We start from the raw sequence: 144179 nt of genomic DNA on the forward strand, positions 1-144179 counted from the left end.
TAGGTTTTGCACACAGACAGATGTTTTATTTTGGACTTCCTGGTTCAGACTATCCTTAGTTTTCTTTAGGTAGGGAAATCCCACCTAATAGGGCAAGTAGGGCATTACGCCATCCTGCCTTCTTGAGTTGAGAAAACCTTGTTAAACAAACTTGAACATGTAGTCTGTGCCTGACTCATCATGCTTTCACAAATGGAGCCAGAAGTGGGGTGCAGCTCAACTGATACAAGTTGGCAAACCCAAAAGTTTGAGAAGTTAAGTACCAGAGCATCAGACCCCTTGGTAGCCATAAAGGGCTCTATTGGGTTTGATATCTGCAGCAGCAAGGAAGAGATTATTCCCCCAGGTGAAAGAAGACTAATACCCACTGATCTGATTCTGATTCCACACCCAACTACCTACATTAGATTAGGTCCCCATTCAGGACTAGCATGGAAGTTCAGAATTGATGTGCTAGCAGGGGTTATAGATCCAGACTTCAGGGGTGACATCAAAGTGTTATTACAGAATCATGGAAAGAACCCCTTCCAGAGCCATCAGGGGGTTAACATTGTACAAGGGGTGCTCGAGAGAGCAGTGTTCCCTATGGTAAGGAAGAGTCCAGGAAGCAAGTGACAGATCAAGGTACTCAGGGTTTCGGAGAGGCTGATGATACACCTGTTACTCCTCAAAACCCAGAAACCAGAGTGACCAGGGAAGATGAAACAGAAACTCTTCCTGACCTAGCCTTCACCCAAAGGATTGACCGATGGTTGACTGAAGCCTTCCTGCAAATTACACCTGAACAAGAGGGCAGTGAAAGAGGAGGGCATTTTTTTTTCTGAAACATGTGTTAACGTAGTGGGGAGACACTACTTCAGAGGGCATAGTAAAAACCCAGTTTGTCGGCCCTAAAAGTCATACGCAGGTAGTCCCGTAAATAGCCCATTCCCATCTGACAGGAGGCCATCTAGAACATACAAAAACTCAGGCTCAAATCCTGAATAAGATTTACTGGCCTGGAATGTATGCTGGCATTAAGATCTTTATTCAGTCTTGTGCAATCTGCCAAAATACTAGTACACTCATACCACCACCAGTCCCCTTACACCCACTTCCAATCATTGAAGTTCCATTCTCAAGAATTGACATGGACATTTTGGGCCCTCTGGAAACATAAAAGTTAGGGAACAACTACATCTTGCTGATAGTTGATTATGCCACCCGGTATCCAGAGCTAACCCCTAAGAGCTAACACCACCCGACAGATCTTGAAACACCTATTCCCTTTCTTTTTGCAAGTTGGTTTTCCCAAAGAAATCTTGACAGATCAGGGCTCTACATTTATGGCAAACTCATGGGGGAAGTGAAAGAACTGTTACAGATCACCACTTTAAGAACCTCAGTATATCACCCACAAACAGATGGCTCTGTCGAAATGTTTAACAAGACTGTGAAAACCATGGTATGAAAACTAGTAGAACAGGATGGCAGAAATTGGGATTAAATGATACCTTGGGCTCTCTTTGCTGTTAGGAAAACTCACCAGGCTTCTACAGGATTCTCCCTGTTCAAATTACTTTATGAATAGGAACCTCGAGATATGCTGGATATGTTGAGTGAAACCTGGGAAGAAAGGGATGAAGCCCCAATCCCACTCTCCCAAACTTCAAACCAACTAAACAAACATGTGAAGATAGTTAGGTCCTGAGTTCAAACCCACATGACCAAGGCACAGGAACAGTTGAAAACCTCATATGACAAAAAGGTTATATTAATATCCTTTTCAATAGGCCAAAAAGTCTTGGTATTGCTGGCAACTTCAGAAAATAATTTAATATCTAAGTGGCACGGACCTTATGAGGTAGTAGAACAAACAGGACCTTGTAAATACAAAATATCCCAACCTGACCGCCGATTAAAGACCCAGGTTTATTATGTTAATCTTTTAGAAGAATGGACGGAAAATCCAACAGAGTCTACTGCCCCTATTCTATAATTATAATTAAAACAGCTTTTTTTATAATGCGCTTAATATTGCAGAAGTTCCTACGTGGAGACCCGGGATTCAAACCTGTGTTTTTCTGAATTGTTTTGCTTCAAAGATGAGCGCGATTGCCACTGAGCTATACTACCCATACACTATTCTGTTTGTTGCCTGAAGGCTCTGATAGCAAAGTCCTGATTCTGCCCAACCTTAGCAATAACCAGAAGCAAGATCTATGTGATGTTTTTAGATAGGAACCAGGGAGAGTGAAGTCTATCATATCAGCACTCCTGAAGGCAAAGTGGTGCATTTAAAACCATACAGATTACCTGAATCTACAAACATCGTTTTAGTGGCAAAACCCGATGGGATCTGGAGGTTTTGAATTGACTTCAGGAAAGTCAACGCCATCTCTGAATTTGGTGCGTAACCGATGCCTCGTATTGATGACCTAATTGACTGGCTGGGCAATGCTGTCTATATCTCTACCATAGACCTTACGAAAGGCTATTGACAGGTTCCTTTATACAGTCCTGAAGGAAAAAACTGCCTTTGCTACACCCATAGGTCTGTTTCAGTTTAAAGTCCGACCCTTCAGACTACATGGGGCCCCCGCCACATTCCAATGGTTGATGGATAAGATCTTACAACCATACTCTGATTTTTGTGGGGCATATATATACAATATTGTTATACAGAGTAAAACTTGAGAAGATCACGTCTATCATCTTTACATCGTCATGCAAGTTTTGAGAAAGTCAGGCTTAACAGCCAATCCAAAAAAACGTAAATTGGCTCAGTCAGCAGTCAAATATCTAGTTTTTTTTGTATGGCACTGTTCAACCCCACCAGGAAAAAGTTAAAACCGTCCTTGAAACCTCCCCCCCTCACACCAAGAACAAAGAAAGAGCTTACAGCCTTTTCAGGATTGATTGGCTACTATCGCCGATTTATCCTAAACCTCTCAAGCAAAACTGCAAGTCTTACAGAAAAATTGAAAGATTCTGTGGGATGAGGAAGATCAAAATTGTTATACCATTTTAAAGGAAACTCTTTGTCAGTACCCCGTTTTAAAGGTAGCAGATTTCTCAAAAGAGTTAATCCTGCAAATGGATGCCTCTTTAATTAGATTAGGAGCTGTCCTCTCTCAAGATCATGATGGACAGTAGAAAGTTATTTCCCAGAGAAAATAATTATTCCGTTATTGAACTGGTTGCCCTGGCAATTTGTGGGCCATACTCCATCTGAAATATGACATGTTGGTACGCAAATTCAGATTATTTACAGATCATTCCTCTCTAGTAAGGATAAGCCAATGAAAAGAAACAAAAGCAAGAATTATGCAATGGTTCTTGGATCTTCAGCCACATGTTTCACAGTGGAACACCGGAAGGGATGAGACCAGGGAAATGTCAACTTCCTCTCTCGGTTTCCCTGTGAAACATCCAGGTCCAACACACATAGGGCAAAGGGTATGTGAGGAACCTTCACTTATTTTCCCCCTGTAGCCTTCTCTCGTGTGGCCAGGGAAAGGCCATGACTTTTGGAACCTAACCCTGGGGGTGGACATGCAAGGGAGGATCCCCTGGGTGGACACGACTTGGGCAGTGGGGAGAGGAGATCCTTAGGTGACACATGGTATCCCCCATTTCCCTTTCAAAATGAATTTGGAGGCGTTTTTGAATGCCTCCCTTAGTTCCGAGACACAGGCCAACTGCATTTCGAGAAACTAATTACTTTCTGAGACTTCTTAGGAATATCAAGCCCTACATCTCTGAGGGAAACTGTGCCTCCATTGGCAGGGCGATCATTTAGTCTTGGCTGGGTTATTGAAACACTCTTTTTTTGGGGACTACCAAAAAATGCTTACATCAACTGCAAATGCTGCAAAACGAGGCAGTTCGAATCATCAATGGTGTCCCCAGAAGGGAACACATTTCCTCAGGGCTGGGTATCCCTTCACTGGCGGTTTATAGTGGCCCGTATTCACTTTAAAACTGCCACGTTAATACATAAGTCCCTTTACGGATTCACTCCAGTATATATGAAGGCCTGCATTTTTTCTTTATAACCCGAAGCGCATTTTAAGATCTACCAGTATGGGTACGATTTGTTCATGTAGGTACAAAAGGGCAGGCGGGCTAGGCAGATCTTTTCCTACGAGAGCAGAACAAATGTGGAATTCCCTCCCAAGTTCGATTGGAAATAAATGTTAACAACTTTTCAAATGAATCCTTGGGTTGAACTGGAATAAAACAGGTACGGAACCTGTAATGATGATGTGTGTCCCGTTCTCCTTATGTCTTTTTGTGTTTATGTGAGGTGCAGCATAAATAAATTAATAAGTACAAGTATTTAAATACCTGGTTACTGCACCTTATCCATTTTTAGTATCATTTTCGTCATTACCATTTCTTTCACTGTTTGAATGTGGATACTAGATTGTTTGTGTTGCCTGAACCGTGCCATTGCTTTCTTCCAGTTTGCAAATCTCCTTGTTTTGGATCCGAAAATGCCGGCGCACAGCCTTTGTCATGGCATTTTGAAAAAAAACAAGAAGAATAGCAGAAGGCACATTTATTTGCGGGAGAATATGCCAGCCAATTCCTGTGAAGTGCCGCACCATTTTTTAGTGTGTCCTTGTACCATTCACGCATACTAAAGTTTCGGTCTCCAACTTTTTTTTGGGGAAAAACAAATTGGTCATTCAAACCCAGCTGGCACGGGCCAAGAGCTAACAATTCTCACACTTCGGTGGCATTAAGAAGGACATCACCAAAAAGAGCTGGATCTGTAGGATATGCCAACATAGTATTGATTGTAAATGTGTGCATGCCAGTTGGAAAAGTACAATTCAGTTGCAATTTCACTTCTTGCAACATGTGTGTGGCACTTTATTCTTCGCTTATGAGTTCTGGGATGGTATCATGGCTTGAATGGATTCTCTTCTGGCAACCTGCACTTTCTCAGAAAGAAAAATGTGTTTCTGATTGATGACCTGCTTCAGAGGAATGTAAGTCCCCATCTGCCTGCTTTTTTGGAGGAATAGCGATGTCTTGTTGCACAGGTTCAATACTTTCCTTATTCATGGTTTCTTTTGTCAGATAAAATGTAGCTAGAGGCTCCTTATCACCTTTCAACATATAATTTCTGTTTTCTACTGCTTTAGCATGAAATATAGAAAATACAACTCTCCAGGCCTTCTCTTTAACCATCTGTCCTGTATGTTTGATGCTTGTATGTGCGGGTAACCTATCTCGCTTATAGTAGTATTGCAGTAGTAGCACACAACTTTTTTTATTTGACCACAACAGCTTCTTTTCAGTTGCAAGCATTGCAAACACTGATGTGTGATGAACCTGCTACCCCCCTCAAACAGCAAAATACTACAGATGTTTCACTACCTATATTTGTAAAGAGCAATGGCTATGAATGATTTGGCCTGTTGTTGCTGAAGTATCACCCGAGGCCACAATCTAAGGTTTAGATTTAAAATAAAAGTGAAAGGCTTGTCCGAGGCTATTTGATAAATTTTGTTTTGCACTTCAAAAAAATAACACAAAGACCGATGCTAAGTAGCATAGTCACGTATAAATAATTATCACTGCTTTCTGTAAATTCCACTAAGAACTGTTTCTGCTATCATTTTGAGAAGCTTATTTCACCACTTTACTACCAGTAGACAACAATTGATAGTTTAAAGACAGTCTGCAGTGTAGTGGAGAGAAGTGGGAAGGGAGTGCAGTTGGAGGAGATTGTAGTAGAGAGAATGGACAGTAGTGGTAAAGGGAGTGGAGAGACATAGAGAGAGGGTTACTGATTGCTAGCCTCTGCCTCGGGGTTTGAAGAGGCCTTGGATTGAGACATTAATGTCCACCGGAGACGTGAGAGTGTGTAGCCCTTAGTGAGATCCATCACAAACATTTTAATAAAAACCCTTGTACTGTCTTCTAGAGTTGATGTATTCAAGAGGCCATTTGTGACTATATATGTACCAGTCAGGCAGCCATCAGAAAACATAAATATGTCAATCTGTGTTGCCACTCTGGCTCTCTTGCTACTCTGCAACAAGAGACCCCAACAATGCAGGCATACATGGGTGTACTTAGTAGGTCTCTGAACACTGTTCCACTGTTAGTACAGGTCGCATCTGGAGCAAAGAAAGAGCTTGGCACAATGTTCATTTTGCTGCATCAGGCACAGGAGTGAGCATGCATTTACAATAGCAATGTAAAAATAAATATGCCAGAAATAAAGTGCCAAATGAGGCTTCTTTGCCACTTTTCCAACAACAATCTTCCAGAAGAAACCAACTATTTCTAACTTTACAGTACATTTTTCATTTTTACAGCTATGGACAGTAAACAACCCAAACTGCCAACAAACCCCCCCACACCCAGCCCCAAAATCACTTACATTTAAATTGATGGTGTGGCGTCATACTTTAGTACTGGTCAGCATTCCTACTCATTCATATGCTGCCACACCAAACACCCTCCCGAGCTTACATATGCTCTTCTCTGACTAAAACAAGCATTGGCAATGCCAACAGTTTGAGCTTTTGTGTAGACATGGGAAAGGCACTTGCCAGGCACTGCCATAGTGGTATTAACAGGCAATTGATGATAGCAGGTGCATAATGGTGTGAGTACCTGTGCATCTAATAGCAGTGCCAGACAAATGCCTAATACGTATACACAAGCCACAACATTTGGCTTTGACAAAGCTTGTTTTTAACAGGACTTCAGTGAAGCACATGCATAGTGTTAATAAATTGAGTGGTTGATGGCAGTAGCACATTTAGCGCTCCAATTAAGTAATTAACTCTCAGAAGACTGCTTTGAAAAAAAACACTAGCAGGCACTTTGAGAGCAAACTTTGATGGTGAGGCTTATTTAAAGCCAGCTGAAAGAGTTCCCATGAGTAGGTTGATTGGGTGGGCAGGGGCAGGAACTGTGTATGAATGGCAATACGGATTAGAATGGCCTTGGGCAGTCAAATAACCAATCAACACCTACAAGCTGTATATCCTTCCTCATATGTCATTTCTCCATATCTCCCTATCTGTACTCTAATGCAATAGTTTTGGTTTGCAGGTGTTGCAAGTGACAAACTCCCCACTGTACATCAATTCCACTTTAAATCACTTCCATGTCAGCGGTGCACCGAAAATACTCTTAATAATGCAATGAGTTTTAGCACATTAAGGGATCCACAGACAGACTCTACAGTAGAAGGCTACCAGGGTAGCTCAGTAGGTTGAGAGCACAATGCTGAGATGTTATATATTAAAAACTGGTTGTTAATTTTATGACTTTTTGCAATTCCTTATAAAAAAACAAGTGCTATAAAATGTGTTTAACCAGGGCATGTGTTAGGCTGGTTGCTTGCTTATATTCAGGGCAGATGTGGGGTATTTCTGCCTGTGTAGTCGAAATCAAAGGTTCCCACTGATGAACCCACAGTTTAATTTACTAATCACTGCTGTCAGTACAAACTAGGGCTGTACCGAACTTCGGCTTCGAGTCCCTATTCTGCCGAAGTTCGGCTGAAATACAGCTATCCGGCTTCGGCAGAATAGTTTCTGTTTAGGGACTCGAAGCCGAAGTCCACTTTCTATGATTAGCTGCCCTCTCCCTGTTTGGGAGATGACAGCCAATCATAGAATGTTTGACAGTGTTCAGGCTGCAGAAGCCAAACAAGCTGTTTGCCTATTGGCTTCTGCAGTCTGACCACAGAGGAACCAGCCTAACGTGTTGAAATAGGAAGCGAGGGAAGGGAACAGTTCTTCCCTTCCCTCACTTCCTATGCCAGCACCCGGACCCAATCACCAGGTAAGTGACCCGACTCCCCCCCCCCCATACCCCCTCATCACGGTGAGGCTGCGGGGCCTCAGGGAACCCCCGCGGCCTCACCGCAATAATGTTCTGTTTGTCGGGCCACCGGCAGGAGCGGCCCCCCCAGACTCATGAGGCCGCCGGGGCCCTTTGCCGACCCCGGCGGCCTCGGTGCCCCCCATCCCCCTCACCACGGTGAGGCCGCGGGGCCTCAGGGAACCCCCGCGGCCTCACCGCAATTATGTTCAATTTGTCGGGCCACCGGTGCAAAGCCGGTGGCCCGACGTTTATTTTGCATTGGGGGGCCGCTCCTACAGGAGCGGCCCCCCCAGACTCATGAGGCCGCCGGGGCACTTTGCCGACCCCGGCGGCCTCGGTGCCCCCCATCCCCCTCACCACAGTGAGGCCGCGGGGCCTCAGGGAACCCCCGCGGCCTCACCGCAATAATGTTCAATTTGTCGGGCCACCGGTGCAAAGCCGGTGGCCCGACGTTTATTTTGCATTGGGGGGCCGCTCCTACAGGAGCGGCCCCCCCAGACTCATGAGGCCGCCGGGGCACTTTGCCGACCCCGGCGGCCTCGGTGCCCCCCATCCCCCTCACCACGGTGAGGCCGCGGGGCCTCAGGGAACCCCCGCGGCCTCACCGCAATTATGTTCAATTTGTCGGGCCACCGGTGCAAAGCCGGTGGCCCGACGTTTATTTTGCATTGGGGGGCCGCTCCTACAGGAGCGGCCCCCCCAGACTCATGAGGCCGCCGGGGCACTTTGCCGACCCCGGCGGCCTCGGTGCCCCCCATCCCCCTCACCACGGTGAGGCCGCGGGGCCTCAGGGAACCCCCGCGGCCTCACCGCAATAATGTTCAATTTGTCGGGCCACCGGTGCAAAGCCGGTGGCCCGACGTTTATTTTGCATTGGGGGGCCGCTCCTACAGGAGCGGCCCCCCCAGACTCATGAGGCCGCCGGGGCCCTTTGCCGACCCCGGCGGCCTCGCTGTGAAAAGTGCTCACCCCTTGAGCACGGTGAGGCCGCGGGGCCACAGGGAACCCCCGCGGCCTCACCGCAATAATGTTCTGTTTGTTGGGCCACCGGTGCAAAGCCGGTGGCCCGACGTTTATTTTGCATTGGGGGGCCGCTCCTAAAGGAGCGCCCCCCCCAGACTCATGAGGCCGCCGGGGCCCTTTGCCGACCCCGGCGGCCTCGCTGTGAAATGTGCCCCCCCCTCACCCCTTGAGCACGGTGAGGCCGCGGGGCCACAGGGAACCCCCGCGGCCTCACCGCAATAATGTTGTGTTTGTCAGGCCACCGGGCCAAAGCCGGTGGCCCGAGATTGTATTGCATAGGGGGGCCTAAAAAAAAAAAAACTATTCGGCTCACTATTCGGCTCCGGCCGAATAGTTGACAAACTATTCGGTATCCGGCCGAATACTAAATATGCTATTCGGTACAGCCCTAGTACAAACGAAATGTGTTTTAGTAATTGAGCAGTTTCACAAGCATATAACATCTGTTTAAATATGACATGTGATAAAACACAAAGGAAGGGGCACAGAAATTACAGGGTATTTGTGAGGTAGTCCGGCAAAAAAAGAAACACATTTCAAAGAAAACGAGTGAATGCAAGTTTAAGCAGCATTTATGAGTTTCGAAATGACTTTTTCTCTTCTATGAAAGTGTATCTAAGATGCGCCTGCCTTTAATAGTGATGGTCCCCAACCCTGTGATTGTCATGGCCCATTGATTCACGTGGTGTCCTTTTCAGGCAGGAAGAAAGAAAATAGGCTGGAGCCTGCAAATGTGTGAATGACGGCTGGAGAAAGGAGCACAGAGTAGATTAGATCACTGAGGCTCCAGCTTCCCTCGGCAAAGCCAGGGGCTTGGTAAAGCCGTGTCAGGGCTGTGGCGGGCTGGGTCCGAGATCCGGGGATACAGCTGATGCCGGATCTCATAACCGGCACGAGCTGGCCCATTGACCAGCACTGGACATGCCTATATTAAGACGAAATTGATTACTTATTGGGTGGAGGCAGGGAGAGGCTGTGACAGTGGAGAGATGGAAGGTGGAACAGAGGCTGCATTACAGCCATGGGAGAAATGTACCGGAAGCAGATCACTGGAGCAGCAGCAGGTATCACGCAGCAGGGGGACTTTGAGCAGTAGATAGATTTATTTACTGCCAAGCCACCTAACCTACTACCAGGAAGTACCTCTTTGCCTCAGCACGCTTGTTGTTAAACCTTGTAATCCTGCATCTCCCATTGAGTGGACCCTGGCCTTCCTAGCATATTTGGTTGGACTATTTTGTGGACTAACTTGTTGCAACGTTGAAGCCATGCCCACCAATTGCACTACCCATATAATCGGCTTCCTGCGCGCACCAGCGCGCGCGCACCGAGCGAAGTACCAGGAAGTACCTCTTTGCCTCGACACGCTCGTTGTTAAACCTTGGAATCCTGCATCTCCCATTGTGTGGAGCCTGGACTTCCTGGCATATTCTGTTGGACTATTGTGTGGACTAACGGTAAATGGCCATACATACATGAACTAACTACTTAAATTGAGATTTAAAACACACTAATATCTATCTATTTGTACTTTCTAACGTTGCAACGCTGAAGCCACGTCCACCAATTGCTACCGCCCATATATTTGGCTTCTCGCGCGCACCAAGCGAAGTACCAGGAAGTACCTCTTTGCCTCTTCACTTCGTCGCTGAGGTGGGAGGTACTTCCTGTGAACTCTGTTCCTTCAGCGTGGCCCACTGTAAATGAGTGTGGGCGGCGCGGTTTAGCAAATAGTTGACACGCCATTATCATGAGGGTGCTCACTTTAAAAACGGCAATGCCGCCGTCCCTCAGCACAACAAACGCCACAGAAAATCTTGCACGTCTACCGCAAACTTCTACGCATCTGAATTCCACGCCAATTAGAAGCAAAGGTATTAAAGGGAGGGCGTCCAATATGGACATATGTTTGTTTTGCAGCGGATCGCTCTCAGCACATAGGGCGAAGTCCAGGCTAGAGAGAGGTCAGCCCATAGAGGAAAAGGAGATACCTGGTAGTGTATCATCTGATTCTATGCCCAAAAAAAGTGTTTATGTTTCCAACTGCTCTGGAAAGCATGCAACAGGAGCAGCCTTTGAAACCCCTGTCTTGCCATTCCATTTCTGACACAGCCATACTTGATAACATACCTGCCACTGCTCAACCAATTGCACCTATTTATTTAAACCCGTCTGCGAAAGATGAAGCCGTGATTGACTTGGATCTTAACGATTCTGTTTTCTCTAATAAGATGCTGTCTGAAAACTTGTCCAAGTACCCCATGATGTTCTCTGAGGTGACTCACACCTCAATAGAAACCGTTTCCTCTATTTCTACATCGGAAGCTAGCGGCATACAGACTAATTTGCAGGGTATAAACACGTCATTCTGTACACAAAATATTGAGTCGTCATTAGATGTTACACTACGAGCCATGAACCTAGCCATTCAGGCACTAGGGATACCATTTCATAGATGATCGACTGTCAATGCAAGAAGTGTCTATGCAGAAAATGCTGGTGCTACATAAGCTACCAAAGCGCAAGGCTCGGCAGCACTTGGCCCTCAATACCTCAGCTTTGTCACTGAAGGCAGCTGTCCATTCTATAGCGTGCCAGACTGACTATGCCTCTGAACAGGGGACCCTTGGTGTCGCCTCTGTAGCGAATGGTGAATGCGGAGGAACACCTTGTGCTCTTCTATATATTGACTCAATCATATATGATCTGTCAGCAAATGCTCTCCGTTTGTCTAAAGAGATGAACGTGGCTCCATCAATTAAACCATCTGCAACTCCTCAAGGTGCACTGTATCTCATGTTCACTCCGGTGGTCCCCGGCTCCCAAAAACAAAAAAATACAAAAACAATTACTCCCAGTTCCGTGATACCACAACAATCATTGGGTAAGGGAATCAAGAACACTAGAAAACCAGACCTAAAATTATCCAAAAACGAAGCCTCTGCAAAACATACGGCAGGCTCCTCAACCAAACAGTTTTTGAAAGCAATCTCGCTCCCAAAAAAGAATCACATGCTTGCCTCTCCGACTATCAAAAAAAAGTATGCCCAGCAAATGTATATCAAGAAGAAAATGGAAAACTTCCAACCTGCACATGCATTAAATTATCCTCCTCTGAATGAGTTTATGCAGGTGATAAGGTCACAAGACACAACCTGCCCCTCCTTACCTTGCGGCTCTGTAGACTCCAATAGTCAAGAACCAAATTCGGGCAAGAATTCTAAAACAAAGAAAGCACTAAGTGTTAATCACGATAGAACCGAAATAAGAAAGGCGGTCGATGCATGCAGGTAGGATCTCACTCAACCTCAAATAGAGATGCCCAAGAAAGCTTGTGAATGCGCCCAGAAAAATACAGCCACTCGAGACCCAATATATGAACAGGATCCATCTTCAATGACAGACAAGATGAGCACACCTGCACATCCCTCTAAAGTAGCTCATGAGACACCTAAAATAGGAAATGGTGAGCCCTGCCCGAATAAATGCTCTTCAGCAGGTTCAACTGACGTACGAGTGAGTGACTTGCCCCCCATGAATGACCTGTCTGGTGCTATCATTCACCTAATTGAGAGTGCACTGGGGAATCTGCAACCCGCCTCCATTTCGGTGAAAGAAGCAGCAGAAGTTAAAAACCCTAGTAAAAAGGCTTCGACAGAGAAAAACATCTCCATTAAGATGAAGCCAGCTCTGCATTCTTTAATTCTGGCCTGTAAACCTTTCCCATCTATCCAATATGCCCTAAACCGAAGGGCTGTGATGGCAATATTGTCTGATATCCAACAGCTAGAAGATATTGTATCTGTGGATTTAGCATTGGTGGAATTTGTGGAAAATAGGAATTTAAACGTAGTGAGACTCTGGATACAGTCCAGGGTGTTGCAAAACCTTATTTGGCAGTCGAAGGACTCTCTGGCTGCACTGGGTTTTGATCTCAGCATTGATCACCCTTCCCCTCAAGTGGTCCCACCTGAGCATAGCCAGCCTTCTCAAGCGGCCCTATCTCAGATACACCAAGCTCACCTGGCCCAATTAAAACCTCCAATGCCCAATAAAACAAAAGGTAATGTCACTTTCAGCATGCCTTGCACTTGTTTGCATAACGCCGAGCGAAAATAGCTAAGCCAGAAAACAAACTCACAATCACTCACTCTCATCAGCTGGAATACCAGGAGCTATAAGCATCTTGTGAATAATGATCTGCATCAGTTAAATAGCTATGTGTTGGTACTCTTACAAGAGACTTGGCTGACAGCACCCGCGATCTGGGACAGCCATGAAGAGTTCCTGAACCCTGCCATTAAATGATCAATGGGCAGGACAATGTCAGGACTTATCACGGCAGTCAAGAAGAGTAATGATCTTTCTTCGCAGCTGTGGGCCATACCGAATGAATTCATGATGCTGGTTAGAGTTAGCACGTCTGTTGATGTTTATGCTGTGTTCAACTTATATTGGAATCCCGCTGCAATAAGCGATGATTATTTCTTTTAGAGATCTAAACAGCCTATGGCTATGGTGACTAATGATCAACATACAAGATTCTTAATTCTCGCTGGCGACTTAAATCTAAGGTGTATAGAGAGCGTGAATAGGCAAACTAGCCAAAGGCATCTATGCTGGAGAGCCGTAGTCCAACATAGAGGTCTGCATGTTTTGAATGGGGCATTTGCAACTGACATACCACCGGCTCCGACTTGGCACAAAGGCACTGTGTCATCAGTTATTGATTATATTTATGTAAATGCAGCTCTGTGGCCAACTGTGCAAACATTTACTGTTATCACTTCTGAGGCCAGTGATCATAACTTGCTGCTGACTGACCTTGGTGTCCAGATGAAATGTGACTCTGTCGGAAGGGAACCTGTTAAGGGTTGCTTGGTGGTGAACTCAGGCTGGTGCCACCTCTGATGGTCGGAGGATGCTTTGATACACTTCAAATAACTCCTTAAAGAGTCAAATTCGAGCAATGGTAATGTGCCAGATAATGTTGGCATCAAATATAGCAACACACTTCAAGCATTCCAGCAAACTAAAATAATTGCCAACACACAACAAAGTCATTTGCACATTTTTGACAACTTGTACGTTTAAGAAAAACTGCCTATCGGGCGGAATTAAGGAAACTCGCTATGCATCCTCCTGCGGTTAGAACGACTCTGTCAAGAAAGCTACACAACACCTATAGAAACTGGGTAAAGGGACATCGGGGACTGGTCTATTAGAAAGATGGAGCAGAAATGTTAAACATACTTTCTAGCAGGAATATTTCTAAGATGTGGGCTGCACTGAACCAAGCATTGGGGCAACATCAGATTTGTGCTCAGTCTTCTGCTGTTGACACACATACATGGGTCACGCATTTTAGTGAAAATCACTAGCACAATATACGTGCGAAGTGGGAAATAAGCTGCAATCCTTCGTGTCTCAATCTAGAATTCTTCTCAGAAAGTTTGGAAAGTTTTAAGTGAAACACATTATCATGTTTTACAAGATGAAAGTAACACCTATCTTATTATATGGTTTAGAAGCCTGTTTACCGAAAGATCGCACATTTTGGGATGGCATAGAGTCTTCCTACTGGAAACAAGTAATGCAACTACCAAATGGCACACCCACAGCTTTGATTCGCTTTGAGCTAGGCCTCACATCACTCTATTCACAGGTGGTGTGGAAACAATGTGCTTTTCTTCGGAAAGCACTAGTTGGCCTAGAGAAATCGACCATTCGAAAGGTTGTAGCGCATAATCTACTCACGTCAAAGAACAACTTCCCACGGAGATGGCGCGAGCACACCTTAGATGCTCTCAGTGATGCAGCTATAACCATACACTTACTCATTTCAAACCCTGATCAGGCTAAAGTGAACATTTTCCAGCATGACTGGACGGAAAACAAAAATGTTCAACACACAAAGACTTTGATGCCTTCCTGTTTGAGATGAAGAAACACGGGACAATAGCGACCTACCTTGTAAAACACCCATGCCCCATCACCAGGAGGAAGTATCTGAGGTTTAAGTTAAACTTGTATATCACCCATGACATACTAAACAGGAGAAGAATCATCTCGAGTGAGAAAAATTATTGCCGGTATTGCCAGAATATAAATCAAATAGAAACTGTACAACATCTATTGGTAGACTGTGAAGCAGTGAGTGGGGCACGAAGCAGATGCTTCAAAGATAAACTAGTGTTTCAGAACCACTTAACCCAGTACCAAAAATGACAAACAATTTTTTCTAACCCAAGAATTTCTATACAAATAGCAATTGTCCAATTTTTAGATATGGTTCAGCGGAACCCTCTCCCCACAGAGCAAGATAACCCAGATCCTTGTCAACTGTAAAAATAAAACAATTGGGGTCTTGCTTCCTTGGGTAAATTGATTCGTTTTTATTCATTTTTGTTGTTGTTTCCACATCTCAATTAAGTTGTTGTACAAGAAAATAATTGTATTACTGTATTTTATTATTTTCTATTGTTATTATTACTATTATTGTATGTAATCTTTCCTTTTTACTTTGCTCTAATCTTGTTTGATGAAATAATGTGTAAGAAGAATCCAATGATTTTAACTGTAAAACAAATGTGTTCTGTATAAATAATTTGAAAAGTTTGTGTTTCAACTGAACACATTAAATATATAAAAATAAATACTAATTGGTGCAGCCATCCAGGACAGTGTCAGCAACAGTCCACCAGTCACAACCCCCCATGTCAGGAGCCTGGAGCAGCCAGTCAGCAGCCTGAGATTGACCTAAAAAGCAGGGGCAGGCCAATCTTCCACAAAGCAGCAATCTGTTGCCAGCCACTACCTCCTGCTGCCAACTTTGAATGGACCGGCAAGACTCAGAGAGTCACGAGCAAGCTTTCCAGTGTGTAGCCATGTGTGCGGTGCAATGCGGGCAAAACTGTTCCAATTTAGCTACAATCTGCGCTGTGCCCGCACCATACACCCATGCCACCTGCACTTAGCAGAGCAGCTCCATGAAAGCTACTCTGAGATTGAGAAAACCTCAGGCTACATGAGTCCAACACAGTGCAGCTCAGCTACACACATTCTGTGTGCTGAACGGCCCTGGTTTCTGCTCGGCAGGCACCCTCGTTGTCCTGGCAGCAGGACACCGCTCCTGTTCGGCACCCTCATTCACAATGAGGTTGGGTGCTGAACGGGAATGGTATCCTGCTGGCAAGACAATGACAAGATGAAGAGTCATTGTGCCTGCAGCATATGTTCCAGTCGGACTCACAAAAAAGCCACTGGTGGGCAAGCTTCCCCCCTAGCCACCCTGCTTGGTACGCTACTGCCAACAGGTTTTAACTAATGGGCTTGAATTTAATACCCTCTCTTCCAAAGAGTACTGATTTATCTTTTCCAAGTTGTTTATTTATTGTATTTTATGCATTTTACACTATGCACATGTGACTCCAGGTCGCAAAGCACATACTACAAAAAAAGTGGCAATGACAAATGGCAAAAGTGGCAATGATAAAAACTAGATTTCAGGCCAAAAGACTTCCCATCATTTTATTTAAGCAGATGAACTCAAAATCCCCTATTTGGGGAACAGAAATGTGTTATACCTTTTACTGAATTACATACATGATGGGCCTGATGCAATTGCAGAGGCAGAGAATTACAGTATCAGGGAAGGATTACAAATCTGTGATTTGTGAACCTTTGCAATATTAAAGCATCAAAGATGTTTACTTCTAGTAGAACTTGAGCCACCAGTGATCTGCAAACTGTACAAGGGCTGATATAAAACTGCTGCTTTAAAACCTACTTAATCAAATATGGGCTTCAAATGGGAACAAATGAAGCTTGGGCAAAACAAAAGAGGTGATGTCTGGAAGGTTTAGAATACATCTTAACCTCTGACAATGCTCTGGGCAACCCTCCTGGCCATTGTTCTTCGCCTGCCAAGCCATTACAAAAGGGGAAAGACCATATGCAAATCAGGCTTGGTGCCACCCCCAAAGGGGGTTTGAATCTATCAAACCCTCAAACTGCAAAGGAGACGCCTGTCCTGCCCAACTCGTCAAAGATTCGGCACAAATCCTAGTGCCCTTCCTTACTGTATTCATTAATTCATCCTTTCAGTCTAGACACGTTCCATCTGGTCTCAAGGAAGCATGGGTTTGCCCACTCCTTAAGAAACCATCCCTTGACCCAACAGTTCCAGGGAACTATAGGCCCATTACCACCGTCCCATTTTTACTTACAATTCTCGAAAAAAAAGCAGCCTAGCTGCAAGTCCAACATTTTTGGAAGAAAATCGTCTCCTTGGCCTGTGGCAATCTGGTTTCCGCCCACGTCATGGTACTGAGACGGCCCTCTTAGACTTAAAGAACCAAATGGATGATATCAGAGACACAGGCAAACCTGTGCTCCTTCTGCTCTTAGACCTGTCAGCAGCCTTTGATTTGGTCGATCACAACACTCTGTGTCGCCAGTTAGCTACTGAGGCCAACTTCTCCCCAAAGGCATGTGATTGGATCACCTCCTTTCTTCAGCAGAGAGTCATGAAAGTATTCTCTGACTCGGCCTGTGCCACCCCCAGCCACATTAAATGTGGCGTTCCACAGGGATCGTGCATCACACCTACCCTCTACAACCTTTTTACAAGGCCCTTGTTCAGCATCCTTGACGCCACGAACATCTCATATACTAACTATGCGGACGACACGCAGGTGCTCATCCCACTCACAGGGGACTATGATGCATATATGAACACACTCACCACCATTTACTCCGCCATCCAATCCCGGATGGCAGACAATTGGCTCTGCCTCAATAGTGAAAAAACTGAGCTCCTGCTCATAGGGTCACCCACCAACCTGGGCAACCTCGATAAGCAGGACTCATCCTTTACCATTGATAACATTCCTATCAAAGTCTCTAACAATGTCAAGACACTAGGAGTCTACTTGGACGCCGACTTGACAATGGATAGACAGGTCAATGCCATTGCCTCATCATCTGCATACTACACTAAAGTGCTCAACGCAGCCAGACCTTTCCTATCTCGTCAGAACTGCCTTACCATCTCTAGGGCTATAATCGGCTCAAGGCTTGATTATTGCAATGCTAAAGTCTCAAAAAAACCTCAACAAACATCAGCTGGTGCAAAACAACACACTCAGGGCAGCCACAGGAACTTCTAGAAGAGACCACATCTCTGAAGTGAGAGGACAGGTTCACTGGCTCCCAGTTAAAGAAACAATTGTCTTTAAAACCCTTGCCCTCACCCACAAATGCCTCCATGAGCTCGCACCCCCATACCTATCCCAGAGAATCACGAGGCACACTGCCATGAGGCCTCTCAGAGAAGGCTATTCCAACACGATTCTCACGCCAAAAATTCAAAAAGCCTGAAGAGGCGGCTCCAGCTTTCCTACACTGGCCGCCACTCACTGGAACGCACTCCCCTCTCACCTAAGACAGATCGAATCCCACCAAGTATTCCGCAAAGCCATCAAAACTAAGCTCTTTAACTGAAAGCTAAATGCCTAGTACAACCCTTCACAGCTATAATTGTCATATTGTTACTCTCTCTATGCCTGCAACGTTGATCATTTTGTATGTCATGTAATTTGTAACTAACTAAGAAGCCCAAGGGCGCATGAACCTGTATTTCAAACTTCCTACATATTCTTGTAACAGCGCCTCGATGCCTCCGGGCTGCAAGTTGCGCGATACAAATGCAAATAAATAAATAAATAAATAAATACAAGATAGAGATAATGCAAGACAACTATTGGGCAACTGAGACTAAGACTGAGATTGTGGCTGAGCATTTGTGATTGGCAGATTGCTACTAAAACTGTTACCGGCATTACATTACTAAGACTTAGAGACTAAGACAGAGACTGAGGCTGCCAGTGTGACTGAGAGTCTGTGACTGTCACCAAACACTTGAGACTTAAACTGTGACTGAGACAAGGTTAGTGTGGCTGAGAGATTGAGAGTATGACAGGGATAATGAGTAGGCCACTGTGACTGAGTGACTAGGCGTATGTGACTGAGAGACTGTGACTGAGGCTGAGACTGACTGAGAGTGTGATTGACTGAAACTGAGAATCTGTGACTGAAACACCATGAATGAGACTGAAACTAATGGGCATTGAAACTGTTAGTGATATGTTGTCTGAGAGACTGTGATTGAGACTTTGGGACTGTGACAACAGACTGTTACTGAGAGACTGGGAGTGGGAGGCCATCTTTGAGATAGTGATAGAGAGCTTGTGACTATAGCTGAGAGACGTACAGCCTTATTACAAGTTTTGCAGTGCGGGAAAACTGCTGATAAAGGGGTATTACCCAAATTTACCTTTTACAATTGACCATTTGCACAATTGACCTAATTATAGTGGTCCTAATTGACCTTCTGAACAATTGACCTTTATATTATTTTAGTTATTTTGTATATGTATTGGGTTGGTTTTGGATTATAAATAATATAAACGGAATGGGTAGGTGCTTGCGAGGGGTTTTGGATTGGTTGAGGGTTTCCCCCCGCATAAATGTCCTAATTGACCTTCTAAATTAGGTCAATTCTCCCGAGCTAAATTCTCCAGAGGTCAATTGTGAAAAGGTCAATTAGTGTACAACCGGTAAAAGTGCCTGTAATTCCGCGGCTGGTATTTTTAGCGCACCGCAAAGCTACAAGCTTTCCGTGGGGTTCACTGATTTACCTCCAGCCAAGATCTGGAGGGAAATCAGGCCCACACTGGCAGAAAACTGGCAGTATTAAAGTCACCAGTAATACCAGTGCTGGTGATACTGGCAATCCCTTCCATGGAGTTCTACGGGAATCCATGGAATGGGGATTTACTGCCCTTTCTGCCTCCTGTAATATCCCGGAAATTCTTAAACTGAGAAACAGTGATTGATACTGAGTGCATTTGACTCAGCAACAGTGACTGTGATTGAGAGAGTGTGATTGAGACAGAAACTTGGGGTTTTTGACTGAGAGACTGTGACAGAAATACATTAGCTGAGAGCCTGTAACCAAGAGAAAGTGACTGAGAGACTGGATTGACTGATAGTCTCGGATGCCTTAAATTACAGGCACACATCAGCATTTTCACTATGTCACGGCTGTTTAGACTGCAGAGCAGGACACAGATTCACTGGGGCATGTCCTTCAATCTCCTCCCGCTTGGCCACCATCCTTCATAGAGGACTTAGAAGGAGGAATGCTTTCTCTGCAGTCTGCAGACCAGGCAGTTGTATACAGCCTGAAATGCAGTGTTCATTCATTGGTTTATAGAGAGACATGTAGTTTGACAAATGAATGATATAACTTATTTGGTCATGCCAACTAAATGTTCTTCCTCTCAACAGCCCTTTTCTCCTTCTATGAATGTTTCGACCAACCACATCAAAACCAAAAAAAGGGAGGGTAGTAGGAAGTTTGTGATAAAAATTAAGTTGTCCTATACCAGCCCAGAGTAATGTGTGTGTGATTTTGTTTCCTACAAACTTTGTGAGTGAAAGTAATGTGTGATGGGCATTGGCTCAAAAATATGCATGTTAAGGCTGTTAATCCAGCTTTTTGGAACTGATGCATCTTATTTTGGAGGAATTCAAGCACTCCCCAAGATCTGACACATCTCATCTTGTCAGACTGCATGCCTTCACCTTTCTCATGTTCTCCGCCCCTAGACAAAAAGAAGATGCAACACATTGTAAGACAAATATTCTACAATGTAGTTAAGACATTATTCTTTATATTGTTGCATTCACTGCAACTTGCAATTCCCATTAGGCTTCATTTGTCTCACTCATGGCCTAACAAAAATGCTGCCCAGGCTAACTGAAAAACAACTGAACGCACTGAACGAAAATAAACAAAGCAACATTTGAATCTTTGCATAAGAAAGCATGTTATTCTTACCACTTTTCAATAATATAGACTGTCGGGTTATTTAATATAATGTTGGATTAGAGGAAATAATGGATCAATCCTTGCCCAATTGAAAAATTATCCTATTAAAAAAGTAAAAATTGATCAATGAAATACAGAAAATATGTTGAATGTGCAATGAAGAAAAACAGAACATGATCTGCACGAGTGATACTAATGCAAAAAAGTGTACTCTTTCCAGAAAACTATATGCAATGGCCATCACAGATGTTAAAAAGACCCTGGTATTAAAATATAGTCTCCAAAGCTGCAAGGTAAACTAAAGATATATTTAAATCACACACAGGTTAGTGAAGGAAATAGTTGTTTGCCACCATATGACAACCTCACAACGTATCAGTTATCCATCATATGCCTAAAAAAGACAGTATTTGCTGAGATAGGACCACACATGGGTCAGTACTGCCATCATATGAAGAACAGCCTGGAACGGCGCAATAATGCTGTCATATGCCGTTTGTCACATGATTTCCTGTAAAGCCCCATACGTCCACCAATATGCCAGTTGCAGCCACACATGTCCCAATAATGCAATCATATGCCTAGTAAGTAACTGTGTAAAGTATAGGCTAACATGTACTTCCTTCTGATTTCATTACTGACACTTTGCTGCACTAGGAAGTTCTAAGTTTGACATTGAAGTGAAGTATGTACATCCAGCACTATGCTATAGGTAAATCCTCCATGTGAAAGCCAACAATCAGCAGAATTACTGCAGCAACATTACTGCTTGTGTTCATTCTGCCAAATTCCCTACAGAGTCTTATGGACTGCAGGAATGTGGATTAACACCGTCTTTCCACCACTCACAATGCCATGGCAAACCCATGGGACAGAGTGGTGGTAAGGGTAAATGAGTTTGGCAGTAACTTGGTGCCAAATTACCACCAAACTCGTAACAAGGCCCAATAGGCCTCATTGCAAATGCGGCATTGTGGTAAAAATTGGCTGTAATGCGGCAGTAATACCGTTACCACCGCATTACCACACTGCCCAAACAGGAGTTTGGCGAGAGAGGTAGAGGATTCACCTCCAGCTCAGAGCTGGAGGAAAATCCACCACTTTTCTTCCAAAAAAAGGCAAGAAACAGTGAAACTTACACTGGATGAAATAACGCCAGTAGTAATTCCACTGAAATCCCCATGGAGTCTTATGAACTCCAATTAATAGGGAATAACACTGCCTACTACCACTTGAAATCTGGCGGTAATTTCGCCGAACTGAATGGCGGTAACAGTAATTCTGTTCAGTGGTATCTTGGCAGATTTACCACAGAGATACCACCAAACCTGTGATGAGGCCCAATGCCTGTTACTAACTACATGTAGGAGGAAATCATGAAATGCCCATTATACTGTGTTTTTTATGTAGATACCTCTACGTTACTTCAAACACTTAAAAAAGCATGCATCTAAACATGGGGAATTTGCTTGCTGCTATGTCCTTTTATTTGGGTCCTCTTTGGCTACAATCCCAGACTTAGTGCAGTGCTGGTCACACACTTTTTCCCAATGACGATATCTGAAACACCAGGCTTTACACTCTATGCACCACAAAATAAACAGAGCACACAATGACAGGCCACACAGGTTTATTTACAACAACGCTCTGTTTTTTATCTGAATTTGTTAAAAATAGGACAGAGCCCAAATATGGTTTATCAAAATGTAGTTAAATAATCTTAGTACATCATGAAACACTCATGTACAACAGACATTAGTAAAATGCAAACGTGGATATCTCTTGGGTACCAAGAAGAAAATAGAGCATTTCACATCTCAGTATTGCGAAGACACTGTGAAGCCCTTTTTTTTAAACACCAAACCTCCCACAAGAAACTTAGCAGGTGATTCAGCGTTATCTGTGCAACTTTGGAATTTAATGGACAATTTTGCAATCCCGCCAGTGACTAACCACACACAGAAAAACAACCTTTATATTCTATTCCATGAAAAGAGCATGATGTTCTTTTTAAATATTTTTCTAATTGTGTTACTTATGCTTACCAAGATCTTCAGAAGTGCTCTGTCTGTGCCACTGACTGCAAGACCCCTTTTCCGAAGCACAAAGGCTCTCTGCCACCATAATCTACTGCAGTTCAGCGAAGGACACCAGGCACCCTCCTTCTGATCACTCTCCCTTGGTAGCTCAGCTCAGTCTCAGCTCAGCACACACACAGCTTACCACCAGCAATTCTGGAAAATGTCTCCAATTTGTCCACTTCTTTATCAAATCTCCTGCTTCTTCCACTTTCTATTGACAGCAACCTCCTTACCACTCTCTCTTCCTTTTAAAAACCTTTACTGCAGTCTCACTTTGCTTATACCTTCATAAAGAAAGTATATCATTTGACCACCCCTTGCTGTGAGGTCACCTATCAATCACACCTCTTCCACTATGTCCAGCCATTCAGTACGTTTCCAGAAGCCTTTCAGTTTGTTAACAGTCACCTTTGTATAGCGTTGATTCTCCAGGCCCGGATGAACATGCAACCTTTTTATCCTCTGTTACCTGCAAAAACAAAGACCTTTTACAAAATGCATTCTGCTGCCTGCACGCACACTGCAGTTCAGCTTAAACATTTAAATGTTCTGCATTTATTTCTAATCCCACATCACTGTTTGTATTATTGCTATTATATTTGTTAGTTCAGATTAACGGTTATTGCTTAGTTAGTCAGGTTAATTGTTAGACCCTAATCTAACACTACGCTGTCATGCTATGCTATTCTATTAATTATTTTCATCAGTGTCTGTACAACCTTAGTCTCGATTGCCCTCCAGTACTGAGCCCAAGAAAAAGAAAAATGAGGCAACAAATAGAAGAGATGATTTTTATGAGCACAATGCGTCCCTCTATCTGAAAAGATAGAGAGCATTTCTTTGATTGTTTTGTCGACACAATACCCACACCCTGGAACTTGCAAAAGGGTAGTTGGCGTGTTGAAGTGGACACTAAAAACTAAGGTCCACGGTTTGAGATCCGGAGCATCCAAATCATGACCTGCAGTGGAATAATACATTTTGTAATAAATTCGCAGCAGCAAAACTGTACAAATGGAGAACAAGGAAAATAAATAGAATTAACGTTTTTCACTTGCAACGCATGTGATACAGATGAGGAGGAACCCCATGGTCTAATCCAATACAGAGGGGTTCACTGAATAGCCCTGGAGGGCAATTGTGACTAAGGTTGCACAAAATGCATAAATACCTACAAAATATTGAAAAAATGTTTGACCTGTGCCTGGTTTCATAGGGGAATGCACAGGTTGTCCCCCTATAAGTCCTCACGGAGTGTTTATTTCTCATCAGTGTCTAACATCAGTGCTAAGCCACCCACCGGCTGTAACATCATCATCATATTTAAACTGGCATACACTTTCTATAGTAGCCTGAGGTCACCTTAAAATTCTTGCATGGTTGAAATCGCTCTATTTATTCCTACATGTATCCTCCTATGTTATTGTTAAGGTCCTAAATAAATAAGGGCCTATAGAGAAAAAAAAAAACTGTAAGGATTTAAACCAACATGAATCTCAGCTGCACTTAAGGTGATAATTTGGGGAACAAAATTGTTTTTGACAATTAGCAATAATTATCTAAATAATCAACCATTCCCCAATCTTCATGGCACTAAACTTGTTAATACACATTTTGTTTATCTGATTTGCATATGAAGGTTTTCAAATTTTCTTTTCTTTCTTTTTAAATTTGTTTTCTCCAAGCTTAACAACTCATATTCATATACAAAAATGCGGTCTGTCAAATATTACAGCAACCATTTGTTTTTTTTAAATATCCAACCCTACTTGATCATTAATTTCAAAACGTGCAAAAAATAGTCTGTAAAGTCAGTAAATGCCAAGAGAAATTACAATAAATGTCCAATCCTAGGAAAACATTTAAATAATTGACTAAACCTTTTAATACATTGCAATATATGTTCATATCTCAATGGCAGAGGATAAGGAAAGGAAAAAATAGTCAAGAGAGGTCTGGACTGAGAACTCCTTCAAACTGGCGGTGGCATATCTGCCACCATGCCCAATGCTGATGCCGGCAGTTTTGCAAAATGCACATGTTTGCCGGAAAGGCTTGTGTCCATCCTACACATTTTCTCACAACATGGATGCAGGTTTCCATCCCCTCCATCTGGGCTCCTCATTTACGCTTGCCAGTTTTTCACCATTTTCTCCCTTCTTATCCAGTCCGGTGGACTCGATCCCATGGACTCCTCCAAAGGTCCCTTCCGTTGACACCCAGCTCTAGGAGCACTGATGAAAGAAACGAGTGAGCAACTTAACTCAGAAGATTTCTCTTCAGAAGCTGGAAAAAAATGTGTGCATTATACAGCATACAAACACAAAATCTACCACCCAATTTCACTTGCCCCACCTGGAAAGAAATAGCATGTGTTCACAGCATATAATATATACAGCACTTACAACCACAACTCCCTTTGCCACCACCTGAACATTTTTTATGGATTAAACATAATAAAAACATATAACTCAATCACATCCCCCTTTGTTTCAACTATTTGGAAACCAAAATGTATACTACATATCATTAACCTAGAAATACATTATTACAAGCCCACACTTTTAATGTATTATTCTCCATTTCTTTTTTCTTATATTTACACACCTTGCATCCATGCTCTCTCGCACACCTACTCACCTGTGTTATCCCCCTTTTACAATTTATATTCATACTTCCATGCAGACCAACTTACCTGTTGCATCCCCTTTTTTACAATTTTCAGTCATAATTTCATGCCCTCCGATTTACCTGCTTTAATGAATCCCTTCAAACTGAATGCTAGTTTGCAGAAACAACTCATTGTTTATTTTGTTTTACTCACCTTGACTTTGATGGAACAGGTGCACCTTCAACTCCGGACTAGTCTGCCCAGCCTGTTCTAACCCTTTAAACTCATGGTTTGGGTAGAATGGCTTGATTTGGTTCAAATGGATAAATTGTCACAAATCCAAATCACCTTTCTTCACCATGATCCTGTAGACAACAGGTGAAACCTTGTCCACAATTATGTACGGGCAGCACCATGATGCGAGAAATTTGGCATTCTTTTGTTTCCCTATTGTGGAATTCAACTTGAATACTCGGTCCCCTATTTCATATTACCTCAAATATGTTGTTTTATCACAGTAATATTTGGCACTCTCAGCTGCTCTTTCCAAATTCCGCTGCACAAATGCAAACACATGCTGCAAGTGCTTTCTCAAATGTTCCACATACTCATGAATTGCACATGCATTTACCAAGATTTGCTCATTTGTCCTGTATAATAAATATTGTGGCAAAACCATTTTTCTGCCTTTCATAATTTCTTGTGAGCTGAGGCTTGTGGATTTTTATGGTGTTGACCTAATAGCCATTAGTACTCGGCGGGATGTGGGTGCGTGGCAGACTCCCAGCCAATGAGAGGGCTCAGAATGGGGGAACAACCACATGGTAATACCCCTGCTCCAAGCCACCTCAAGGCTGTAGGCCACCATCTTTCCATGCTGTGGAATCAGGTAAATGCTCCGCCCCCTCCCTCTGTTCCAACTCCACCTCCACAGATTTCACTTCCCTCCCCTGCTTCCATGCACATACCTGCTTTTTCGCTCCTCTTCAGTAGCGGATGCGCTTGGAACACTTATGTCTCCAGTGTGTCCTCTGCAGATCTGTGACACGCTGCCATGGAAAGGAAGAAGGGACTACGTAGTCCCTTCTTCCTTTCCATGGTAGTGATTTTTTTGTTTACTTTTGGAGAAGGGACTACATTCATCTCTCCTCGGTGGCTATTTTTGTTGCGAAACCCCAGAACTTTTTGTAACAGAACATAAATGGTTTTAGTAGCCCTGTCTTATGGGCCAGGGAAATAATAGCAATAAGCCCCTTTCAGGGGGGGCATTACCACTTCATGTAATGCCCAGGGGCTGTCGTTAAGGCCTGAGCGAATGCACCCTCTGCTCAGGACTTATTGATTAATTACCACGAGAGGGAGTTGCAGATCCCAGCTGGACCCTGCTTCAGCTACAAATGTTTTCAAAAAGTCAATGGTTGATCTATTGTAATGTTCAACACCACCAGAAGAAGAAGGCAATAGGAAATATGCTGTCTCCTTTTCACTCCAAATATGTGCCACATCTTAGTCATCACTGCACTATTACAATGACTTTGACTGTCTGATGCTATTCTTTAAGGCAAACTAAACCTTGCAAATATATGATTCACTAGCAATGAGGCCACTGTTTGCGTACTGCAGTCAGGTGCTGGAATGCAAAACATCCAGTTATACATCATCCAGGTTACTGTCAGCATATATCTGTTTCCCTGTGCTGATCTTTGGATCAGGCCATACCAAGGTAGTGTGAGACATCTTTACAATAATGGTGCCCCATGTGTTGGAGAGCCACTTTGAAATTGAGCACACACCAAACATCCCCGAGATACAACTCTACATCTTGGGACGTATGTGGCCATATTTTTTCAAATCGTCCAATGCTTTTTGTGACCCGCAGTTTTTGCATCATGGGCATGATGTGTCATCAACCCCCTAAATGACAAAGGTACCACCCACTAGATTTGACCCGATACAGACTTCCGGATCATCAGTCCATCTTGCAACCTAATTCTTTTTCTGTTTTTTAACAATGCCCTTAACTCTTCTCTCCCTTTACAGTTCTACTCTTTCAGATGACTTTGCTCTTCATCTAAAAAATGGTTGCAAAGCAGACCTAAAATGGAATCTTCTTTTTGTGCGTTGACCAAGTCCTGATCAAGGGTATCAAAACTTAATTGCACCAGAGGATGATCAACTGTTCCGTGAGATTTGGAGTGTGTTATTGCATCAACCTGGATTTCACCAAGTAGGTGCTGAATAGGAAATAATTCCTCCATCATTGCCCCAATCCTGGCTAACTGATCTGCCTTGTCATTCCCCTCTTTGTCTTCCCCTGGTCAAATGGCTTTGTATTGTTCTCCAGTGAATATGACACAAGAGTATCTATGACTTGAATCATTTTACCATGTTTGAGTGGCTTCTTGTTATATGTGATCATTTCCACCCCGGTAAGTATTCCACAAAACTATTTCGGGCATAATCAGAATCAGTAACTAAAACTTTTTTGTTGAATTTATTTTCTTCTGCTGTGGATATTGCCTTATAGATAGCAGCCAATTCTGCAATTTTACTCATTTTGGAACCTAAATTCATAGTCAATATGGCGATATTGTTACTTCTAAACCACACATTCCCTACTCCTTGCACCAATTATTTTTCAGAATCACATTTCACGTGGTATGCAAATCCATTTACATGCACGGTTGGGAAATCCTTATACGTCCCTTCATCGAATGCCTTGTCTGGAGATTGTTCAAATTCTGCCAAATCTTTTTCTAACTGCATCATCAATGGCACTCACATCTTCACAATCATGTAAGTCTGCCAGCCCTTAAGCAACTGGGCTCTTTTTATCCTGTCAATATCTTACTTTCACCGGGAATCCCTGCAATGCCAATGCCCATGATGCGATTCTTGAATGAGCTAAGTGCCCTGATCTTATTCTATCACTTGCTCCCCGGAAAAATGGTGTGAATAATGGTGTGAGTGTGCAGACCGTGGTGAACAGTGCCTTTTCACCTTCACTAAATTTATTTTCTAACTGTGACAATGCTTTGCTTGCATACACAATGGTTTTGTTATTTGAATCATATTTTTGAAATAAGAATGCTGATATGCACTCATCTGTGAACCCTATCTCTCTACAGATGTCTTGGTTCGTTTTTGGATAAGCTAAACATGGAGCTTTTATCAGACAGTTCTTCAACTTGGCTACTGCCTCACATTGCTCCTTTCCCCAATTTCAGGGAACTCCCTGCTTCAGTAATGTAGTCAATAGTTGTGTTATTTCTGCATAATCTTCAATAAATGTCCTGCTGTAACTTGTCAACCCCAACAAATGCCTGTCAGAATGGTGGGATCTTTTTATTTCTGAATGGCTTCAATCTTTTTCTTTTGTGGGTTTAACTCTTGCTCTGTAACTACATGCCCCAGGCAGTTTACCCTTTTTCTACACCACTGCACTTTTTGTAATGATACCTTTGCCCCAGCCTTTTGCAACTGGCTGAGTATAGTCTAATTTCATTGAAGTGACTTTTTATGTATTCACTCTTGATCAGGACATCATCCATATAGATCACAGTTCCACTTGCGGCTGCATCTGGGAGTGTTTTGATCAGAAATATCCCATCTCACTCCCACTGTTGATTTACCGGAATGGGGTATGATTTGATGCATACTGTAGTCGGTTAAATTTAAAAGCAGATAGATTTGTATGTCTTCAGCTAGGGGCACACACCAATACCCTGCTGTAAGATTGAAAGTGGTAAATATCTTTGACCCTTGAATCTGTGCAAGATATTGATCAATAAATGGAAGCGACCACCTTGACACAGGAACCCTCTTATTGAACTCTCTCAAGTCTGCACTCAAGCACCATTGACCAATGGGCTTAAGCGCACTTAATATGGGTGTACTGTGGCTAGGTCTAAGGAATCCTGTGGACTCTAAGTTTGTTATTATTTCTGCTAGGGATTCCAGATAGGCCAAGGGTAGCTTATATTGTCACACAAATACAGGCTCCCTATCATATCCTGTCAGTGTAGCAACATGCAAATCAGTAAGCCCGCAATCATAGGCGTCTTTGCCAAATAACTATTTGTACTCCATGAATATTTTTTTAATCTGGTCCCTCTCTTCTTCATTAGTGCAAGCATCTGCAGCTTAAATTTGTTCCTCAACCATTTTAGAGAATTCTAGGAAATCCTGTAAAGGAGGGATGTCTGTGCTTTCTTCCAGTTGTGTGGCAGTGTCTCTTTGGAGAGACGCCACCCGCAAATATCTTAGCACCTTAGCTTTCATTTCAATTTGCTGTATTTGAATTTTCTGTTTTTCTTTTTCATATTCACCCACCTTAAATAGAATGCAATCATCCTGATGACAACAAACCTGTGGGATGTATTGACCCTATCCGCTATGCTATGCGGCATCACCCTGCTAGTTATGGTGAAAGAAATGGCAACAATGGCGGCAAAACCCTTGTGCATGCCAAAAACCTACAAAAACCTACAAAAAATGCATTCTCAAGCCCACAAAAAGATGGATGCCCAACCAGCCACCCATGGGGCATGTGTGGTGGAATAGAGCACACTCTGCAGAAAATGTGCCAGTGGGCTCCATGACCAGCAGACAGAGTGCAGAGAGAGAATCAGCACTTTGCAAGTGAAACCCCAAAATGTGCCTACAAGTGACATTTGCTTTGTTGCTAAAAACTCCAAAAAGCCTACAACACAACACCTTTCAACATTCAAAATCTTGTTTGGTGCTAAAATTCATTTAATCTAAGGAAGCATTGCGAACATACAAAGTCCTAATGTGAAGAGCAAAACATTCATCAGACAAACTGGATTGTATGTAAACTGACAGCCTCTGTCAAAATCTGGGTGTAGTACACTGGGCTACCTGAATGACAGCTGTCAGATGAGTTACTGATGAAACGTTAAAATAATCTAAAACTGAAAAGTCTGCTGGATTAGCAAAAATAAAAAGGATTTTTGCTAAAAGGAATAGAGATCTAAGTTTCTTTTTATCCCACAGATTTTGAGGCCAAGAAAGTAATGTATTTATGTTTGATGCGACAAGTTTGGGTTTTGCTGGGTTTAAGAAGTTAATTAGCCTGGCTGAGCTGCAAGAACTGGAAAAGCAGGTTTCTGCCAGGAGGAGGGCCTTCCTCTCAGCAGAAACTCACTGGCAGATGTTATTTGCAGGTTAGCCCAGACTTTTGTCTATAGAAAGAGAAGGAACAATGACAGCGCTTCAGCCCAGGAAACTGGAGGTGTGAAGGTGGTTGCAAATGACTCCTGGAAGGAACACACAAGGAGTTGGATGCCCCTGGACTGCAGGGAGGCAAAAAGGGGCGGACCATCTGTTACTAAACATGATCAAAGAACAATTCTTAAAAGACTCATAACTTGTCATCCAAAAAGGTGAAAAATATACCAAGGACAAAGTTGTGAATTTAATTTTTGGCTGCATGTTTTAAGAGGCGGCAAAACCGTGTGACTTGTTCTGGCCAGGAATGGCAATAAATGTGGTTTTATGCAAAATGTATTAATGTTAGAATTGTGAAAATGTACACACACATACCTATGTTAAACACACACATTTGTGGAAAGTTGCATACAATTTGGAAATTGTGTTCATAGCAAAAAGGACAACATTCTGTAGAAAGTTGAAACAAGACCCCACAGCTACAGGATTTTGAGCAACTGATGCCACATAAAATATGGCATCTTTGTGTGTGATTTGTGTAAAGGTGACCAATGTAGAAATGTGTATTAAGTATAAATCTGATGTTATGACCAGTGGCTAAGTGGTCTCTGAGGACTGTAAAGCAAACCATAAAATGTGACATCGTCTGGCCTTGATCCAATCCCTCAAATGCAAGGTGGAGATGAATTCTTGATCCAATCCCAGCTCACAGGGGCTGGCTTAATTAAGCCGGCTCATACACCCACTTTGTGATGTCATTTTAAAGCATAAATAGAGACAGCTGACAACACATAGGGACTCACAGATCCACTCACTTTCCTGATTCCGGCAAAGCACTCTGATTCAGCATTCTACATCCAGCTTTCACATTGTTCCAGATCCAGATGCCAAGACTCTTGCCAGCAATAGAGAACTATTGATTTCAGCAAGGCCCAAATTCTACAATTTGTTCTCTCCACCCGGTGAAGCGCTGTATGGTGTGAGAAGGCCTTTTAAACCTGTATCCTGAAATTCTCTGGCTTGCCACCACTAGGCTCGCCTGAGGAACTTGCTATCAAGCTGATTGAAATATCCAGAAACAAGAAGGACAGATCCTGTGCAAAACCGGTGACCGGCCTAGCTGATCCAATCCCGTGCCTGAGGTGCTGTTCTTCCTAGACCAGATCCAATCCTTGACCAGAACTGACGGACCAATTTAATAACTTATTCTGTAAGTATTAATAGTAAGAAAAGTGACCCTAATATATCTGCATAGTCTTATCCTAATCTAAACCCATCCTATCTTTTAAATCAGAATTATAGTCTTGTCAGAACCTTTCCTGCGCTGATTTTTCTCATTTGTTTGATAAAATCATAAGTCATTAGTGATTTGAGTAAGAAAAGTAAATCCCAGAAACTAGAGTATCACACGTGAAGGGTTACGCTGGCCACGTAACTGTGGAAATTCCCGTGTGACATTCTCTTTTTCATAGTCATAATCTAGTCTAAGCAAACCCATCTTTCATTTTCAAAGTGCATTTGTGTTTTCCATCCTCACGCCTATTTTACAAAAACGACCTTCACTAAAACCACTATAACTCACTCAGTTTTTGTGATAGAAACAAAATTTCAACTCCCACGTGTACCTAATATCTGTAGCTATCCATATAACAGTGTGATTCTCCTGTTATCGCGAAAATCATGCAAGGAAAAGTTTGCAAATGAATTACAATTCTGAAAGATTTTTACACGTGTGAAACAGCTTTAAATTGTTTCCGACTTGGACTTTGAGATTTCAAATGTTTTCTTTGAAGTAAATCATTGCTTGTGATTGTTTGCACCTATTCAAATGGCTCCCATATGAATTTATAACAATTTAAGTAATTTTGACTACATTTGGTGTGTTTGCCCAGTCAATTCTAAAGACAATTTTTAAGCCAATCTGACAGCTGAAAAGTAAATTCCGTTTTTCTCTTGTGTTGAAGGGGGAAGGTGGGACTGATATTCTGTTTGATTTGTGCTATTCCTGAATACCTGTTCTCTCCTCCCTTCTCTTTACATTTCCTATTGGGGTTGAGGGGTGTTGCAGGGGGAACCTCTAACCATAGTGCCATCTATACCAAACCTACACAAAAGTATTACTTTCTGTGCTGCATTTGTTTAATGCGCATTCCTTGATTCCCAGTGTATTAAAGAGACTATTCAGTGTTGTAACACCCCATTGGTGATTGTTGTTTACCAAGGACAAGTCTTGCAGTCCTGTTCTGGATATGTTGCAGAGGACGTAGAGTAGAGACGGGCAGATATAAAATGAGGCTGTTACAGTAGTTGAGCCTAGAGAGAACCAGAGCTCTAGAAACAGTGCGTTTCTGGGGGAAGGAGAGGAAAGGAAGAATACCTCTGAGGAGGTGCAGTTGGTAGTTTGACTTATTAGAGATGTCAGAGATGTGAGGGGAGAAAGAGAGTGAGGAGTCAAAGATAACTCAGAGGTTCTTAGCCTCACAGGTGGGAGCAGGAGGGCCAAGGGAGGCCGGCCAGAGAGTCAGGGAAAGAGGGGTGCAGGTGTGCCGATGAGGAGGTTGTCTGTCTTGCCGGCATTCAGACAGAGATCATTAGTGGCGCACCACTCAAGGATTGCAGACAGACAATCCGGGATGAGAGAAGGAGAAGAGGCAGCAGTGGGGAGCCTGAAAGCAAGCTGGGTGTCATTCACACATCACTGGAAGTTAGACGTGCCAGGTATTGGTTGAGCAACCAGGGAGAAAGGTTAGACCCCTGGGGAACACTGCAGGTGGAGAGAGAGATAGAGGAGAGGAAGGACCCAAGTTGGACCTGGGAGGGTCGGTCAGAGAGGAAAGAGGTCAGCCAGGGTAGAGCCTGATCAGTGGTACCCAGGTTATCACGGAGCCAGTTGAGCAGGATGGCATGGCTGACCGTATCAAAGGCAGAGGAGAGATCAAGTAGGATGAGGAAAGAGGGGAGTTTCGAATCAAGGTTAGAGAGCAGGTCTTCATGGATGTTCAGGAGAGCAGTTTCCATGCTTCTGGCTGCTCTGAAGCCAGACTGATGGTCATGGAGACAATCAACATATTCAGTGTGAAGATTAAACTGGGAGATGGCCAGCCTTTCTAGGAGTTTACCCAGGAAAGGAGTGATGGAGATCGGGCGATAATTAGCCGGAAGGGAGGGGTCGGCTGAGGGCATCTTGAGAAGAGGGAGCACAAGAGAGTGGTTCAGTGGGGAGGGGAAGGTTCCAGAGCCAAAAGAGTGGTTGGAAGAACAGGGAAGAACCTGCTTTGATGAGGTATTAATAGAGCGGACTTGCCTAGAAACCTTGTCAGGGGAGAAGAGAGAAAAGGAGGCGAATGGGGGAGTGGATGCAGGGGGGCCAGAGGAAGAGGAGCGACTGGAGGGAGAATCAGGACAAGCCAAGAGGGTGAACAGGATGTCCTGGATATCCTGGATGTCCTGGGCCCTGCTGTCTCATGAATTCATTGAGACACACAAATGCATCGGGTCCTTTCATCTGTTGTCCTTTTCTGTACTTTAATGCTATTGCGACTTGCCTTGTGAAAGCAGAAATAATAACATCCTTCTTACTTGAAGCTCAAATGCATACAGCATCATTTGTGCACAATGATAAGCTTGTCTTCTGTTCTAAAATTCAGCTTCTGCTCCACCCAGTCTAAACCAAACCTTTTGATTCAAGAAGTCTAAAACCATACAGTCTAAACCAAACCTTTTGATTCAAGAAGTCTAAAACCATACACATTATGTGCATGATCTCATTTCCTAGATAGAAATTAGTTTTGGTTCCACTTACAAGCCATACGTTGTGATGAATGCTTTTGGACCCTATTGTGATTCTCAACATGCATTTTCCCACAATTCTTGACCCCAAATCAGGGCCATCTAGACAAAAATGTGTTGATTTGTTTATTTTAAAACTGGGTATCTCTTTTCTATCAAACATGTGTTTAAACACATTTTCATTAATGAAACTCCTTTCCTGCTCTAGGGCCGACAGTGCTTCAACCATTTCCGTGATCTTTGCCACCTTCTCAGGCCTATATAGGAGTGCCCCACCAGACCTGCTGAGGCAGCGGAACCGCCCCTTCAACAGGCCAAAGGTCTGCTCAATCACAACACGGGTACGGGTGTGCACACGATTGTACTCCTCCTCATGGCTGTTCTGCGGGTTACGCACAGGGGTGAGTAGCCACAGCCTCAAGGGATATCCTCCATCACCTGCAAGCAGATTCAAATAGGTGTGTGTCACTCTGAACTGCCACATTCAGGGAGCACAGTCACGGCGGCAGCTATTTGGTGTGGCCATGCACATGTCCCTATAAGCATGAAAAAATGTCATCTAGGTGCAATCTATACTGTCATGAGGTGTGGTAGTCTGGATGGCGTTCAATAGATGATGCAGGGTGTAATCATGCATGCTGAGGCAGATATGCTGTGGTAGTGCAACAATGTTTAGCCTCCAATTCATGCTGTTCATTCTTTACTATGCATGGTCACACTGCCCACATTGCCACACTTGCCATCCTGTTCATTCATGCATTGCTTGCCATCACCATGGTGGCCAGGTTGTGCCTCTTACTTGTTCTCATCGATATGCATTATTTGTGATATGTGGCCCAGTGAAGTGTCATGTACCATTTGACTGGTTCAGGTCAGGAGTGTTTGGCTCTGCATGCATTCTCCAATCGCCGGCTATTCCCACCCAGGTGCAGTATTCCCCCCCCCATGCATCCCTGCACATCAGTACCCCAAAGCACTGCCATGGGAAGGTTGTGCAACTCACCAAGCAGCCAGGCACGTGGGCCGGCATGTCGCTCCATGTGATAGGGTAGCATGGAATTACCCAGTAACATGGCATCATGTGTTGATCCAGGAAATCGGGCGCAGCAATGGGTGATGATCTTCCTGGAGTCACATACCATTTGCACATTGATGGAGTGGTATTGCTTGCGATTGCAGTACACCGCCTCTATGGCATGGGGGACTACGAATTCCACATGGGTGCAGTCGATGGCACCGACACAATTGGGCATGCCTGCCAGTGCATGGAAGCCTACTTTGGTTTCGGCTATCTCCTGGGCAATCTGTGGTAGGGATATGTGGGTGCTTGCATGCTTCAGGAGGGCATCCAGCACTTGGTTCAGCATGCGTGAAAATAATGGTTTTGAAATGCCATTCAGCTGGCCCACTGTGTGTTGGTAGGTGCCTGTGGCCAGGAAGTGTAGCACAGACACCACCTTTAGTAGTGGGGGGATGGCAGTGCGTATTCCTATGTGGCTGGAAATGTCGTTCTGTATCATGTCCACTATGGTGGTGATGGTGTCACGGTCCAACCGGTACAGGGTGTGGATCTGCTCAGGGGTTAGGTTGAATGGGCTGGGTCTGGTGTGAGGGATTGGTGGCTGCCTACGAGACACTGGTGGCTGCGCTGGTGGTAATTGCTGGGCCTGTCTCACCCTCCTTCTCCTCCTGCGTCTCCTCTGTGCTGCCTGTTGTTGCTGCTGTAGTTGTTGTTGTTGCTGCTGTTGTTGCTGTAGTTGTAGCAGTATGGCATGTCCTCCAGTGCCATGATTGCAACTGCTAATGTTAGCATTTTGGTGTAGGAAGGGGTGTGGTGTGTAGGTGTGCTCCTTTTGTTTTGGACCACTCTACATTGCCTACACCTGTGGGGGGGTTGTGGTGTGTGGGTGTGCTCAGTTTATACTGGCACAGCCTCCATTGACTCCACCTGTGGGGATTGTGTGCACCTGTGGCAGCTGCCTTGTATCCTGCATGCTGTTTGCGGGTCGTCTGAGATGCCTGTATGTCTGGCATCGTGCAGGCCGTTATTACCGGCTTCGCGATGCCGGTATTTGCTCCCTGAAGGGGCACATGTACGCGCCTATGTCGCTATTAGCGGCACCGTAGTTTAGTGTGCCGCTAATACCGGGTTTGCGGGTCGGAATGCAACGGGACAGTAAGCGATGCCGGTATTACCACACCGGCATCGTTTTTGCCTTACCGGCATACCTCGTAATGAGGCCCAATGTGTTTGTTTACCACAATGGACACCATGTACTTTCATGTATATATAAAAACCTAAAATCTTTGTATAAAGAAAAATGCATCAGCAAACTAATAACTAAAAGCTTAAATTCTTATATGAGTTTGAGATATGTGTTTGTCAACAGCAAGCATGTTGTTTCCAACAGTGGTTGCCCAAATTTTATGGGCACCCAAAAGGGTCTAAAAACCAGAGTGCATTTGATTAATTTAGTGCACGCCTTAGATTCATAGAGGGTAGGACAACCCCCTTGTTATAACCTGTGATGTTGATGGCCATGTGCCCTGCCTGTCGATGCCTGCATGTCCTCCTCCTGCTGGGGTCCAGTTGTTGGGGTGGCCACCCCTGCTGGACCTCTGACTCCCAACTGTGGCAGGGATGTGTCCTCCACCAGCCTGGCCGATATGTTTGGGGCAGCTTCACAGGGTTCCCAGGTGATATGTGGACAGGAAGATGGCACACAGGATGACTAGCGCATAGGGGGTTCAGTTGAGGATGGGGTCGGTAGAAGGTCCAGCACACGGAGGAACCCAGCACTGGTGACCCGTCCTAGTTGGTTGACGCGGTCAATGAGGCATCCGAAATAACATGCATTGTCCACACGGGAACCCTGCACGTCACCCTGAATGCCACCTTGACGCAACGCCACCCCAGCCAGGACAGGCTCAACATGGTCTTGGATTGCCACGTCCGCAGGGAGAGGAAGGCCAGTTGTTGTGTGCGCTTCCCCTCCCTGAAAACCGGTCTGGACGAAGGCATCCCTGCTGGTGCCGGATGATGCAGTCACAGGATCGGGGACAGGATTATACACAGGCACCTCCGCGGCCGCCTGTGCTGCCTCCTGCCTCTGCCCCTGGACTGCGCCACTAGCACCAGTGGAATCTCCCCTCCAGGCCCTGTGCGTGGGCCTTCCATGGCCTCCTCCTCAACCAAACCCCCCAACAACCTGGATGACTCTGTGCCATCTTCCTCCATAGGCCCCTGTGGGGTCTCAGCTGCCCCTTCTGCTGCCGAGGAGTCCACCTCCTCCTCTTGGACCTACCCTCAGCAGCTGCAGGCGTGGCACCAGACTCCTCACTTCCCGAAGAGATGACAACCCGGGAGGGGAGCTGGGCCTTGCGTCTCCAGCTGGCGGTGGGATCCCAGCCGCTGTGCTCCACAGCACCGCCTCCGCCCTCTTCATCAGTTGACGCTGTAGACAGGGAGAGACAGAACACAGGCATCAGGGCACTGTACAATGGTCTGATACACACATGACAGTTGCACATGAGTGGCAGTGTCAAACTTCACAGATGGCATCACACTCCCCAACACACATATCATTCAAACCCACACACATACGCAATTTAACAGGAATGTTGCAGCAGGCAGCAACATCCATACATATACAACAGCATGAGCATCCGAAGGTTAGCCTGATGTCACATGCAACACGAGGAGTGCCGAACACATGCAGACACGCCACCAGACATACATGCATCTCCACATCTCCACCACCTATCACAGTGAACTCTTCAGCAACTATGTCACATCTGCCAATCAGACTCCTACATGTCTGTGTCACATGCATCCATGGTGTATCACATTCTCACACATGTCAAACACACACACACATGTATGCGGTGCACGTACATGAAGGTGGAACCAGCATCCATGTGTCACACCACAACCATGCCACAGTACATACACAGAAATGCAAACAGGTGTGCATCCCCACATGCATCCGTGCATCATGCATTTGAACACATACACCATTGATGTGACTCACACATGACTGGACTCACATGTGGTAGACTCATGTCCCTTCACATACACAGCCATACATGGGGCTTTCCAGACATATGTCCAAGCTGCACACTCCTGGCACACCTCAACATGCACTGCATCCAATCAGTACCCATAGACACTTACCGCTCGACTCCAGACCGGTCTGCCTCTGAAGGACCTCGAGGTGGAGCGTTGGCAGTAAACGTTCCAGGACCCTCATCTGGTTGTTGGTAAGGCGGACCCGGCAACCCTCTGCATGCGCTGGCTCCAAGAGGCGCCGGGCCTTGCTGAGGGTCCTGGACCTGAAGTCCTCCCAGCGCTTCCGGACATGTGCCATGTTGTGGGCTGCCACCCCCTCCATGTTGATGGCAGGCACAATGTCCTTCCAGATCCTCTTCTGTCCTTCATTGTCGGCGCGTGCTCTTCCAAAGAGGGCATCATAATGCACCAGGACTTGCTCCACCAGGATACCAGCGTCTGCGGCACTGAAGCTGGTAGCCCTCTGCCTCTCTCGCTGGGGGTTGCCAGTGGTCTCTGATGGTGGTTCCCCCGACATGGCAACCCCTGGGGCAGGTGTGGGTGGGCAACTGGGTTCTGGTGCTGGGTTGTGGAACGATGGAACTTCAGTCGGGAGCCTACTGTTCCATCAGGGGTGGTCACAGCAACTGGACCCCTGCAGATGGCTGACGTGCAGCACCAAATCGCAGGGCACATGGCCAGCTGGCAGGCAGGCAGCAGCAGATGGCAGGTGGGAGCAGGCTCGGGGATCTGGGGGGCAGGTAAATGGCCTTCTGGGCAGGAGCGTGGTCTTCCGTGTGTTGCCTCGTGCCCAGCTTGATACAGAGTGATTTGGCACGTAAAATAAATGCACGTCAGCGTGTAATTCAAGGAAAGGCCATTAGCGCATAAGCGCGTCTGTGACATAACGCGCACGGGTGTTTCCCTCCACACGGGTGCATGTTGATTGTACACATGCAAAAACTGCACGTCTGGGTGTCACTGCGTGTAATTGGAGGAAAGGCCCTTATGGCGTACGCGCGTAAGTGATGTCGCACGTGTGGGCTGGGTTAAAAGGTACGCGTAGGATGCCATTTTCTTGTATGTGCTTTTTGTGGAGAGCGAGCGGGTGATTCTTGTACTTCTTGTCGGTTCACACATGATTACTTCACAACGGTTCCAGTTTGTGCTCCTTGTATACTCAGTGTTCAATTCTTCTTTAGGCAGGGGTGTTGCCAACGTGCACACGTGCGTCTTTTTCATGTTCTTTTTCCAGGCAGACGGTGCGTCGCGCACATATTTTTCAACTATGGTTGCCCCCGTGTGTCGCGTACCCATTCAGAGGTCATTGCAGCCTGCGTGTACCACGCGTACGCTTATTTTTGTGTTTCTGGGTGCCACAGCATAGTGCGGGTTCTTTATTCCACACACGTGGGCTACCAGGGGTCGCGTGCATGTTAAATTTTATTTTTGGGGTGCCTGAGCATTGCGTGACCCATCATCTTCCCCACAGACAGCCTTGCTAGAGCACTAGGTATGTATTTCATCTAGTACCCTGCCCCTTTCACCCCAATTGCCCAGGACAATTGTTTACTGCACCTCCCATTCGCACAAGAACATCACTGCCATGGTTGGGAGGCGACCAAGTGGAAAGGGAAGCAAAGGTGGCCGACCTCCAAGAGGTGTCTGTGGTAGGGGACGTGGCCAGGATGTGCAGGGTGGCCCAAGAGGACAGTGCGTGGAGGACCAATCAAGGACACTTATGCCCCCCCCCAATGGGTCGGGGAGATGCAGCTGACACCATCCCAGCTCAGGCCTTGTTAACCCGGCCCATATTGTTGACTGAACCGGCACAGGATGACTCACAGGCCGACTTCCGTGTCACCAAGTCAAAGCCACGTGTGGCGGTGAAAGTTGCTGTCACCAGGCCTCGTGGATCTAGGGCAGCAATGTCATCTGCTGCCCCAAGTAGCCAGGGTGAGGAGGCTGCAGGGGCAGCTGCAGCTCATTCCACCCCAGCTCCGAGTCACCCAGCTGGGACAGTGTTGGTCCAAGACCATCACACCAAGGTTGGTCCTGCCAACATCACCCAGCAGCCAGTGCCTGCAGTGAGACCTTTGGTCATCGTGCCTTTGGCTACTTCCAGTGCCCAGTCCACCTGCGCTTCAGCCCCTACCAACCAGAGTGCCGTAAGCCCCTCAGGGTCTGCACCACCTCTCAAGAGGAAGAAGGGTGCTCTTGCGGTACAGGCTGGAACCCCAGACACGGCTCACCCCTCTGGCACGTCAAGGAAGCAGAGTTTCAATGATGTGGAACTAGACGCACTTGTGGGCTACGTGTCTGCACATGGCCGCGAAATGCTGGTGACTGCAGGGTGCAAGACTATGACTGCTCAACGTAGGGCCCACTGGCAGTGCATCGCGGACCTGATTAGTTCCCTTGGATTTGTGAGGTGCACAGCTGATGATTGCTCTAAGCGGTGGAATGACCTCAATTGCAGAGCAAAAAACAAGCTGGCTTCCAATCATGCCTCTACTCTGGTGACTGGCAGTGGGTCTCCACCAGAGGAGGAAATACTCACAGAACATGAGTCAATCGCTGGAGGCTTCATCACAGAGGATCATATCTAAGGCGTGGGAGACCTATCAGATCTTGAGGCAATGTCCGGTGAGTGGGCATGCATGTGTGTGCAAACCATGTGTGTGTTGCTTGGGTGATGTGTTTGGATTGAGTGCCAGGTGAGGCTGTGTAGTCATGAATGCTATGGGTCACCTATGTGGTACCTCCAAACCATCCCCCAGCCTTGGTTTTGGGTTTTACAGTATCCCTTCTAACCGCAGTTAACAATTTGCACCTGGTTACTGCACTTGCCCTTCAACTGCCATCATGCCACAACATTGTTCATACTGTTTTCCTGTTCATTCTGCCTGATTGATGGAATCCTTTGCATGTTTAACACACATTTTTGTGCCGTTCTGCCCCAAATGTAACATACTTCAGACATAGATTACTCCCCACAATGCCCCACATTTGTTTACTTATTATGGGAATGATTTCATCAATCAGGCTGATTGAGTATTGTGCACCTACACATGCCCTGCACACAATCACTTTGGGGCCCTGTTTGAATGTTCAACATGACAATTGTCTTCTGTCATGTCCAAGTGACCAACCATTGATGTATCCATGTGCCTGCCATCACTGCATTAGTGAACACTGGCTTTGTTACAGCGTGTGGCACATGCATGTTTTGTCACACTCTTTTGCATGTTCTATTTCATGATGTCCATCTCACATGGATGGGTGACAATACTGATTTGCTACCATCTGGGTGTCCTTGTCAAATCTGCCATTTCTATGCTATGTGCTATCTGTGTGCTGGTATGTGTCATGTATGTGGATTGTCCATGCCATTCACAGGCTAATGTGTGATGCAGGTGCTATGTAGCATGCAGCACATGTGTTGCTTTTCCATCTTGGAGTCCTCAGTGTCTGCTTTTCGGCTCCCCTTCCACTTCATTGCCAGTGCATGCATGCGAGAGTTATTGTCATGTGTGACATGTGTCATTTATGTATTCAATGTGCACCTCGTGATGCCTATGTGTGTGGGCTATACTGCTCATGCCTGTCTTCATTACTTTTCTTTTATGTTTTTGCAGGTGATGAGGCACTAGATGCTGTTGAGGAGGAGGAGATGGCTCAGAGGCAGGAGTACTCACAGCCACAACAAGGCACCAGTGGAGGACGTGGGGTGGTGGTGGGTGAAAATCCATTACTCCTACAGACCATCCTGTCCACTGTGTCTCTGGGTACACCTCCGAAGACCTCTATGGCTCAGGTGCTGAATCTGACATTTAGACAAATGTCCCATTGCAAGTGAGTGTTTCTGGCAGGGATGCTGTTCTGTCCAACCCACCTGCACTGGGGGTAGACCCCTCTATGGGGCATTCAGTGTTGGAAAGTCCGCCTGTGGCAGTTACGGATGCAGGGTCACGCTCCACTATATTTGCTCCTGTTACTGGGCCAGCAGATCAAAGGAGGAATGCAGTCCTGCAGCCTCAGGCAGTGCCAGCACAGCAAGGTGCACATCACCTTGCCCCAAACAGGTGTGGTGCCCGCACACGTGGTGGCCGTGCGCCACCAGGCAATACTGTGTGGGAGAACTCCATGTATACTATTGCAGCATAGCAGGGGGCATCGTGTGAGATGATGGCTCAGGCTGTGGATAGGGTGGCCACTTTCATTCTCCCCCCTAAAAGGCAGGTGGAGCTCCAGCAGCAGGCCACAGAGTCCATGTGCCGCTCACACAGGGAGGACATGTTGGCGTCCAACAGGGACTGACGGGCTGGACTGGACACTCTGCGCACAGCCATATCTGCAGAGTCACAGGCCCACAGGGATGCCCTGAGGTTAGAACACAGGTCCCTCAGAGATACTCTGGGTGCACTTGAGGTGTCCCAGAGTACAAGGTCAGAACAGCAGCTGGAGCAGCTAACACGCACACTCTGAGCTGAGCTCCAGGCAACCCGTGAGAAGATCCGGGCATCACGCAAGGCCTTGCAGGCAGAAATGCGTGCTACCCATGAGGTGCTGCATGGGGATCTCCGTACCATCATCCTGCAGAACCAAATCTTTCGGACCTGCATGCTTGCTGCCATGGAAGAGCATGCCAGGGCTTTGCGTGGTCTGCCTCTCATATCACGTGCACCTTCTAATGTACCACCAGAGGGTGATGACAGCGACGGCAGTTCTCCCACTGTAGGGTAGCCGTGCAGGCCATGAGCCCATGAATGTTTTTTTTTCTCAACATCCACGCATGTGGGTGTTGGGGTGCACCCTGTAACTCCTCCCTCCTGGGTGGCCTCCCCCCCGGTCGACACATGGCCATTTTTTATTTTTTTTATTTATTTTTTCTTTTGCTTTTTTCATGTTTCATTCAGAATTTCAATTAAGAATTAGAATTTATTTTATCTATTATCTTTTTGCTTCTTCTTTTTTCTATTTATTATTTTCAATTTCTTTTCATTTTTAATTTGTTTTTTTAGTTTCATTTAATTATTTTAATTTAAATTGTATTCTGATTTTTACTTTATTATTTTATTTATTTGGTTTACTTTTCATTTACTTTTTCTTTTTCTTTATTTAATTTGCATTTTTTTTTATTCATAACCATTTTCTTTCAGATTGTGAATTCACGTTACAGTGTGTTGTTTTGTGTGGCTCCCGTAGGCATCCACTGTGTATTCCAGCTGGGGACATGCAGGCTTGTCCTGTCTTTGGGTTAGAAACGTGGGTTCCTGACACACACGCCCCTCCTGCTTCCCCTTTCCATGGGCTCGTAAAGGGTGTGACCAAGTGACAGTAATTTACACAGAGGCATTGGGCTCCCATAAGTTGTGTGGGCAGTCTGTAGTCCAAACTGTGTATCCATCCCTAGTGGGGGTTGGTGTTGATCTCTCCATGGTTGATTTGTATATAGTATTACATACAGGAATTTTTGCATATATACATGTAGCTTCTTCGTGTCTTAACGAGCCCGTCTCCATTACAGATGCAGTTCATGTTGTATGCAGTGCACTGCCACATTTGCCTACCAGCAACACACTGCAGTTGGAAGGGGTTGATGTGCTGCCTTTTCAGGTTGTAACACTTACACTACTTTCTTTTTTTACAGTCACACGTTGCCACTGTTGGATTCTGTACTAATGTTTTGTCTTGCTGGTAAGTATTTGTTTATGTGTGCCATTTTTTTTCTCATTAGTGAGAGGAAATTGTCTCTGGCCTGTTTCCATTTGGGACAGTGCACTTTGTGACACTTGTGTCATGTGTTGTGGATTCACTTGGTTGCTTTCACATAGCATGCCATGCCATGGTGTGTTGGGTAGCTGAGATGGGGTTAGGGAGGGCTTGGGTGACATGCCACTATTTGGTTGTAGTATTTTGCAAGGGAGTAGTCCTTCATGCTGCATGAATGTGTGCCTTTTACTGACATAGCATTGGGTGTGTTTAAGTAGCTAGGGATGCACACAATGTAGCACTTCCAGGTAAACAATCTCAGGGTGGTATGGTTGTGACAGTTGACTGTCCCCTTTGTCATCATCATAAATTGTCAGCTGGTATGTGCCAGGCCTGTGTGCACTCCGCAGGGGTGGAATTTTAGGTGAAGTAATTTGCCATAAACTGGGTACGGGCAGCCTCACCACATGCCCTTTCACCTCCCATGCGCAGCGGGCGTGCATGTGGTTGGGGCTGTGGGGGCACCACCATGTCCACCGGCACGCCCCGCCGGGTTGCAAATTTGTGCAGGACACATGCTGCCAGTGTGATCCTGCACACTACTGGGGGCGCATATAGCAGCTGCCCACCAGAGCGATCAAGGGAGCGAAAGCGTGACTTCAGCACTCCAAATGTGCGCTCCACTATGCCCTGGGTTGCAATATGGGCTGTGTTGTATCTTACCTCGGGTGGTGTGGTGGGGTTCTGTATTGACGTCATCATGTAGGTGCTCAGAGGGTAGGCACTGTCCACATGGGGAGGTGATAATGGTTGTCATTAGTTGGGTTTTCCCATTTCTCAGTGTCTGACATGCATGCAGGTGCAGAGGCATTTGTACTCACCAATTAGCCATGTGTCGCCATGCCTCCCAGCTACCAGGTCCCGGTTTAGGGGTGACATTCGGAATATGAAACTATAATGGCTGGACCCCTGAAAGTTTGCATATACTGAGGTGATGATTCACTTGGCATCACATACAACCTGCACGTTGATGGAATGCCAGTGCTTGCGGTTTCGATAGATGTGCTCAGTGGCCCTGGGAGGACGTAGAGCCACATGGGTGCAATCAATGGCACCTAGCACTTTGGGGAAGTGTGCCACCCCATAAAAGTCCTGGACGACGGCCTGCCTTTCTGCAGGTGTTCTGGGCATGTATATGTGCCTGTGGACTGATAGGCGTGCAGTCATGATCGCCAACACCTGATGAAGGCAGCGTGACTGCGTGGCCTGTGAGACACCCCCAACTATGGCACTTGTCCGCTGAAATGACCCAGGAGCCAAGAAATGCAGTACATTGAGCACCTTTTCCAAAGGGCTCAGTGCTTGGGAGCACAGGGTGGGTGATGTTAGGTCATCCTCCCACTCCCTGACCAGTTCTAGGATTATTAGTGGTGGGAACCTGTACCTCCCACAGACCTGGTCATCAGGCATCCCAAAAAGGCTGGTCCTGGGTATCCTCCTTCTGCGGTGTCCCACGACCACTGCTGCGAGGAACGGTATATTCATCGTAGCGTATGAGCTTGTTTGTTGTTTGCGCGCACTTTTATGCTGCGCAGGGCCGCTTATGTCTGCTTCCTGCTGGCACACGTGTTTATGGATTAGCTTGTCTTTTTTGTCGCACGGGTTTCCCCTGTTCGATTCCATGAATACGTGTTGTTAGCGTGCGTGTGGGCGTTGTGAGCATTTACCTCTGGTACTTCCCCCGTAATGCCCACCTTTTCACGTGTTGTTCCTCATTCCATGTGTTACGCCCCGTGTTCCACCACTTTTTCTTGTGTGCGCTACAGGTTGTGCGCTTTCGCTGTGCGCGTCGCACACAACGTTTAGTGACGTGTGCACCCGTGTGCGCCACCCACGGATTTGGTGCACATACCAGGGTTTACACGCACAGCGCATTCCTTGAATAGACGAACGGCTGCATGCGCGGCTTTAGCACGCGTGCGTTGCGATTTTCACACTTGCGCTCCCCTTTTCGGCACACATTTATTCCATGAATTACCCTGTCAAGAGTGTCAGTGGGATTCTATGTTCTAATCCTTTAGATGGTTATCTATATAATATGTGTATTTACCTTCTTTCTTCTACACCATCCACACACCTTAGTCTTCATCTCTTGTTTACTTTTCCTTTCTAATTATGTTATTTGTGGCTAATTACACAGGAAGAGATACATCTAGTCTGCCAAACAAGAGATGTTCACTACCTGCATCCAGGAGTATTCCAGGAATGGGTGTGCACTATTTAAAGCCATTCAAACCGTAGATTCTCCACCATTTCTCTTAACCCCTCTTCTGATTCTCCTGAGCACTGTAAAATTCCTCCTGTTAGAAAAAAAAGCCCACTTTTTATCACATGAGGTAGCCCGACCTTTACCTTTTGTTAGCTTCTCCTGGTTTGACTTTATTTTTTCTTCCAGTTAGGCTTATTACTAGGCCTGACTGTGGGTGTGGCTCTGTTCATATGGACTCTGCATTAAACGTCCTTGTGACTTCTTAGGCTCCCAAAAGTACATCATAGTGTCCCATAGAATATACACCTTCTCTGTATCATGTGGCTAGACTGGTGGTGACTTTGTTTGCCTATGAAAATTTGCGCAACCTGGTGGAATCCATTTTACATGTATGCATCCTTTTGAACCACATCCTTAATTTCATGAAAATTGAGGTAGTCATTGTTTGCCTCAAAGACCGGAGGAGTCATTTGACTATCTCTTGTCTCTCATCTCTTGTCTCTCGTTTTGAGTAAGAGAGGACGTGGCCAGCTTCTGACACTGGATGCATGTATCCCAGGACTGGGGGCTATAGTCAACCTGAAACCAGTTATGAATAGCATATGCAGTAGGCTGTCTGGGATTCGTGTGAGCTCTTACTGTGTGAATTGGTTGCTTGTCAGATGGATTGCCATTGGATGACCACCAATCTGTTTGAATTATAGTTGGTACATAATTGGGTGCTGTTTTCATTCACTGTTCCTGAAGGGATGAATGAAGACGCCCTTACTCACCTTGTCTACTGCTGTAAATCTGTACCTGTACGCTGGAAGGTCTGCTGCTCAAGGAAGAATCTAAGCTCTAAATAATCTGATGGCAAAGCTCTACAAGTCCAGGAGGACCAGTAGGAAACCACTGCAGTGCTCATTTGCCATGATCTAGTGGGACATTTGAACCCAGCTCCTGCCTGAAAACCTCATCTTCCTGAAGCTGCTGACTAAACCTGTATCATCAGACCCAGAAGCTGGTGCCCCTTTATGGCCAGGACTCTGAAGACTTTCAGTACCACATTTACTAGAGAATATTCATCCCAGGACATCAGGCAAGTGCCCTGTTCCATCTCCCTTACCTGGGAAGCTCCATGGGCCTGTGTTGCCTTTGTTCCTGTAACTGCACCACTAAACTCACCTTCCGGTCATTCCTTCATGGCTGGCTCCTCTCTGGTGTAACTTCTTTAACTTATCTTCAATATTCATTCTTCCTTTGTTTCTCTCCAAACTGACTCCATCTTTAGAGGACAAATTCTGTGCCTGTGGATGACATTGAACGTCTGCTTCTATGGCTGCAGCCTACCGCATCTCCTCGCACTTCAACTCCTCTGGCGCTGACCCTTAAACTGGGAATCACTGAATCATGAAAATATTTTTCCCCAAGGGCCTTGCGCTCCATTTTGCAAGTTCCACGCTAAACAAATAGGCCTGTGGCAAACAACTTACATTTCTAAACAATCTGTCAGTTTCATGCATACAACACCATCATCCACTCTACTTCGCATACAGCTCTGTCTTTGATTTGAGGTTATAACGTTTTGAGTCTTTGGCAAAGGGACCACTTCTGTGGAGGGAGATGGTAGCATGAGATTGTAGGTGCTCAGTAAAATGTGTGGCCCCACATGGCCTGGTTTTCCTCCCCCAGGTGATGCATTTCTCCATGAGTACCTTGTGACAATGACATATCCACTTAGCTGAACATCCCAGGGAATGTAACCCATCTAATGGCAAGGCAAAGGATACCTGTGGATATCACTAGCGCCTTGGCCTGCTTTCTAATTTCTTTCCTCATACCTTCTCTTATTACCCTCTTGTTACCCTGCTCAAGCTAGCACTGAGCAGTGCTGTTGGATAAGTCATTCTATCCCCGTATCTACACTGAAGCTAATTACTAGCCCACTAGCCTCTTAGACAACTTCATCCTATCCTGCCTCTGACAATTACGCTGGTGATATCCACAGGATTTGGATCTTACAAATCAGGAAATACTTATCTTACGCGGGCCCCGTAAACCGCTTTGAACAAAGGTCACACGGGAGCCGGGATATATGCGACCTCTTTATTTGTCGCTCTCACAGGAACTCCCCAACATTTCCCCGCCCCCTCCCTAGCCCAACGTCACTTCCCCTTGTCTGGGGAACTAAGACCGCAACGGCGGTCTGCCCACACAACGATGTGGGCGGGCTGCAGAGCCCTCACTAACAACCTGACATCTCCCCCTTTTTTAGCAACCAAGTTGCTCTCTCCTCCTTACTCCATTTCTTCTATGAGTCTGTGAGGCTTGAAGCGGCTTCTCTGGGGTCGACCACTGTGGCCAGGCGTTTGCTCGTCCAGGCCCTGGGGTGATGAGATGTCCTCACCTTCTGAGGTCTCGCTCTCCTCCACGTAATAGCTGTCCTGATAGTGGTCATCCTCACTGTCTGCTTCTTGGTCCGGTGCGTCCTCCATGTAATACCTCTTGGGTTTGAAGTACGACACATTTCTAGTGACGGAGGACTGGTCGGTTCTCTGGGCCGTAATCATCGTCCCTTTCTTGTGCATGACCGTCAGCGGTTCCGGTGCAAACGTGGCATCCTCCTTGCGTTGCTTGGGTTGCCGCAACCACACTTGGTTTCCCAGTTCCACGTTCGACTCCTGTGCCTTTCTTTTGTGATCAGCCTTGTCCTTCATTTTGGCTTTAGCTGTGTCGTCCCTGTTTCTGGCCTCTTGTTCCAGGGGCATGGCCTCTGCGACATGATTGTCTTCCGGCAATCGTGTCTGTACTGGTCTGCGGAACATCAAGTCGGCTGGGCATAGGCCAGTCGTGCTATGGGGGGTGTGAAGATAGTCCCTGAGGAACTGATAGAGTGCTTGTTCGAATGGTTTATGGAGGATGGTCGCTATTTGCAGGGTTCTTTTGATGTTGGCCATGAACCTCTCGACCATCCCGTTGGCCTGTGGCATCTCGGAGTTATCTTCCGATGGTGGAAGCCCATATACCTTACGAAGTTCTCGAAGTCTGTGCTCATGAACGGCGCTCCGTTGTCGGATTTTATGATCCTGGGTATTCCATATGTGGACAACATGCGGTCCAGTACCGGGATGACACTGGAGGCTGCCGTGCTGTCTACAATTTGTGCGTCCGGGAATCTGGAGTGTTCATCTATTAGTACTAACACATAGGTGCCATTTCTGAGAGGTCCAAAGAAGTCCACCGCCAGTTCTTCCCATACGTGTTTCGGTAGTGGCGACATGTGGAGTGGGTTTGGGTGCGGAGGCGGTGCTACCTGTGCACACGTCGTGCATTGTCCTATAATTTCCTCCACCATCATGTCCAGCTTGGGGAACCACACTTTTTCCCTTAGTAGTCTCTTGGTGGCAACCACTCCTCGGTGGCTTTCGTGTGCTACCTGGATTGTTCTGGTGCGCAGTGACTTTGGGAGGAGTACTTTGCACCCTTTTAATATTACGTGATCGTCGACAATGGAGAGTTCGTCCCGGACATGGTCTATTAGTTTTATGTCCTCTTGGATCTCTTCCGATTCGTGCTGCGCCTGTTGACGCATGTGTGCCCTTCTGTCTTCCTGTATGCAGTGTCGTACAATTCGTAGAGCCGGGTCTTGTTCTGAGTGTGCTATGATGTCTGCCCACCCCACTGGTAACGGTTGTAAGTGGTGAACCACATAATTGAGGTATTCATCGGCGATGGATGGTTGGGAGTTGGCGGGGCCAGTCGGGTGGCGCGACAGATAGTCCGCTGGATTGTCTTCTTTTCCAGGCCGATGCTTGATGATGAACTTGTAGTCCTGCAGTCGTAGACCCCATCTGGCTATTCTGGGCGGCATCCTTGACTTGGGGTCTCCGTAGATTGTAAGCAGTGCCTGGTGGTCTGTGATGATGGTGAACTCCTTGCCATACACGAACAGGTGAAAGTACTCGCATGCCCATACCACCGCTAGGCTCTCCTTTTCAGCCTGGGAATAGGCTTGTTCTGTCGGGGTTAGGCTCCTGCTGGCGTATGCGACAATGTATATTTTCGCGGGTTCCAGTGGGTCAATTTGTGTTAATATGGCGCCCAGACCGACGGGGCTGGCGTCCACTATTACCTCGGTGTGCCTTTGGCGTCATAGTAAGCCATGTCCTCTGCCTTTGGAATGGCATCTCATATCACCTCAAACGCTTTTTGGCAGTCTGTGGACCATGTGTAGGGTTGCTGATATTGTTCCTTTGCACGGGAGCGGGGTTGTAGCTCCATAGGGGTATATGTCCACTGACGCCTTTCGGATCTTTGGGGGGTTGGTGAGTGAGCTGTACGCCTGTTCACTTATTATGTTAACTGTCGCCCCCGTATCTATGAGGAATTCCAAAGGTGTGTTGTTGACTTGTAACAGGAGCGTCGGACTGTGTTGGGTGGCTGTGGCGTTGTTGAGTGCCCACACGTAACCTTTTTTCCATTGATCGTCCTCTGACGACTGGGATTCGCTGCCTGACGGGGATCTCATCTCAATGTACCGGACGAACCGTCTTCTTTGCGATCGCCTTGATCCGTCAGATGGCCTTCTGTTGTCTCTGGCGTAGGAGCTCCTATGAGGTTTTTCTTCTCTCCGGGGTCCCGTCTGGTCTTCTTCTCCTCTGCCTGCTGGTGGGCTGTGTCGCGAGCTTCTCCTTCTCTCCTGTTGTCTCGGTCTGCTGGGTCCCTGTCCCGGTGGATTCTTGCAGACAGCTCTGTAGTGGTCCATCCCGCCACAGGCGGTGCACTTTTGTCCTACTGCTGGGCAGTCACCCACGTGCGGGTACTCGAACCCGCATCTGTAGCACGTGGCGTCTGTTCCTTTCCCTCCCGGTGAGGGTGCGGTATGCAGTCTGTTAATAGCATCTGCATTCGGTGTCGGGTGTTGAATGGTGACCTTGCCTAGGCTGTCGAGCTGCGACTCAACTGCGGCTTCCATCCTGGCAAGTGCGAGGATTTCCTCGAGGGACCTTTGTTTTTGGAGCAGCTGCTTCCTGAAAGGCTGCGAGATGCAGCCGGCTATGACTTGGGATCTTAGCGCCTCGTCATTTGAGTACCTATGGAATTCACAGTACTTTAACTTGATGCGTAGGCGCATCACAAAGTTATCAAGGGACTCTCCTTTTTCCTGTCTAGTAGTATGAAAGACATGGCGCTCGTAGTCAATGTTTGTATGGGGCGTGAAGTATTCTGAAAGCTTCCCATGTAGTTCTCCATAGGTGACCGTGTCTACGTTCATCAGTTCACCTGCGATGTCCCTGGCAGCGGGGCCTACTGTCATGAATAGGGTGTTTTTCAGCATCGCGTCATCGGTCAAGCCGATTGCCCCCGTGTAAAATTTTAAATCCCTGAGCCATATGACCCATCTGGGTCCTACCGTGTAAAATTTAAAATCCCTGAGCCATATGACCCATCTGGGTCCTAGGTTGGATGTGTCTCTAACATCAAAAGGGCCCGGTAAGGGTAAGTTGTGAGCGGTGGTACCTGATGTTGGTGCCTGTTGGGGGCCATCAGCCACGGCTCCAGATCCGTCCGATGAGGAGGCTACGGGGCTCGCTGGGGCCGACATGTCTGCTGTAGCTGTGGTGGACACTAGGCACACCTGTGCAGACCTCTGCCGTGCTGTGCAGTAGCCCTCAGCACGTGTTGGTGGTGTGCAGCCTCTTCACGGGCTGTTGCGTGTCCTTTGAGCTGTCCCCTGGGTCCCTGGCACTTCTTGGGGCTCCCGCCGATTGCGGGTTGATGTGAGAGGGGGGGGCGGGACCAACGCCAGCACCTGCCAGCGGGCCCGCGTTCGCCTCACAGAGCGCGAACGCGCCCGCTCCCACGCAGTGTTTGTGAGGGGCCGCTTCCCTCCTTGGCACTCCGTGCCTGCGGCAGATCCGGCGGGTCCCTGTGCCTGTGAGGTGCGCCGACGCGCCACGCCGCTCGACCGCGGACCTCCGTGGCACCCCCGGGCCTTCGGAGCGGAGGTGCGCCGACGCGCTGCACCCGCTCGCCTGCGGGCCTCCTGTGGGTGCGAGTGGGTACGATGTACCCCTCGTCGCCAAATGTAGGGTTTTACGCGGGCCCTGTAAACCGCTTTGAACAAAGGTCACACGGGAGCCGGGATATATGCGACCTCTTTATCTGTCGCTCTCACAGGAACTGCCCAACGTTTCCCCGCCCCCTCCCTAGCCCAACGTCACTTCCCCTTGTCCGGGGAACTAAGACCGCAACGGCGGTCTGCCCACACAACGATGTGGGCGGGCTGCAGAGCCCTCACTAACAACCTGACAGTCACTGATGTCTTTATGTATAGTGTACCTTGTCCCCAGACGTTAATGCCTCTTCGACAATACGGACCTTCAGCCAATCTGGTACGTTTTCGCAGATTAAAATTCCAACATTGGGATTTAATCCTATCATTAAATATATACTTTTGGACATCTCACTATGTGGTTATGTAGTGGATGGCAACCACACCGGCATATTTACGCTTAACAGATCATTCAGATAACAGTAACCAGTTCAGTCCCACACCAAGATGGTGGACTGTCAACGTGGCACTGGCGCGCATGCGCGCGGGTGCCATAGCAACGTTATATACAACTTTAGATCCGAGCCGCGCGTCTTCTGGGCGGTCGGCTGGACTCTATGTTTGCATCACATCTGTAAGTGTTTGAAAGTATCACTTTACCTCTTGCCACTTTTAGGCTATGAATTGAATGTTCCCTTTCACCACTGTATATCTATCAGAGGGTTTAAATGCCACGTGTTATACGTGGTACTCACAGAATATATAGCCGCTACTGGCAAAGCATTCCTGCTGTTTAACTATGTATATGTAGCATTCCGGTATACAAGAGCGTGTAAGCTCCATATAGATGGCACGCTGTCTGAGGCTGTCACCCTTTCTACATATATATATATATATATAGATATATATATATATATATATATCTATATATATATATATATCTATATATATATATATATATATATATGAGACTGACAAAGACGTGTGTCTTCCCGCTCTTGTTCAGCAACCATGCATGAAATGGCTTAGCGGTGATGGCACCTTCGGCATGGAGGGAGCTAGTATTCCCAACTCCACATACTTATTTCAACTCGAATTTTCCCTTCTTTCCCTTTTTTGTCATCTTATGTACACCAACAAACCTTGTGCCCACATGACGGCCCCGTTGTCATAGCCCAGCTGCTACTCCTTCTATCTTTACAGCTGGGTGAGTTTGTTTAAAATGTTAATCCACAACAGTTTTAATGTAATAGATATATCTCCACTACCTTGTTGGGCTGACCCCTAGAATACTTACATAGAGTCAACATTTTTCATTAACAGGCATGACCCGCTGCCTAAAACCATTGGCTGGGTCTGAAGGTTAGTACAACCTGTTATATCTTGACACAGCTGCATATATTACTCATATACTTACCCATACTGAGTATCGATATCTATAATCGTCTAGGCAGTGCTGGTCATTGGGCCGGCTCTCGGCGGATCCGAGATCCGGCACCAGATGTGTAGCCGGATCTCGGGATCCGGCCAGAGTCAGCTGCCCAAGCCCATTAACCGCGCTGGAAAAAAGAAAGAAGAAAAAAAAAAAGCGTCCGCGACGGCAGCATTGTCGTTTGCTGCGGCTTTGGCACTGATGTGTAATGCACAATGCTCACTACATGTACAACTGAAAGGAATCAGTTGTACATGTAGCGAGCATTGTGCTTTACACGCCACAGCCGCGTAAAAGGCAATGCTGCCCTCACGGGCGTTTTTTTTTTTGGCACAACAAAATGAGCCAGGGCTCATCAAGGGGGCCTGGCCTAACTGCAGGCGTCCTGCTGGCCCATTAGGCCACGCCCCCCTGAAGAGCCCCGGCTCAATGGGCTACTGGCACCCCTGTCAGGCAGCCTTTTGTAGTGATCAACACCCTCTCCCCAGGGGAGAGGGTGTTGATCTCTGCATTTATTTTCTATTGGGTTGCCTGGCAGTGGACAGCACCTCGCCTATTCAGCCTTAATGGTGGCACTTCCCCTCGGCAGCTGGGGAGGGGCAGCGTCGCCATTAAGGCTGAAGGGGTGAGGCCGCTGGAAGCTGAGGCCGTTTTCCTGAAGACTGAAACTCACGTTTCTCTCCACAATGGTGGCACTGGCCCGCGGGCATCTCCTGCTTAAAGGTATGCCTCGCAGGTGCGGCGCCACCATTATGGCTGAAAGGCATTTTTTTCTGGAGCCTGAAGCTTTCGCACACGAGCGAGAGCTTCAGGCTTCGGAAAAAAATCCTTTTCTTGTAGTGGCCAGGGCTGGCAGGGGAGATTAGTGGGCCCCACAGGGCCCCGCCTCAGATTGAAATTTCGGAGCCTGCCCCACTTAAAGCCCTGGCCGGTGGTAAAAGGCAATGTTGCCTTTGTGGGCACTTTTTTTTTTAAAGTATTTATCTGATCGGATGGCCACTACCAACCCCGCCCCCTCTAGACCACGCCCCCTCCTCCCCCAACTCCTCCCCCACCTGCACTTGTGGGATCCCCCACCACATTTTTTCCATTTCCACCACTGCTTCTAGGTATCTACAAACAAAACACCATGCTTCATAGGAACTTATAGCTCAATTGTCCTGTATATGGATCATTAGAAATCCGAAACACGTCGGCTGTTACATTCTGAAATTAGCTATTTTGGATGAACTTTGAACTTATTGGTGCACATACTGTTCACTTGTGTGAATGTTGTAAACACACGTTTCCGAACTTTGACACTGACTATATTCTGAGATGTTTTCATATGTGTTGTAACGTATTCAAACTAACAGTACGATTCCATGTCTAGAACTCTATGCATTTGCAATCCTAGCATGTTATGTATTGGTATCTCCTTAATACTGGTGAGATAAAGATTTTACTTTTGCAAAACTACGGGTATTACATTATTGAATTTGAATCACTTATGAATGTATAAATACTGGATATGAACAGGGTTTTATTACATGTCTGAATAGTAACTTCTGACTCTTTACACAAAGTAATTGGGAAAGACACTGGTCTATGGTGGGTTTTCTCATCTTGGTCAACCCAGAATTGAGACCATTTACATACCACTGGGATTTTGTGTCCCACCAAGGAGTGCATTATAGGGCTACCGTGTGGCAACACTGGGTTTCATTTTTGAATTGTCCTTTTCTTCCTCAAGTGGCCTTGAGGCATTCCCCTTTTTGCACCTGAAATCTTTTTTAACTCTATCTTTATCATTTTTAAGATTGTATGTTTTTTGCACTTTACTATATTTATCAGTTGGTGCCTACCTCTCCCTCTTCGCACATCCATGGGATTCCCAGCTTCTATCCCCTAGAGAGTGGGCCACTCCTGCATCACCTTGAAACATGCTCACATTTTGCATGACTGTTTGAATAATGTGGTGTACTCTTGTATGACTCACATATGTCCATCCCCATTCTACAAAATATTCTGGAGTGTGTCTGACCTCACAATGACATTTAAAGACATGATTTCACATTGGGCGAGTCAGAGAAGTTTCTCTAGTCCCTTTTTGGCACATTCACCAGTGAGTGCCTGCACCTGACATTATGTGTCGCTCACCCAGAGCCACAAACCAACTTTCTTTTGTCATATTGTCTAGGGGAGTAGATTGGCAGCTTCCCTGATCTATACAGTTAGTGCTGCAGTAGAGCTCACCCCTTGTGCCCCCCTTGTGCCCGTTGTTATAGCCCAGCTGCTACTCCTTCTACCTTTACAGCTGGGTGAGTTTGTTTAAAATGTTAATCCACAACAGTTTTAATGTAATAGATATATCTCCACTACCTTGTTGGGCTGACCCCTAGAATACTTACATAGAGTCAACATTTTTTATTAACAGGCATGACCCGCAAAATCGTTTCCAAATGCCTAATTCAAGATGTTAGGATGGTTGCAGACACTTTGATTGTCGTTGTTCCCCAACACTGTACACATTTTCGACTTTTTTCAAAGTCTTTAGGTTCAAGCATACATGCGTCTCTAAGATTAAACAAAACATCTCTTGAGTTCCAAACAAATGTCTCTGAGTCTCAAATACATTTTCTGGGATCTGTTATCCTCAATTCATATAACATTTCCCTTAATATTCCCTTTTCTTCATTGTTCACTCCCCATTCTTCTTTCTTGGCTCCTCAGTGAGCTCCTTAGCTACCTTGAGAAATGCCTTTGCATCAGTATTGGATCCTACATGCAATGACATGGTATGCCTTGGAAATAGCAGGAGTGGGCAGTGTTACGCCAGGGGATGGCCACCAGAACTGCTCCATTGACCGGGTCTGCTTTTCCTCGCCACCTCCCTGTCTGAAGGTACTGACTTCAGTTCTCACCCCCCTCTCCTCATCTACATCCTCAATGATTCACAATGGTCTTGTCCCTTTAGGGACCACTTCTATCACCTGTTGACTTTCCTTTTCTTTCTTTCTCCTTACTACTACCTCCATGCTCAGGTACATGCATGTACTGTCACCAAAACCACTGTCAGACCCCTTTAACCAAGGGTGTAACTGCATCTTTCTAACAATCTTCTTCCTTAAGTCCTATTCCAACCTCCTTCTTGACACACTCGTATCTCTCATCTGATGTCTCTCGCCACCTCCAGAACACACACTATTCCTCAAATCACCTTCCAACTCCTCTATACAACAATCCTTAACACTCGCCTGCCCCTCTCCTCAGTTGTTAAGACCAAACTCCATCTGAACACACTCCTGCTCCTGTCCCTTGATGTCACCTCCAAACTCCTTCTTAATATACTCTCTATACTCTCTGAATCTGTCAGTCTCCTCAGCTCTACCTCTTCCTCCCTCAGCTCGCTCCACTATTGCCTAACTCCTTCTGTTTTTCCTCCTACCCCCTCCTTTTTCTTCATCACCTATGTACCTTCTATCACCTCCAGACTCCACTCCTGCATCCCAGCAATCACGCTCCAGACTCCTTGCTGATGCTTTATCTCCATTTTCTCTTGATTACAGTCTTATCAATGCTCAATCTCAGACACCAAATGTGCAGCTCCAAATTCCATTTCATATGCTTTGCCGGGAGATGGCTCTTGAAATCAGCCTTTTTTGACTGTAGTCTGATTAGCTGGAGTAGTGATGTGATGGGTATGAGCATGCTCAGTGGCATAGGAACTGTGTAGATCTGGCCAAATGGAAGAGGTATTTAAAAAGTACAGCTGCCATCTTGGATCACAGACCATAATGTTCTCTCTTCTGGATCACTGGGAGCTGCTGCTGTCTCTTCTGGTCTGCTCTTGCAAGCTTCCTTTAATTGGCACATCAATGTAGCTGACTCCTGTTAATCACAGGTTAGTGCCTGAGTCTTCCGTTTGAAGGCTGGTTCAATGTAGACCCGACTCTACTGCTGTGGCTCAGTGGGATGTTTCCCAAATGGTTGCCCTGCTAGGAGCGGTTCACTTGCTTGTGCCACAATGAGTATTAACTGAGGGAGGGACATGGATTTCCAACTAAAGCCATTGTAAGTGATTTCAATCTGGCACACACCCAAGTCAAGCCCGGCATGTAGTGCACAATTTGAACCCTTATTTATTTGTGTCCATAAGTTCAATATTCTGAACGATATAGCACGCATATTACACCCTTCTCCTGGACACCCCCCCCCCAGTCACACTGAACCAGGAATCAGGCTGGTTTGGAAAGGTAAATATTTATTTATGTATTTAAAATGTTATCACAATATATTTTAATAGGTAACAACAATCACCAATGGGGTGACAGAACACTGAATAATATCTTTAATACACTGGGAATCAATGAATGAGCATAAAATAAATGCTGCACAGAAAATAATACTTTTGTGTTGGTTTGGTATAGATGGCACTATGGTTACAGGTTGCCCCTGCAACACCCCTCAATTCCCCCCCCCAATAGACAATGTAAAGAGATGGAAGGAGAGAGCAGGTATTCAGGAATTGCACAAATCAAACAGAATATCAGTCCCACCTTTCCCCTTCAAACACAAGAGAAAATCGGAATTGCCTTTTCAGCTGTCTGGATGGCTTTGAAATTATCTTTAGAATTGACTGGGCAAAAACACCAAATGTGGTCAAAAATACTTAAATTGTTATAAATTCTTATGGGAGCCAGTTTGAACGGTTGCACACAAGCACAGGCAATGATTTAGTCAGCAGAAAACAATTGAAATCTTAAAGTCCAAGTCTGAAAACAAATTAAAGCTATTTCACACGTGTAAAAATCTTTCAGAATTGTAATTCCTTTTTCAAACTTTTCGCTGCAAACTTACCTTGCGCGATATTCGTGATAACGGGAGTTATAGAGGTTTTAGTAAAGGTCGTTTTTGTAAATTAGGCGCAAGAATGAAAAACAGGAATGCACTTTGAAAATGAAAGATGAGTTTGCTTACACTATATTATGACTATGGAAAAGAGAATGTCACATGTGAATTCCCACAGTTACGTGACCAGCGTAACCCTTCACGTGTGATACTCTAGCTTTCGTTCTGGGACTTACTTTTCTTACTCAAAATAACTAATGACTTATGATTTTATAAAACAAATGAGAAAAATCAGGGCAGGAAAGGTCCTGACAATACTATGATTCTGAATTTGCAGATAGGATGAATTGAGATTGGGATGAGACTATGCAGAGATATTAGGGTCACTTTTCTTCCTATTAATACAAATAAGTTATTAAATTGGACCGTCAATTCTGGTCAAGGATTGGATCTGGTCTAAGAAGAACAGCACCTCGGGCACAGGATTGAATCAGCTAGGCCGGTCACCGGTTTTGCACAGGATCTGTCCTTCTTGTTTCTGGATATTTCAATAAGCTGGATAGCGAGTTCCTCAGGCAAGCCTACTGGTGGCAAGCCAGAGAATTTTAGGATAAAGGTTCAAAAGGCCTTCTCCCACCACACAGAGCTTCACTGGGTGGAGAGAATGAATTGGAGAATTTGGGCCTTGCTGAAATCAATAGTTCTCTATTGCTGGCAAGAGTCTTGGCATCTGGATCTGGAAGGATGTGAAAGCTGGATGTAGAATGCTGGATCAGAGTGCTTTGCTGGAATCAGGAAAGTGAATGGATTTGTGAGTCCCTATGTGTTGTCAGCTGTCTCTATTTATGCTTTAAAATGACATCACAAAGTCGGTGTATGGGCCGGCTTAACTAAGCCAGCCCCTGTGAGCTGGGATTGGATCAAAACTTCATCTCCGCCTTGCATTTGAGAGATCGGATCAAGGCCGGATGATGTCACATTTTATGGTTTGCTTTACAGTCCTTTGAGACCTCCCTTTAGCCAGTGGTCTCAAAATCGGATTTTATACTGAATACATATTTCTACATTGGTCACCTTTATACAAATCACACACAACAATGTCATATTTTATGTAGCATCTGTTGCTCAAAATCCTGTAGCTGTGGGATCTTGTTTCAGCTTTCTACAGAATTTTGCCCTTTTTGCTATGAACACAATTTCCAAACTTTATGTAACTTTCTACAGTGTGTGTGTTTTACATAGGGATGTGTTTGTACATTTTCACAATTCTAACATTAATACATTTCACATAAAACCACTTATATTGCCATTCTTGTCCTGAACATGTTACACGGTTTTAGATTTAGATTAGATTCACAACTCTGCCCTTGGCGTATTTTCACCCTTTTGGATGAAAAGTTATGAGTCTTTTAAGAATTGTTCTTTGTTCATGTTTAGCAACAGATGGTCTGCCCCTTTTTGTCTCCCTGCAGTCCAGGGGCATCGCCCTCCTTGTTTGTTCCTTCCAGGAGCCATTTACAACCACCTTCACACCTCCAGTTTCCTGGGCTGAAGTTCTGTCATTGTTCCTTCTCTTTCTGTAGAGAAAAGTCTGGGCTAACCAGCAATTAACCAGAAATTAACATCTCCCAGTGAGTTTCTGCCGAGAGGATATCCCTCCCCCTGGGAGAACCTGCTTTTCCAGTTCTTGCAGCTCAGCCAGGCATCAAACATAAATACATTACTTTCTTAGCCTTAAAATCTGTGGGATAAAAACACAACTAAGATCTATATTCCTTTTAGCAAAAATCCTTTTTATGTTTGCTAATCCAGCAGACTTTTTAGTTTTAGATCACTTTAAAGTTTCATCAGTAACTCATCTGACAGCTGTCATTCAGGTAGCCCAGGGTACTGCACCCAGATTTTGTCAGAGGCTGTCAGTTTACAGATAATCCAGTTTGTCTGATGAATGTTTTGCTCTTGACATTAGGACTTTGTATGTACGCAATGCTTCATTAGATTGCATGAATTTTAGCACCAGGCAAGCTTTTGAATGTTGAGAAGTGTTGTGTTATAGGCATTTTGGAGTTTTTAGCAACAAAACAAATGTCATTTGTAGGCACATTTTGGGGTTTCATTTGAAAAGTGCTGCTTCTCTCTCTCTGCACTCTGTCTGCTGGCCATGGAGCCCACTGGCACATTTTCTGCAGTGTGTGCTCTATTCCACCACACATGCACCATGGGTGGCTAGTTATGCATCTATCTTTTTGTGGGCTTGAGAAAGCATTTTTTTGTAGGTTTTTGGCACGCAAAAGTGTTTTGCCGCCATTGTTGCAGTTTCTTTCATCATAACTGGCAGGGTAACGCCGACCCAGCATAGTGGAGTGGGTTAATACATCCCACAGAGCCCGCCCTCCTGATTTGATTTTGACCTCCCGTGAAGGGGAAGTCGGGAGATTGGGATGTTCTTTTTCTGTCCGTGTGGAGAACTTCAGTCGCTTCTCCCGTCAGTGCTGAAGCGACATGCTCTCCTCGCCAGTTCTGGTCAGGAGTATTGCTGGTTCTGGTTGGGAGTATGGAGCGGCACTCCGGGCTCCTTGGGTCTTTCCTCCCTGGTCCCCGAGTGGTCCTCCTTGGTAATCCTTGGGATGATTCTTATTCCAGATGCTAGAAGATAGAATATAGCATGGTTATGGAAATATTCCCACTACTGTGTCCACACGTCCTCTGGGGATGTCAGCAGTGGGAAGACACTTGCATTGATTACAATTGGCACTTTTCCCCATCTATGTTCACTAATGGTCTTAACACTCTTCTCACACATACACAGTGAACATTTAGTGATCCTTTTATGTTTCCGGATTTTCCCCCTCTGGGTTTCCGGTTGGCTCCTCTATTTGCTGCAAAGTATGCCTGGGATGGCAACTCTTCAGCTGGTTTATGTGGACCCACTTGTCTTCCCCTTCTGCCAAACTGCCCTTGGGTATGCAGCTTCTGTAGGCGACTGGTAAGATTCTGTCCACAATTTCAGAGGACCCCGCCAAGTTGGGAGGAATTTGCACTCTTTGGCTTGGTTCCTTTGGAAATTGTACAAGTAGACTCGGTCTCCTACTTGATATTCCTTTTTAGTTGTCTTAAGGTCATAGTGGGTCTTCATACTGTCTGCAGATCTTTCGAGATTCCGCTGAGCATAGGCAAAAGCATGTTGAAGGTGTTTTCTCAGATTCTCAGAATACTCATGAGTTGTGTAAGCATTTATCAAGGTCTGCTCTTGGGTTCTGTAGATCAGATGCTGGGGTAGCACCATCCTTCTTCCAGTCATTAGCTCAAATGGAGACATTTTTGTTGCAGAAGAAGGGGTAGATCTGATGGCCTACAGGACAAGGGGTAATCGAATGTCCCAACTTTGCCCAGAATCTGCCACAAATGTTTTTAATATGCTCACAATAGTTTTATTGTACGTCTCAACTCCACCACTAGAGGACCGCCGGTAGGCAATGTGTAGTTTCCTTTTGATCCCAAATATCTCCCACATCTTTGTCATCACTTCGCTAGTGAAGTGAATACATCGTTCTGACTCAATCCTTTGGGGTAGTCCAAAATGCGAGAAGATGTGATTGATCATCAGGGCAGCTGCTGTTTCTGCCTTGCAATTTGGGGCCGGGAGATATTCCACCCATTTAGTGAACAAGCATGTTACGGTCAACATGTACTTGTTCCCCCTAGAAGAGCGAATCACGGGCCCGATGAAATCGACTTGCAAATCTCACCAAGGCAGTGTCATCCCCTTCCTTTGGAAGGGAGCACGGTGTGTGAGTGATGTTGGCTGAAATTGTGCAAACACAAGACACCCCTTCAAGTATTGGTCGAGGTCCTGCCCCATGTGTGGCCAGTGTGCAACCTCTCGCAAGATTTCTAATGTCATATGAAATCCCCGATGACCGACTGTGGCTGCAAAATGGGCGTGACTTAGCATCAGGCTTCGGAATGAGGTAGGGATCACCCACTGATCATGGCCAGATTTGGATTTCGTCACGATCACACCATCTTGGATTCGGAACATTTTTGGACATTTCATCAACACTCTGAGGTCCTCTTTCCCAATGTAATCGGTATCCGTCAGGGGAAAGTTCTCAGGGTCCTCAATGTGTTGATAAAACGTACCAATTATTGGATCCCCTTTTTGAGCCATAATCAAATCAGCATCTGGGGTTTCCTTACTCCATTGTGCAGTCGAGAGTTCAGTGTGAGCATTTGTCTGGGGTCTAGTGATAGCAGTGACCTGGATTTCCCCCAACAGCGACTCGATCTCAGGTAGATCCCCTTGGATGGCTCTGGTTTTGGCCAGCTGATCAGCTAGTTCATTTCCAGTTTTGTCTGGTCCCTCTACTTTAGAATGACCCTTAATCTTTTTCCAGTAGATGGTCATCCCATTTGCGGTGACCAGATCATCAATATTTTGTGTACATTTTCTGTGTTTTAAAGGTTTATTATTAGCACATAGCATGCCTCTGGTTTTCCAGTTACCCAGGTGCTCCACGAACCCATTCCGTACATAATCTGAATCAGTGATTATGACCAGTTTGTGGAGTTGGTGTTGGACAGCAGTGAGGATGGCTTGATGCCTGACGATTTTGTACCCAGCGGCGGGTTCTGGGGCATCATTCACCCATGCATTCCCTAGGACAGCCACAAGTTCCTTTTCCCCATTGTTGTCAACATGGTAGGAGCACCCATCCCCATAGACAGTGGGCATTCCCTCACACTTGTCTTCTTCATAGACTTTGTGTGGGGAATTAAGGTATGCCTCCATGTTTTCATTGATTTTAAGACTTTCGTCCTCGAGACAGTTTTCTCTGGCACAATCGTGCAAATCAGCCAGACCTTGTGCGAGTGGACTCTTCTTGTTTTTGCCATATCTGACCTCCACAGGAAAGCCTAGCATTGACAGAATCCAGGAAGTAATTCAGGAATTACTCACATTTCCAGCCTGGATTCTATCACTTGTAAGATATTGCAAAGGTTGGTGTGGAGTCTCCACTATGATGTGTTCCCCCTGGATAAACGGGTGGTAATTTTTCAATGCCCACAACGTTGCCAGGATTGCCTTCTCACAATCGTTGGATTTTTCCTCCACAGAGGATAAAGTCTTCCTCGCATAGGAAAAAGGGAACTAACCATTGATGATGGTGGGGTTGTAACTGAAGGTTTCAAGCGTGACTCGTCAGTCCCCCATTTCAACTTTCATTCAATCACAGAAAGTGAGCTGGTAAAAATCATAGAGCATATGAAACCATCTCACTGTAGAGGCAATGCCTACTCCTCTATGATCATAAAAACATGTCCACCGCAGCTCATTAAAGCAGTTTGTAACTTTGTAAATGCCTCTCTTAGGGCAAGTAGCGTTCCAAACGAATTAAAAGCAACCATAGTCACCCCCATCTTAAAAAAAACAGGACTGCCTATGGATAATCCATTAAATTTCTGACCTATTTCCAACACTTCCTTCTTACTTAAGATTCTGGATAGAGTTGCCTATAATCAACTTGCAGAGCATTTAGACTTGCATCATATCCTCCATCCTAATCAGTCGGGTTTTAGGAAGAAGTATGGAATGGAAACCTCTCTTGGAACTGAAAACTAAACTAATGGGGGAAATGGATAGAAGTGGACTATCACTGATAATCTCATTAGATCAATCAGCGGCTTTCGATTTAGTCTAGCACTCTATCTTAATTCCAAGGCTACAGGAGGTGGCTAATCTCTCAGAATCAGCAGCCCTGTGGATCGCCTCTTTTTTGGAGAACAGAGCAAGCAGAGTCTGCTCGGCCACCGCTGAAGCTAGCCCACTTTCGGTTCTCTATGGAGTTCCACAAGGGGCAAGCTTGTCCTCTTGTCTGTACAATCTGTTCATGGCCCCTTTCTTCTTTATGTTACAGGAGGAGGGGGTCGTGTTCTCTAATTATGCAGACGACACCCAATGTGTTATTAAGTTATCGGGACATCACAAAAAGGATGAGGCAGAGGTGAACAGAGTTTTTGCCCTCATTGAAAAATGGATGTTGAATAACTTCTTGAATCTCAATCGCAGTAAGACTAAGCTGATGATAGTCAACAGTCCAAAGGCAATCAGCAAGCTAAGTCAAGACTATAGCACCTTCAAATTGGGGGAGGACATTATTATTCCCTTATCTAAAACAAAAAATGTGGGTGTAATTCTGGACTCGACATTAAGCATGAAAGCACATGTCTCATCAGTGGTGGCAGGGATAGTCTATTATATCAGACTTTTGGCTCATCTGAGGCCCATGATTTCGCAGGAAAGCACTGAGACCATAGCCAGGGCAATTATAGGAGCAAAATTGGACTATTGTTGCAGCCTCCTGCTGGGCCTTAACCAAAGAGAGCTGCACAGATTGCAGGTAGCCCAGAATTGGGCGGTCAGAGTTGTTCTTAGACTTCCAAGGCATAGTCATGTAACTGGGGCCAGACACTCATTACAGTGGCTACCGATTGAAGCCAGGATTAATTTTAGAGTCTTGGTTATAGTCTTCAAATGCCAGTCTCAAGTAATGCCTGAGTATCTACAACAATACATAATCTCAAAGAGTAATGTTAGATCTCTTAGATCTGATCTCTCTAATCAAATCATACAGCCAAGATGTAAAACTATGAAGGCGGAAAAGGGAGCATTCAAGGTGAAGGCCCCTCGCTGTGGAACATTCTTCCTTTTAGCTTGAGAAGTCACTCCTCTCTCGTATCTTTTCAAAAAGGAATTGAAGACTTTCCTATTCGTCTGACCTATTGAATATAAGGATGCCTCCATTGGTGAGGCTTCATACGTCAGCGGTTATTGGAACAATTTTGTTGAGGAGTCTGATGATCTTCTATCTCTAAGCCTGTCCTCATCTGTGCTGTATGTCTTCTCTGTTGTCTGCGCCTTTATGCCCAAGGGTCAATAGTGTGCATAACAAATGAAATGTAATGTAATGTAATGTAAGGAGATTACTTTATTGACCTTGTCATGCTTTTGATATAATACTGCAGTCAAGCATGTATTTGAAAACCCTGTCTCCAAGAAGAACTCCTTGTTTTTGACAGGGTAAGCTAGGCAAGACGCTTGTGAGAGGCTTCTTTTGAGTTGTCTTATTGCCTCAGTTTGTTCTGGACCCCACTCCCACTTGACCACCCCCTTCAACAGATAGATCAGCGGTCTCATGATCTCTGCGTAGTCCTCAATGAACTTTCTGCTGTAATTAGTCAGTCCAAGGAGGCTCCTTAGTTCCTGCAGAGTTGTGGGGTCTTTTATTTTCTGGAGTGTTTCAACTTTCTTTTCCTGGGGACAGAGACCCTCAGGATTTATCTCATGCCCCAAGAAATTGACACGGGTCCTGCACCACTGTGCCTTTTGGAAAGAGAGTTTTCCTCTAGCAGCCCTCAACTGTGTCAGAACATAACGAATCTCTGCTATGTGTTCCTCCACAGTTGAGATTTTAATTAAAACATCATCTACATAGGCCATGTTACCGCTTTCACCCAAGTTGGGCATGGCCTTATGCAGAAAGATGTTAAATTCATTGCCGGAGTTGATGTATCCGAAGGGAGTCCGGGTCCAAGTGTACTGCTGCCCCCCGAAGGTAAAGGCCAGCTTGTATTGGTCCTCCCTACTGACAGGTATGGTCCAGTACCCATTGGTCAGGTCAATGGCAGTGTATTCCTTTGATCCCTGGATCTGGGCCAGCCCTTGGTCAATGTAGGGAAGAGGCCATCGGTAAGTATGGACCCGTTTGTTGAGCTCCCTTAGGTCAGCACAGAGTCTCCACTGGCCATTTGGTTTCAAAATTCCCAGCACTGGATTATTGAAGGTGCTGTGGACTGGATGAATTATCACATGGGACTCAAGATTCTTAATTATTTCAGTAAGGGACTCCATTGATGCGAGAGGCAAGCGATATTGCTTCACAAACACTGGAGTAATGCCAGGGTCTGTGGGAATTGTTGTTGTGTGGATGTCGGTGCGACCACAGTCATATGAGTCCACCGCAAAGAGATCTTGAAAATCTAAGAACACTTGTTTCAATTTTTGCTTTTGCTCTGGAGTCTCACAGGCATCGGCTAGGTTGACTCTCTCTTCAACCATCTGCCTGAAGCCTGGAAAGACTTCGGGTTTGGCTACCTCAGCGGCCTCCTCGAGCTGGGTGGAGAAGTCCCTGGTCAAAGTACTGACTTGGACTGATGGCTTCAGGTGGGGAAGGCAGTCCTGATGGACGTGAAAAATATCCTCAACCCTCCTGAAGTCACAGGTCACATATTCCTTACCATAAGGGCAGGAAGAGTACAACAGGAAATTCCCCCCATGCCGGGTGAAGATCCTGTCTGGTGTTGTGTTATTGTCGCTATCACTGTCAAAACAGTGCTTGGGGATTGGTCCTAACAGTTTGTTACCTAAATCTATAGAAAAATGTCGGTCATCAACCGCCATTCCAATAATGATGCCTGCGCCCAGAGTGATACTCTTTGGGTCGCTGTTATCCACCTCTATTGGAATGGTGTTGTGTTCTGTATTGACTAGTGGTGTTGGGTTTACCCCCAACCCTTGCTGTTGAAATTGAGCATTGAGATTAACATAGGCGTCAGGATTTTTCAGTTTCTGTCCTCTTTTAACCTTTACTTCAAGTGATAATCGTCAGGTCCGTTCTGGGATTGTGACTTCCTCTCCAATCTGAATTTCAACTGTATATGGCAGCAGTTGAGCTGACCGAAATGCTTTCCCTGGGTCATCAAAGTCCATGGGATTACCCGCTAATTGGGACCAGGCTTTGAAGTTTATTAGGTCCAAACTAATGGCAAAGCGATTGAGAATGTCACTGCCTAAATAAAATGCAGCAGGGACATCTCGCACGACCCAACAATTATGGACTTTGCTCTTGTTGCCTATGGAAAGTTTGAGCATACACCTGCTAGGCAGGAGATGTTTGGAATTGGGTGTTTCCAGGTCCATTTCCCATTTGTCTAACAGTTTAAATGTGGGAATGGCTGGATTTTTTGGGAGTTTGAGGAACATGGCCTCGCTGATGAAGCTCTTACTGTTGTTCATGCATACTCGGGCTAGAACAGAGCCCTTCCCTTCATTTAACTGAATAGGCATGAACAACTGCTCTCCAATTTTCTAAATATCAGCCAAGCTTGGAGCTGATTTCTCATCATTTTGGACTATAGGTGTAGGATTTTCTGATTGTGAATTTGTATAGAATTTCAGAGTGTTCCCTTACAGTGTGGAATGCCACCTTAGGCTGGAAGGAAGGTTGATTTTCAGAAATAGAGAGGACTCCCCATCACCAGTTTGTTGTCCTACTGCAATTACTGTCACGTCAGGGATTTGGTTATTTTGGAAGGGGAATTCAATTTGGTCAGGTTTCTGTTCAACCATGTGGCATGTGCCATTTAAACTAACATGGTTGACACTATGTTTCAATTTTATTGGTCGGTTAGTCTCAGTCGAGAGGACCTTGTTTACACAATCTATGAGGGAGACAATCTACGCAGGATGTGATTCCACTCCTTTTCCGCAAGGGGGCAAAGATAATGTGCATTTTTAGCCAATTGGTAGGATAATTTCTTTGCTTTGGATTCTGACAAAGGCGTGATTTGGGCAGGATTTTGTTTGGGATCTTGGGAACCTGTAAGAAAAAGGTGGCAATTGGATATGGGGGAAGTTTTGGGCTCCCCTGGTTCTGATTCTGGGCTGCCCCCCCCCCTTTTTGGAGGCAGTCACCAGAATTGGTTTGAACAAGAGGATGTTCTTCTTGGTCATTCTGGGGTTTGATGATGGGCGGTTTTGACTCGGTCCCCACATCTACCTCGTCTTGATCAGGATCTCTTTGGACCCATTTTTCTGTGGGATGAGTTCCCCCATCCCTGAAGGAGAATATCCTTTTCCCAGAGTCCTCTGAGGACGCCTATCCTTCAAATTGGAAGATTTGCACCTCCTCAGCAAAATGGGCCTTTTTAAGCTCTTTATTTCTCCTACCCGCCCTCTGTTCCTTGGGTTGCAGGTTTTCGAGGACAGGAGATCTTGTTCCAGTTCCTGGGTTTCCAGGGGCTTTTCACAATAGGGGAAGGAAGCTTCCTCTAAGACTTTACACCCCCCTTCCCCCTGTGCCTCCTCCCTGGGAACCAGTGGGTTGTCGGGGTCCTCTCCCCGTCATTGCTCTTGAGCACCAGACCTTTGATTTGAGGTGTTCTGAGTTGCCATGTGCATTGGAGGGTACTGCTGAGCCCTCAACATGCGACCCAGATCCTGTGCCAAGTTCTTGACCTGGCGCTCCATTTGGGACACCCGCTCTGGTTGGTACGGGGTTCTCTAGTCTACCCTTGGTTGATCACGGGAAGGGTAACTATGCCTTCTCCCATAATACCCCTGGTTGGGATAGTTTTGGTACCCCTCCACCCTTGGCATCCGCTCTCACGGATTGGGCTGTCTGGGCTCAGGAAAGAGGGGAAAGAAGGATGGGTTGTTTTGGGGGTTGAGGTTTGGCGGGTACCGGGGAAAGAAACTCAACCCGGCGTTTGGGGGATTACTGCCCTCCTGGGGAAAGTGAGGAGGGAGGGTTCCTGGGTTGGCAGCTCCCTGGTTGGATTCCCTGCCCCTTGGGCTGGAGGAGTCCACACATAGCCCAGGATGGGTCTGTTGCCCTTGTAAGAGGGGCTGATGTAGTCAGGGGAGTTAGGGGTCCCATTTGTGGGGTTACCTCCCTGACTCCCTGTTTGGGATTGGCCTGAGGGACTTCTGGGTCTTGGGTTGGTAGGATTCTGCGCAGGAATGTTTTTAGCCCCCCCATCTCCAGATCTAAAATGCGGGCAACCTTCACCTCCACCACCTTAGCATCAGCAGGGTTGTTGGTTGGTTTTGGGTTTTTATTAGCACTTTTACTTTCTACTGGTTTATGTACTTCGTAGATGTGAGTTGCTTGTTCAATTACCCAGTCTAGTGATCTTTTCTCATGAAAGTCCCTCACCAGCTAGGTCATAATGTATTTAGGGATGGCATGAAAGAAGGTATTAATAAATTCCCTACTGTCTGTGCGCACCCTCCTGGTGGTCTGCGCAAAGGCACGTTTCAGCTCTTGGACAAATTCTTGTGGAGCCTGGTCTTCCCCAAATTGCAGGTTGTAGGTTGCCTTGCGGGCCTCTTGAGGGTTTTTGTGGATTGAAAAATGCTTTAAGATGGCTGCCCTATATGTGGACCATCTTAAGTGGTTCTGATCCTCCAGCCCTGCAAAGAAGCTGGAGTACTCGGGTGAAAATGTCCACTTGACATACTGAATACAACTTTGGCTATCCTTCAGGTGGAAAGTCTCCATCATTTGCTCAAACAGCTCAAGGTGCTCCCAAACAGAATATTTGGCATTTTTATGGTAGGGTGTGATGACGCTCCTAATAGCCTTTGTTTGCTTCAGGTGATCTTTCAGTAAGACTCTCTTAACTTGGTTGGCCTTTTTAGTTTTGGTCACCCTTGTCCACTCATCCTCTGACTCAGAGGCACTGTTACCTGAGGTGGCTGTTTGATCCTCTAGTCTCTCCTTGATTCTGCGAGCTTGGGAATGGCTGGCAGAATGTGGGGGCCTAGTCTCTTGAGACATGTGGCACTCAGAAGAGTCTTCTGGCTCTCCCTTGCTCCCAGGATTGGCTGAGTACCCCACCCCACCCCCACTGTCCTAGCTGGGAAGAGATTTTTAAAATGCTCTTAGTGGGCCTATTTTCATGGAATTCCCCATCAAATTTGACTGACTGATCTCTAGGTAGGTGATATTTCTGAGGATCCAGTTCTCTGATTCTCCCCTCACTGGAGTCTCCCTGATCAGAGAGGCTGGCCCTAATATTTGGGAACCTGTACATAGATGCCCGCCTATCCATTTCTGGGAGGTGTTGATCCATCAGTCCCATATTTCCCATTGTGTTGAAGTCTACCATCCCCATGGCCCTTGGTTCATATGAGCCAGTGGACATGGTGGTGGCAGAGTCCATGGAACTGAAGGGATTAAAGTCCCTGATGCCAGGGTTCCTGAGGTTATGCTCAGGGGTTTCTCTCTCATCTTACCTCATATTTTTCAACCGCTATTTCCTGATGACATGCCAAAATCTGACCTTTCTGCTCCTCCATTAAGGCCTTACTGGACTCTGTGAGTTGTTCTTGCATGGCTATCTGTTGGTGGAGCCTGTAATTCTTTTCACGGAGAGCCTCATTGTCTCTCTGTGCTTCCTGCCTAAATTGGGAGTATTGGACCAATTTTTGCTGCAAGAGACTCACCTCCTGAGTTTGGTACTTACTGGTCTGATTATTCTTTGCCAGAGCCTCCTCCACCTGCCTGGTGTGCTCTAGTAGTTTTTTGTAATCCATTTTGATTTCACCAAGTTCCCGAAGGGCCAGGTGATTTTCTTCTAACTTTGTTTTTAAATGGCTGACTTCCTGGCCTAGGGCGTCCCTCTCTTGACTTAGAGTGTCCCGCTGCTCAGCCAGGTCATCTCTCTGTTTTTTGAATGCACCAGCTTTCTGGCGCTCCTCATCAAACTCTGCTTTGGATTCTAGGTCTTTAATGATTAATTTATCACTTTCCTCTTTTAATGTGTCTATCCAGTCCTGTATGATGACCACCTGTTCTGTGCAAACTCTATTAAAAGTTAATTGTTGCACCAGTTTTTGTTGACTCAGTTTTAAAGAGTCCAGCCTTTCCTGACACTCTTTTTGCAGTGTCTGTACCTGGGCATCTTGCTCTGCATTCTTTTGCAGTAAGAGCGTCAGTTCTTCTTGGAGTTTGGTGGCATACTGCCTAGCCTCTGTTTCAGATTCTTTGCTATCTTGGAGCCTTTACTATGCAGAGTCCAGATTGCTCTGGATTTTCTGCAGTGCTTCCCCTTGCCTCTTTGTAAAATCTACATGGTCTGCATACTTTTCCTGTATGACTCCTATGTGGAGGTACAGGTAGGCTGCTATTTTGGCAATTTTGCATTGCTCCTCTTTTATTTTAGGGGTCATATACAATTTGCTTAGTGCTTGATGTAATGGCTCTATATTAAGGTTGATTTCAGTGATTTCTTGTTTTATTCCCTGCAGCCATACCTGTTCGTCCTTTTCTAGCCATTCAACCCTGACAAACAATTTGTGCAGTAGGTGTTCCCTTGCAATATTGATTTCCACTGGGGTCTCCATTACGGAGATATTAATTTCCTTCTGGCTTATCTCAGGGTTACTTTACTTTTGCAAACAGGCCCAACTCCTTTGAGTATTTCTTTTGAGGGGTGATTATACAGTGTAGCACAGTATGGCATCCCAAAAATTAATACCGACCCGGTAATAACAACATGCTAATACTGGGCACGTAATACCGGACCCGGAAGTAACGTCATCGCGTCGGAACGGGAAATGCGCCGGCGGCCATCTTTAAAAACAAAATCCATTAAAATCCTCCCAAACCACCAGTTGTTTTCAGGAGAGACCAGTGGCAATCATTACACCATATAGAAGGCTACCCGGAAAACCATCCCCCGCCTGCGCAAAAAGCGTTTTTCGGATGCAGAACTTAACATGCTGGCAGACACCCTTGCCGCACATGCTGACGAGATAAATCAGCATAACATGAAGCGTGAGGCACAGCAGCGCAAAAAGGAGATCTGGGAGGAGGTAGCCCGCAAGGTCTCGGGTGTCAGAACCACCCCACAGACAGTGAAGGATTGCAAAAAGAGGTGGGATGACCTCCGCCTCAGGGTTCGTCATATCCGGGCAAGCAACAGGAGGGAGGCCATGGCTACAGGTGGGGGTCCCGGAACAACAGGGAGAGCTTATAAAGCTAAGCACGGTACAACCGTGTTTTTCCTTTTAACCGTTAACAAAATCACATAGGGTAACACAAAAACAACGGATTTATAGGAAAAAATGGTATTCAAGGTGCATCAAATGTATGCCAAACAAATAAGTGAGTTGAAGTGCTCACACTCAATTACATGAAAAGAAGGGCCACCCGACTTGGCGTACCTAGCCCTAAGGAAGAACACCCTGACCCTGACGGGGTGCCTTTCCCTGGGTTACGCGTGATGTATCGCCTACTAAAAAGATATATATTGGTGTCTCCTCTTCGCCGAAAAACCGTTGTTTTTGTGTTACCCTACAGGTGGGGGTCCCCACTCTCCTGCCAAACTGACCAGCTGGGAGGAGACGGCAAGCACGTTCATCCAGATGGAGTCCATCGAGGGAATTGGGCAGATGAAGATGGGTGCGGCAACATCTGCAGAGGGAGGTGAGTGATCCTGCAGATCCCTGTAGGGGAAACCATGAGGTAGCAAAGTGATATGGAAGAGAGTCTAGGAAAGGCAATGCATGCCCCAACACACATATTAACATATTACACAAAACACCCAGTGCGCCTGACACCGTGGACACTGAGCTGCCTACACGTACACCAGTGGAAGGCAAGGCCGTAGAACCACTGACCAACACCGATGATGCAGTTGAGGAGGATGTGGACCTGACAGGACTGACGCATGTGGTATGTTCACACTCCCCAAGCCCGTGCCCACCCCTCCACCCCACATTCAGCACTCACCCACCTGCAGCAGTGCAGATCCCTGCCTGCACGATTCAGACCTAAGCAGCATCCCCGAGAACAGCACTGCCATTGAAGGCCCTGTCACAGCACCCTCGACCACTGCTGCTCCCACCATCAGCCTTGAGGCACGGCTGTCGAGGGTGGAGGCCAGACAGGACTCTATGTTTGACCTGCTCTGGCAATATATCACAGATGGGGAGGACACAAGGTGTGGGATAGCCCAGGCCATAGTGGGGACCACAGCCGCCATAGCGACGAACACAGCCTCCATAGCGGCCCACAAAGCCGCTGTCAATACCTCAGCATTGCTGATGAGAGACTGTCCGGGGGCCATCACGCAGGTCCTCACATCCATCCTGCTGCATATGCAGCAGCCACAACCTGCACCAGGCGTGCAAATGACCACAGCTTCCTCCCCATCCACCACACCCGCTTCTTCTGGACCCTCCAGCCCTGTTCGTCAAACACGGCGGAGTGCGGGGCACACTGAAATGCCGCCCCGGACAGCAAGAAGTCCCAGAAATAGTGTGCGAGAACTATGGGAGTGGGTCAGATGGTTTTGGCGGTGAATGAGAGTATTAGGGGGAGTACATTGGGGTGTTTTGGGAGTACATTGGGGGTTCTGGGGGTTCACTGGGGGGTTATGGGTGTTCACTGGGGGATTTTGGGAGTTCACTGGGGGGTTTTGGGAGTTCACTGGGGGTTTGGGGGTTGGGGGGTTGCACTTTCTTCAGTTGATATAAATACACCCGATGTGTTAAAAAAAATCAATGGCTGGACATTCCTCTTTTCGTGTGTATCAATTTAATGTATGATGGTGTACAGTGGCCAACTCCCCTCATTCCCTGTGTGCATGTCCACATGGACATAGTGTACAATGTGTCACTGACACATATCTATCAAGGTCCCTGTGGGTCAGAGGTATTCACCAATCAGTAATTGGCGTACTGCACGGCCATCCTGTGCATCACGTACTGGCAGGGGTGCTGCTTCTCCTCCATCTTCATCCTCATCATCCTCAACCGGTGCATGCATGTCAATGTCAGGTGGCAGTGGTACATTTCTCCAGACGCACATGTTGTGCAGCATGACACAGGCCATGGTTATCTTTGCCACCTTCACAGGTGCATAAAGGAGTGCTCCACCAGACCTGCTTAGGCAGCAGAACCGCGCCTTCAACAGGCCAAAGGTCTGCTCAATCACAACACGGTATGGATATGTACCCGATTGTACTCCTCTTCATGGCTGTTCCGCAGGTTCCGCACAGGGGTAAGTAGCCACGGCTTCAAGGGAAATTCCTCCATCACCTGCAAGAGAATACAGATAGGTCGATGTGAGTCACTCTGAGCTGCCACCTTCAGGATACACAGTCATGGCGTAGCTATTTGCTGTGGACCTGCACATGGCCCTGTACGTAGGCACCAATATTGTTTAGATGCATTCGATACTGCAATATGGTGTGGTAGTCTGGATGGCATTGTACAGATGATGCAGGGTGATAAAATGAATGCTGATGCGGATGTACTGTGATTGTACGACAATATTTTGCCTCCCATTTTTGCTGTATATACTACACTGTGCATGGTCACACTAGCCACATTGGCACAGTTGCTATCCTGTTTAGTCATGCATTGCTTGACATACACATGGTGGCCAGGTTGTGCGTCTTACATGTGGTCATTGATATACGTAATTGGTGAAATGTGTGCCAGTGATATGTCATGTTGGGGTTGGGAGGTTCAGGTCAGGGATCATTAGCTCTGCATGCATTCTCCACTGACCGTCCATTCCCACCCAGGTGGAGTATGCATCCCCCCATTCCCACCCAGGTGGAGTATGCGTCCCCCCCATTCACACCCAGGTGGAGTATGCATCCCCCCCATTCCCACCCAGGTGGAGTATCCACCCCCCCCCCATTCCCACCCAGGTGGAGTATGCATCCCACCCAGGTGGAGTATGCATCCCCCCATCCCAGTACATCACTACCCTGAAGCACTGCCATGGGCCAGTCAGGCAACTCACCAAGCATCCAGGCATGTGGTCCAACATGTTGCTCCATGTGACGGTGTAGCGTGGAGTTACGCAGCACCATGGCATCATGTGTTGATCCGGGAAATCTGGCGCAGCAATGTGTGATGATCTTGTTGGAGTCACATACCATCTGCACATTGATGGAGTGGTATTGCTTGCGATTGCAGTACACCGCCTCTATGGCATGGGAGACTACCAATTCTACATGGGTGCAGTCCAGGGCACCAACACAACTGGGCATGCCTGCCCGTGCATGGAAGCCTACTTTGGTGTCGGCTATATCCTGGGCAGTCCGTGGTAGGGATATGTGGGTGCTAGCATGCTTCAGGAGGGCATCCAGGACTTGGGTCAGCATGCGTGAAAATAGTGGTTGTGAAATGCCATGCAGCTGGCCCACTGTGTGCTAGTAGGTGCCTGTGGCCAGGAAGTGGAGCATAGACACCACCTTTAGCAATGGGGGGGATGGCAGTGCGTATTTCTATGAGGCTGGCAATGTCGTTGCCTATCATGTCCACTATGGTGGTGATGGTGTCCCGGTCCAACCGGTACAGGGTGTGGATCTGGTCAGGGGTTAGATTGAATGGCCTGGGTCTGATGCAAGGGATTGGTGGCTGCCTACGAGGTACAACTGGCTGCACTGGTGGTAATTGCTGGCCCTGTCTCACCCTCCTTCTCCTCCTGTGTCTCTTTTGTGCTGCCTGTTGTTGCTGCTGTAGTTGTTGTTGTAGTTGCTGTTGTTGCTTTAGTTGTAGCAGGATAGGTATGTCCTCCAGCGCCATGATTGCAACAGCTAGTGGTATCATTTTGGTGTAAGCAGGGGTGTGGTGTGTGGGTGTACTCCTTCTATTCTGGACCAAGCTCCATTGACTCCACCTGTGGTGATTGTGTGCATTTGTGGCAGTTGGCTTGATTGCTGATTGCTGTTTACGGGTGGTCCGCGATGCCTGCATGGCCGCCATTGTGCAGGCCCTATTTACCACCTTAGGGATGCCGGTATTTGCATGCCTGCGTGGGTTGTGATGTCCTCCTATTACTGGCATCCCGTTATCTACTGCCCCGAAGGGGCGTGTGTACGCGCCCATGCTGGTGTGAGGTGGCCCGGTACAGGCAATGGCGGTATTGGCGGGTTGTCGAGTCGTAATGCACCGGACCCGTTAACGATGCCGGTATTACCATTCCGCCTTCCTTTTTTCATTACCTCCATTCCCGTAATGAGGCCCAATATATTTTAATAGGTAACAAAAATCACCAATGGGGTGACAGAACACTGAATATTATCTTTAATACACTGGGAATCATGGAATTAGCATAAAACAAATGCGGCACAGAAAATAATACTTTTGTGTTGGTTTGGTATAGATGGCACTATGGTTAGAGGTGTCCCCCTGCAACACCCCTCAAACCACCAATAGGCAATGTAAAGAGATGGGAGGAGAGAGCAGGTATTCAGGAATTGCACAAATCAAACAGAATATAAGTCCCACCTTCCCCCTTCAAACACAAGAGAAAAACGGAATTGACTTTTCAGCTGTCAGGATGGCTTTGAAATTATCTTTAGAATTGACTGGGCAAAAACACCAAGGGGGTAATTCATAGAAATCAGCGCACAAGTGGCCCACGCGGCTGGTGCACAGTGTCCGCGTGCGGCAGTCTGCGCCAGCCCCGTGCGCCAAAACCCATTTCAGCACACAGCATATTCATGGATTTCAACATCCATAACCAGCCGTGGCGCAGAGTGGCGCAGCGACCCTGCAGCAGCGCCAGTTACACCCCCAACCCTGCCCCATGCGGCATGAACAGTGCAGAAATCCAGTACATGGCGCAAAGGCCAGTGGACCAGCATACAGCCCCCTGACAACGAAAATGCGTGTAAAACTCCCCACGCATGCCCCAGAATACACGTACCCCACTCGCGCCAGCGAAAACGCGTGAACAACTCCTCGCGCACGCCCTAGAATACATGTACCCCACTCGCGCCAGGTAAATTATGTAGAAAAAGCACCCCCCTGTGGCGTGGGCTGCCTGTGGGGCATGCCCAGGGTGGATGAGGTGCCTGTGTGTATTTGGTGGGTGCATGGGAAGTTTGACATGCGATAGGCCTTGTGTGAGCGGGGTACATGTATTTGGAGGGTGCGCGGGAAGTTTCACACGCGATAGGCCTTGAGTGAGCGGGGTGTGTGTATTTGGGGTGTGTGTGGGAAGTTTCACGTGCAATAGGCCTTGTGCGAGTGGGGTATGTGTTTTTGGGGGGTGCGCGGGAAGTTTCACACGCGATAGGCCCTGTGTGAGCGGGGTACGTGTATTTGGGAGGTGCGCTGGAAGTTTCACACGCGAAAGGCCTTGTGCGAGCGTGGTACATGTATTTGGGGGGTGCGCAGTAAGTTTCACATGCGATAGGCCCTGTGCGAGCGGGGTACGTGTATTTGGGGGGGTGCGCAGGAAGTTTCACACACGATAGGCCCTGTGCGAGCAGGTTACGTTTATTTGGGGTGTGCTTGGGAAGTTTCACACGCGATAGGCCTTGTGCGAGCGGGGTATGTGTATTTGGGGGGTGCGCGGGAAGTTTCACACGCAATAGGCCTTGTGTGAGCAGGGTACGTGTATTTGGGGGGTGCGTGGGAAGTATCACACGCGATAGGCCCTGTGCGAGCAGAGTACGTGTATTTGGGGGGTGCGTGGGAAGTTTCACACGCGATAGGCCCTTTGGGAGCGGGGTACGTGTATTTGGGGGGTGCGAAGGAAGTATCACCCATGATATGCCCTGTGCGAGAGGGGTACATGTATTTGGGGGGTGCGCAGTAAGTGTCACCCACGATAGGCCCATTGCGAGCGGGGTATGTGTATTTGGGGGGTGTGCGGGAAGTCTCACAGCGATAGGCCTTGTGTGAACGGGGTACGTGTATTTGGGGGGTACGCAGGAAGTTTCACACGCGATAGGCCTTGTGCAAGTGGGGTACATGTATTTGGGGGGTGCGCAGGAAGTATCACACGCAATAGGCCCTGTGCGAGCAGGGAACATGTATTTGGGGGTGCGCAGGAAGTATCACACGCGATAGGCCCTGTGCGAGAGGGGTATGTGTATTTGGGGGTGCGTGGGAAGTTTCACACACAATAGGCCCTGTGCGAGCGGGGTACATGTATTTGGGGGTGCGCAAGAAGTATCACACGCGATAGGCCCTGTGCGAGAGGGGTACGTGTATTTGGGGGGTGCGCGGGAAGTTTCACATGCGATAGGCCTTGTGTGAGCAGGGTACGTGCATTTCGGGGGTGCGTGGGAACTCATACACGCATTTTCACTATCGCGAGAGGGGTATATTTATTCTGAGGGGTGTGCAGGGAGTTTCACACACGATTAGTCAGTGTGGGTCCTCCCGAGTGTGCCCCCTTCCCCCTCCCCAGGCCATACAAGCAGCCGACACCACAGGGGACTACCCTACATCCTTGGCCATGCCCTGCAGGCAGACCATCCACCCTGGCCATGCCCCACAGGCAGCCCATCCATCCTGGGCATGCCCAGCTGGCAGCCCACATGGCACCATGCACTCGTGAGCCCCAACACATGTCCCACCCACCATTGACGGGCACCTGCCAGCAGGCCCGACACATGTCCCCCTGCACCCCCACCCACCCAGCATTGATGGGCACCTGCCAGCAGGCCCCGACACATGTCCCCCTGTTCCCCCACCCACCCAGCATTGACGGGCACCTGCCAGCAGGCCCTGACTCATGTCCCCCTGCACCCCCACCCACCCAGCATTGACAGGCACCTGCCAGCAGGGCCCGACACATGTCCCCCTGAACCCCCACCCACCCAGCATTGACGGGCACCTGCCAGCAGGCCCCGACACATATCCCCCTGCACCCCACTCACCCAGCATTGATGGGCACCTGCCAGTAGGGCCCGACACATGTCCCGCTGCACCCCTACCCACCATTGATGGGCACCTGCCAGCAGGCCCCAACTCATGTTCTCCTGTACCCCCACCCACCCAGCATTGACGGGCACCTGCCAGAAGGCCCGACACATGTCCCCCTGCACCCCCACCCACCCAGCATTGACGGGCACCTGCCAGCAGGCCCCGACACATGTCCCCCTGCAACCCCACCCACCCAGCATAGGCGGGCACCTGCCAGCAGGCCCCAACATATGTCCCCCTGCACCCCCACCCACCCAGCATTGACGGGCACCTGCCAGCAGGTCCCGACACATGTCCCCCTGCACCCCCACCCACCCAGTGTTGACAGGCATCTGCCAGCAGGCCCCGATTATGTCCCCCTGCACCCCCACCCACCCAGCATTGACAGGCACCTGCCAGCAGGCCCTTACACATGTCCCCCTGCACCCTCACCCACCCATCTTTGACGGGCACCTGCCAGCAGGCCCCGACTCATGTCCTCCTGCACCCCCACCCACCCAGCATTGGCAGGGCCTGACACATGTCCACCTGCACCCCCACCTAACCAGCATTGGCAGGGCCTGACACATGTCCCCCTGCACCCCCACCTACCCAGCATTGACGGGCACCTGCCAGCATGCCCCGACTCATGTCCCCCTGCACCCCCACCCACCCAGCATTGACGGGCATCTGCCAGCAGGCCCCGACTCATGTCCCCCTGCACCCACACCCACCCAGCATTGACGGGCACCTGCCAGCAGTGCCCGACACATGTCCCCTTGCACCCTCACCCACCCAGCATTGACGGGTACCTGCCAGCAGGCCCCGACTCATGTCCCCCAGCACCCCCACCCACCCAGCATTGACGGGCACCTTCCAGCAGGCCCCGACTCATGTCCCCCTGCACCCCCACCCACCCAGCATTGACGGGCACCTGCCAGCAGAGCCCGACACATGTCCCCCTGCACCCCCACCCACCCAGCATTGACGGGCACCTGCCAGCAGGCCCCGACTCATGTCCCCCTGCACCTCTACCCACCCAGCATTGATGGGCACAATCATGGCCCTTATGGCCAGCCAAATCCCACCCCACGCCACCCCAGTCCAAACCCCGAACCAAGTATTCTATCCACCCCACATTGAAATCCCCATTACATGAAGCATTCCAAATGGCAAGTATGCACATCAATACATGTCCGTCACACACACACAATGGGTGCAAGTGAATGCGAAAACCCACATCGTGACATGCATGAAACCAATGAGAGAATACCACACAATTGAAGTATGAAACCAAAATGTATTAAATGAAAAATCAATGGAATAAAAGAAAATCACACAAGAGAAAATGATAACAAACAAAAGGCTGGATGTCCCAAAAAAATCTAAAAAATATATTAATGCAGAATCCAAATAAAATCAAATGAAAATGGCTCCAAAGTGTCTGTCCATCAACCCAAATCCAAAGGATGAAAAAAGATAAATCCATTGCTCCATGGTAAAAAAAAAAATAGAGGTCAAATCCATTCTTCAACTATATACAATGTACAAATCCAGGGTCCATGAGCCCAACAATTCAAAGGAAACCTACTAAAAACACTACCTAATAACCAACTATATACAAAAAGGTGGGGCATAGTCCATGCGCCCCAAATGAAAGAAAAATATAAAGGAAACCTAACACTAATTAACTATTTACAATGGTGGCGGACAAGTCCTACGGCTCACTCTGTGATGTTCTGGGCCAGGGCATCATCAAACTCCACGTCGATGTCCCGGAGGCGGGCCTCTCCACCTGTGCCCAAAGTCTTGCAGGGATGCAGTCATGGCCTGTTCCAGCTCCCTGCGAGTTGCCTTGAGGCACTCAGCCCGCCTCAACACCCTGTGCATGGAGTTCTCCGCCCTGACCATAGTGAGCCGTGCCTCTTCCGCCCGCCACTCCGCATCTATCCGCTGGCCCAACCGCTGCCACACGGAAGACACTCCCATTCCATGGTCCTCCTACCCTCCGGCCGATGCCTGCCCCTCTGATGTTGATGGCCCCGAGCCATGATGCCTCCCACGCTGAGCCTGCCGCTGAGTCCGACACAATTGTCTCTGCCAGCACGACGGCATCCGGGCTGATGGAATCCACTGGTGCCGTCATTCACGTGCCCTGCCCGATGATGCCAGCACATCCTCCATCTGCTGGGCTCCAGTTGGTGGGGTGTCCACCCCTGCTGGACCTCCAACTCCGAACTGTGGCAGGGATGGGATCTCCACCGAGCTGGCTGTGTTGGTCGGGGCAGGTCCAAAGGGGGCCTTGGTGGAATCTGGGCCAGAAGACGGCACGGAGAACAACTGGTGCATAGTCTGCACAGAGGAGGAGAGGGCCAACAGAGTGCCCGACACATGTACGAACCCTCCAACCAGGGCCACTCCCAACTGGGCCACGTTGGCACGCAGCTCTTCGTGATGACGTGCGTGCTCCTCCCAGGAAGCACGCACGTCATCACGAATGTCACACGTGCGCAATGCAACACCAATCAGGACAGACTCCATAAGGTCACGGGTCTCCTCGTCTGCAGGTAGTGGAGTGCCAGATGACATGGGCCTCCCCCATACCTGCGGACGGGCCAAGGATGGGGCATCCCTGCTGGTGCATGGTGGTGCAGTCACAGGGTCAGGGACAGTGACATGCACAGGCCCCTACACAGCGACCTGTGCTGCCTCCTGCCCCTGGCCCTGAACTGCACCACTTGCACCAGTGGTACCACCCCCACCAGGCCCCATGTGCGGCTCAGTAGCAGTCTCCACCTCCTCTGTGTACACCTCCAACCTGGATGGCTCTGCACCATCTTCCGGCATTGCAAGCCCCTGTGGGGGCTTACCTGCCCCTTCCGCTGCAGCCGTAGTGGCAGACGCGGCACCAGTCCCCTCGCTCCCGTGTGATGGTAATTCCTGGGAGGGTGACTGGGCTTGCTTCGCCAGCCAGTGGAGGCTTCCCCGCCGCCTTGCTCCACAGTGCCATCTCCACCCTCTTCTTCACTCGCTGCTGTGTAGAGGGAGACATAGAACACAAGCATCAGGGTACTGTACAATAGTCCCCTAGACAGGAAGCAATAGCACATGAGTGGCACTGTGAAATGTCACTTCCATCATGTCCCTCCACAACACATGGGTCAATGCAGGCAACAAACATGCAGAAACAGGCCCGGCGCATGCAATCAACATTTGCATCCATGTCCAAGGGACTCTATTAACATACAATGTTCGGTTTAAACTCACATGCATCATGGGTCATACTGATCACATGCACACACATCACCGGAGGATCATGCATCTGGCCTCGTACACCACAGACACAATGCATACAAGGATGACTAGACTGCATCAGTGATTCAACACATCGTCACGGACTTGTGTCATACATCCATGGCGTTTCAAAGTCACACACTTGCTACTCAGACACACAGACATGTACACCATACCTGTCCATGACAGCAGTACCCATCTCTCACACCCCATCCATGTCCAAGAACAGAGACAGGCATGCATGCATGTGTGCATTCTGCATGCTGCTCCGCATGTTGCATTGTAACACATGCACCATCCATGTGGTTCACGCATGACTGGTCTCACATGCAGCACCATGATGTCCCTGCACACACACATCCATACATGGCCTATGTCAGACATACAGGCAAGTAGCTGACTACCAGCACACTGCTACATGCCCTGTTTCACACAGCAATGCATGACCACTTGCGCTCGACTCCAGACGGGTCTGCCTCTGAAGGATCTGGACGTGGAGTGCCTGGTTTATGCGTTCCAGGACCCTCGTCTGGATGTTGGTCAGACGGACCCGGCACCCCTCTGCATCCTCTGCCTTCAAGAGGTGCCGGGCCTTGCTGAGGGTCCTGGACCTGAAGTCCTCCCAGCGCTTCTGGACGTGTTGAATGTTGCAGGCTGCCACCCCCTCCACGTTGATGGCAGCCATGATGTCCTTCCAGATTCCCTTCCGTCCTTCATAGTCGGCGCTGAACTTCCAAAGTGGGAATCATAATGCCCCAGAACTTGCTCCACCAGGATGCTTCTTTGTCACTGAAGCTGTCAACCCTCTGCCTCTCTGCTGGGGTGTTGCCACTGGTGCCAGATGGTGTTGTGTTGGACATGGCGACCCCTGAGGCAGGTGTGCTAGGCAATTGGGTCCTGGGGCTGGGCTGAGGAGCGATGGTATACCAGTCGGGAGTCTTCTGTTCCAGCAGGGGTGGTCACAGCAACTGGACCCCTGCAGATGGCTGACATGCAGGCACCAAATAGCAGGGCACATGGCCAGCATGCAGGCAGGCAGGCAGCAGCAGATGTCAGGTGGGAGCATGCTCGGGGGTCTGGGGGGCAGGAAAATGGCCTTCGGGCAGGATTGTGGTCTTCCGTGTGTTGTCGCACGGCCAGCTTGATACGGAGTGATTTGGCACGTGAAAAAACTGCACATCAGTGTGTAATTCGAGGAAAGGCCCTTAGTGATAAGCGCGTCTGTGAAGTTACGTGCGCGGGCGTATCCCTCGTGACGGGTGCATAGTGATTCAGCATGTGAAAATACAGCACGTCCGCGTGTTAATGCGTGTAATCCGAGGAAACGGCCTAAGCGCGTAAGTGACGTGACGCGCCTCAGGCGTTTCCCTCAGCACGGGTTAAAGGTGAGTGGGGCTAGCAGTTCACTGTACGTGCTTTTCGTGGAGACCGACGTGTGTGTTGCTACTTTGTGTTGTTTCGCGCACCATCATAACTTCACAGCGGATCAAGGACGTATCTCTTCTTTTGGCGGGGCTATTTGCTACGCGTGTTTTTCATTATCACGCTAATCTGACAGTGAATCGTGCATGCTATTTTTCCCCCTGCGAGTGCCCTTGTGTATCGCGTACCCATTTTCGAGGTCCTTGTAGCCTGGGTGTCCCACACATACGTGTTTTTGGTGCCACTGCGTACTGCGGGAGGTTAATTCCACACACGTGGGCTACCGGGGGTTGCGTGCACGGTTTTACTGCAGTTTTGAGGTGCCTGAGCATTGCATGACCCATCACTTCATCACAGGGGTCACATACAGCCTTGCAGGTGCAGGGGTGCTGTTAACATCTTGTATTCCACCCCCTTCACCCCAATTGCCCAGGACAATTGTCGTGTACACCTCCCATTGGCAATACTACATCTGTGCCGGCACTAGTCCATCTGTGCCATGGCTTTGAGGCCACGAAAGGTGAGGGGCACCTCAGCTGGGCATACTCCACGTGGCGGGCGTGTTCAGGGGCGTGGCCGGGGTGACCAGGGAGTAGGGGGACTCCAGAGTGTCCAGGGTGTCTGCAGAGGGGGAAGAGACACGGGTGCGCCAGCTCGGGACGATGTTGTGCCACGTGTTGGTGCAGTCATGCCACCACACCCTGCGGCTCTGGGAGCTGCAGTTCTTGCATCTGGCACTGGCGGCAATGTCACCCGGCAGTCTGTTTCATCGTCTGCCACGGGCCCAAGGGTAGTGGTAGCTGCAGGTGCAGCTGTGGACACCACCACCCAGGCTCAGGGCCTGCCAGCGCAGGCTGCGTTGGCACTTGAAGAGTCCATGGAAGATTTCCAGGAGGTCAGGAGGCACACCGTAGGTGCACGCAGAGCTGCCCTGACTGAGGCACGTGTCCATGGGGCAGTAATATCATCTGCTGCCCCGTCCAGCCGGATGTTGGTAAGTGCAGGGGCAGATGCAGCCAACAACACCCCGGTTGTGAGTCTACCAACCAGGACAGTCCCGCTCAATGACCATGGCACACCGGATGTTTCTGCGCAGGGTCCTTTCTAGGGCACCCAGCAGCCACTGACGCAATTCAGGGCTCCCCTACATGTTCCACCTGCCACTCCCTCGGCTCATTCCACCAGCACCACTGCCCATAGTGATTAGGGCGGCATTCACCAGCCAGGGTCCGGACCTGCGTCCAAGAGGAGGAAGGTTGCACCTGCAGCACAGGCTGGGACCCCAGACACAGCTACGACCTCCAGCACGTCAAGGAAGAAGCCTTTCTGTGCGCAGGAACTGGACTTCCTTGTGGACTACGTGCGGGACCACAACCGTGACATGCTAGTGGGGCCGAATTGTCAAACTACGGCTGCATAGCGTGATACCCACTGGAAGCATGTTGCGGATGATGTGAGTGCATTCGGCCATGAGGTGCGCACAGCTGCCGAGTGCAAGAAGCATTGGAATGACCACAAACGTAGCACTAAGGCGAAGCGTGCCTCTTATTACAAGATGACTCTTGTGACTGGCAGTGGGCCAGCACCTGAGGAGGAACACCTCACTCCGCACGAGTCCGTCGTTGCGGGGTTCATACCAACAGAATTGGTTGAAGGAATGGGAGAGGTGCAGGACTTTGATGCCCCATCCAGTGAGTGTTGTCGCGTGTTTTTTGGGGCCATGTGTGTTTTACTTGTGTGATGTGTTGTGCTTGACTGCCACTACATGTCATGTGTACATGGTTCTCATGTGCAATTCATGCAATGCTTCACTGATGAGTGCCTGCTGTGCAGGATGGTGGACATGTATAGCAGACGAGGACTGTCCTCATCACCACACTTGCACCCTACTCACATGCTAGTCACCTGGATGCCCCTCCGGTCCATGTTCCAGCTCACTGGCCCTTCTGCATCTAGCCTGGGGTGTCTTTCCTTTCAGCACTGGGACTATGTCATTGCATGACTGATGTGCATGTGTCCTCTGCCTGCATGTGGGTACTCCACCTAGGCATGCTCCCTTACCCCTCCACCCCCCCTGCACCCCAATTTCACCATTGCACTGGTGTGCATCATTTTGCGGTACTGCCATGGCCTGTTCAAGCCTCCTGTGTACATGCAAACTTCCACCAGCCAACCTGCCAGACACATGCAGTGGGGTGCATTCTCTGTCCTTGATGCAGGGTGTCTCACTTGGACTGTGCAGATGGCAGATGCTCCGCAGGGACATGAGTGCCCATTCATGCTCCATGTGCATTCCATGCATGCCCCTATGTGTCCTTGACTGGATGATCATTGTACTACGTGTCCATGGTGACCTACATTTCATGGCATTTCATCAGCCATCCCATGCCCACTCTGGCTCAGTCCTGCATCACACACATGTTTAGGGTGTCACAGTCTGTGTGGGGCACAGGCTTCCCCCTGTTTCACGCCCACTGACTCTGTCCAACTGGTGTAGTGGCTTCTGCACACATGGGTGTACTACTGAGGGTTCATCATGTGTCCTGCTTACTGTCCCATCATCATCTGCTGTGTGGTCAGTTGACTCAGATGTTGCAATTGATGTTAGTCAACACTGTCTGCCAATACACAGGTCTCTGGTCACCCTTTCGCTACCATGCAAAGCATCCCTGCATTTTCACTTAGGGGGTGGGGGGTTTGCTTGTAGCCATGCAACACATTGCATGCACATTGCACGTGATGCCTGAATTTGCCCTTGCACTGCCTTTACGTTTTTTGATACACATCATGATATACTTGTTCATGTAGATAGTGGGTAACGTACACATGTTCTGCACTGCATCAACCCACTTCTGAGCCGTGTTACACCGTTCTACATGCCTACTCACTGATGCAATGTCAAAGTGACCTGGCATGCATGGCGGGTTCTCATTTGTGTGTCACATGTCTGCTTCATGTGTCTGTGTGATGTCTATGTGTGTGTGTGTTATATGCTTCTGACATGTGTACTAATGTTATGTTTTCTCCACTTTTCAGATGATGACGCAATGGAGCCAGAGGATGGTGTTGTCATGCCAGGCACAGGGTTGTTATCACAACAGCAACCCGGCACAAGTGGGGGTCGTGGGGTGGTAGGCCACGAGAACCCACATGTGCTACAGACCATCTTGTCTATGGCTGGCAATGAGTGCAGCCCAGATGACCACTCTGACGTCCATGTCGAGGTGGATGTGCATCAGGTCCATTTGTCAGGCGTGAGTGATTCTGATGTGGACGCTCCTCTGTCCGCGACACCTGCACTGAAGGGCCAGACGGTGGTGGGACCTCCGCCTGTGGTGGATCGGGACACAGGGTCACCCTCCACACCAGTCGCTGATGTGCCTGGGCCATCACGTCGATGGGGGAATATAGTCCTGCAGCCACCAGCAGTGCCAACCCGACACGGACGGCCGGTCCTTGCGCCCCGCAGGTGTCAAGCACAGCAACATGGCGGGCGTGCGCCAACGAGGTATACTGATTGGGAGCAAGACATGGCTGCCAATTCAGAACGCCAGGGGGAAGCAATTGATAACATTGCTGTGAGCATGGAACGTGTGGCCCAATCCGTGCTCCCCTGCTAGGCAGGTGCTTCTCCAGAGCAGGCGGCACAGTCCATGGCCCGCTCGCTCAGGCTGGGCATGGCGGCCTCAGACAGGGCACGCCAGGCTGAAATGGTGTCTTTGTGTCAAGCAATTGCTGCTCACGCAGAGGCACACATGGAGGCCCTGAGGGTTGAGTATGAATCCCTCAGATCCACTCTGGTTGTGCTCTTGATGTCCCAGAGGGAGCGGTCAGAGGAGAGGTTTGCGCAGCTTGAGAGTACCATCTCGGCTGAGCTACGTGCTTGCCAGGAGATGCATCAGTTGTCCAACCAGGCCACGCAGGAAGAACTCTGTATTACACGTGTTACCTTGCAAGAGGAAGCACGCGTATCACGGGAGGTTCTGCATGCTGACCTACGTGTCATCGCCGCACAGAACCAGGTTCATTCGTCCAGCAGACTTGCTGCCAACGAGGGGCAAGCTGCGCCTAGGTGTGGTCAGGCTCCTGTGCCACGTCAACCTTTTCAGGAAGAGGCTGACTCGGATGACAAGATATCTCTCACACAGGTCGGGCTATGCAGGCGTTGAGCCCATGGAGGTTTTTTTTTTGTTGTCTTAACATCATCGCATGTGGGTGTTGAGGTGCACCCTGTACCTCCCCTCTCCTGGGTGCCTCATCCCCTGACCCCCGGGTCATATGTGGGGCCATTTTTGATTTTTCCTTTCAGTTTAGTTAGTTAATATTGTTTTTGATAGTTTTAATTAGGTAATATAGGTTTTTCATTGTTAGTTTAATTAGTTAATATAGTTTAAAATTGCTTGTCTATTGTGCATTCATGTGATGGTGTGGTGCTTTGTGGCTTTCGAAAGCATCCACTGTCTCTTCCATCTGGGCCCATCAAGCTTTTCTCGTGTATGTGTTTGCAGCTTGGGGTCCTGATTCACATAGGCCACTCCTGCTTCCCTTATGCATGGGCTCGCTAGGATGGTTCGGTGTAACACAATCTTACACAAGGGCTTTGGACTTTCCTCATAACTGTGGCCTGTCTGCTGCTGTACTACTTGTGTTAACACCCCTAGTGGGGATTGGTTGCATTTTAGCCACGCCATTTCTGTAATCAATTTGGGTGGGTACATGATTGATATCTCCTTTAATTTATGTGGATTGTGATATGTTATTTTCTTGCTTGTATATGTGCTTGATTCACATCATGCTGTAGATGGTAGCCTGCACCCTTTGCATGTCAAAGTCACACTGATGAAGGGAGGAGTTTGGATGTAGGTCTGTAACCTGGCCCAGCGACAACCAGCATGAAGACACACACACAGGGAACTTTCCAGCCTTATTAACATCTTTTATGCCCTTTCTGCAGGAAAATGAGCCTCCAGACTACCTTTGCCAGCAGACACAGGGCCAAGAAATACTGAAACCTGGCCACGTTCGGTGGTTTTGACGTGAGCATGTGTTTCCAAGCAGAAGTACAGGGCTTGTGCTCAGACGTCCGACAGAAGCAAACGTGTTTCCAGGAGCTCCAAGCAAGGTGAGCAGCACAAGGGGCCATACCGCAGACAACCTTCCACCAGGCCACTTGCACATGCATGCTAAGTAGCACCAGTGCTAGGAGCTTTGCCAGGCATTGTTGGAGAAGCGCACAGTACAGCTAACATGCGTTGGGGGCCAAATGCCAAGTAGCTTTCCAAGTTGTCAGGGGCACACACAGGGGCCATCGAACATATCCTCGGGTCCCCCCTGCTCCATTGAAGCACAGTTATTAGCGCAGTAGTGTTTTCCTAGCCAGAAACTGATACAGTGCACAGGGACACCCAGGCACAGACTCGTGTACAGTGCATATCATTTGCATGTGCAAATTGGCAAATTGGCACGTGCACTACCTATTGAAATCCGCAGCTGCCAGAACACGACTTGTACTGAAGTTGCACCTCGCTATACGCATCTAGCAGCTCACCCAGGGACCATTGTATCATGTGTGATTATTGACGCACTGGTCTTCCATTTCCCGCGTGCCCATGTGCGCCTGCCTTGCAGCATTGACAGTGTATGAACCATCACGGGGGCAAGCTAACGTATGGGTACAAAGCCGCAGACAAGAGTGTTTGTTTGTGGAGAAGTCACTTACTTTGGGGCATGAATGGTGTTGTGTGTGTGTGTTGTAAACACACACAGATTAGTAACTTGCGCTCTCTTTGCAGCATTGAACTGCTCCTGTTACCGGACCTGAGAGTGCGCAGGCAGGAGGCCAGCAATCACCCCAGAGATAAGTGTCTCTTTGGCTTGCATTTGACTCGTTTGGTACAATGTCCATGATGAACATGTTTTCTCTGATTGAGCATGTGTTATTGTCAATAGTTGTTTTTTGTATTTTGCCTACTTTCCCTTGTCAATCCTACTCCCCTCTCCTGCCCCTCTTTCCGGTTATCCTGAATACCAATGCCTGTCCCAACAACATATCCCTGACCCTGCTTCCCCGCCGGGGTCTCAGAGGCCTTTGTAAGTTTGACCTTGCAGGCTCCCAGGCCACGGAGGGGGTGGTTGGTTTGTGCCACTTCTGCGCCTGGACACCGAAGCTGTATTGTTCAACTGTGCTACCTTGGTTGTTCCATCATTGTGCTTGGACATGTGCTTGGACATTTTCTGCTATTTCAAGTCATCTACTGGTGACTCTTCCAGGGTTTTTTGGTGCCTACAGGCTTTTTCCCTGGTTTGTGGGTTTGGCTCCTTGGAGTTCTCTGCGATTTGGTATTTTTACCAGTCAAGGTGGCCTCTGAGGGGGCTGGACCCTATTTACACGCAAGGTGGAACATGGAGACCAAGGGGTAGGGTGATCCTGTAGCCAGTTAGACTTGAAGGAAGAAGGCACTTTATACCAGACACGGTTGTTCAGAAGGTCATGGTGATGTGTAAATGAGGGAGGGCCTTTTGGTGATGCATGTGTTCTGCTGGTCAATGCCTGTTCCTGTGTTGTCTTTACTTTTCAGGTGTCAAGGGATTGGTGTCGTTTGACCTGCTGGGGTGTACACATGGGCAATGTTCACATGTGATGTGACAGGACACTGAGGGTCACTTGAATTCACATGCATATATTGAGTGCATGTCCCTACTGACACACACAGTTGCACAATGATCCATCACACGTACAACCACCCTTCCATGGCCACAGGTGCACACAGATTGCCTTCTCGGGCCCGCTGTGTCCCTGCAGCACATGATCTATGACCATTTGGGGATCCTGTACATGCGTCAATTGGTTATTTATTTAATTTGTCATTTTCATGTGATGCTCAAGGTGTATCTGCAACACAATGGCTGCTCACTGTGCTGCGTGCTGAGCAGTGTGTTGCAGGAGACACACATAGCACACAGGTTCCGGAGTAGGGAGTTTACCTTGCCCAATGTCCATGTGAACAGGCATTCAGTGTTGTGTTCATGCTACGACTGGTGGAAAGCATTTGTGTATGACTTGGTATGTGTGGGAGGTTGTTGGTCAGTCATTTCATCTGATTCCATGTCAGGCGTCATTGTCTCGGGCCATTTTCCATTTATCACATGTCACTTTGTATCTTATTTGGTTATGTGTTGGACTTTTGCTATTGCATGCCATGTCATTGTGTGGCAGACAAGGGTGATGTGGGTTGGGAGGGTTTGGGTGACATACCAGGGATTGTATCTAGGGATGCACACAATGTAGCACTTCAATGTCAACATTCTTAGGGTGGTAAGGTTGTGACAGTTGACTGTCTCTTTGTCATCATCGATTGTCACCTGGTATGTGCCAGGCTTGTGTGCACTCCGCAGGGGTGGGAGTTTAGGTGAATAATTTGGCCACAAGCTGGGTTCGGGCTGCCTCGCCACATGCCCTATCCCCTCCCATGGGCAGCACCTGTGCCTGTGGTTGGGGATGTGGGGGCACCACCATGTCCACCGATCCACCCTGCCGTGTTGCAGCATTGTGCAGGACACATGCTGCCACAATGATCCTGCACACTACTGGGGGTGCGTATAGTAGCTGCCCGCCAGAGCGGTCAAGGGAGCGGAAGCGTGACTTGAGCACTCCGAATGTGCGCTCCACTATGTCCCTGGTTGCAATATGGGCAGCATTGTATCTTACCTGGGGTGGTGTGGTGGGGTTACGGATTGGCGTCATCTTGTGGTTGCTCAGAGGGTAGGCACTGTCCCCTGGGGAGGTGATAATGGTTGTGATTATTAGGGTTTGTGTATTTGTCTGTGTGTGACATGCATGCAGGTGCACAGGCATTTGTACTCACCTAGGAGCCATATGTCGCCATGCTGCCCAGCTTCCAGGGCCCGGCTCAGCGCGGACATTCTGTATATGAAACTGTCATGGGTGGTGCCAGGGTAGTTTGCACAGATAGAGGTGATGATTCCCTTTGCATCGCATATGACCTGCACGTTAGTGGAATGCCAGTGCTTGGGGTTTCAATAGATGTTCTCAGTGGCCCTAGGTGGATGTAGGTCCACATGGGTGCAATCTATGGCACCGAGCACTTTGGGGAAGTGTGCCACCTTGTAAAAGTCCTGGACCACGGCCTGCCTTTCTGCGGGTGTTTTGGGCATGTATATGTGCCTGCGGACTGAGGGGCGTGCAGTCATGATTGCCAACACCTGGTGTTGACCCCCCTTCACTATGACAGTTGTCCGCTGAAATGACCCAGTGGGCAAAAAATGCAGGACATTGAGCACCTTCTCCAAGGGGCTCAATGCCTGGGAGCACAGGGTGGGGGATGTAAGGTCATCTTCCCACTCCCTGACCAGGTCTAGAATGATACGAGGTGGAAACCTATACCTGCCATAGACCTGGTCGTCAGGCATCCCAAAAAGGTTAGTCCGGGGGGAAAAAATGCAGGCCCTGGCTATTCTCCTCCTCATGCGGTGTCACACGATCAGTGCTGCGAAAAATGGGGCATTCATCGTAGCTGTATATACGTGTTTGTTGTTTGAGCACACTTTTATATGTGCCCGGGGACGCTTCCGCCTGCCTTTGTGTGGCGGACGTGTTGACGACTGTGTGCGTCTTTTAGTGTGCGCGGGTTTCCCGTATTCGAGTCCATGAATACGTGTTGTTTACGTGCGTGTGGGCGTTCCGTGTATTTCCCTGCAGTACTTCCCCAGTTACGCCTTCTTTTTCACACGTTGTTCCCCATTCTGCGTGTTACGCCCCGTGTCCCGCCCCCTTTTTGGTGTGTGCGCCAACGTTGTGTGCTTTCCCTGTGCGTGTCACGCACGGCGTTCGGGATCTTGCAAAGACATGTGCGCCCGTGTGCACCACGCGCGGATTTGGCGCACATCCACGGGAAAACACGCGCAGGCGCTTCCATGAATGCTTTTTCACGCTATCGCCAGCTTGCGCCATGATTTTTGGCGCACATTTGTTCCATGAATCGGCCCCGAAATGTGGTCAGAAATAGTTAAGTGGTTTTAAATTCTTATGGGAGCCGCTTTGAACAGTTGTACACAAGCACAAGCAATGATTTAGTCAGCAGAATACAATTGAAATTTTAAAGTCCAAGTCGGAAACAAGTTGAAGCTATTTCCCACATGTAAAATTTCTCTGAATTGTAATTCGCGGCAAACTTTTCCTTGCACGAAATTCGCGATAACGGGAGAATCAAAATGCAATGCAGTTTTGGGTTCTATGGATAGCTATGGATGTTGAGTACAAGTAGGAGTTGAAATTACGTTTCTATCACAAAAACTGAGGGAGTTAATGAGGTTTTAGTAAAGGTTGTTTTTGTAAATTAGGCGCACGAATGGAAAACAGAAATACAATTTGAAAATGAAAGATGAGTTTGCTTACACTATATTATGACTATGGAAAAGAGAATGTCACACGTGAATTCCCACCGTTACTTGGCCAGCGTAAACCTTTGCTTGTGATACTCTAGTTTCCATTCTGGGATTTACTTTTAATACTCAAAATCTCTAATGACTTATGATTTTATAAAACAAATGAGAAAAATCAGCGCAGGAAAGGTACTGACAATACTATGATTCTGGATTTGCAGATAGGATGAATTGAGATTAGGATGAGAATATGCTGAGATATTAGGATCACCTTTCTTCCTATTAATACTTACAAAATAAGTTATTAAATTGGACTGTCAGTTCTGGTCAAGCATTGGATCTGGTCTAGGAAGAACAGCACCTCAGGCACAGGATTGCATCAGCTAGGCCGGTCACCGGTTTTGCACAGGACCTGTCTTTCTTGTTTGTGGATATTTCCATCAGCTGGATACAGAGTTCCTCAGGCAAGCCTAGTGGTGGCAAGCCAGAGAATTTCAGGATACAGGTTCAAAAGGCCTTCTCCCACCCATAGCACTTCACTGGGTGGAGAGAATGATTTGGAGTATTTGGGCCTTGCTGAAATCAATAGTTCTCTATTGCTGTCAAGAGTCTTGGCATCTGGATCTGGAAGGATGTGAAAGCTGGATGTAGAATGCTGGATTAGAGTGCTTTGCCGGAATCAGGAAAGTGAGTGGATCTGTGAGTCCCTATGCGTTCTCAGCTGTCTCTATTTATGCTTTAAAATGACATCACAAAGTGGGTGTATGGGCCGGCTTAACTAAGCCAGCCGCTGTGAGCTGGGATTGGATCAAAACTTCATCTCCGCCTTGCATTTGAGAGATTGGATCAAGGCCGGATGATGTCACATTTTATGGTTTGCTTTACAGTCCTTCGAGACCTTCCTTTAGCCACTTGTCTCAAAATCAGATTTTATACTGAATACATATTTCTACATTGGTCACCTTTATACAAATCACACACAACAATGTCATATTTTATGTAGCATCTGTTGCTCAAAATCCTGTAGCTGTGGGATCTTGTTTCAACTTTCTACAGAATTTTGCCCTTTTTGCTATGAACACAATTTCCAAACTTTATGTAACCTTCCACAAATGTGTGTGTTTAACATAGGGATGTGTGTGTACATTTTCACAATTCTAACATGAATACATTTTGCATAAAACCACATATATTGCCATTCCTGTCCAGAACAAGTTACACGGTTTTGCCACCTCTTAAAATGTGCAGCCAAAAATTAGATTCACAACTCTGTCCTTGGTGTATTTTTCACCCTTTTACAAGTTATGCGTCTTTTAAGAATTGTTCTTTGTTCATGTTTAGCAACAGATGGTCTGCCCCTTTTTGTCTCCCTGCAGTCCAGGGGCATCCCCCTCCAGGAGCCATTTACAACCACCTTCACACCTCCAGTTTCCTGGGCTGAAGTTCTGTCATTGTTCCTTCTCTTTCTATAGACAAAAGTCTGGGATAACCAGCAATTAAAATCTCCCAGTGAGTTTCTGCTGAGAGGATATCCCTCCCCCTTGGAGAACCTGCTTTTCCAGTTCTTGCAGCTCACCCAGGCTAATTAACTTCTTAAACCCAGAAAAAAACAAATTTGTTGCATCAAACATAAATACATTACTTTCTTAGCCTTAAAATCTGTGGGATTAAAACACAACTAAGATCTATATTCCTTTCAGCAAAAATCCTTGTTATGTTTGCTAACCCAGCAGACTTTTTAGTTTTCAATCACTTTAAAGTTTCATCAGTATCTCATCTGACAGCTGTCATTCAGGTAGCCCAGGGCACTGCACGCAGATTTTGACAGAGGCTGTCAGTTTACAGATAATCCAGTTTGTCTGATGAATGTTTTGCTCTTCGCATTAGGACTTTGTATGTTCGCAATGCTTCATTAGATAACATGATTTTTAGCGCGAGGCAAGATTTTGAATTTTGAGAAGTGTTGTGTTACAGGCATTTTGAAGCTTTTAGCAACAAAGCAAATGTCATTTGTAGGCACATTTTGGGGTTTCACTTGCAAAGTGCTGCTTCTCTCTCTGCACTCTATCTGCTGGTCATGGAGCCCACTGGTACATTTTCTGCACTGTGTGCTCTATTCCACCACACATCCACCATGGGTGGCTGGTTATGCATCTGTCTTTTTGTGGGCTTTGCCGCCATTGTTGCAGTTTATTTCATCATAACTGGCAGGGTAACGCCGCCTATCATAGTGGAGTGGGTCAATACATCCAACACGATCTCTGCAGGTCATATGGTACTCCTGGGGGGTATGTTTGCTTTCCTCTGAAAAAGCCACAGAATGTACCCTTTCAGTCTGGTCCTGGCTTTACTTCAATTGGATTGGGAGATTGTGGGAGACATAGTCCTTCTCTTTCCAGTCTACTGAAAAAGTCTGTGGTCTGATTTAAGCATGGGTTCTCTTGTGTCCCTCCTTAGCCTAGGGAATCATGTGGGAACTTTTCACAGGATTCTTCTTCCCTTATCCTCAAGTGGCTCACCCAGATCCGGCCAATACTTTCCTACTGGCTATGAGCTGAATTCTGGGAGTTGTAGTTTTTATATGCTTGTCCTTCTGCGCTAGGTGACATGGCTTGTGGATAACGCTGGTCTTGAGAACTTGGGCATAGCATCTCCAGATCCATGTAAGGATGACTGTAAAGGTATTTTCGTGTCACTTCACTACCATGTATAATATCGCTGTTGTGATTTCATGGCTAACCGTGTAAGCCATACAAGTGAAGGATCCTCTAAGACGTATGTCATGTCCTTGATTTCTGTTACGATGAAGACCCTAACCTAATTCTACCACATTAAACAATTCCCTAAGTAAAGTTGGAGGCTCCCATTTTCTGATGTACACATGTCCAGTTGCAACTAGCATTTTCCAGCGTCTGACTCATGCATAGGTTTCTCCTTTAGCAACATTATAAAAGGGAAACAATCATTGGGCCTCATTATAACTCAGGCGGTCCGGAAATAACGGTGCGGTAAACCCGCCGCCACCGTTGTTTCCCACCCGCCTGATCCCGACTCCTGCAGGTGGGAGGTGATGTTCCCGCCAGGTCTGACCTGGCGGGTTTAACACCGCCCGCCTGCAGGCGGACGAGGAAAAACCGGCAGCATTACGAGATGCTGCCGGTGTTTCCATGATCCCCATTCCCATTGAGTCCGTCAGGACTCGATGGGAATGGGGATTAACACCATTCCTCCTCCGTGATTCCCGAAAAACCGGGGTTGTAATGCCCCGGTAATTCCGGGAATCACGGAGGCGGAATGGTAATACGAGTCCGGCGGTAACCAGGCGGTTTTACCACTGCGGTTACCGCCGGACTCGTAATGGGGCCCATTGTGTTTTGTGCCTCACACAGTCTACACATTTACTTTAGCTGAACCCCTCTTTACTCCAGAAGTATTCATTTGGTTAGCTGCATGCTCTGCTTTCTCGTCACAGGCTTTCAGCTGCAACACAATACGTCTTTTTTTTCTCTTGCTTTTTGCTCTATTCGTTACTCTCCTCATGCTGCTCTTCCAGTTTCTGCCATTTCTCGTTCCCTGTTCTCTTACATTGTGTTACTTTTTGGGAAGAAATTGAATGCCATCTGAAACTTGAAGCCGGTCAAATTTAGAGGACTTGCGGCAATGTATTATATGCTTTGTAGCTTTTCTGACAAATATACATTAAAGTCAAAACTTACTGCTGAATCTACACCTTTTCACTAGCTAGTTCTAAGCTATACCACTAACATCGGAATTGCACCCTAAGCCATTCAAAAACTGCCATGATTCAGATAGTTCTAGAAAATGTAGCATTCACACTCAAACCATGATTAGCACTTGGAAAACTTTCCCCAAAAGTTATGAGAGACACGTTTGAAACATAACTGATAGAAACAAGAGCAAGGTAAACTACCGAGAAGATGGTTAGTAAATGTGCATATTACTATCTTGTACATGCCACATTTGGCCATTTTACATATTTTACCATGCATATTAAAATACACTTAAATCATTGGCAAGCTCCCAGAACTGCAAACATAAGACTCTGTTTACCCAACAGGGACAGAGAGGGGGCATTGAATATGCAAGCGCAAAGTGAACAGCTTAAAAATGCAGATGCTTGAGAGTTGAAATAACATTTTATGGACCGCGCTTTTGAAATCATTCCAGTTCTTTTTTTTATCATAATGCAATCTCCACAGTTATCTTGTATTTTTCCACTGATTAAGTGAAAAGTTGTCTTGGATGAATTTCAGCAACTGGTATTGTGATTTATGTGTTCCCATTCCTCTCCAAACGCAACCCTCTTCTGCATTTTAAAATGAACTCACGGTCAGTTTGTATTTTTGTTTTGAAAGTTTAAGTTGGTCCTACTTTTGAAAAGAGAAGGCGTTAATTTAATCAATATATTTCAGAATGTCAGGGTCTGCCGAAGATAACATTTCCATCATAGTTTTACCATGTGGGGACATGCTATGGTATGCATTGCATATATTTTCCTTAAGTAAATTACCATTTAATCATTATATCTAAATATACGAAGGACTGGTTATTATTACAGGAAATTGACCACCCCTAGTTATGGCAAAGTGGTAATGACCCCTCCTGACTCCCGAGGTCTATAAGGGAACTGGCATGTAGCAGTAATAGCACTGCCTGTTTTGGAGTTTTGGTGACAAAGTAAAAACGTTAGTTTAACAGCGAGCAAAGTAAATGCACAAACTGAATTAGTAAATTAAGCGTGGTTTTGCTTTGTAATATTTAAATTACATGGTTGTCTTCTTAAGTTAAGCATTTCAATTACAAACTTGATTGAACTGGAGCGGTTTTAACATAAGCATACCTTAGGCTTCATAGAGAAGGAGCTAAGTACCCCCACCTCAATCACCTCATCCATCATGCCTAGGGGCCTCATTACGACCCTGGCGGAAAGTTACCGCCAGGGCCGTGACTTTACCGCCATGGTGCTAACTACGTTAACACCATGGCGGTAAGGGGATTTACCGCCCCATTCCGACCTTGGCGGGGCGGTAAATCCCCAATCCCCATTTACCCTTCCCCATTCCCATTTTTGCCCCATAGGGCATAATGGGAGTGGGGAAGGCGTTAATTACGCCACCGTAAATTACGGTGGCGTAATTAACACCAAGTTCCCTTACCGCCATGGATTTTTACACCCGCTAAAAGCAGGTGTAAAATCCGCCATGGCGGAAAGGGAACTCGTGATTGGCGGTAAGGGGTCGGCGCAGCTAACGATGGCGCTAACCCCTTACCGCCAGGGTCGTAATGAGGCCCTATGTGTTTGGAAGCAGAGTGTGAGACACGTGCGGTACCAGTGAAAATACCTATACCAAGGAGAATCCTAGAAGCAAGGTTCCCATTGAGAAAACCATACCTGCATGCGAGACAGTACGATGGCCATTTGAATGAAATCTCTGAAGAAGCAGGACCAATGAATGGCCAAGACGAATGGTGACGTCACTCAGAGCCGAGCTGACATACAAGAGATGCAGAGGCTAGAGAATGCAGATATTCTATAAGGCATAAGTGGCATCTAGGCATCAAGATGAAGAAACATATGCTACAGGATGGATGAAGATGGATGAAGATGTAAAGCTGTTTTACAAGTGTACATATGCAAAGAAACGCAAACAGACGAGTATTCTTAAGGCTAGTTTTATAGTGAATAGATTGAGGCATGCATCAACATATATATATATATACCGATATATATATATATATATATATATATATATATATATATATATACATATATATATGTGTATATGTGAATAAAACATATACATATACATATTACATGGCCACGGTAGTGGCCATGTAGTTATGGTCAAGTTGGTGTTTCCATAGGAAGAGCACTTTTTGGGCGGCTTATAACTTCGCTCCCCCTGGACGAATCCTCACCAAACTTTGCAAAAAAAGTATATGGCCCACTCTGAATTTTTTTGCAAAATTTGGTGAGGATTCGTCCAGGGGGGGGAAAAGTTATAGGGGGGTCCCAAAACTTTTTTTTTCCCATAGACTGAATGGGAAAAAACTTTGCGCACGGCTGCAGCCCGAACCGCTGGACGGATTTACACGAAATTTGCGGCAGGAGCGGCGGCCTGGTCCCGAAAGCGTGCTGTTGCAAATTTGGTGTAAATCTGTCCAGTAGTTTTTTTAAAAATTACCAAAATGTAAGGCAAAAAAAATAGTGATATCTGTGTTCGTTTCGCGGACGGACTTCCCTGTTCGCTCCGCGGACAGCACCCCGATTGGCCCATGGCCTTGCGTCATGTCCGCGGACATGTGATATGTTCGCTGATTGGACGGCGAGGGGCGTGCAGCACGTCAGATTTTCTGTGGCGCCCGCCATCTTGTATTCGCCATCGACCGCGTACAGCGCGGTGAAACATGGATAAAAAATTGTATTTAGTGCCCTGTATTGGTGTGTAAGAGTGTTTGGGGAAGGTGGGGGAGTATGAGATAGGTTCAATGTTTTGTTTTTTTATGTGCTAGACATTTTTGTTGCGTTCAATTTGTCCGCGGAGAACACGGCTGTTCTGACATTTTGTAAATAAACTAAATGGTGGGGTGTTTAGAGGACGGAGTATGTGTCATTTTTGTTCGCAAGGAAGGTAAAAATTAGCTATGAAAACTCGCGGTGTACTTAATTGCTCATAAATACACAAACTGGGGGTGTCCTCAAGACGCTGTCCGTATTGTAATCTGTCTAGTTGAATGTGTTCTAAGAACACTCGCGGTGTCCCGAAATGGTTGCAATTACACAAAATGGGGGTGTTCTGAGAACGTTGTTTGTATTGTTCGTTGCCAGGGTGAAAGTGTTTTAAGACCACTCCTTTTGTCCGCTAATAGTACAATTTCCTATGGGCGTCAACCGACTTTTTGTCCACTAAAGAAATGATAAAGCCGGCTGGTGTGCGCCGACATTATGTGATAATCCTATGACTGGCGCTATTGACCTGGCTGACTTGCTTTTGCGACACTAAATCATATCTCCCGCCCCTAAGCATGATATTATCAAAGCATTCATATTCCCTGCCTCTCTCCGTGACGTTACAGGGTGTGTCATCAAACGCGCCCAGTCCTCTCCAGTCCTAAGTGACTTTACACAGAACCCGGAAGACAACACATATTATGTCACAACACAGTGCGCCACAATTCGGAATATGAAACAGTGATTTAAAAGCAAACAGCAAGATTGTACATTTTGTAAAGTACATTTATTTGACATCAAATATTTAGAGAATATTCAGCAATTTGCATTTGTCTTTGTTGTCGATCCGCAAAAGTTCATGTTGAGGCATGCGATGTTCCTTTGCGGTACAGAGGATGTTAGATCAGCTTACAACTCAGTGCGCCACAATTCGGAATATGAAACTGTGGTTTAAAAGTAAACAGCAGGATTGTACATTTGGTAAAGTACATTTATTTCACATGAAATGTTTAGTGAATATTCAGCGATTTGCTATTGTCTCTGCTGTCGATCAGCAAAAGTTTATTTGGAGCCATGCGTTGTTCCTTTGCGGTAGATAGGCTGTTGGTTTATAATAAAAGCAGTAAATGGTCGCTCTGATAATCGGAAGGTTGCTCCAAAAACGAGCCATTAGACCACCCTATTGGTCGGTATGTTGTTTGTAGCCGCTAGTACTGCCGAAGGGCATATTGGTCCTTGGCGATTGTCCCATAAAATGGTGAGGGTCATGAAGTTGGATATTTGGACCTGCACCTGGCAGTTGAAGACCCCATCCGCTGGAGTCTGTAAATCGTGACATAGGCAAAATGGGGCCACATACCTGTTTTAAAAAACATAAATTAGTCTCACCAGCCGATCTTCATTAAAAATCATCATTTTATTTATTAGGGCGTGAAACTATTTGCTATCGAAGATAGTGCAACGGAGTATGTTAATAATAAAATAATAATATTTTCCCATTCATATAGCGCTAAGAACCGTGAGGTATCTAAGCGGTGCTTATTATTAACCACGGTGTGTGGTGCTCATTTATCGATCACGGAAGGATGAAAGGCTGAGTTTGGCCTTGCCGGGATTCGAACTTGCATTAGCAAGCTGTGCACGGATGTCAAAGCGAGCGTTGTACTCGCTGTGCCATTTGACAGGCTACAGTGAAGTGGCACAGCGAGTAGAGCGCTTGACCGCCTATAGACCGGTTACATTATTTCTATTAACCCACCCTGTGTCGTCTGCCTTTTTCAGAGCCCTCTAAACAACAGGGGATCAATTTCGCGGTGATAGTGCGCGGTAGAAGACATTATGCCACTTTCAATGAACAAGTTCAACTTGAGCGGTCTTTAATGCTACGCTATTGTAATTATATTTGGTATAAAATAATCTAAAGGGTTACTTACAGTACAATTGCAATTTCCATTGTCTACGAGTGGTGCAGTCCCAAAATACGACTCTGCGTGTGCCAACGATCTTTCAATAATGATATAATATATAAAAGTGGTTTTGTTTCATACATTTCATCCTTATCTTCTCTTACGTTTTAGCAACACTCTTTCAAGAGAAGTCTTTCATCACAATCTCTGTCTGTCAAGGTCAAAACACAATACAACCTTATAGTCCGCTTTGTGAGCTTCTCCGGGGCCCGAGAAAAAAATGGAAGCAGCTGACCTTCACTGTGAACGAGCATAAATTCTTACTTTGCAACATTCTGTGTAAAACCATCTGTGAGAAGTTGGTTTTTGCACGCCATGTTTGTATATTTTTTGTGTGATATTAAAAAAAGTTTGTTTAAGGGACGTTATGGTTCTAAGTACAGCCGAAAGACCCCTGAAAATCGCAAGTTATGGTAAGCTATGAAAAATAACTCGCGCCACCACCGTGCACTGCTAAGACTAACACCCAGGACATCAAAGATGACATCGCAAATGTCATTGATGAAATCACTGATGACATCACATGTGTATGTACTTTTCATGGAATTTGTGTACTAGGGATTTTTATTATAATGTTGCGAAAAAAGTGTCAAGGATATTGCAATAAATATCATGCCGTTATTAGTGCTGTGAACAATGCATTGATATAAATAGCATTGTATTATGGGATTCTATCTAGTATACTGAGCTACTAATGGAGAAACATAGCATTGTGTGCAGAGTACAAGATGAAAGTATAATATTTGTAATGTTAATATGTTGAATAATGAAATGATAATTGTCCTGAAATGTTCGAAAATTCACAAAATGGGGGTGTTCTGAGGACGTTATTCATATTGTGTGATTGCTTAGCTGTATGCAATGAGGGAATGGCTGTTCGTGGACAGGATGTGCTACATCCGGGTTTTTCCAGGAAATCCAACATGGAAAGAAGACTGTACGGATCAGCCAATCAGATGTCGAGGTTGTGGATTTGTGTTGAAAGAGACTGTGTGTGGTGAAGATGGCAGAAGTGGAGAAAGTCAGGGTGTTGGTGCTCGGAGATATGTTTGTGCATGGTTTACAGCAGTATGCTGAATGCAGGCATGTTGCAAAGAACTTTGATGTGAAAGGAGTGGAGGTGGTGTGGAGCACTGTGCTTGATTGCAATGTACAGGGAATTGTACAAGTTTGTGAGGATATGGCCACGATGAACAGTCCGCATGTGGTAGTTTTGCACCATGGTGCTTTCCATTTGGGCAACGTCAGTGCCCCTACTTTGTTGGCTGATTTGGAACGCTTGATTCAAGCCGTAATGAAGATCCTTCCAAATGCGAAAGTAATTTTTCTGGATTACTACCTAGGGCAATATGGGACAATAGTTCAGTTTTTTGTCCTCAGCAAAACATTGCTAGGTGTGTCATCAACCGAGGAATGTGTGCCTTCATGCTTAGAGCTGGTATGTTCTTCTGTAACCATGAGAATATTGATGCCAGTAATGCTGTTAATTTTAAAGAAGATGGCATTTCTTTATCTTTTACGGGAAATGCCTTTCTATTTTGGAATGTAAGGGTGGCTTTGGAGAAGGTTATGTAAAGATTTTGGAAGTAAAGTAAGAAAAAAAAACCAAGAAAAAAAATACAAAATAACAGGTGTCTGTCAAAAAAAAGCAGCCGTTAAAATCGGAATCAGGCGTTAAGGGTTAACAACGGCGTTAACCCTTAACGCCTGAGTTGTACAACCACACTGAACAAACCCTAAAGTCTCAAATAGTGAGTCGCAAACAGTTCAATCACAATTCATGACTACCTCTTACAATACAAATACATATAAACAAACAGTGTGGAAATATCAACACAAAATTGAAAACAAAAAGTTGACAATTACAAATACATTATTTTAAATGAAAAAAACACGTATAACCAAAGAGAGGTGGTGACCCTATTCAAACTTCCATCTTCAGGTTACATATAACAATCACCGACCCGGTTTCGAGGTAAAGATTTCGTTTTTGAACGTCTTCTTCAGGGACAGTTATTACTAAAAAAACAGACATATATGTAATTAACATATTGTAAAAATGTGTTCCTCTGTATCATATAGCCAAGGGCAAACAAACGAAGCCAAGAACAATGGATGGCCTGTGGAGAATGGAAGCCAATATTTCATGAAGGAATCCTTCTAAATACATGAAGCATATTGTCGACACATAACTGTTTGAGCGCGATATCTCTTAAAACCAACACACTTGTGCGTAGGCATAAATGCATACTGAAAGGAACCTGCATTGCTGTCATATAGCCAGGAATCTATGTGCTAGAAGGTGAGAGCTGGTATTAAGCCTTGATTCTCAATCGGGAAGACACACACCAGAGAGTTAGTTTTCATAGATATAAACAAGGGCGCAGGATGCTGCCCCTGTGGGCCAAAACTCGGCAGACATATTGGAATGGACCAAATATCACCATGACTCATTCTATAGCTAAGCCTGTATGTTCAAGGTGGAGAAATGCATGCAGACGAACCAGAAGAAAAAGAAAGCAACTCAATGCCATCAAATTGCATATATCAATATGGTCAAATACATGTTTCCATTCTTCTAGAGAATTAAGGCCTTGTTCAATGGTCTTCAAATAAAAAATCCACTTTTGTTCTTTATGGGAGAGTTTTCTAATGACCCCCTCAGTACTGGAGTCACAGATGTTGTTAATACAGAACCAGAGTAAGTCTTCCACTTTATGTCTAAACTCAATAAGGTGCATCATCAAGAGTGCATTTAAAGTTTGAGTTCTGATTTTGGAACAATGCTTGTTGATCCTTAAATCTACTGCTCAGTTTGTTATAGTAGCAGCCAACGGCATTGATCAAATTTTTACTTTTACAAGGGGTAAGTGAGCATACATCCCATGTTCTGTCTTGGCTTACCACTGATTGTGTTATCCCTGAAAACCGACAGGCTGCCCCACCATGGGTTTGTTGAAATCCAGCTGAGGTGGTAATTCTTCTAACCTGTGTAAGTTTTTATTTGAGGCTTTTTCATCTTTCAACACAAAAATGGATTTTGCAATTTTAAATGGTAGTACATTCAATACCATCCAATTATTTTAAATAATACCACCAATGGGTTCACTAAACTGGAGGTGGCATATACTGCTTGATCAGTGTGTCGATCCATTTGTTGAGGAGTAAGGAGGGTATCACGATTTACATATCTTGTTTGTTTGCAACATTAACACACTTCTCTTGGGATACATTTTCGTGATCACTCTATCATAACCCTGTCATGTTTTCAGGAGAACAATTCCATTACTGCGCAGGAAGTGCCCTTGTTGTGAAGTTGTTGACCCTGCTTTTTGCACTGTTTCATTGGTGTACGCAGCTCTGCTTTGTCTCCAGACTTACCTCAGAACTATTTTAATATGGGTACAGATGAAGCTAATCTGGGACCAGTAGACCTTCTCTGGAGGTCTTTTTTAATTAATGGCTATATAAAACATTGACATCATATGAGAGTTGTGTGTAGAATAACTATGGCTTCAACAAACCAATAAAAGCCCCGATTTACAAAAATGTTTTAACGTGGGAAAGTCCCATTGAAAACATGTTTGTAAATCAGGATCAATGTCTTTTGGATTAGGGATCTCTATTTCACCTTACTGGCTTTGTGAATATGAAGTCACCACTGTGGGTATGTTTTAGCACCTTCTGTGTCTTTGCAGAGGTTTGTAGTTCCATCATACATTTGTGAATGGAAAGAATTTTATTTCCAGAATTCATTGTAGTGACTATCAAGCATATATCATCATCTCCAGCAAAATAACGGTATTCATCCGAAAGCCATCAAAGAGCAAATTAAAACATGCATCATAATATATCAATATATATTAAAATATGCAATAAAAACATTATAAAATACAGTCATTCAAAACATACATTCATCTTATAGAAGAAAAGCTAAACACTATACCAAATAAATTCTCCTAACATTGGTTGCTCTCTTATGAAAAGAGAATAGAACCCATGCAATATAACATGACTCTGCCTTCAATAAAAAGTACAACGCTGGGTGACATTGCCTAAACGAGAAATATCTTAAAAGAGGCATAAGTGTCTGCCTTCGGATTGTTTTATAAGCTGGGCAAAGAAAATTAAGCAAATCTTCTCTCTGAGCCTGACAAGCAGGGAACCTTGTACCCACCAAAGAATACTGCCATTTAACAGTATTACACTTTAGGTCCAATGAATTGAACCTGGCCCTCGTGATCAGCCATGGATCAGGAGAATGATTGCTGAAGATAAGGTATGGCTGTAACTTTGCAGGTGTATTAATAAAGCAATACATTCTATTAAAGTTTGACCTAGATCCACTGAGCTCTCTTATTGCCTTGATCCTGTCCTTAAAATGGGCCCTAACTGATCGGCTAAGGGCCTTGGAATCTAAAGCCACCTGTGAAAAGAGTGAATGTACATTAGCTTTGGTTAAACTCATTTTTATGTGATGAAGTCACGGAACACGATCGGCTCCCGCCAATTTTAAAACTTCCCAAATTAGAAATTTAGTTAAAAAGGCTTTGGGATTAGACTCGTGACCAGTGCAAAAGGCCATTTGTCTTCTTTAAAACCAACCCCAAGCCCCTCATAAACTGCAAAGTTAGCGGCTGCGCTGGGTAGGCCTAATAGAGATTTGAGGAGCTTGTTTTAACCCACCTGCAGATCTGAAACATTTTGAAAAGCCCTCAATGTGGCTCCATAGTATGTCACGGCCAAGCTCCCGTTTTTATAAATAAATCTCTGCCATTTTGAGCTGCCTAAGTCCAGTTTCCTAAAGACATTCATTGATTGTGTCCTAATATAGGGAGGCTTTAGAATGAACTCAAATCTTATGGCACATTATGAGTGGTCTTAGCCTGATCCGGTCACCACGGTCTGAGGCTGCTACTGCTCCAGTGGTCTAATATTCCTGCCCCTTCCACCCCGATCTCCTTCTGAAGTGGATGACAAGGTAGACAACATAATCGACTTCCACGAGGTTCACACCTCACATGTAGAATGAGCCCTGATATTTAGCTTTAATCTCTGACTATAGGATAGTTGATTCATTAAAGACAAGCTGTCTGTTCTGGCAGAATATCTCCACATTAGACAGTAATCTATGGAGACTAGAACACGTGCTAGTAATTAGGCAGGCGCCATCTGCAAACATCAGGACTGAGCTCTCCATTCTCCCAATTTTTATTACTTCTGCCCCGAACTCTCCCAAATCCCTACTAGAGCAAGGCTATTTAGATTAAGGGTGGGGTTAATTATCACAATTGCTTCACTCCTCTTCTTATATATAATAGTATGATAGTTCAGCGGGTAGAGCGCTCACTGCTGCAATCTATGTCGGATCTTTGAATCCTGCCAAGGCCAACTCAGCCTTTCATCCTTCCGAGGTTGATAAATGAGTACTAGCTTCGGTTGGGATGATTAATGGATGTAAATAAGTTCTATTTTATTTATTCACATTTATAAAGCGCTCACACAGCCCGCAGGCATCGAGGCGCTGTTACAGGAATTGTTTTTCATAGTTGCGTAATTGTGTGTTTTTTTATTTTTTATTTTTGTCTTAGTTACGTATTTATAACGCGCTTAAACACCCAGAGGTTTCTAAGAGCGGACCCGGGGATCGAACCTGTTGTTGCTTCGTGTCGTCTTGCTTCCAAGACGCGCACGCTGCCGCTGAGCTATCCTCCCGGGACAAATGTACAGCACTTAGGCCTAAGAGCTATATAAATAACCAATCATTATCATATACATGGGTTGTGTTAGTTCTCCAATGCTCCCGTACCATAGAAATGGATATGGGGCCATTCCCTATAGCCCCCATTTGATTTGCTTCTCAACATCCCTCTTCCTCAAAATATACTCTGGATGAATGGGCTGCCTATAGCCCTTGGAACTCGCGAGCTTCTGTATGTGTGTGACCCATGGAGTCACCTGTATTAATTATCCCCAAAAAGATTTTACATCCTTGGCAGCCACTGCCTTTGCTAAATGTTGCCTCATCATTCACCTAACTTCCTCTTAACTTTCCTCCACTATTGTACAATACTTTACCTTGATAGCCAGGGCAGTACCATGGATACTGCAATTGGCAGCTTGCAGTTCCCTTGCAAGTTCTCTTTTGGTTTGCTTAAATTCCAAGCTGAATCAGTCATGTATTCCCCCTCCACCATGCATTTTCCTGTGCACTGTTAGATGAGGGATGGCCTTCCCAGTTCATCCACCAAAAGCTTCAACCACTTCCACATCATTGACACTCTCTGAGAGAATGGCTTGGGTCTCTACGCTACTATCATTCATAAAACCCCCAATGATACACATATGGATGCTCTATTTCTAAATCACTCGCTTCTTTGAGGGCAGCCACACTGGGAAGTCCATGACCTAGGTCTCTACCTGCCCTGATTCCTAAAGTGAGACAAAGTGGGTTTGACCTGTTTCTACTCTCTGATCCACATTAAAATCCATCACATGCCTATATGGATTGACGGGGATCAGAACATAGTCTATATATCCTAAGCTCACTGGCATCCAGTAAAAGTGTGATCTGCCGGGATAACACATGCGTATTTAAACACTACCTGGGCCAGTGAATTTGCCATTACGTTCTGTTTCATATTTATTTCTAAATCTTCCTAGCAGACACTTCATTCCTCCTATTCTCACACCCCAGCTGGCTATGCTTGAGACCCTCTAAATTGGGAATTAAAGTACCCCATTCCCACTGCTACTATCTTTGCCTCATCCCCTTTTTCTGGAGCCTCCCCACTTAAAACCCCAAAATAGCGAGTACTTGGAGGGGCCATTCTTTTTTCCATCTGTGGGAGATAAACATTTAGTATGACCAGATTTGTGGGGACTCTCATCTTTTCAATTATCTCCTGGTTGTTGTGATTCTTCATCTTGCATTCTTCTCCATCCACTATCTTGTCCGTCTTCAGTAAAACTGCATGGCCCCCTTTGGTCCTCCCCTCCCTACCTTGACCCCTGGCACTGAAAAGAACACCACCTCTGGGGCTTCATGATGGGAAGTCAGCCAAGGTCCCTGAGTGTGACTGCATCACAGATGGCAATATACTATTTCCAATCAGTATCTACTATTTTGTTTGCTATGCCAGCCACATTCCAGACCCCTATGTGTAACACCTCCTCCTTTACCTCTGCCTCAGTGAGCACACTCAGGGTGGAAGGTCTGACAACCTTTCTATTCCCCCAACCATCAACCTGTAATTTTATACCTGCTCTACCTGCCCCACCATTGCAAGGCTGAGCTGCTGGCTCGGCTGCACAACTACAACTTCCTCCGTTTTCCCAAAAGGGGCAATCGTCAATCCAGGTAATCAAGTCTGCCATCCCTCTCTTCCCCCAATATCTGCTCATTCCCGTGGAATCTAAATGCATATAATTGACAACGGTGAAAAGCCTTTCCTGCACCCCCCATTGTTACCAGTCTGCCACTCCTAACACATAGCCATATACCTGGACCATGTCTTCACATGGCGAAAAAACTGGAATGGGATAAACTGCAATGTAGCACACCTCACCCAACATAAAACGAAAAAGTAAGAAAAACACAGACCTCCCCCACACCTTTTCTTTTGTCTGACCCACCTATTCCACCCTTCAGTCATCAGATGGTTTGCTTAAAGAAGACTTGTCTGGCACCACACATCTAATGGATACATTGGGGATACTCATGACAAAACAACATAATATGGTACTGCTGCCGGTGGCAGGTTTCAGTCTTTTACGAAACAATATACTATACAAAGAGCTGAGAAACAGGTGTTTGACAGAAAAGTGAGCTTGTCCAGGCCCTAATTCCTTCCTATATATTTTTTGTGATTGATCATAATACTTATACCATATAAATGTGCACTATATATTTGGTAATTGCAACATTAATGTCCTGGATACAAATACAAAATGAAATATAAGGATAAAATAAAAGAAGGCAATACATGGGAGACAAGTAAACAATGTAGAAGCAATTCAAAAGAAAAAGGAAATGAGGAATAATTAGTATGAATGTATATCATATTTGTTTAACACAGACAAGAATGTTCTTAATTTCTCATGGACCGTAGTTCCTCACATATTAATGTATATGTTTTGAGAAGAGGATTTTAGAAAATCTATACCCTTAGTCTTCTTGTATAGTCATCGTTTTTAGTTAGTTGTAAATAGTGTTATTTCAAAAAAGTCAGCATCTCTTTCTTGGGTAAAACATGGAAGTGCTCCTTTAAATTAAAACAATAAGGCAAAACATGTTTGCCATTGAGTGAAACGTAACTTTAATGGCCAATGAACAACTAGGGTATTAATCCCAACACACAGGTCTATTAACCTCTTAGTAGGAGGGTGACTAAAATGTATTTAATTTATTACGCACCTAATACTTGTTTCTAAGCGTAGTTCCGCGTTTCGAACTTCAGTTGCCCTGCGTGATTTTGTTTCCAAGACCACTGCGTTGCCCCCTGTTCTATGCTCCGTTCACAAGGTCCTCCCTGATACATCAGGTTGTTTTTAGTAGTAATACTTGTCCCACTCTTCCAGGGGTTTGCAGTAATCTCAATATGTCTCAAAAGGGACATTTGCGGATATGTGTCTGTGCAAAATGTTCAGCATACTTCCCAACATGCTACAAACCTGAACATGTGGCATGTGTGTAGGTTCCATGGTGTAGACAATGTAAAAAGTCAAAAATATAAATGTTTACAATTTTTGTTTTTTAAGCACTTTGGATGTGTGTGTGTGTCTGTTCAAAATGTTCAGCATTCTTCCCAAAATGCTACAAACCTGAGATCTGGTATGTGGGTAGGTCCCATGGTTTAGACAATGTAGAAAGGATAAAATATACATTTTGCCAATGTTTGCAGTCTACAATGCTTGGAGATGTGTGTGTGTCTGTGTGTCTGTTTGAAATGTTCAGCATACTTCCCAATCTGCCACAAAACCTGAAATTTGGCATGTGGGTAGGTTTGATGGTGACAATGTAACAAGTATAACATATACCTTTTTTGCACGCTCCAACTCAAAGTCGCTGGAACCAATTTACAGTATTCATGCTGTTCTCATGGCCAGCTTAATGTGGCTTGCTCCAAAGTTGGAAACAAAGACAGTTTGTTCACACTACTTCCTACAGGAAAGACAAGCAATAATGTCTAAAATGAAGCATTGGTTTAGTTAATTAAATATACTTCAAACTAGGACTCAAGCAGAAATTACTGTGCGAAGCCTGGGTACCCCTGCTAGTTATTCTATAAAGTTAAAAAACCTACAGAGGGAGTTACACTTTACATATCTTTGTGTTTTTTGGATGGTAGAAAATTATTTATTTATTATTGTAACATCTTATAGAATTGGTGTTCCCAAGAATTAAAATCTAGATAACAGTCTTGAGTTTCCAGTAGAGTGACAACATGGGCACTGGATACACCGCCAATAATAGATCATACGTTATGTAAGGTTATCCAATATGTATATTGCACCCATCACCACGGTAGTGGTATGTGATGAAAATAGAATTGTACTTACCAAAGGAACTGGTAGGTTTCTTTACAGCATGCAAGTGGTCTTTTGACCTCTTAATTTCAGCAGGGCGTGTTTGCATAGAGCAGCTATGTTTACTCTTCTGTGCGTTGTGATGTCATTGAACGTCAGACCAAAATGAACATTCTCAGTCTCATCTGACGTGTGCCATTTTTAAATGGCTCCCTCCAGCCAATGCCCTTTGAATTAGCTCGTACTCTAATCCCAACCGTGAATACATTGAACAATACAATATTCCATAACATTATTTGTAAATTAACTTTGTGTTTTTTTATTTAAATTCTGGGCATAATTCACCTTTATTCTTAACCTTGCCTAGTATAGTAGCCCCCTCATGTTAACATGTATTATCAGAACATCCTTTGTGAATAACGAGGCAACGGGTGTATATGTTAAAGGAGAGTTCCGGGACTTTTTTTTTATTGTCCCTACGGTTCGGCCATGTGTTTTTAAGCATAACTCGGTAGATCGTAGAAAAGTTTCCTATGGACCTTACCCAACTTTTCGTCCATTAACGCACTCGAAATCAGCCGCCATTTTCTGATAATCCTATCACTTGCCGCATCGCCCTGGCTCACCTGCTTTTGCGGCACTAAATCAAATCCCCCGCCCCTGAAACAGACTTTATCAAAACATTCATATTCCCCGCCTCTATCCGTGACGTGACTGAGCTGCGTAGGCAAACGCGCCCAGGCGTCTTCTACGCGACTCCACACAGAACCCGGAAATCAACACAGATCAGCTCACACAACACAGCGCGCCACAATTCGCAATATGAAACTGTACTTTTAAATCAAACCGCAAGATTGTAAATTTGGTAAAGTACATTTATTTGACATCAAATGTTTAGAGAATATTCAGCGATTTTCTTTTTTATTTGCTCACGTTCCAAAAAGTTCGTTTTGAGGCACGCGATGTTCCTTTGCTGTACACAGGGTCTTAGATCATCTCACAATACAGCGCCACAATTCGGAATATGAAACTGTGGTTTAAAAGCAAACTGCAAGATTGTACATTTGGCAAAGTACATTTATTGGACATCAAATGTTTAGAGAATATTCAGCGATTTTCATTTTTATTTGCTCTCGATCCAAAATAGTTCGTCTTGAGGCAAGCGATGTTCGTGTGCAGTAAACAGGGTGTTGGTTTACGATAAAATAAGCTCTTTGGTCGCACTGATAATCGCATGGCTGTTCCAACAACGAGGCACTAGGCCACCACAACGGTCTGTATGTTGCATCTAGCCGTTAGTACCGCGTAAGGGCATACTTGTACTTGGCGATCGTCCCATAAAATGGTCAGGGTGGTAACGTTGTTCACGCGGAGAAGCAACTGGCGATTAAAAAAGCCGTCCGCCGGTGTCTGGTACTCGTGACACATGCAGTAATGCATGATGTACCTGTTTGAAAAACATATAAACAATGAAATTAGTCTCACCATCAGATCTTTATTAAAATTATTCATTTTATATATTCGGTCGGGAAATTATTTCATAGCTAGGACAGTGCAACTGGGTTTTAAACGTCAAGGGGGGGCTGTAGGATACTGAGACAGTCCCTCAGTGCAGGGGTTGACAGGGAGTGCAGGTGGAGAGTGGAAGGGCCCAGGACCGAGATCGCAGACAGTGGACCAGTTGTAGCAGGGGAGAGGGAGAGAGAAAGCAGAAGCAAAGGTTTTGAGGTGCTTCCGTAAAAGTAGACGGTTCTCCCCAAGATAGTGCGCGGTACAAAACAATATGCCACATAGAACGAACAAGTACAACTTAACCCGTCTTTAAAGCTACTGTATAGTAATTAAATTGCGGTATAAACTCATCTAAAGAGTTACTTACATTATATTTGCATTTTCCATTGTGTCTGTGCGTAGGGCAGCCCCGAAATACCACTCCTTCTATGCCGACGTTATTTCTTCTAATGAACGAACATGAAATGGCTTTCGTTTCTGAAATTATATTCATTATCGTTTCTTACGTGGTCCCGGCCTGTCAAGGTCAAAATACAATAGAACCTTATACTGAGTCGTGGGCCATTCTGGCACCCGAGAAAAAATCAAAGCAGCTGACCTTCACTTTGAACGAGCACACATTCCTAGTTAGCTACATTCAGTGTAAGGCATTCTCACAGGACTTGAAATTTACACTCCATCTTTGCATTTTGTCTGCGTGCTTTGCAGCCCCACAGAACCATAAATACGGAGACATTCTATATTTTTTGAAAAATGATTTATATTACTGTTTGGTTTAATTTAATGCGCAAATGAACAAGGTTGGATAGATACACATATTCAATGGGCCTGCGACATGAGGAGACTCGAGAGAACAGACAATCAAATTACAATCATTTAAACCGTGATGTGTATTTCTCAATGAGCTCTGCTTTAGGTGGACATGGAACAGAGGCAATGTTGGGTGGCAATGCAGTTGTCCCCTGCACAGGTTCGTTCACAACTCCATTTATGTGCCTATCTAGGACGTCAACAATAAGTTTCTCAATAAACTCATATTGCATATCCTCAAACACTGGTTTGATCACCCATTGTTTACTTCTTTTAGTGAAGGCCTTATTGTAGCGAAGCGTCCCTAAAGTTCCGGTCGTCCTACTTTGTTGACGGCCAACATTATGGTTATGTGCCAAGACCGCTAAAAGAGTCCGATTTATCATGCCCTCCATGCCAAAATGCAATCGTTTTGGCCTGTACTTGAGGCACATATTGTGGAACACCTCCAAATCTCCTGTGTGGCAGAATTCCGTGAGTCCCCTCAAAGCTTTTGTTATAGTTTTATCAAATACAATCTTTTCAATGGCTTTGTGAGTGGGTGATGAAGGAATCAACCACTTCTTCTTCCGTGCCTCCTCTGTGGACAAATGTCCATGTTCACAATTGTGGAAATGTTGGTTCGTGTTCCATCGGTGAACGTTTGTACAGTGTGGCATTACTGACCGCCATTTTTCCAGTAGAATTTCCAACGACCCTCCACATGTTTTTGAGCTCCACCAAAGATGGTTGCTGATTGACTTGGACCACTGTGAAATACCTTGCAATTCTTTTTTTTTACCTGCAGCCGACAATTTTTTATTGATTGATTTTGCAAGATGCCAAACGTCAAATTGGTGATTTATATTTTTGTACTGTTCTCTCATTGTCTTGGCAATTGAAACGTGTCTGTCCGTGGCTATCAGGTCGATCACCATTCCCCGCGATTGTAGTTCTTGCAATGATGCTACAAAGCCAACTTTCTCCATGGCCACTGAGGATGTACTTTGTGACACCTGCACGACCACCGAACTCACAATTTTCTTACTTTCCATGTCCTGAAAGTGGTAGGTGCAGTACTTGGCTGAAAATCCTGAGCTGTCGCACTGTCCATCACCGGCTAGCCTGAACCGTTTGCCCGCGAATGTACTATCAATAGACATTTTTTCCATTCTCCAAGCTTCGCTAATGGCTGGAAATAGATAATCGGTTTGGTATTTGTAGAACTGAGTTTTCGCAATGAAATGGATTCCCACAAACTGAAAGAAAGACTCTAATTTTTTAAAACTTGAACCACTAAAAAGTGCAGCCGCTGCACAAAGTAGATTGCCTGCTGGCAGTTGTCCCAGCATAGGTTGTGCAGACCATGAGAAAGGATGATATTTTGTACAGGTGGCATGTATTTTAAGGTTAGTGCCTCGAATTGCACGAGTCACATTAATGAATGGCTCCCCACATACTTCCCCACCTACCAAATGCCCACATTTAATCCGAATAATAATATCAATCAAACAACTATCGAATACAATGAATTTGGCCTCTTTCCTTATACTGTCACTCTGCATCCCAGCTGGTTCGGCCTGTAACGTTGAGGACATGTCACTCACATGAAAGGTAGAATCTCTGATATCGTCTTCCGCTATGTTCAGTGATATTGATGGTGTTTCATTGTCGTCTACTTCATTCTCTTCCATTGCAACATCTGTTCCTTCTCCGGCGATGGGTGAATAAAACAATTTCTTCAACTTTCTCGCGGTCTTAGTTTTTGCGGGTGTGGATTCTGTGAATTGATCTCCGACTGCATCCGAACTACCAGGAGGACATTCACTATCAATGGCTGGTGGTGGTATAGCTCCGTTGTCAATCACTTCATATTCTTCCCATTGGCACGATGCTTCTCCAGTCTCAAGTCCCTGCCAAAAGGTTTGACAAGCAACATCTCTCGTTCGCTTCACTGTCTGTGTAGATCTAGTTCGTACACCCACTCGCAACTAGAGGACAGATTGGAAAAGGGGTGTTCAGTTTAAACACAACTTACAGTATTGAACTATTAACAGTGAAAAACAACATAATATAGTGACCAGGACACTAACCTTCTTTTGCTTTCTTTTCTTTGAAACTTTCTTGCCTCGAACTTCAACATCAGGACGCTGTTGCTCCGACTCGTGTGTGCATGTCTCCACTTCCTCTTGCGCTGCAACGACTATGTTTTCCTGATAAGCACATCCATCACGCACTGACGCTCCATCGACTCCCTGAAACATAGAACTTTCATTAGTATGTATAATAATATCGAAAACACAAAATGTACTTGGGGACCAATACCCACGTACATCTCAATAGCAAAACACGAATGAACGCTTTGTGTAGAACATTCAAACGACAATTATTCACGCATAGTTGATCTAGTTAGATGGAACTGTCAAGATCCATACCTCGGGCTCCTCATAGACTTCCATTGATGATATTATTGAAGATGATGCTTCAGTGACTCCCTGAAACACAGTAATTGCATTAGTATGGTTTTCTATTTTGATAAAAAGAACAGAAAGTTTGTGCAGGCGTGAACGGCTCATCTAAATAGACCTGCACAAATGATCAGTTGTCTAAAATAAATAATGGATATGTAAATATGATTCGATTTGCTCGATCGTTGGAAGTGTCACCACCCAGAGATCTGCATCAACTACTAGGGGTGATGTTCTTGTAGAAGAAGCTCCGTCATCTCCCTGAAACATAGTACTTGCGTTAATAAGGAAGTATAGCGGATGTAATCACGTCATATGATTTCGCTTGATTGAACTGTCAGTATCCATACCTCGAAATGCATAAGAACATCAAGGGACGATGTAACTGCGGTGCACACTTCTGCAAGCTGTTGCGCCGACCCGTAACTGCACGCTCCCCCTTCTTCTTGGACTAATGCTCCATCGACTCCCTGAAACATAGGACTTTCATTAGTAATGAACACAATATTGAAAAAAGAAGACACATAGGAGGGCGACGACAGAAGGACATATCAATGGCTAAAAACGAAAGAAACATTGTGTGTAACAATCACGCTACAAGAATGCAAGATCTGATGATCTCCATCGATGGAACTGTCCTGAAACGTACCTCGAGCATCTGAGTGACATCAACGGTAGTCGTCAACACGTTGGACTCCTCAGCATCTCCCTGAAAGACAGTACTTGAATTATTTTGGATAACAATAATTATAACTGAAAACAAAGACTAGAGGACGAGTACAAGGGTGTACCATTAGGTAAAATAATTACACGATAAATTAAAACTATTGATTTACATGCCTAAAACAAGTCAGTGGCAGAATAGCCAAGTAAGATTACCCGATAGGCGCTTGAAGTGGCTGATGACTGCAATAACGACACGGATGGAGAATCTTCCGCCTTCATATTGAGTGGATACATAAATGGGGAAATTATTGTTAGCTAATGCTACACACTACCGCAAGGCCGAGAGATAAATACGTAAACTTGACTCACCAGTGGAGGGATGTGGACGAATAGAGTGGGAATAGCGTTTGAGAGCAATTTTCGCCTCGCTCGCGGTGTGTTCTTCTTTATTAGCAATGATGTGGAGTACATGTCTGAGCTAAAGTGCCTGCTGCAGATGCGGTATCGATCACCCCTCTTGTCCGCAAAGACTTCTAGGACTCTACTTTCAAGCTCAGAGGGTGGATATCCGCAATATCGGACCCATTCTCTTATCTGATCTATTGTCTTAGGGAAAACATGCATTATAGTACCTTCAGATTTATTAGGGGTCTTCGAAGGGCAACCGCCAATGGAACAGGCAGGCATTGTGGAAAGTTCTGAAAAGTAAAGATCAACAATTCTCTATGAATACCAATGTGTTAAAAAATTAAATGACACATAAAAGGTTCAATGCAAGGTATGTTTTGGTTCTTGGAACTATACACGTTATTCACATGCGGATACGTATTTGAATAACTTTAAAAAAATAGAAAAATAATTTGACTAAACTCAGAACATGTGACTAGTTCCTTGCATGTACTGTCTTGAACGAAAAGAAATTGGACGCAAAATGAGTATGGTACATGGCCTTACCTTGACGAGCAAACAGTTAGATGCAGGGATCAGAGTAGTTTCTTGTCGTTCACAGGTTGCAAACTGACGAGTTTCCTCGAAGTGGTCACGGAAGTTCACCGAGACGAAGAGCAGATAACCAGCACCTTCACGGGTTGACTAGCAAAGTGCAAAGAAGTTCTCATTAGAAATATGAAGTGGGTTATAAAGAATTCGAAACAGGGGTGTGTTTGTGAATGAATGACGTGTATATGTCGTGGCATTATGCGGTTTGCAGGGGGCCGTCCAGCGTGAGGGGGGATGCTTGGCAGGAGACACGGGGTCTGGCGGTAGACATGGGAACAACAACCCATGCTCTATAGACCACTTTGAAGTGTACATGGTCTTTGGCACCTCTTGGCCTTTATCGCTCCCTGACAGCTCCACTTGCCAGCACAAGTACCCCGGTGCGAACTGCCTTTGATAGGGCGGGGGGTGGATTGGGGCGGTGGTCCTGCAGACAAGACACAGGAAGACTCGTGAATGGAGACACACTTATGTGGATTGCAGGGGGCCGTCCAGCGTGAGGGGGGATGCTTGGCAGGAGACACGGGGTCTGGCGGTAGACATGGGAACAACAACCCATGCTCTATAGACCACTTTGAAGTGTACATGGTCTTTGGCACCTCTTGGCCTTTATCGCTCCCTGACAGCTCCACTTGCCAGCACAAGTACCCCGGTGCGAACTGCCTTTGATAGGGCGGGGGGTGGATTGGGGCGGTGGTCCTGCAGACAAGACACAGGAAGACTCGTGAATGGAGACACACTTATGTGGATTGCAGGGGGCCGTCCAGCGTGAGGGGGGATGCTGGCCGGAAACATGTGGTGTGACAAGACAAGGCACAGGAAGACTATTCAATGGAGACACACTAGATTCATTTAAAAAATCAAAACAACCATTGTTAAAATATATGTTGGGTTTTATTTTAGATCTTAATTTCAATTGAACATAAATAATAAACATTACACATTGTAAAGTTGCGGTTGCAGCACATCCAGGGAAAATCCGCGGTATTGTCCACTGTCGCTGGGGAAATGTTGTCTAATGGCAAGTACCGCACAGGCAGGTATTACTCTCCGAACGCGGTGTCCGAGCCTCCCGTGAAGCCACCAAGTGAAGCAACGATAGGCCACCAGCCTGTACCACCTGTGAAAATGAAAGATGCAAACTGTATTAAAATGACAACTTTCTTATCACTGTCGATTCAGGTAAAAAATGTCATTTTGCTTTGAAAAAAATTCTATCTAGAAAATGCACAACATGGAACCAATTTACATGCATTCGAATGATGAGACGACCATGAAATAGTAGTGGCATCACTGACATCACAACCAGAGTATACTTACTCGTTACTCGGATTACGCGGACGAACAGTGCCGCAAAGTTCGTGCATAAGCACCATCATCATCCTCAACACGGTCCGTGAGAGGCAGGCTTCCCTGAACTCTGGCAGCTCGGTGATGCATTGCGGACTTGGCTCGCCTTCCGAAATGTAGGCCAAGCACCCGGAATTTTCACGGCAGCAGCAGTTCTCCTCCTCAGTTGGCATTAGCTCGCACCGATTGCACGTGCACCAGGTGGAGACGCCGTCCATGCGACATGGTCCAGGCTCTTCATCCGTTGACTGGTCCTCCCAACTGCCGTCCGAATCCCCATCGTTTTCGCGTGCTTGCCTTTCCAGTAGTTCTTCCTCGGTGTACTCGGGCTCGTACATATACGGCATTATTGTAGCCATTGTGTGGTAAAGAAAGTAAAATAATTTATAGCGGTGGTACTGGTATCTGTTCACACGGGCTACAATCAACGAAGGTAGCTGCCCAGAGCACAGAAACGAGTCACAGAATACTCAAAGTAACACACAGAGAGTAATGGAATCGAAAATCTGCTGCTGTGTGTTGTGAAACGGTGTGTTTATACTTATTGAGGAAAGAGGCGTCCTGCCATTTCCATGGCGACACTTCATTAGCTGAGGCGCAGCGATTGTTGACACGAAACGTGCTTTGGCGTTGGGAAATGGGCGGTACGCGTCTGCTGATGTCAGGCTCAGGGGCGGGGGATTTGATTTAGTGCCGCAAAAGCAGGTGAGCCAGGGCGATGGGGGGAAATGATAGGATTATCAGAAAATGGCGGCTGATTTCGAGTGCGTTAATGGACGAAAAGTCGTGTAAGGTCCATAGGAAACTTTTCTACGATCTACCGAGTTATGCTTAAAAACACATGGCCGAACCGTAGGGACAATAAAAAAAAAGTCCCGGAACTCTCCTTTAATGTATCAGATCTGTTAAAATGGCTTGCTGTGATAAACCCAATTCTAAATGGTCGACCAAATAATTAAGAATATGAATAAGTCAAAGGGATATTGAAGCAGATGTTATGAACGATTGAAATTCTCTTATTTGGTTGGACAGCAGTTAAAATAATATGTTATATGCATTGAGCATGTTACTCGAAACTATAGCCACGGCTCTAAGCATGTGGAGAGTGTGGAAACATCTGGGCACGAGCATGCACATTACAAAACTGGATGTAATTTACACAAAACCACAATTGGGAATAGAAAAGGTTATGACCCTGTGCTGGTATGCTAATCTCGTACAGTGGGATTAGCTGCTGGGTATCACAGATCAAGACACTGCTACCCTGGGTGTCAAAGCTAGCATGCTTGCACAACACTCATCATGTGACCTGCGGTGCTGATTCCCAAGTGTAGTGTCATTCTATATGTCCGAATGTAATCCTAAAAGCTATGCTGATCAATTAATTCCATCAAGATTCCCCTCATTCCAACATATTATGGTGTACTCAAAGTACGTATCCATCATTGTGTATTGTGCTTGAAGTTAAGTTGTATTTCAAAGAGTATCAACTACGCCCTCAGAGTTAAGGCATGCTATTAGTGTGTACCGCCAATTTGTCATTGTGCATTTCAATATCAACTTCCTTGGAATTGGTTTGCTCTTGCCATTTTGCTGGTTGCTGCTATGTGCGAGTCACAGCAGTAAACCGCATAGCTTTTCTTTAATCACTGTTTACATATGTTAACTCACTGTTTACATTTAATGTACTGCAATGATACTCTGCTGGATTGTGGGGTTACTCTGTGTGCTTTCAACCAGTTTTATACTGATTTTTTTAACTTGTGTGATATGGTTTTATCTGATTTTTAAGGGCCCTTATGTCTTGTCTCATCAGCCTCTTCTTATTCTGGATTAGCAGATCACAGGGGTGCTGGTCGGATACTGTAAATGGTGGCAGCGGGACTGAGTTCCTACCAGTGATCATGATAATGCAAAAAAGTAATGATACTTGATAATGATATTAATGATAGTAAGGAACAAGTCATAAAGCTTTGACAATTTTCTGAAAATGTTTACAAAATATTTTTGAAAATTTGAAGTATAAAACATAAAACATGAAAGTGTGCTGGTTCCTTGGTTATTTAGACATTAATAATAAACACATGCAATTTGTTATGGACGGCCACATAAGTTATGGGAAGGATACTCATTAATCTCTAGCAAATCATTGTTTTGCTCTAATAACAACCCCATTCCTGTAAGGCTATTATCATATGGTGCTAATAGCCTTATAAATCGGTAAGAAATCTCAGCGGGTTGAGTGCTCGCTACTGCAATCTGTGTGATCTGTAGGTCACAGGTCCAAATCCCTGCAAGGCCAACTCAGTCTTTCATCCTTCTGAGGTTGATAAATGAGCACTGACTTCAGTTGGGTGATACTGTATGTAAATATGTTCTATGTAAAGCGCTTTGGCAAAAGTGCTAAGTAAATCATACATCATAGACCATAGGAAGATCAATTATTGCTCAGGATTATTGTCCTTCCCCAACCTATGGCCCAAAACTAGAGTGAATAAGTAAAACAAATTGTGAGTGGGGTGAAAAAACGTGGTAAGCCACCGGGATTTACAAAGAGTGGTGGGTCAGAGTCCACATCAGTCATGTTGCTTGCTGCTGTTTTAGGCGGTAAAAGGAAACATGTTGCAAATATATGTTTCAGCCCATATGCCCAAATGATGACCACTAACTGAACTCTTATGAACAAAGGCAGACGCATCAAGGGGTTAGAAGTATGATGGCAGAGCAGGTGAGGGATAGAGATAACAAACCAGAAGGCGAGGTAGCATGGCAAACTACAAACGTTGAAATATCTCTGGCAGTAAAGTCCTGCAGATGCCATGATGTCATGGGATTATGGATTGGAAGCACGCCTACTCTACACTACCATGGAAGTCCATGATGTGTGAACAGCCTAGATGGTAGCATCAGCAGGATCAGCTAAGGTGGTTGGAGGCAGGGTCGGACTGGGACAAGAAATAGGCCCAGACACCCAAAAAAAAGTGGCCCACCCTCGCCTCAAAAAAGTGGCCCAGCCTTCAAGGTCACATCAAAAAGTGGCCCACCCCTTGCATCAAGAAAAGTGGCCCTCAAACCATCGTCATCGTCAATGCAAGCAGACGTCCAAGGCCAAATGATAATATGTCATTGTATAGCACTTACTCTTAAGCTCTTTTTTATAGAACAAATATGCATACAATATCACCCAACCTGTGTTGGTATTCATTTATCGACCTCAGAAGGATGAAAGGCTGAGATGGCCTACATCGCAGTAGCAAGCGCTCAACCCACTGAGCTATCAAATCAGCAATAGTAAACTGAGCAATTATTATGTAGTGGATACCATTAAACTGGTAACTGAGATTTAACAGCAGACCAGTTAAGTTCATTTGCAGGTCTGTGCAAATTTGGCCGCATTTCAAGACTGCGTGCATCTACTTTTCAGGCTTCGGATCAGAGGTTGGCAAAATAGGGAAAGCAGCGCACTCACAGGACATCCCATACTCTGAGCACTAGTTACCTCATAGATGCAAACAAACATCCTGAACAGCATGCTAGTGAGATGGGGAAAAATAGACGCATTACAACAAGGCATTCATTGCGGCACAATGAAGACTAGTCAATGGCCACTTGATGTGCATGGTCAAATATTTCTACACTGAGCACAAGCTTTTAGGCACAAGGATTTCCACATTTCCAAGAGGCAGGCAGCATTTGAAGAAGGTGCATCCGTTGCACCTTTTTTTAATTCTTTCTGTAATGGGGCAATGGAAGCAAAGTGTTTTGCATAGGTTCAATCACACTGACATGTAAGCTGGAGTATGAACTCGGGCATCCTGGCTTCACGGGACTACAGCTAAAGAGGCAGTGGACTGCTTGATTACCGAGCATCAGGTATTCCCCTCATATTCTATTCCGGGGAATATGGTTTGCGGTGATACTGCATTACAAATCTGACTGTGCATTATTCTAAATAATAAGATGTGCTACTTCCATTCCCATCCCCCACACTGACTGGGATGGAAGTTTTGTTGGTTAGCTAATAGCTACACATGGCATGATTTCTGAAAAATCAGCACATTTTAGCAGTGGCAGTTGGGCAGCAATCCGTAAGACTGCAGCAGGCCCTCATGTATTCCGTATGGTGTATACTGTATGTCATCAGTTATCATTACATTCTCTAATTTAAAATATGTAAAATGCATGTTTTTTACAAAAATGTGAGCCGTTTTTCCAAGGTATGTTTCTTGCTTGGGCCCAATTATACTGGAGTGTGTTTACTATTTATAGTTCACAAACCACATACATGAAGATCTCATCTGTTGGACACATGTGTGCCCTCAATGATTCATTCAGCAAATCCTCTGTGCGTCTCGTGTTAGTGTTAAGTGGATGTAAAAATCAGGAAACTGGAGCTTGTCTGTCTAAGCAACAGGGAGGCGAAAGGGTGAGGACTCAGGAGCCTTTGTAATAAATCACGCTTTTTATGGATGACACACACTAACCCACTGACCGACCACCCCGGCGAGCGAACGAACACCGAAGAAGGCAGAGCTGCTAGGGTGTTGCAAAAAATAACAATTAAGGGCACCTTAGGCTTCGAACACAAAAACCCCCAGTAAGGAAAATCCAGGAGTGTCTCCTAATGTTACACTCAGACTAGAGCGTAGGGCAGCCCCCTCCCTCCACCCAACAGCAACACACAGGCCCCCTTTGTGCCTGCGCGGTGCTAATCCACCCCGTCGATTCATCGAACAACAAACATGAATGCATGTGACCGCAGTGGTCCTGTCAGCTTCGGCCTTTTATGGGACAGTCTGACAGCCAATGACCCAAAACATTTTCTCGAAATGAGTTCACACACAGGCGCTTTCCAAATGCGGCGAAATTTGTGATAAGAGTATTTTTTTAATAAACTACTAAACAGTCAACATGAGCAAGCAAAGGTGTGCCAAAGCAACGTGGAACATTTGCTTTGAGATGTAAATGGCCCCACCCCCAGTCCACTGCTAATTATCCCAAGCATTCCCTCGTGTGTATGATGTAGACCACACTAGATGTTTTTCCATTGCAGGCCATCATCAAGTGGAGGGGTCTGCAAAGTTTATGAGCCAACTCGTAGACCGGCAGCTACTGCCATCCAGCACTGCAAATACATGGGGCTCGAGTCTGAGCATAAAAAAAGGAAGTGCCCGTCTCCACAATCATGCGGAGCGCAGTGTGAAATGCAGCGTGGAAAACATGCCACAGTCTGTCGCTCTACTTATCACGCAGAGTTGCGATGCCCTGTGGTGCATACCTCAATTCACTCTCTTTGGGTGGGTGTCACCAGCCCTGGACAATGTACACCCTCACGTCAAACCCAAGACCCCTCCATAGATTTCAATGTGCCTAAATCATCAACAACAAAAAAACATCCGATTTCATCTGCATTGTCCATTAACCAGATTTAGAGGCCAACCATAGTAGTCTTTCCTTGCTCCTAGCTGCCAGTCACAACTCTCCACAGCAACGCCCAATTGCTGTGCAAGCTAGCCACTGGCTTGCCACTGGCAAGCAGTGAGTAGGAGCGCCCCCTGCGGGGTCGCTATCTCATGTTTTTGCCCCACATGCATGGCAGGAATGTTCCTCTTTCACCCCAAAAGCATAGCTTGCTGCTCCTGGGATCTAATGCTGCAGTGGTGGGCACTGGTGGAGAGGGAGTTGTAAGAGTAGTGAGCAAAAAGGGTGAAGGGGAGGCAGTGGGAGAAAACGGAAGGGCAACAAAGAATGGAGCTTTGGTTATCAGGGTGTGGAGCTAAGAGAGACAAAGTGAGACAGGTGGGGGGGGAATTAATGATAATGATGTCTTATTTATATAGCGCCTTAATCCAAAGCGCTACAGAGCACATATTTACATACAATATCACCCAACCGAAATTGGTACTCATTTATCGACCTCGGAAGTATGAAAGGCTGAGTTGGCCTTGCCGGGATTCAAACCTGCGACCTGCTGATTCAGAAAAGTGTATGCAAAATGTATCCCATGTTTTAAATGACATTTTACAAGTCTCAGTTTGGTTGTGCACTTTTGGTCGAATCGACCAATTACATATACACATATATGTGTATGTGGGGGAAGGGGGGTATGAGGGTGGGGTGGTAGGGGCGAGGGTAGTGAAGGGACATTGGGGGACCTCCCATAACAAACAACAAAAAATGTGTCAAATTCAGGTGGTCCAAAAGTGCACAAGCAAAGGCTTTGTACAGCCGCATAGACATATTTGAGTCAGTCTACCCAAAGAATGCGTGCAGGTGGGATGCTGTAGGAGCTGCGGTTGAAGATCAAAGTGCATCCTGGGCTGAAATGGGAAGGCGCTTTGATCGGGGCATCTCGGTGCCTCCCTCCCATGTGGCTCATCCGCACTGTGGGAAGACTCATGGGAACATGCAACTCTGCTAGAGGTCGTTTTCGATAACAGGAATCTGAACTGTCTGACCAAAACAGACATGTCCATGGTTGGCATGAGCATTTCTAATTATTTTTCACATTAACTTCAGTCTAACTTGAGGAAATACAAAAACTAAATCCACCGTGATAAGCTCTTTAAAACCCATCACTGCAAATGTACTTCCTGAAACCACAGGGTTGCAGGGTGACACCTGCTCACACGCTGATGGGGGTGGCAAGCCTCCGCATACTTAGGTGCCAGGAATGTATATGACACATCATGGAATTGCATAGGTGGGCTTCTTGTGGGTCACAGGCACTCGCAGCAAGTCCTCCACCTGCATGTAAATCCCTGGTGTGAATGAGGTATTTCCTTGCACGGAATACCCGGGACATCCAACCAACGCCGCAGATCAAGCTCAGATCACAGCAGCGAGCGCTCAACCCGCTGAGCTATCTTACCGGCCATAACCGCATTTACGGCCGGTGACTCTTACCTCCTCAGCTCAGCCAAGGGTGTCTCTCCATCTCCGCTGCCACTGTGGGTAGGTGACTGTGTGGGTAGGGGCGGGGGGTTGCCCGTGCCCGGGTGCCTGTGTGCCCTCCTGTGCTGGCCTCTGCAGCACTGCTGGAGACGAGTCGACGGACTTGCTATGGTGTGGAGACAGGGGCTTTGTCGACCTCGCCCATGGCACTGGTCAGGTCCTCCTTTGTGCACAGCTTCCTGCAGGCTGCAGCTCCAGTCCTGAGCTGGGGCTGGGAGTGAGGGCTGGTGGCGGCACAGAGTCTCGCCGCATTTTCATTGGCCATGGCCAATATTAGTTGCTTTCAATTTTGCAAAGTGGCGTGCAACAAATGTGTTGCTTGCTTCCTGCAAAGTTGAAAGCAACTTTTCGCGCCTCTGGCCAAGCCCAGCCCTAGGCGGCCTCCAGGCTCCTCCATCAGACTGCCTGCTGCTGCCCCAGGTCCTTCAAGGGTAAGCAGTTTCAGGAATATGTTACTTTTTTACAAAACACTGGTAGCGGGCCGGGCTGAGTCCAGCCCGACCCACTACCAGTGTTTTGTAAAAAAGTAACACTTCCTTCACAATCACCTAGCGCGGTAGCACCATGGTGTCAGTCTCGCGCCGACTTGCTGCCCGCAGGCCCTGATCATGCAGAGCAGATCAGCACTGCAGACAGCCCTGAGCCAGCGTGAGACCGGCCCAGGCATGGGCTTGAAAACCGGCCCCTCGCCAGCCTCTAAGGATTTCATATCGGCTTACGGGCCAATCCGACACTGGTTGGAGGCCATGTTAAGTAGGATGTAGGGCCAGGGAGCAGTCACAAAGTCTTCCAGGCACTCCTAGTATGATATCACAATTGCATGTTCAAACCACACTCGCCACGAATGATATGATATGATGGGTTATTTATAACGCACTTAATACCCCGAGGTTTCTAATCACGGACCCGGGACTCGAACCTGTGTTGCTCTGTGTGGTCTTGGTTTCAAGGCGAGCACGTTGCTGCTGAGCTATCCTCCCGAATGCAAAAGTCAGAAAAATGACACATTGATACCAAACACAGTGTGAGATATACATCCACCAACAAAAACTTACAAATGCATTGTAATGATGTGTATGTCTAACAACCAGGCCACACAATTAAACATGCTCTGGTTGGCTGATGCTGGGTAGAAGACAAATAACAATTAAAACTCATTCACGGTGTGGCCGTCTCTATTCCTAGATGTTTGTAATATTTTGTTGTGTTAAATGACAGGGTGGCAAAGCAACAACCTCCCCCTTGCACTTCGGTCCATGGACCATGTAGGTTGCCGCAGTGGCAGCGCTATATGTAGATAGAGAGTCTTCTGTTTGGACAGGGCTGAGACGGCAGAAACCTCGCAGCAAGGAGCATTTTCGCCTCCGTTTGCAGCCTTTCCTTTAATGACACGGGCAATTAAGCGCATGCCACCGCGTATTGCCACTCGGCAGCGCGCATGCAAAGTGGCAGCTTTTGTCTTGGCTCTTAAATAAGTTAAGTCTCTGTCAGAGCAGATTAAGGAGTTGGTGTTAAATCCATCAGGTCATTGCTGCCGAGGCGGCTGCAGCGATTTCAGAAAGCTTTCTAAATGCAGGAGGAAAGCGCGCAATCAGTGGCGCATTAATGCACACGTGCGGAGGAATCCCATGATGTTCCATGGAATATCGGAGCCTGTGATGAAATTGTGATGAGAGGGTTCTCTCTGGCACTATGTGATATTCCCCATCCAATGTGCAACCGAGAATAGTAACTAAGCATCCATCTTGCATAGCAGCTCTTCAGGGCAAACATTAACTCAAATGGGCCTCATTACAAGTATGGCGGAAAGGCAACAACCCGTTACTACCATACCTCCATACTAGGCGTTCAACTCGTGGGTGCCCTTGCAGCCACCAGGTCTGACCTGGTGGCCGTACCGGCACCCGTGAGCAGAACATGATGGTAGCACCGGTACCTTTATCAACGGTACCAGTACTACCACCCTCCCCATTCCAATTGAGACCTATGGGGACAAATGGGGATGTACCGGGCCCGGCACCCTCAAAGGGGCAATTACCGGGTCCGGATGGCCCGGAATAGCCCGGTAATAGCACATTTGCAGGTGCCGGGTCCGGATGCGAGTTTGGAGGTAGCCATGCCAGCTACCGGCAAGGCTACCTCCATTTCCTTACCCTCCAGTAGAGCTGCTTGGAGAAGCATCCTTCCCATACCCAGAGACCATGGTAATACCTAATACGTATGGCTGCTGTGGTGAGTGAGCACGCCCGTTGTACTTTCATTCGGGCTTTTCAGAACAGACACTAATCCTAGTGTATGTATGACATCAATTTGCCTTTTTACTATCAGTTCTGCTGACAGTGCCGGAGTTAGTAAATGCAAAGTCCCATGTCTCAACACACCAACGAGACATCGCAACACCCTGTTTGCTGCAAGGCTGAAATTAAACGGTTTTATTCATGCAAAGTCCCAGGTCTCAGTGCACTGACGAGACATCACAACTCCCTGTTTGCTGCAAGGCTGAAATTAAACGGGTTTATTCAAGCAAAATCCCAGGTCTCAATGTATCGACGAAATATAACAACCCCTTTTTGGTCGTTATACTGAAATTCACTGGTTTTGTAAATGGAATGTCACAGGTCTCAATGGACAATGCACATAGCAACCCTTTCTTTGTCACACTACTCAAAGTGACTGGTTTCGTGAATGAAAAGTTCCAGGTCACCATGCACAGATGAGACATTGCAACCCCTTGTTTGTTGCAATGCTGATGCAAAGTCCCAAGTCTCAACGCATAAACAAGACTTAGAAATCTTTGTTTTGTGACAATGCTCAAGGGGATTGGTTTTGTGAAAGGAAAGCCCCAGGGCTCAACGTACAGGCGAGACATATCAACACCTTGTTTGTTGCAAAACTGAAATTAAAAGGCTTTTGTTAATGCAAAATCCCAGGTCTCAATGCACAGATAAAATACTGAAAGTGACAGGTTTTGTGAATGATTAGTCCCAGGTCTCCAAGCGCAATGCACACAGCAACCTATTTTTTGTCATAACACTACCAGTGACTGGTTTCATTCATGCAAAATCCCAGGTCTCAATGCGCAGAAGAAATATAACAACCCCTTTTTGGTAATACTGAAATTGACTGGTTTTCTGTATCCCAGGTCTCAACGCACAGACAAGACTAAGAAACCCTTGTTTTGTGACAATGCTCAAGGGGATTGGTTTTGTAAGTAAAATACTGAAAGTGACAGGTTTTGTGAATGATTAGTCCCAGGTCTCAATGCACAATGCACATAGCAACCTATTTTTTGTCATAACACTAAAAATGACTGGCTTTGTGAATAAAAAGTCATAGGTCTCAAAGCACAATGCAGATAGCAAGCCTGCGTTTGTCGGAATACTAAAAGTAACTCGTTTACTGATTGAAAATACTCAGGTCACAATTCAGAGATGAGACATAGCAACCTCTTGTTTTTCGCAAGGCTGAAAATTACTGGTTGTGTGAATTCAGAATCTCAGGTCTCAATGCACAGAAGAGACTTTGCAAACCTGTGTTTGTCACAATGCTGAAAATAAGTTGCTCTGTGAATGTAAAGTCCCAAGTCTCAATGCACTGAAGAGACATAGCAATCCCGTTTTTGTCACAATGTTGAAAGTGAATGGTTTTGTGACCGCAAAGTCTCGGGTCTCAATGCACAGAATTGTCGTAGCAACCCCTTGTTTGCCATAATTCTGAAAGTGACTGGTTTTGTGAATTAAAGGTCCCAGGTCTCAAGACACAGACAAGACATGGAAGGCCCGTGTTTGTCAAAATACTCAAGTGGACTGGTTTTGTGAAAGCAAAGTCTCAGGGCTCAATGCACAGATGGGACACAGCAACCCCTTGTTTGATGCAAGGCTGAAATTAAAAGGTTTTGTGAATGCATAGTCCCAGGTCTCAATGCACAGACAAAATATAGCAACCCCTCGTTTGTCGTAATATTGAAAGTGACAGGTTTTGTGAATGAAAAGACCCAGGTCTCAACACAGAGACGAGACTTCGTAACCCCTTATGTGTTGTAATTGTGAAAGGGACTGGTTTTGGAATGACAAGTCATGGCAACCCTCTGTTTGTCACAGTGCTCGAGGGGACTGGTTTTGTGAAAGCGAAGTCCAATGGCTGAACACACAAATCAGATATAGCAACCCCTTGTTTGTTGCAAAGCTGAAATTAAATGTTTTTGTGACTGTGAAGTCGCCGTCTCAATGCACAGACGAGACATAGCAACCTCTTGCTTGTCATAATTCGGAAAGTGACTGGTGTTGGGAATGGAAGGTCCCACGTCTCAATGCACAGACAAGATCTAGCAACCCCATTTTTGTCGCAATACTGGAAGTGAATGGTTTTGTGAATGCAAAGTCCAGGCTTCAATGCGCCAACAAGATATTTTATCTATTTGATTTAGTGAGCATGTGTATGGCGCCTATACAGTAGAAAGTGCAGGCACCACAAGACATGGGGGAGAGGGGAACAAGAAGGATGACCAGCAATAATGATCCTACTAGGACTTAAGACATTTGGTTTGTGCAAGTGCAGCAACAAGAGGTGGAGGGGGAGGCCAGGGGGAAGGGAAAGGTAAGGGGATGGGGGATGCAGGAGGGAGGTTGAGTCCTGGGGGTTAAGTGCTGGGAGGAAGCTAAGAGGGCAAGTGGGGGAGGAGTAAGGGTGGGCTAGTGCAAGGAGGGGGGTGAGTCTGGGGAGCATGCCCAGAGACAAGTGCTGAAAGGGCTGCAGAGTCTGGGTGGGTGCTGGGGTAAGTTCTAGGGGGGAGCACAAGGCCAAGTGCGCAGGGGGACAGGCTATGGGTGGGTAAGTGAGAGGAGGATGGGTGGTGAACCAGACTCAGTAGTCTAGTCAGGGAAGGTTGCCCAAAGGCAAGTGCTGAGGCAGATTGGTCGGTGGAGGGTCTGTCCCCTGTATGACTCAGAAGGGAGCAGGCAGCCAGTCCTAGCAGAAGGTCATTAGCAGGGAAGGAAGAGGAAAAAAGAAAGGTCTTGAGAAGCTTCTGAATTTAAGAACATCTGGCTCAAGTCTGATTGGGACAGGGAGGCCATTCCAGAGGGAGATTCCTGCCAAAGAAAGAGATGTAACCCCACTCTCTGCTTGGAGAAACGTCTGACCTGCAGAGAGTTAGAGCTAGAGGACCAAAGGACTTAAGCAATGAGGTATTTAGGGAGAGAGAGTTGGATGTAGCATGATTAGAGACCCAGAACACCTTGTGGATGATGCAGAGGGTCTTGAATTTGATACTTGCAGACACCGGGAACCAGTGGAGAGATTTTAGGGCTGGAGAGATGCACCCCCTGGGCTGGAGGCCAGGGATATGTCTTCTAGTCCTCTTCTGAATTAGTTGAAGAGGGTGGAGGGAGGAAAGAGGCAGATTGAGGAATAGGCTGTTCCAGTAATCCAACCTAGTGAGAATCAGAGCTCTAGAGACATCGAGTTTCTGGGGGAAGGTGAGGAAAGGGAGAATGCCTCTGAGGAGGTGAAGCTGAAAGAGAGCCCTCTTGGCAAGGTCAGCGATATGAGGTGAGAAGGAGAGAGAGGAGTCGAAGATGATACACAGGTTTTTTGCCTCACAAGACAGTGAGTGGGGGCCGAAGGAGGGGGCCAGAGAGTAAGGGGGAAGGAAGGGTGGGTGTTCAAATGGGAAGGATCCCAGTCTTGCTGGCATTAAGAAAGAGATCGTTAGCAGAACACCATGCCTGAATAGCAGTCAGGCAATCAGGAATGAGAGAGGAAAGGGAGGCGGTAGATGAGGGAAGCTTAAAGGAAAGCTGAGCATCATCCGCATAACACTGGAAGTGCCGAGAGAAGGGGGAAATCAAGTGGGCAAGAGGGGCAAGGTAGATGTTCAAAAGCCACATCAAGAGAAAAGAGCGCTGAGGGACGCTGCAAGTAGAGAGGGAAGGACAGGAGAGAAAAGGGCCCAGTTGAACCTGGCATGGCGATTCGAAAGGAAAGAGGTCAACCAAGCCTGTTCCTGGTCTGTGATGCCCAGAGTATCACAGAGTCGATTAAGGAGGGTGGCATGATTGACAGTGTCAAAGGCAGAGGACGAAAAGAGAAGTAGAATTGGAGTCAAAGTTTGAGATCAGGTCTTCACGTGTGTTCAGAAGAGCAGTTACCATGCCTTTGGCTGCTCTGAAGCCAGACTGGTGGATATATAGACAGCCAAAAGATTTAGTGTGGTGGATTAGTTTGGAGATGACTAACTTCTTCAAAATCTCCCCAAGAAGGGGGCATACCACCCCATGTTTATCTCAATGCTGAAAGTGATTGGTTATGTGAATGAAGGTGTAGAGGAGCAGGTGGATGTGTTCTCCCTTGCTCCGACCCCCTCACCACCATCATATTGGAACAGCAGGAGAAGAGCTCTAGTGGGACTCCATGTGTTGTCCCTATTCTACATCGAGTGTATGAGAGACTATTTGCACTCAGGCAACCATACTGAATGTATCCTCACACTAAGAGAGCGGAAGGATGTCAACCCGCACCCATGGACATCGTGGAGTGCTGAGTGAAATCTGATGAGAGCAGAGTGATGCCATGAAGAATAAATACATGGATATACTGAAATTATATGAAAAGAATGAAGAGTAACAATGTAACTGCAGTGAAAAGAGAAACATGTACAAAATGATAAAGTAATCATATATATAGAGAAGATAAAGTAATTTGCTGATCAATTAGTGTGAATATGCAGTAACGCAAAGTAGATGGGACATATAGAAGCTTGCTATAGAGGAAAATATAATGTGACTAGGACGGCCATGATAGTAAGATGGACGTCACCTCATGTTAAGACTTAATCCACCTACCTCAGAGACAGACCAGGGTTGCAGGGTCAGGAGATATTGGAGAAATAACTTCATGTGCAGAATAAAGAGGAGTCTATGTTGGCCTGGGATGATTGGTGCTATTTTAAGGAATAATTGCAAGGCACAAAGGGAGGCAGATGGATAAGCCATGTCTGTAAAATATATTTCTCTTAGATTAAAGAAGAAGAAAACATTTGCAAGAGCCAAGTATTGGACAATGAACAGTAATTAAGGTCTGTACACAATGGAGTGAGCAGGTCTCGAGATGCAAAGAAGAGCAAGAACACCCAGTATAAGTAAATCAAATAGCAGTAAATAAGAGGTTGAAAAGGACAAATTTGCGATCTCCTCCCATGTGATTCAGAAGTCGAAAACAAGAGCTATTCATTAAGCTTCAGATGAAGATAGTAATGTGTGTACATTACCTCAAATGTCCGATAACAGAGAACACACTACAAGCTCAACTACAGACAGGAAACTTTGGCATATGGCTGGACTGATTAGAGATGATGGGTTAATTGCGAAAGTGGGGAGTAACCTGATGTGAACCGAGCACCTGGGTTTCGTTTTGCTTGCGTGCTGCTAACGAGCTAAAAGTCCAAGTTTGGGTGAGCATGCCAACCAATCAAAGGGTCTATGGGGAAATGTGCTATACAATGTTGCATAGAACAATCCACTGCCATTTTCGATGCTATAATCAGTATTATACGTATTTAGAGGTAGTTCAAGGTATGCCCTACAGATAAGGGGCAGCTAATGAAGTACTAACCCCTATGTATAGCACAGGTAGATATGTTCCCTTAACCAGTCCTTCCCTTCAATAGGTTTTGCATTTTTCCATGTAGGATGACATCATAAATGACACATATTGTGGTATACACCCTCTGTATAATCAGGTCAGTGTTGTGTGTGAGTGTGAACATTAGTCCGTTGTTCACCAATGTACCCTGCTTTATTAAATTGAGAACAAAGTAGCATTTTGCCATATTTTCAGAGTCTGTCTGGTTATTTGGTCTGAGAACTTTATTGGTAATTCCATCTAGCACAAGAGACCCTTCAAGGTGCTAGAGCACAAAAGGTCCCATATCTCAATGCACAAACAATACATAGCAACCCCTCCTTTGTCACAGTGGTGGAGGGGACTGGTTTTGTGAATGCAGAGTCTGGCGTCTAAATGTACAGACAAGACATACCAGCTCCTGGTTTATCACAATCCTGAAAGTGATTGGTTTAGAGAATGAAAGGTCCTATGTCTCAATGCCCAGACAAGTCATACCAACCCATTGTTTGACGTAATGATGAAAGTGACCGTTTTCTTTTAAATTCCATGTGCCAGGTGTCACTGCACAAATGAGTCATAGCAACCCGTTGTTTGTCGCAATACTGACAGGGCCAGTTTTGTAAAAGAAATGTCCAGGTCAAAATGCACAATTGAGACATAGCAATCCCTTATTTGCTGCAATATTGAAATTGAATGATTTTGTGAATGCAAACTCACAGGTCTCAATGCACAGATGGGACAAAGCAACCCCTTGTTTGTCCTAATTCTGAATGTGACTGATTTTGTGAATTAAATGTCCCAGGTCTCAATGCACTGACAAGGCATAACGACCCCTTGTTTATCGCAATGTTAAAAGTGAATGGTTTTGTGAATGCAAAGTCCCAGGTCTAAATTCACAGACGAGACATAGCAGCACCTTGTTTGTCACTAAGCTGAAAGTAATTGGTTTTGTGTAAGCAAAGTCTCCGGTCTCAATGCACAGACCTGACACAGCAAACCCTTTTTTGTCTTAACTATAAAGTGACTGGTTTTGAGATTGACAAAATTCCAAATCTCTATGAACAGATAAGACATGTCAACCCCGTGTTTGTCACAATGCTGGAGATGACTGCCTTTGTAAATGCAAAGCCCAAGTTATCAATGACCTGACAAGGTATAGCATTGTCCGTAGCAAAAATGAGAGTGACTGTTTTTTTTTAATGCAAATTCCCAGGTGTCAACACACAAATGAGGCATATTAACCCCTTGTTTGTCGCAATACAGAAAGGGACGGTTTTGTGAAAGAAAAGTTCAGGTCACAATGCACAGATGAGTCATAGCAATCTCTTGTTTCTTGCAATGTTGAAAGTGAGTTTTTTGTGAATGTAAAGTCCCAGGAGACAAAGCAACCCCTTGTTTGTCATAATTCTGAATGTGAATGATTTTTGTGAATGATTTTGTGTATTAAAAGTCCCAGGTCTCAAAGCACAGTGCACATAGTAACCCCTTGTTTATTGTAATTTTGAAAAGGGACCAGATTTGTGAATGAAAAGTCCCAGTTCTCAGTGCACACGAGACATAGCAACCCCGTGTTTGTCACAATGCTGAAAGTGAATTGTTTTGTGAATACAAAAATCCTAATTCTTAAAGGAAAGAATAGACATGGCAGCAACCTGTCGCATTGCTGGAGGTTACTGGTTGTGTGAATGCAAATCCTCAGGTATCAATGCAAAACAAGGCAAGACAAGGCAAAACACTCCTTGTTTGTCACAATAATGAAACTGTTTGCTTAATGCAAAGGCTCAGGTCTCAATGCACAGAACATACATAGCAAGCCCCTGTTTGATGCCATGATGAAAGTGAGTTTTTGAGAATTTATAGCCTCAGTTCTCAACTCACAGAAGAGACATAGCAATCCCCGTTTGTCGCAATGTTGAAAGAGAATGGTTTTGTGAATTCAAATTCCAAGGTCTCAAAGCACAGAAAATACTTAGTAATCCATTGTGTGTCGCACTGTTGAGTGTGAACGGTTTTGAGAATGCAAAATCCCAGGTCTCAATGCACAGACAAGACATAGCAACCCTGTGTGTGTCGCAATGCTGGATGAAACTGGCTTTGTGATGCAAAGTCCCAGGTCTCAATGCCCTGACAAGGCATAACAGCCCCGTGTTTGTCACAATGATGAAAGTGACTGGCTTTGTGAATGTAAAGTCCAAGGTGTCAACCCACAAATGAGACTTAGCATCCCCTTGTTTGTAGCAATGTTGAAAGCAACTGGTGATGTGAATGCAGAGTCCCAGGTCTCAATGCACAGATGAAGCGTTGCAAGCCCCTGTTTGTTGCGATGCAAGTTAAAGGCGATCTAAACTGGGTGTGTATTATTGGGAATATCCTTACAACTTGCAGGGTCAAACGTATGCAGCAATTCTGTGTGATTGTTTGTGCAATCCTAAATGATTCGTTCTAAACTGTAACCATTACCACAGTGACTCGTTTACCTTTTAAGGGGCAGGACATGGAGTATTGATGCATTGAGAAGCTGTAAGGAGGGACACATATTTGCTGTCTCTTGCAGGCCTCTGTTCCTGAGTTTATTGGTTTCTGAAATTTGGCACACAACAAAATCCCATGTCATCAATATTCATAAGTGGGATGTGAGTAACATATTGCCCAGAGGTGCTCTGCTCTGTGGCTGATTATCACAAAGGTCTACGCCTTGGCACATCACAGGGATATGCAAACTCAGCACTGCTCTGTGCCCTTGCTACTTTGCACATCTGGCCTCTGATAGTATCAGACCTTACCATTAAAGCCTTTAGATAGTTTTAATTCTGAGAAGATTTTGCAAAGATTAATGCATGTATCAAACCACTCGAATAAACATGCATGCACGCAATCCTTTGTTTAAAAAATACAGGTACCAGTTTCTGTTTGAAAGGGGATATTTGTATAATATGTAACCAGGACTCCTTTCGGACTTCCGTGAGTATAGCCTGTAATCCTGCACAAAGTTACCAAATCATTTTTTTAAACAAGCATTGGCAAAGTCAACAGTTTGTGCTATTGTCTAGATGATGCAGATGCATTTGCTAGGTAATGATGTAAAGATACAAACTGGCCATAAGATTGCAACAGCTGGAAGATGGAGTGATTACCAAAACCTTATCAGTGCATGGCAAATGCCATAAACCAAAACTCTTCCTAAGCAACAGATTTGAGGACACACATATTGATTATAAATCAAGTTCATGCAGCAGACTTGATTGAGACGTTTTATTACACCACAAGCTGATCTATAATTGTAACTATGCCATTACCTTACAGGAGACTTCTTGGAAATAACATAGGCTTCCCCTTAAAAGCACAGAGCTAGCACAAAGATATCCTTGGGGGAGGGGGTTTAGATGGAGTGGGGCAGGTAGTGAGTGAAGTGGGTGAGAATGTTCATAGGCACTAGTATGGTCATGGGTTTTCAATGGGTGGATACAAATCCAAACAATGCCCATGGCATGTCTGTCCCCCACTCACATCCCATCTCTCCCTTACCTGCATTTCCCATGTCAATAGTTGTGACTTATAGGCAGCATGTAATGTACCACTTAATTGCCAACTTCTGAATCCAGAGCTTTCTGGTTTTAAGTGGCCATTTGTCAGAAGGCCAACCAGTCTGGTGTTTTCTCTTTGGATCCCAGGACTTGTAGTTTATTCTTCCCAGTTAATATATTGGAAAACTACAACTCACAAATTCCAAGCAAATATAGGACTGGATGGCCTTCTCACACATCACACATGACCATGGGATATGTGGGAGCACTGTGATTCTGGCCTCCATGCCACTTTAAGAGAGTTAAACATCTGTGTACGGACTGCAATATCAGTGAGCTCAAATGTACTTCACGAAAGCATTTTGATGTGTCTCTGTCTGCAAATCAGTGGTTAGTGTGGCAGTTGAAATGTTCATCTCTAGCCACACGCTGCAGTCTCTAAAACAGGAAATTCTAAATCTAAAGAGTTGCTGTAAATATTTCAGGAAGGGTTATAGGAAATGAAAGGATATGACCTGTGGCCACTCAAAAAGCAGTCACTGAGAATGGTGCGTATAGGCTAAGACAAACTAGAAATTGAGCGCACAGCACACAGAAAACACACATTCAACTACGAAACAATGAAGAATGTGGAAGTATTTACCTTTTGAAACCTGCACCTGTGATTAGATTTAAAGGATACATTCACTCAATAAACTATAATGATGGTGTACAATCGGCATCGACGGTTTAAAGCTGCTCATAAACAATCACAACATTTTCCTGTACTTAGAAACGTTTTCTGAATCAGCACATTTTAAGGTGGGGAATCTGCCTTGTGTAGTAGTCAAATTATATCACATTACTTTACAGGTCGCATAATGCCCCATGTCAAGAGTGAGTAGCATGAGAACAAGTCAGATAAAACCGTTGGCTTTATCATCGCATGCTTTTTCACCAGACTACTGTAGAGGAGTAGCTGCATACCTCTGCTGGAAACCCTGCCTGCTTTCCTCCTTTATATTGGAGACATGGGAACGTGCAGTGTATGACACCAGCCGGTGTGCCAATTCCGCAACGTGTGCTCGAAAGAAGATACCCGTTGAGACAACCCTACTGAATGTATCCCTGAAGTGATGACAACCTAAGGAAGGAACTGAAGGAATATGAGAAAGAGCAAATAATAGAAGCTAATGACATCACAAAAAGTATGCATTACTTCCCAAGATACTGACTGACGAGGATCTATAGATCCTAAAGAAACTAATGCCGAAGTAGAGAATCAAGTGAACTTTTAAATACGGAAAAGAAGATTACACGTGCACAAAGCACTGCAGAAAATCAACTGTTCGATAAATGTACACATGCTGAAACGCAAGGTAGACCGTGTCTTCATAGAAGCTGGTTATACGTAGTGAATAGAAGGCAGGCTAATCCACCATTACATAGAGGCTGGACATCGGTATCAGTAAACCAGGACCCATGAAGTGGGAAGGGAAAACTGTTTCGCAGCAAGGGTAAGCAGAATCGTGGAGCTGCATGATGAGGCTGTCCGGTCTGGAGTCAAGACTGTAGCAGCCAAGGTCAGTTATCTATTCTGGAAATTTAAAAGCTCCAAAATGGACTAAATCGTTGTCTCCTGTCACGTGAGCCAAGGATGAAGATAAAGGTCAAACTTGGAGTCCCAGAACACAATAGCGAGTGCTCTCACTCCCATGTATTCTAAAAGACAAGGATACTTTGCAAGGCCAAGTTCAAAGACAATCTTCATGGCAGAAGGCATGGGCGATGAGAGATGCTGGGCTAATTGGGTGGTACAGTAGTGTCATGCCCTATCTCCTTGCACCTGGATCTGGGCTTACGTGTTGCTAAGTGAACCGAATGTTCCAGACCTAGCACAAGCATGCCAACCAATTGCATTAGTCTATATAATGAAGGACCTAATAGTTTGGAGGCCAATGAGAAACTGTGTATCTAATGTTTCCGAAGATAACATGTTTTAGTGGACAGTCATTCACAATCCTAGTTCCTATAGAAAGTATACTTCGAAGATTCCCTTAGCCAATCCCGACCCTTAATAGGTTTTCATTATTGCCATGTAGTATAACGTCACCTTTGATGTATTCCTGGTATAAATCTATGCTTTGTGAAAAGATCACTGAGAGACTGAGCGTCCGTCCGTTGATGTTTGTTGTAAACTCCCTGTTTTAGATAATTGTTAATAAAAAAGTACTTTGCCATCTTCCTGAGTTGGTTCAGTTATTTGGATTCAGCATTATTCTGTATGATCCAATCCATTACATATGCACTTTCCTAAAGGACCCTACACTCACTTCAGTGCAAGGGACATATATAAATCAAGGGACTGAAGTCACACTTACTTAAGACAATTTTATAACATCAGTAGCCCACTTTTCAGCTGCACCTAAGCCATTAAAGCTCAGCAGACAGCTAAGAAACAATACGTGCAGGCCAACATTTTGGACTACTGCTTGATAAAGATAGCTCAAAGAAATCCCAAGGAAATGTGTTTTGGGTGGGCAGAGGCAGGTACTGGCTGGAAATCGCCACAGGAATTAGTATGGCTGTAGGCAGTTAGTGAGTGGGTAAATTACCAAACCGTTCTTTGATGATTTCCTTCCATTTTCAATGAAACCCAGTTCCCGGGCCTGGTTTTGGCACTGCAGGGAAACTACATTACTTTGCTGTGCCCCTTTTTTTACTGCACCCAATGCAAGGGGCACCACAGCAACCCCAGTTCCCTCCCACCCCCTGCACCCCTTATGGTATTTTGCTTGTTCATCAGGGGACATCCCTGCCAGCCTATGACACCTGACCCGCCCCCCTTTCCAAACATGAAATCCAATCATACACAAACATGCACCCACACAACTACACATATATACACATATACACATTCCCCTACCCATCCTCAAATCCCCTCCTTACCTCATTTTTTGCACCTCTGCCCCCGCTGCCTGATCCATTTTGGGTTGCGCAGTAAGATTATGGTTATTCCCATAAACAAGGTAAAGAAAATGGGTAATACCTCTCTGGCTGCTTGCCACTTCATCCATGGCATGTTCGACACTCCCCCAGCAGAGAGACAAACCAATCTTGTTCAAGTAAGAGACATCGCCCCAATTGCAATTTTATTCTGTAATCTTGTCCTAGCAGTGCCCCATGTTGATCTCGCTTCTATATTTACCCCATTTTAATTCTACTCTCCATTGTGACATTGCTCCTAGGTGTGACCCATTGTGATCTTTTACTAGGTGTGCCCAATTTTACTGTTATTCTGCTCCCAACTGTGATCCTGCTACTTGGTTTACCCCATTGTAATTCTACTCCCCACTGTGATTGTGCTCCTACGTGTGCCCCATTTTAATTATGCTCCCAATTGTGACATTGCTCATAGGTATGCCCTATTGTGATCTTGTTACTAGCTGTGCCAATTGTACTTTTATTCTGCTCCCAACTGTGATCTTACTACTAGGTGTACTCCATTGTAATTCTACTACCCAGTGTAATCTTGTTCCTAGGCGTTCCCCATTTTAATTCTGCTCCCCATTGTGACATTTGTCAAATGTGTACCCCATTGTGAACCTGTTGCTTGTTGTTCCCAAATGTAATGTTATTCTTCTCCCAACAGTGATATTGCTATTATTAGGTGTACCCCATTATTATTCTGCTCTCCACTGTCAACTTGTTCCTAGGTGTGCCCCATTTTAATTCTGTTCCCCTTGTGACAATGGTCATATGTGTGCCCCATTGTGATCTTGTTACAAGGTGTTCCCAATTGTACTGTTATTGCGCGCCCAACTGTGATCTTGTTACTAGGTGTACCTCTTATAATTCTACTCCCACTGTGTTCTTGATCCTAGGTCTGCACCTCTATTATTCATCAAGTTATGAAACTGTGATCCTGTTCCTAAGTTTGTTGCGTTGTGCCCCACTGTGTTATTGATTCTAGATATGCCCTTTTAAAGTATTCTCCCAGTGGCATCTTGCTCTTAACTGTGCTCTTTTGCATTCAGATTTTGTTCTTAGGTCTACCCAGAGTAGCTCTGCTCTTATTTTGACTTATCTCCCAGTTGTGCCCTTATTCTTATCTTGTTCCTAGTTGCGCACCATCTTGAATGCTCTCCCAAGCACTCCATCCCGGTGACTCCCCCCTTAGGTTCTCCCAAGTGGTAACCGCTAACTATCCTGTGTTCATTCTTAAAGTGCAGTGGGTTCTAAGTGGTGTCTGTTCTCTACTTCCCTCGGCACCTGAACCCCACAGTCAGCTATCTTGCTTTCTAACCCCTCTTAAACTCTATTTTATTTAGAACAGCCTGACATACCCTTTAGAGAATCATCATTGGGAGTCGATCAACCTGACCAATGGACACAAAATCAACAGAACACATTTAGAGGAAAGCTACGAAATTCAAAGACATCTTAATTTAGACACCAACCAACCAATCAACTAGAACCCTCAATGTCTGCTGCATCAACCAAAGTACAAGATCTTTGAAAACCTATTTATTAAGATACTTCATTAGATGCTTGCCAACCTCAGGATTAGAGAAGCCTACATCACAATTGAACCTCTCTGCACACAGACAACATAACCAAGTGAAAGAAGAAACACCTATGCCCAAGCTTGTGCTTTTGCCTGTCAATCATCAGTAGACTGTATTGGAATGACTCAGGGATGCACCACACCTTGAATCACCAGGATCATACAGTTCTTCTCATAACACTACCAGATAACCAACCTCCACGGGAGCCAAGAAGACAGCCCATATCTTAACAAGAACATGTTCAACCTCTTTGAAGTGAAAGCAGCACACTTCAAAGTGTGTCATTGAATATGACCCTGTTATACCTTAAAAGATTCCCGAGCGTAAAAAAACAGAAACCTTATCCTTAGGTTTTGGTTAGATATCCTACACACACAGACCACATTATGTAGATACGGTCTGACCTCAGGAGGCGTAAATTGTAGACTGTGCAACGCTAAAGTGGAATCTTTGAATCGCCTAATTTTGTTCTGTCCCTCCTTGAGATCACATAGAACTTTGTACTTCTATAACCGGATGGTTGCAAAATCCGGTTTTGACGCGGAAGCCTGGTGGGAGGCCCTCTATGGTGGAGAAAATGTAAGTCTAACACATTCATTAGTGACATTTCTGGAGATTTCATTTTTAAAGAAATTCAAAGAATTTGAATGTTAACTTTGAACTGTTTGGTGATCTGTGACTGTGATAGGCAAAAGTTTGTAATTAACTAAATGCCAAGAAGAAAAAAAAAAAGAAAGTAACACACTTGGAAAAACAGAATATCCACACTGAAGCCAACACACAACCCTCACAAACTTTAGGAGACATAGGAGTAGAAAGGAAACAACATCATACATCAGGATCGACTCCTGAAAATTCCACAGACATATATTACCAGTTTATCGATAGCAAAATGGATCTATCATAAACGTCTGGGTGCTTGGTGGCCTCTGTGCAAAATTATGCAGTTAGGAGGCTGCTGAATAAAGTCAGGTACCAATATTATGTGCACAGTTTGTAGATTGTGTGCCCACATTTTCATATTGTGCAAAACCTGCATTTTCATATTCATATTTTAATTGCAGATCAAAAATCACAATACGGACATGCATAGACTACAGACTAGCGGCATAACCTGTTCATATTTTGATCCATGCTAGTTTAGCGCAGCAACACAAGAACCGTTGCATGGTTTTTTGATTCGTGTTCGGTTTGTGCATCAACACAAGAGTGCACTTTTCCCCAACACGTGCTTGTTTTGTGCAGTGGCACAAGACACTTTGTGCAACTTTTTTGTTCCATTCGTGGTAGGTTTGCACTGCGGCATGAAAAACTTCTCACAGGTTTTTCGAACCATGCTAAGTTTCGCACAGCGGCATGTGAAACTTTGCATGATTTTTGTTCAATTTGTGGTAGGTTCTTACAGCGGCACTAGAAGTTTTGTGCTGCTGTTTTCGATTCACAGCAGGTCTGGATAGTGGCACATGGAACTTCATGCAGCTTTTGTTTGATTCAGTTCACACAGTGGCACGAGAAGCTTCCTGCCACTCTTTTTGATTTGTAGTAGGTTCATGCAGCGACACAAGAAACTTTGCACGGTTTTTTGATTCATGATCGGTTTGTGCAGCGACACAAGAACATTCATGCAGGTCTTTCATTGATCTGTGCTAGGTTAGCAGCATGAGAAACTTTGCACACTTTTCCAAGATCCGTGCTAGTTTCGTGCATTGGCACAAGTAACTTTGCACAGCTTTTTTATTCGATTTATATTAGGTTCAAGCAGTGGCACAAGATACTTTGGTGGCTAATTTTTGGTCACTATCTGGCATGAGCAACTTTGGCCCACTCTTTCTGATATGCATGGGTCGCGGAATAGCAGATTTCGGTGAAACGGGTCAAAATCTTTCAGATTTCGCTTCTGCAGTGAGCAGAACAGAATTTCACAATTTGGCACAGCCCAAGTCACCACTAGCATGCAGGTAACAAACCCAATTCATAAACATGATGTTATCTACTAACTTAAAAGATTATATAAAGAAAAAGGGAACAGTTACTTGAAGCTAATATAAATAACCATGCTATTAACACAAAGTACTATAATGGGGCGATATGACCCGAGGTGCTGGGCCTCGCTCGGGCCCTTAACTTAGGCGGTGGGCCGTTACCAATAAGTTTGGCCCATCGCTGAGGGTTTTATCGCCATTAGCACCCATGTAGTTCCCAAGGCAGGTGCTAATGATGTGTATTTTCTTTTTTTTAAATTGTATTGCCTTGCTGTGCTGCCCATCGCCACACTGTGGTTCCCAAGTCCATTTTCAATGTTGATGACTGTGACATTATCAACATTGAAAATGGACTTGGGAAACGGCCGCAAGGAGTAAGGCCATGCACCAAGGTACATTTCTTCTTTA

The sequence above is a fragment of the Ambystoma mexicanum genome, chromosome 8 (assembly GCF_040938575.1).
Source record: "Ambystoma mexicanum isolate Mex_15411 chromosome 8, UKY_AmexF1_1, whole genome shotgun sequence".
NCBI classification, from domain to species: domain Eukaryota; kingdom Metazoa; phylum Chordata; class Amphibia; order Caudata; family Ambystomatidae; genus Ambystoma; species Ambystoma mexicanum.